The sequence below is a fragment of the Stigmatopora nigra genome, chromosome 15 (assembly GCF_051989575.1).
Source record: "Stigmatopora nigra isolate UIUO_SnigA chromosome 15, RoL_Snig_1.1, whole genome shotgun sequence".
NCBI classification, from domain to species: Eukaryota; Metazoa; Chordata; class Actinopteri; order Syngnathiformes; family Syngnathidae; genus Stigmatopora; species Stigmatopora nigra.
The window spans coordinates 1388202-1532380 of record NC_135522.1 but is presented as its reverse complement, the minus strand read 5'-3'; the positions used below and the strand labels follow the sequence as shown (position 1 = coordinate 1532380).

General features: G+C 36.9%; 2 protein-coding genes across 5 annotated transcripts; both read left to right on the top strand.

Moving 5' to 3' along the window:
* Window positions 1–6131: 6131 nt before the first annotated feature.
* On the top strand, window positions 6132–13165 carry LOC144208555 (uncharacterized). The gene is made up of 5 exons (XM_077734474.1): window positions 6132–6159; window positions 6211–6351; window positions 7403–7578; window positions 8210–8257; window positions 13064–13165. The coding sequence occupies exons 1-5, from the start codon at window positions 6132–6134 to the stop codon at window positions 13163–13165; spliced, it is 495 nt and encodes a 164-aa protein (XP_077590600.1).
* A 25000-nt stretch (window positions 13166–38165) lies between these two features.
* LOC144208342 (adhesion G protein-coupled receptor L1-like) lies at window positions 38166–140487 on the top strand. Of its 4 annotated transcripts, none has more exons than XM_077734128.1 (25): window positions 38166–38891; window positions 82746–82878; window positions 99240–99453; window positions 100517–100626; window positions 113929–114136; window positions 115361–115625; window positions 117735–118062; window positions 121327–121614; window positions 123356–123459; window positions 124302–124487; window positions 124562–124600; window positions 124849–125029; window positions 125106–125228; window positions 125624–125835; window positions 126971–127144; window positions 127802–128011; window positions 128715–128935; window positions 130234–130300; window positions 130472–130563; window positions 131437–131605; window positions 131678–131833; window positions 133319–133415; window positions 136423–136542; window positions 139106–139123; window positions 139298–140487. In XM_077734128.1, the coding sequence occupies exons 2-25, from the start codon at window positions 82809–82811 to the stop codon at window positions 140107–140109; spliced, it is 4464 nt and encodes a 1487-aa protein (XP_077590254.1). In that variant the 5' UTR covers window positions 38166–38891; window positions 82746–82808; the 3' UTR covers window positions 140110–140487. The 4 variants fall into 4 exon arrangements, with proteins under 4 accessions (XP_077590254.1, XP_077590253.1, XP_077590255.1 ...); XM_077734127.1 differs by having other exon boundaries at window positions 136420–136542; XM_077734129.1 differs by lacking the exon at window positions 139106–139123 and having other exon boundaries at window positions 136420–136542.
* Window positions 140488–144179: the final 3692 nt, after the last annotated feature.

Here is a 144179-nt window from a genome sequence, read left to right as displayed (position 1 = left end):
GATCCGACTGGTTCTCCGTTGAAATAAATGACCTTTTGTAATCCTATATTGCACTTTGATCAGATTAGGATGACAAAGCGCGGAATTTGCAGTTGCGCGCTAGATTCAAGTCCAACATATGGATGGTAATAAAAGTAATTAGCATCTGTCTTCCTCTGGTAATTAGTATGACGCAACGCAGGTTCAGACAGTTCATTTGTCCCGCTTACTTATCGCCCATAAAAGTGTAATTAGCCATGTTAAGGGCACAGGTGATGTATTGTACTGGCGCCGGCCAATCATCAATAATGGATGCGTGTCACCTCGACTCAGGCTGCAGAGGGACCAAATCACACGGGGGGGTTTCTAAACTGTGGCCCGCTGCCCAGTTTTGGAGGATGAAACAATCATTGGAGATTTGAGATTTGAGATTGAGGATATAGGAATGAGGATTTGAGGGTTGAGGGTTGATGATTTAGGATTTGAGGGGTTGAAGATTTGAGGGGTTGAGGATTTGAGGGAAAGAGGATTTGAGGGATTGAGGATTTGAGTGATTGAGGATTTGAGTGATTGAGGATTTGAGGATTGAGGATTTGAGTGATTGAGGATTTGAGTGATTGGGGATTTGAGGAATTGATGATTTGAGGCATTGATGATTTGAGGCATTGATGATTTGAGGGATTAAGGATTTGAGAGATTGAGGATTTGAGGGATTAAGGATTTGAGGGATTGATGATTTGAGGGATTGAGGATTTGAGGGATTGAAGATTTGAGGGATTGATGATTTGGGGGATAGAGGATTTGAGGGATTGATGATTTGAGGGATTGAGGATTTGGGGAATGAGGGTTTGAGGATTTGAGGGATTGAGGGTTGAGGATTCGGGTTGTCTATTCAGGATTGAGGTTGAGGAATGAGGATTTGAGGGATTGAGGGTTAAGGATTAAGGAATGAGGATTTGAGGATTTGAGGAATGAAGGTTGGGGTTAGGGTGTGTTTAAATAGAAAATGGTTAGGGTTAGGGTTGATGATTCTCGGCGACCATGCAAATTCAATTTATGTTTATTGGCCTGGATTTGAACCCAGGATCAAGAACCGTATTTTTTATTTTATTTCCTGCTTTAACAAGTCCTTGTATCGTAACGTTTTGGTATTCTTAGCCGTGACGGACAGACGTTGGACTTTGCGAGCCCCCGAACGGCCAGAGTCGGCCGACTCCCCGGCTTTTAATCATGGGCGCTATTGTGAATGTTTGGCCTTGGCTCCTCAGCCACACGGAGGAGACAAGCTCCAACATCCACACAAGCCATTGTGCACATCCACCTCTTTGATTATTTAACAGTCCGTTGGTTGCCACTGGCGAAGAAGCAAGGTGCAAAAAAGAAAAATAGGACAGCTCCCTGTTTTCAATTCCTGCTTCATGTTAGAGAAAAATAAGACACCAAATGAATCCTTTAATATATACTTTATAATCTATAACATAACATCCATCATGTTTGTATTGTAATCTTATTATAGTTCAATTTTAAACCCATTATATTCAATTTTAATCTCATTGTATTCAATTTTAATCTCATTATATTCAATTTTTATCTCATTGTTTTCCATTTTAATCTCATATTCAATTTTAATCTCATTACATTCCATTTTAATCTTATTGTATTCAATTTTAATCTCATATTCAATTTTAATCTCATTATATTCAATTCTAATCTCACAATATTCCATTTTAATCTCATTATTTTACATTTTAATCTTGTAATATTCAATTTTAATCTCATTATAATACATTTTAATCTCATAATATTCAGTTTTAATCTCATTATATTCAATTTTAATCTCATTATATTCAATTTTAATCTCATTCTATTCAATTTTCTCCCCCAAACATTACATTACACGACCCACCTGACCATCGCTCATTATGACATTGAATTTAATGAATACGCTCAACTCAAGCTTATTATGCAAACCCTATTCAATAATATTTTCAGTAAAAAAAACACTTTATGGCTCTCTGAAAAAACAACAAAAGATTTTTATTGAGCCCAATGGAAAAACCTGGTTATTTTAATACCGAATGAAATCAAACGGGGGGATGAATTATTCAATTCACAAAAATAAAAAAGTGTACAACCCACACCTGCAAAAAAGAGCAACCAATTGAATGGTGTATGAGGAGATAAGGTTACTTACGGCTTCCCTGTCAATGTTATTCTCCAGTTAGTCGGCCCCTCGGGGCCACGTTAAGCCAACACTTTTATTATGTGGAGGTGTGTGATGTCCCTTTCTATGAAAAAAAAATAAAAATATATAAAAATGTATAAAAATGAAGCTGGCCTGGCTTCTATAGCAACACGCCTCCCTCGGCGGCTGGGCTGTGATAGGCGCCATCCTCCAGTGCTCCCACACTTCTTCAGCTAAGCAAAATAATAACAGTGCACTCCATTGCACTTGAGCCACAGTTGTCATTTCTTTTATGCGCTGGTATTAACCCGGATTTGAACTTGGGAAAACATTCGCCCCGCCCGCTTCTTGGGTTTAACCCCGTTTTAGGTTACTGTCGGAGTTGATGGGAAAAAAACGGGGTTTTTTTGTTATTTTTGAGGATGGGAGGTATTGGTGGTCATTGATATTCATGGTGTTTTTGGGTGAAATTGGATTATTTGATGCCGATCTTCCTAGTTTTGGTTAAATCGGGTAATCTAGACAAGTTGGATTGGACATTTATTGTAAATGTAGGGAGGTATGGACAAAATAATTTAGTTAGTTTGATCAAAATTGGGGTTTCAGGACATTTTTTAGTGGTTTGGAATCATGTGAAGAAGTTTTTAGCATTTTTTTGTTTTTTTAAGTGATACAAAGTACTGCAATTATATCTTAATAAATAAAATGTATGTATTGTACTACATTGGAAGAGTTTTGTAACATTGATAAACAATAAGTAGCTTTCAATTTTTGGCCATGTTTGGCAGAATTCTGCAATTCTATTAGCATTAGCATTAGCATGTGGAAGGTCATGTTGCGTTTTGACTGATAAACAAAACAAAACAAAAATGTAAATCTCCATTTCAGAATATAATAATGTACCTGGCCACTTTGCGGATGCGCAATAATACCATCAAGAATTGGGGGTAAAAAAAGCAAGTATTTCACTGACCACTGGGGGCAGTGTTTCCCCACGCTAGTCAATCTTCTACAAATGAGAAAGAGGAGGAGCAAATGCATGGAAGTTAAACTTATGCTGCCATTTCTCGCTATTTTTTGGTGAAAACATCTACCATTGTTTATATCAAGAAAGAAGAAGCGACCAATAAGGGGACGTCTTCATTACTTTTATTAAATTATCTTTTATAATAAGACTATTGTCTGAATGGAAGCTGCGTAGAAGAAGAACGCAGCCTTGAATGTGAATATTATGAAAACAAAGTACAGTACAATCTTTATTTTATTGCTATTAACATCTTTTTTCTGAACAATTGTTCTCGGCGAGCAATATTGTAATGGACCAATGAAATGATAATAAAGAAAGGCTCTTAAAAGTCCAAATGTTCTTAAATCGGCGTGCAAGAAGTCAAGTGGATACAATTCGTGTAGAAAAGCTGCGATAAAGCCATTGAAATGCTTCCTAAGCTTTACACTTACTCCCAAAAACATGTCATCGAGGATTAACTTTTAATCCTTAGTTGCCCAAAAACTATTAAAGGCTTTTCTTTTTCTTTTCCCAGCGCCTCCAGCTATTTTGATAAAACGCTTTTATCGAGTTTTTGCCATTGGAAAACAAGTACGACGGCGCTAGCAGTGTAATTTAAGAGCATCATCCCACTTTCTCGTTTTCCTTACCTAAATTGTTACGGAATTTAGCTGGCCGGAACTGAGCGTAATGAAGAGAAATGTGCTAAAAGCTGAAAGAGCACGGCAAGAGTGAACTGTGCATGAAAATTGAGGCTGAAAGCATCTGGCTCACCGTTTTTTGGGGGTGGATGAAGTGTAAAAAGACAGTGGTGGTGTTCCCGATCCTTAAAAAACTTAAAAATAGTAAAGACGAAACTAATCTGTGAGCAACAAGTTTGCATATTCTCAACCGTGGCTATGTGGCTTTTCTCCGGGTACTCTAGTTACCTCCAGCACCCCCAAACATTCTCAATTATGAAGTAATAAGTGTCAAAGTCAATGTTTGTTCCTATCATTGTACTCGGCAGGCAAAAAAATCAAGTTGTGTCTTGTTTATTGCCTCTAGTTGCCCGAGATAGGCTCCAGCACCCCCCTTGCGAGCCTTCTAATGATAAGCTACATGGAAAACTAGCAAATGGGGCCTAGCTTCAACTTTCTATGTTGCACGGTTTGGACAAACATAGCGAGAGAAGCTTAACATACACACACACCCATCCATAAATAACGTTTTTCTAGGATTATAAATGAATTACTTGTCCAATTAAGGGTTAGGAAGCTCAGGTAGATGTAAAATTTTGATAGAAAATGACATTACAGCCTATTGATCATTCATTCATTCATTTTTTTACTCCTCACTAGGCTCGCGGGGGTGCTGGAGCCTATCCCAGCTAACTTCACCCTCTTTTAGATGAACTGAGCGACCTATGCATGTTCCTAACATGTGATTAGATTCTTTCCTCCAGACAAGTAAGAGTTCAATGTATTGTACAATAAAAGCAGACGGCTTAAAAGATGTTCGGGCACTATTATGATTATGATATTCCAAGCTCTGGGGTAGTAATATCTGTGCTGTGTGTTAGCGCTCTGTCAGTGGAAAGCACAACAATGAAGCTAAGCTCACCTCTATTGGCCTTGGACTCATGTGTGTGCGTTTATATGTGTGTATTTTTTTATTTTTTCTACTCTTGAATCAATTCTCAATGGTGGACTTGGGGAAGCTCATTAGGCTCTCGCTAGGCAGCGACTCCATTACGCCCGCATAATTACTACACTTGTGCCTACTCGCTCGCCCTCTTGTTCTGAAAGAAACACCTTCATTCTAAGCCCTGACAGTCATTATTGCTATGATGTCCGTATCGCTCGGGGAAGCTTTGGGGAAAATGTTCTTTACATTGCGGCGTCGTCGTCATGTTACGTTACGTTCGGGGGGGTTGCTGGGAGGCGGAGATTAGCCACTTATGGAAAGTATTATAGCGTTATTAAAACGAAATAGAGGGGAAATAATGGGCTTTTTAAGAAATTAGACTCCTAGCAAAGAGGTTTTTCATTGTATTGTATGTTACTTTTGAGCTCGGTTTTATATACATTATTTATGTATAGTTTAGTTGATTTTATCAATTATGAAGATTTATGAACATTTTGTGAATTTTAGAATTTCAGCTAATGGAGATTTAAATAGCAAGTTAGCAAGCTAGTTTTTTTTAAATATATTTAAAATGACAAAAAATATTGAATCAATTATTTTTTTTCATAATAAAAGGAAAAAAAATGAAATACCAATTATTTATTATTTATTTCTTATGGGAAATTTAATTATTTTTCCAGAAATACACAAAATAAGGAATTTGACCCAACATGGAATGCAAATTTGACATAAATTTATGCACAAAAAGGCTTCTTAAATTGGCTAATCACCTCATTTTTGTTATTTAAAAAAATATTCAGCATGATATCAAAAAAATAACGCTGCAAAATGGCTGGTTTTAAATTCAGTACGCTAAAAAACATGTATATCCAAACCCAAATCAAAATCAGTGGAGGGAACTCATTTTAAAATACACATTCTATACAAAAAGTGTTCAAAAATTGGACTACTTTTAAAAAGAAACATGACAATTATGTTATGCTCCCTTTTAACAATGACTTCATGCAACCAAAAACTTTTAAAGTACTTCAAAAAGTTAGCCTACTATTTCACCCAAATTCTCAGTTTCTTTGTTTTACAGCTTGCATTAAAATGTCACCCCCGTCTAACACATTTACCCGCCACAATTCCTTTTTCGGCGTCTCACTTTCGACTTCTTGGCGCGAATGTGCGTTTTTTTTTTTCGGGGCCGGACTTGGCGCCCCCTCCCCGCCGGCGCGGGAATTGGCCGGGTAAACGTTAGCGCAAAATCGCGCGAAAGGCCCTCACTCGTTCAGAGGTGAATCCATTTCTTGAGGGGGTGATTAAATGAGAACATTGCAGAGGAGGTGCTACATGAAAAGAGAACGAAGGAGCGGTGCGAGTACGAGCGCCAGGGAGGAAAAACGGCTGGTGGAGAAGTGAAAATTAGCAGGTGGGTGGAGGAGAGCGAGGCGGATCCACACCGAGAGAAAAATCCAAAAAGCCGAGGACGAAGAGGAGGAGAGTTTTGGCAAAGCGGGGCGGAGGACTTGCGATAATAATAATAACTCTGTCATGAGTCAGTGCAAAGAAGGTAAAAAGTCACCCAAGACAACCAAAATGTCTCATGATGTCAATGAAAGGTCACCAGAAGACAACCATTTATAGTGTGCAAAGCAAAGAAGATTGCAGTACTGTTAAATAGTGCCTTAAAAGCCCCTCCCAAAAACTTAGCATCCAAATGAAATCTAGTATATTAAAAAGCAATTCATGCTATCAATAAGGGCATCCCCTGACTTAAACCCCTCAACGTGCACATTACTCCACATACTTGTACACACTGAGGCTAATTTTTGTGGTGAATTTGGCAAAAACTCGAATCAACGATCCCCCTTCTTTGTCGATAATAGTCTTTATGTATATATATATATGTATATATATATGTATATATGTGTGTATATATATATATATATATATATATATATATATATATATATATATATATATATATATATATATATATATATATATATATATATATATATATATATATATATATATATATATATATATATATATATGTATATATATATATATATATATGTATATACATGTATATGTATATACATGTGTATACATGTGTATACATTTGTATACATGTGTATACATGTGTATACATGTTTGTACCTGTGTGTACATGTGTGTACATGTGTGTACATGTGTGTACATGTGTGTACATGTGTGTACATGTGTGTACATGTGTGTACATGTGTGTACATGTGTGTACATGTGTGTACATGTGTGTACCTGTGTGTACCTGTGTGTACCTGTGTGTACCTGTGTGTACCTGTGTGTACCTGTGTGTACATGTGTGTACCTGTGTGTACCTGTGTGTACATGGGTGTACATGTGTGTACATGGGTGTACATGGGTGTACATGTGTATACATGGGTGTACATGTGTATACATGGGTGTACATGTGTATACATGGGTGTACATGTGTATACATGGGTGTACATGTGTATACATGGGTGTACATGTGTATACATGTGTGTACATGTGTATACATGTGTGTACATGTGTATACATGTGTTAAAAGTCAGATTTTGAACCATGTGGTCATCTATTTTCACAGTAACTTTGAGAGGACGCCAAGGAAGAAAAGCGGCGCTCCATCCGTCAGCGAAATGGGCGTGTCTGGCCCTCGTCGTCGGCGGCGGCCCATATTAAAGGCATTAAACACCGGGCCCGGCTGGTCATTAATCAGCCCACGGTTCCCGCGTGGCCGCGTGCCCGGCGGGGCCGTCCCGACCGGCACCAGGTAATATTCCTCTTCCGCGGATAACGGCGTGATCGATCGACCTCGGCTTCTCCGATTGGACTTTGAAAGCGTGAGGCTTTATCGGCGGATTCGTGCTCCGCCAGATGTTTCACCTCAAAACTGTCAAAAGGCTCAAAAGGGAATTGTCATGTGACTTGTGCAATGAGGAACGTAAATAAATGACCTCATTACTGTAAGTTTAATTCATTCAAAGGCTGGTTTTTCGACGACAGCTGCGATGATGAAAGTCCGAAAAAGAGGCAAACGGCCATGTTTTTTTTTTTTTTGCATGCTTCCTCCCCCCCAGTTAGTCATCGGGGTCTCCATAAACATTGTTAATGGGGCCGGACAAGATCTCCCATTCCGAGCCAGACCCCCGCAGTGGCTAATTGGGATAAATGCGCACCCACGCTTCATTTAACCTCCATTCCCACCACCCGTATCCCCCCCCCCCCCCCCCCCCCATCCGTCCTTCCCCTCTGCTCAAAAGCCCCCGGCCAGGGCCTCTCCGTCATTGGTTGGCTGGCCGCTTAATGGGCCACCCGGCTCTTTTGATTCCGCGGGTGTTCTTAGAATCAAAAACATGGGCAAACTTGAGCATCCTTATGACATTGGCACTTTTTGTTTCTAGGAATTGGTACACGCTGCCATGACGCTCGTCCCATTACGTCAATCACAGGTCTGTTTTTTTTCAAATACCGACTATAACGCACACTTACAAGTCTTAAATTTTCTCCAAAATAGACAGGGCGCCTTATAATCCACTGTGCTTTATATATGCAAAAAATATTAAAATGTGTCATTCGTTGAGGTTGCGCCTTTAAATGCATTGCGCCATATATTCGGGAAAATATGGTATTTATATACATAATTTACATTTAAAACAGATTGGATTTCTATTATATATATATATATATATATATATATATATATATATATATATATATATATATATATATATATATATATATATATATATATATATATATATATAATAGAAATCCAATCTGTTTTAAATGTAAATTATTTGTGTTTATATACATTTGTTTTATGTACTGCTGATCCTCACGAGGGTCTTGAATAGAGGGGGTGCCGGAGCCTACCTCGGTCAACCGTTAGCAGCAGGTGTGTGACATCCTGAATCGATTGCCAGCCAATCACAAGGCAGAAAGGGAGGGACAACAGTTCATAGGGACAATTTAGCGTATAATTAGCTTAGCATGGATGTTTTGATACCCACAGAAAACCCATGTGAGTCCGAGGAAAACCCTACATCTCAGAACTGCGAGGCGACTATGCTAACCACTAATATATAGTTAAAAATAGCTATTTACATTTTAAAAACTGATATTTTTTTCCCCGATTCTGAGCAAAAAACGGGAAATCTCAAATTTCTGCCATTACCTATTGCTATTCAAGCTAATTAAAAAAATGGAACATATGCAAACTTTCTATCTCTCCAAGAAAAATCAAACAACTATATCATTCATTGTGATGTATTAGCATTCCGCCCGGCGACACGTGACGTCGCCGTAATGCATCGGTGGCTCTGGAGCCGCCATCATTGCTTTATGTGATGTAATCTCTTCTCCCCGGGCTCGGACCCCACCTGCGGGAGACGAGGGGGAGACGAAGGGGAGACGAGGGGGGGAGGTAAGGGAGCTAACTGTGAGTCTGTGATGTAAAATGCCTAATTTGGGGGTGGGGTGATTGATGGTTTAATATTGCAGTCCGCAACCTCAATGCCCCCACCTACCCGGCGAAGCAGCAGGCAGGCACCGGAACTGAGAGTGTGTATCTAAGTGTGTGTGTGTGTGTATTTAAGTGTGTGTATTTAAGTGTGTGTGTGTGTGTAGGATGTCGCTTCCCATTCTCACTTTCAAAGGCAGCAGGTGGAATGAAAGCAATTCCTACTTGCTTTTTTGCGTGTTGTCGCGCCTTTGCGCCTTTGAGCCTTTGAGCCTTTGCACCTTTGCGCCCTTGTAATAAAAGTCCCAGTTTAAATTCTTGTTTGCACGCAAGATCATCTTTCCCAATGTACTTGACTAAAAAAAATGTCCCAGATCAGAAAGAAATAAACAAAAACTAAATCAAGTTATTGACGTTTTCAGGGGAAGTACTGGGTTTATTTACTTTGTTTTAGATGGTTGGATGGACTTCCAATGCAATATCAGTGGGGGCGGGGCCAAAATTGGTCAAAGTGGATTGGTCCTCTAGGTTAGGCTTTAATCGTATTAATGTATAACTCAAACCTACCCAAAAAAACTCAATATTTTTTTACCAAAACAACTTAAATCAAAAATAAAGACAAAAAAAAACAACATTAAGTGCAATGCTAGCACCCCCAAAAGTACCCAAAATGACCCAAAATACCCCAAATTCAACCAGATTTCCTCCCTAAATCCCTTTCTATTCTAATTTTGTAAAGTTCCCATCATTCAATAAAAAATATTCCAATGGGAATGTCCCAAAAATACAAAAAGTGACCCAAAATTCAATTCAAATCACATTTTCTATTCTAATTTTGTAAATTTCCTAATAAACTGCAATTGGACTTCAATTGCTGTCAATACTTACAACACAATATAAATATATATAAATATTCCAATGGGAACACCCCCAAAAATAGAAAAAAGTGACCCAAAACTCAACATAATCAACTCCAATAAACCCCTACCATCCCTTCCCACTCCAAAAACATTGGCCATCCATCATAACATGCTATTTAAATCCCATCCCTTCATCTTAAACTGACTTTTAATCAGTTTACCATCAAACGAGCAAACTTTTCGCCAAAAGATCCTGATTGTCAACACATCCTAAAGTAAACATATCCACACACCCACCCACACAAACCCTTCTAAATGGGCATCTCCATTCCGTTCTATCCCAACCCTAATTAATCTTTGCAAACTTTTATCAAAAAAAAAAAATGAATAACACCCGCAGCAGATAAAAAATTGACATCTGTATTACTTCTAAAACTTTCCACAAAGCGCATTTATCACCACTTTGTCGTTGATTTGTATTCCAGGCGCTAATCTGAAAGGGAATTAATCATTATACGCCTTTGAGTCATCCGGCCTTGCAAAAAAAAAAAAGCATAGTGCCATTATGTTGTTTGTCTATTATGAGCCATAAGGCACGTCTGTCACGGCAAACGCGGCGCGTGGCGGACCAACGCGAACATGGCCATCGCCATTTTCGCCCGCACACATACACGGGGGCGCGGCACGTTTGGAAAAAGGCGGGGCTTGGCGTGCTAGTTGCGCTAATATGTTTTTAATGTCTTTGGGAGGCTTGTGGACGTGTCTTAATTTGTTTTTGTCCATAGCCTTGCTTGCGCTTATGTGCGCGGGGGACCTCAAAGCGGTAAAAATAGCGTTGCTCATTAACCAGTCTTTCCTTCTCATTTATTTTCCTCGCTTGCCTGTTCGGCCACAACAGTTGGGCTTTTTTTGCCTACGCTTTTTTTGAGTTTTACTCCTACAAAGTTGAGATGTTTGGAAGAAATAAGGGTGCTTGTTGCATTTTCCTCCAACGCAGACTTTTAGGCATTTTTGAATTGTTACGAATGAAGTTGAAAAACGTGCAAAAATTGTTTGCGGCAATGTCGAGGGACACGTTTGACATATTTTTCGGTTCGTATCAGTGGATGATTTGGATTTTTCTTCATTTTTTTAGTGCTAGGAATCAAAATGGATGTGAAAGTACATTTCTATCCATTTATTTTTGAAACCGCAAACCGGTGGTTAAGTGGTTCGTATTATGGCCTGACGGTTCTGGGGTTCTGGGCTCAAACCCAGGTTAGTCCTCCTGTGTGGAATTTGCATATATTCTTTGGGGGTTTAGTAATCAAAATGGATGTAAAAGTACATTTATATCCATTTATTTCTGACATAATGGCTCGCTGGTTAAGTGGTTAGTATGTCGGCCTGACGGTTCTGGGGTTCTGGGCTCAAACCCAGGTTAGTCCTCCTGTGTGGAATTTGCATATATTCTTTGGGGGTTTAGTAATCAAAATGGATGTAAAAGTACATTTATATCCATTTATTTCTGACATAATGGCTCGCTGGTTAAGTGGTTAGTATGTCGGCCTGACGGTTCTGGGGTTCTGGGCTCAAACCCAGGTCGGTCCTCCTGTGTGGAATTTGCATGTAATTTTTTGGGGTTTAGTAATCAAAATGGATGTAAAAGTACAATTATGTCCATTTATTTCTTAAATAGTGGCTCGGTGGTTAAGTGGTTAGTATGTTGGCCTGACGGTTCTGGGGTTCTGGGCTCAAACCCAGCTCAATCCCCCTGTGTGTGGAATTTGCATGTTCTCCCTGTGCGTCTGTGGATTTTCTTTGGGTACTACAATTTCCTCCGACAGCACCAAAACATGCATGCTAAGCTAACAGGCTAACAGTCCAAATTGCCCAAAAAAACATTTTTTAATGTTTTTCTTTCAATTCTTTGGCAAGCATTCCAATGTGTACTTTGCTACCCAAAATAGTCCGATGGATATTACGCGGGTGTTGCTGTTTGGCAGTTTTGCAAGTATATTGTACTGCAGATAATACTGTACAATGTCTATATAATATCCGAGAGATGTCAGGTGGGCTTAAATTTTTTAGAATTGCTCTCTGGATTCCGTTTCCATAGTAATAACCGGCGACCAGTCCGGTAAAGTGGCATCAAAAATCCCTTCTGATGATATTTTTTCATGTCGGGGTACTTTCCGCTCCTCTCCGACATCACTCTCTCGAGTAACTCTCTCGTATATCAGAGGAATTTTCTCTCTCTTCCTTTTTCGACGGTCAATTTTCCCCGAGTCAATTCGGACACCCTCAGAAACATCGGATGAGAAGAAAGCCGAAAGCACGTTGATGCAAATCCTCCCTCGCCGTAACAGAATACATTATTGTCGGCGGACACTCCAGGTTGCCGTGGAAACGGTTTAAGAGTCGGCGGGTCTGCCAAGGGTGTGCGGCGAAATGTATGCGAGCGCGTGGGCGCTCTGCCGTTTCCAGGATTTCGTCAATGGATGGCCTGACGTCGTCGCATTGAAAGATCTCATTGGCCCACAAAGGAAACTGACTTTGACCTTTGACCTTTGGTTTAAAGGGACCTCACACACCCTGGTTTTTGATTTGTCTATCAACCTTGGTGTCGGTGGGCGTCTTTTGTGAAGTGCGATTAATTGAGTGTGTTAATGAAAGTGTGAGGCGAGCGAGCTGTGTGGCCAGTGACTGCTGCGACACCCCCGCACGCACCCACGCACACAGTGTATTCACATAGGCGCCCGTGCTCCCTCTGCAGGCTCATATCATTACCCGCCATTACACCCCCCATTTGCCATCCGCCGGCCAGATCGATGGAGGCCGATAACGCTGTCTCACTCTGGGTCGGCCCATCTATCTCTCTCACTCTCTTTCTCTCTCTTTCTCTCTCTTTCTCTCTCTCGCGCTCATATCTTGCCTTTCTTGTGTCTTTTTCACAGCGGTCGCATTCCTCTTTGCTCACCCGATTTGGTTGCCGTGACACACACAGAAAAGAGAAGTGCCTTTTCATCTCCGGGCGACACATTCTGGCCATATCATAGTAAATGTATACATATGTAGCTATGTGTACATATGTGTACATATATATGTATATATATGTACATGTGTTTGTATATGTATATATATATATATATATATATATATATATATATATATATATATATATATATATATATATATATATATATATATATATATATATATATATATATATATATATATATATATATATATATATATATATATATATATATATATATATATATATATATACATATATACATATATATGTACACATATATGTATACATTTACTATGATATGGCCACTTTAAGATGGCCAGAATGGGTCGCCCGGAGATGAAAAGGCACTTCTCTTTTCTGTGTGTGTCACGGCATGTACATGTGTATTTATATGTATATAAATGTACTTGTAGGTATATGCATATAAATGTACTTGTATGTATATGTATATATGTATATGTACATGTGTATTTATATGTATATAAATGTACTTGTAGGTATATGCATATAAATGTACTTGTATGTATATGTACATGTGTATGTATGTATGTATATATATATGTATATGTACACATATATACATACATACATATATACATATGTATATGTATGTAGGTATATGTATGTATATGTATCTATATGTATGTAAATGTATGTATATTTCTGTGTACATGTATATATGTATGTATATGTAGGTATATGTATATTTTTGTATGTATATGTATTTATATATGTGTATATTTATATATATACACTTACATACATATGTATACATATGGTTGGTCTTTACGTATATATATTCATTAATATGTGCTTTCCCTTATTGAATAAGTCAAGCTGAAATCTATCATCCATCGTGTTAGACCAGTAACGAAGCCTGTCGCCATATGCAATAACTGCATTTTAAAACCCGTCCAATTATTCGTCTCGTTGCAACTCTACCGTGGAGCCTTCTAAAATCCTAATTCAATTTGGATGGAGCGCCTCTTTCAGACGTCTCAAGTCCGGCTCCGCGTTCATAGATTTTTTTTTTTCAGTCGCCCATTTAATGGCGGCAGGATAGACCAACTCTCGTATATTTAAAAGTAAATACATTTAAAAAAAACAACACATTTTTTAAAGTCAAAGTCACCCACTTTCACAGGGATGGATTCTTGTCCCATCTGCAGTGTTAAAAACACCAAAAATCACTCCCACTCTTCTCCATTTTTTTGTTGTTGCTAGAAATAAAATAGCGTTAAAGTTTGAAAAGGTCATCCCGCACCATTTCATGTTATTTCATCCCAATTGCACATTTAATTTTATCCGTCATATATATATACAGTAAATGCCGGTACAGTTAGTACTTTTTCTTGGGAAAACAATGGATTGAAGAGTTTACCGAGCGGTACATCGTGATAACATTTGCAACAAAGACACGTTTTGGACGCTCAAACAATCCACGGGGACATTTTGTTCATACTTGAGAACTCCAAGGCTTCCACTATTATCTTTGTGGAATAAAATGGAGATCACGCTGTGCCGAGACAGTTCGAAAAGTCTTTACTTGACGAATCCGAAGGTCTGGCGTATTATTCTTGTTCAGTTGAGAGTGAAACATGATGACTCAATGGCAGCCTTCTCACTTTAAATAGATTGAATTTCTCTCACTGTCAATGGCAGTCAGCAAATGAGCTAAAAGCCAGAAGCAATACAAATAATCCACTAAAGTGCTCCCTCTACTTACCAAATTCCTTCAAACTTTGTGAAGGAGGACAAAAATAACGTTTGGCAGCTCAGTAAACATACACACGTGTAAACAACTCGGAAAAAAATGACTTTTTGGTTGATAAAGTATTGATGCTATATATATGTATATGCATATGCATATGTATATGTATATGTATATGTATATGTATATGTATATGTTTATGTATAAGTATATGTATATGTATATGTATATGTATATGTATATGTATAAGTATATGTATAAGTATATGTATAAGTATATGTATAAGTATATGTATAAGTATATATAGAAGTATATGTATAAGTATATGTATAAGTATATGTATATGTATGTATAAGTATATGTATAAGTATATGTACATGTATATGTACATGTATATGTACATGTATATGTACATGTATAAGTATATGTATAAGTATATGTATATTTATATGTATATTTATATGTATATTTATATGTATAAGTATATGTATAAGTATATGTATAAGTATATGTATAAGTATATGTATATGTATATGTATATGTATATGTATATGTATAAGTATATGTATATGTATATGTATATGTATATGTATATGTATATGTATATGTATATGTATATGTATATGTATATGTATATGTATATGTATATGTATATGTATATGTATATGTATATGTATATGTATAAGTATAAGTATATGTATATCGATATTAGTGACTTTTCTTTATTTTCCTAAAATGTGCAAGGCATTCAAGATTTTGATCAACAAAATTTGAATTAAGTTTAATGTAAGGTTAGATTCAACTTATTTTTGAGTGTCTGCATCAAAATCCAAGTTCATTTAAATGTATTTATGTTATGTTATGAGCACGTTGCCATGCAATAATGTTCTTTTCCAGTCTTTGCTTTTCTTATCTTGAATTTCCTTTTAATCCAGGCACAATGTTATCCTATTGGGCCTTTAGTAACCTGATTTTTTTTTGTATGTAGAGGCATTTTGTAAGTTGAGTTGCAACAGTAAAGAGCTGTTTACACCAACCTAATGAGTAAAACCCTGCGACTGTGATAACCCACTAAATCTGTCAATCTTGGCTGATCCCCAGGGACGCCCCAGACTGGCTCACCGTCACACGATCTGGCAACATCAGTATGTGTGAAGCAAGGCCCTGAAAGATGGATCTTATTTCAGCTGATCCAGCACACTGGAGACGCAAAAGGCAAGAAGACAAAGCCTCAAACTAACTCTGGAAAAGGTGAGGAGAAAAAAAGCACTTTGTGGGAGATGAAGAATAGAATTTATTTGCCCTATTCGCACCGAGATGTTTACGTGGGAGTGCATTAACATTGACGTGGGTGGCCGAATATGCTAAATAGCGCACGAGATAACGGACTTGAGCATTTCCTTGACTTTTGCGGAGGTTTTGGAGTCAATTCTGCCTTCTTGAGGGTTAGCTTGAAATACAAGATGGTGGATTTTCATTCTCAAAGGACACACCAGTCCGTTATCCAGTAAAAAATAAAGCATTCTTCTTCAAAATAGGCAAAGGTCAACAATTGAAGATGCTTTGTTGCCATTTGGAGATAAAGTGAAAAATATTATTGAATATGTCCCGCACAAGGAGTTAGAGTTCAGCCTACATTGGGTAGTACTTATATTAAACACTAGGTGGTGCTAGTGAGTTACACTGCTCTAAACTGTCACAAATGTTGTAGGACTATGTAGAAAATAATCCAGTCAGATTCATTTTGCCATTTTCTATTTGTTTTGCAGGGAAAAGTGGAAATATAAATGTATATATTAAGTAATATCCTCTGAATTATTTTGTAGTTTTTAGTCTTTAACTCATTTATTCCTAGTGACAGTCATAGATGTCAAATCTAATTCAGCTTGGAAGGCTGGCATCGTCATATGCGTCCATCAATTTGAATCAAATTGGATTGGACTATCTGTCTCTGTCCATGGTAGCCAATTAATTAATTTTTCAGATTTTTTTAAATGCATGTACATCTAAAAAAAACTAATAATTCTCATTGAATTAAATTGTAAAAACGTCAAAATAAAAAATAGTAATCCATTTGAAAATAAAATATCAATGAAAAGTACAGTAATCCCTCAAATATCGTAGCTTCAACTTTCGCGGTTTGTTTTTGTTTATATTATTTTTTTCTTGTATGTTCAGAAAAAAACGTTGAAACTATTATTATTATTTTTTAAATAGGGGTTACCTTACTTCACATTTTTTTCATTTATCGCGGCCATGTTTGGTCTACATTAACCACAATAATCAAGGTATTACTGTAATAGCATAGCTATTTAATTAGCATCATTAACCCCTATTACACTATCAAATGTCTCCAATACAAAGCCTCATTCCTGCCATAGTTCACCAAAAAATGGTCATAAAACACCCCCCTAAAGGGCGCTTTTACTTCCACCAACTTGTATACTACAAACTGAACACAATAGCTGCATTTACCACGTGACTTACTGTAGTTGTTAATTTCTCTTCAATTATTCATGGGGGCCAGGCGCACAAATGTCACAAATGCTATTTATGTGGGAGTACGCACTAAAAATTCTCTCGGCTGTCTCGCATTGCGTAAGAGGCGGCTCGCGTTATCTCTTGTAATTCGCTGCGAAATAATGAGGGTGTGCGTGGACGCCGTGCGTGCGTGCGTGTACACTTGGGTGTGCGCTCGTCAAAGTGTGTGCCGGGTGGAGGAGATTTTTTTGAACGTCTTCATGTAACAAGTCAGTTTGATCAATGCCCGCTACACATCTCGCCCGCTTTAGGGCAACGCTAAGCGCTGATAGATGAATTCCTCGGTGTGTGTGTGTCTTTGTGTGTTGACGCGTAGGTGTAGCGTTAGCGTTAGCGCTAAGAAAAAGGAAAAAAAAATAAAGTTGGAAATGTGTGTGTGTGTGTGTATGTTTGCGTTTGATTTCTTCACAATAAGAGCGGCTTTCCGACACGGGGGATGCGTGGGCGTCAGGCCGGCTCGCTTCACCATCTTTAATTGAAGCTCTTCATTAATTTTGTCTTAACAGGCTTGCGTCATCTGGTCATGGGGGTCGAACCCGAGGACCCAACGTTCGGTCCATTTGTGCTACTTTCTTGGAAGTTGGTATTGTGGATTATCGTTGTTTTTTGGTGTATAAGTCGCGCTAGATGAGGAATATTAAATATATTGGGGGGAGTTATACAAGGCGAACTGGAGTATAAGGCGCATTTTTTGGGTGGGTTGTTTTGTATTGGGTCAGAAATTGAGAATAAGCATATGTTATTGTAACAATAATAACATGTATCTGTCAATATAACATTTTTTCTGATGATTATAGCCTAAAAAATAATTAATGTAAGAATCTGACAGTTGTGGTGAAGTACATCTGTGTGAAAACTATGTTTCAATTATGATTGTATGTATAAAAATATTATCATTAACTCATGGGTATCAATGGATGCCGATTTCATGTGAATTGGACCATTTTAGATATAATATTTCAATATTTTTTTATATAAATGGATTAAAAGAACTGGATTAAAAGCCCTGAATAGATTTAAAACAATGTTTATTTTAGCTTTTTTTTAAAAATATTTTTAGATTTTACAAAATGATTTCTGAACTAAAAACTCAGAAAAAATGATTAAAAAATGACAATTATTGATTTAAAAGGGGGAAAATCAGGAAATGTAATATACATCTATACTCTTCATTTTAATTTGATCCTAAAACAGAAAGTCGGCACTCATGATTTAATTTACCGGGCCGCACAAAACGATTCAGCGGACCAGATTTGGCCCACGGGCCGCACATTGACACATATTGTGACTGTGATAGATGTCTAAATTCTCAAGTTGTGTTTTTGTTGCTTATCTAGTGTTTCTTAGAATACGTTTCCATGAAAAATTAATTCTAAAGTTGAATTACATTTTTTAAAAAGTGTTCATATTTAAGTCCTTACCTGCTATTCACAAATCGTCCACTAGTCTCCTCTTCCAAAAAATGCATTGGCGCCATCAATGTCGTTTAAAGTTAAGTTAAGTACCCAAAAAAGGGTTCAAGCGACCAATCATGCCTTTGCGACTCTCAACATAAATAACAAACAAACAAAACAAAAAGCTTTCAAAACTCTCATTTAATTTAAATTTTTTTGGGTTTTTCTCAAGACGCCACGACGACGATGAGATAACGCTCCAAAAACGGACACGCTCGGCTGCCATGGCGATACGAAATAATGACGGCGGATAAAAGACCGCCACGCTGCTTCTGACAGAGTGATTGGTCCTTGATGAATAAGTACGAGAGCTTATTTTTACTCTTTTGATTTGCACAAAGTCTTGTGTTTGTTGACGATGGCGTTTTTTTTTCCTCGTTGAAAAACAGGTAGGACTTGAAAAGCCTGACTATTTATACTTCAAGTACTTTGGCAGAACATCACTGGAATGATGGATGATGTCTTCATCGACGGCCAATGCTCACAAGTCGCACTTTAATGGCTGAATTTGAAAAAAAACAAGGTTAGTCTTAATGGACGTTCCAGAATTAACTGCCGGATAAACACATGCATTTAAAAAACAGGCCACAAACACTTCTCTAGATATAATATCTTCCTAAATAGCCATCTCCAATTGAGATCCAGATCCAATGATTCATGTATTTACATCATATGTGTGAAAGTGGCGGCCCGAGGGCCAAATCTGGTCCGCCGGATCATTTTTTGCGGCCCGATAAAGTAAATTATGAGTGCTGACTTTCTGTTTTAGGTTCAAATCAAAATGAAGAGTATAGACGTATATTACATTTCCTGATTTTGTCGCCCTTTGAAATCAGTAATTGACATTTTTTAATCATTTTCTTCTGTAAAATAAACATTGTTTTCGATCTATGAAAAACGGAATATTCAGGGATTTTTAATCCAGTTTTTTTTAATCTATTTATTAAAAAAAATCTAAATATTTTTAGTTCAAAAATCATTTTGTAAAATCTAAAAATATATTTAAAAAAAAGGTAAAATAAACATTGTTTTAGATCTATAAAAAACTGAATTTTCAGGGCTTTTATTCCAATTATTTTAATCCATTTATTTAAAAAAAATCTACATATTATATCTAAAATGGTCCGGCCCACATAAAATCAAGTTGACCTTAAAGCGGCCCGCAAACCAACCCTTGATTCACATAATTACATAAACTGAAAGTGTTCTGTATTCTGTAAAAAAATGCTAAATGCGGGTCATAGATTAGCTTCCGACCCCTTTAAAAGGATCTTTTTGTCAAAAAGGTACATTTTTAAGCATTACAGCAACCAACGCAATTAACAAAACAAAACAAAACTAGCGCTTGTCATTTTGCTTTTCATTAAACTGCCAACAATTTTGCACCGTATCGATTTCCCCTCCAAAAATTGGCCATTTGTGGACACTCATTTTGAGAAGCACGGCGGGGCGGCGGCGGCAGTTTAGCAAACGTTGAAGAGTTTCCGCCTCGCCCACGCCGAGCAAAAAGAGATCCATCAAAGCGGCGACGTGACGGCGGGAGTCGTACTCATATTGCCAATACAGCTGTGACAATATTGTAAGTTAACCATTTCTTAAAGGCGGAATGAAATCTGGGCATCGGTGTGGGCGGGGCCGTGCTGAGACAGCCCAAAGAGCCCCAAGGCGGGCGGGGCCCATGTATATTTACCAAAACGGCGCTCCATCCATCACCGTCTCCCTCCGCCTGTCTATCGGCGTCCTCTTACATTCCCAGGCCACTTCCCCTCCTCTGGCTACTTCGCAGGCCGTCTTACACTTGATACGTGGGAGATATCACTCCCTCCACACCAACTCCGGCACCCCCCCTCTATTTCTCTCCCCTCGCCGCTGTCTTTTCTGACACGGATTTCTTCGCCGACGCCAGCCTTCCAATTTTTATCGCACATCCCAATAACATGCTATGCTAGGGAATGGCTCAAGCACCCCCACAACCCTAATGAGGATAAAACGGTTCAGAAAATAAAATGAGACGAGATTATTATTAAAAATAAACAGTTTGGCACTTTTCAGGCGCTAATTTCAAATCTGCCACCATCTTTTCCGCTATTTCACCTCCAACCACGCCATGGACATTCAAATCTTCCATGACTCCCATGACTCACATGACTCCCATGACTCATGACTTCATAACTCCATAACTCAACTCCCATGACTCCCAAGACTCCCAAGACTCCCAAGACTCCCAAGACTCCCAAGACTCCCATGACTCACATGACTCACAAGACTCCCATGACTCACATGACTCACAAGACTCCCATGACTCATGACTTCATAACTCCATAACTCAACTCCCATGACTCCCAAGACTCCCAAGACTCCCAAGACTCCCAAGACTTCCATGACTCACATGACTCATGACTCCCATGACTCATGACTTCATAACTCCATAATTCAACTCCCATGACCCCCATGACTCATGACTCCCATGACTCATGACTCCATAACTCAACTCCCATGACTCCCATGACTCACAAGACTCACAAGAATCACAAGACTCACAAGACTCACAAGACTCACAAGACTCCCATGACTCCCACGACTCCCACGACTCCCACGACTCCCATGACTCCCATGACTCCCATAACTCCCATAACTCCCATAACTCCCATAACTCCCATAACCCCCATGACTCCAATGACTCCATTGTTTTGCTTCAAATGGCTTAATACGACAACACTTTGCTCGAAAAAGGCATCTGTATGCTAAAAGTTTCAGGCCTCAATCCTGGAAAAAGCTAAAGCATCCCAGAGTTAAAGCGAAGCAGACAAGCGTCCGCCATAGAAACCCTTTTAATACGTTAGGCCGTCTCTCCGCCGGCCGACCGGCCGGCCCCTCCCCCACTCAGGGACGCCACTAATGCCATTAAGTGTGGGACAGATCCGTTCCATGTCTGCGGGCCGGCCAGTCTCCCTCCCGGTCTGCCCGGAGACCACTCTCCCCATCTCCTGCCCGTCTTCCCTCTCCCACTCTCGTCCGCCACCGAGACAGGAAGAGGCGGGGCCGGGGGAAGAGAACACAAAAAAAATCTAATAAATAAATGAGAGGATGCGAGAGGAAGAAAAAAAATATATAAATGAAGTTCTCCGTTCTCGTAAATCATGTTGCCGACTTCCAGTAGACAGGAGGGCGGAGCTTAAAGGGCGAAGGGAAGAGCTAGCGAAAAGCGCAGAGCGTTTGAAGGGATACGGGAAGCCTTTCCATTCCGGCCGGCCTCGACCGACCTTAAGTCTTCCTCTGGAGACTTGGTGGCGAGGTGTTTTTAATTGATTTTTGATTAGGCGCTAGTGTTTTCCATTAGCCTTGACGTGGCGGAAAGAGATGGGCCAGAGACGCACGCGCCTTCAAAAGGCCAAAAAACAAGCAAATGACAGGAAAGTCAAAGTATTTGATAGGCAACAAAAGGACAAAAAAAGTCTGCTTTTTATGCAAAGTTAAAAAAAATTGAAACTGTGACACACCATATGCCAAAAAGCAGCATACATATTCCAATCTACCAAAGTATTTTTTTATATATTATTTTTTTAGGTGTTTTTTGGTGTTTTAAGAAAGAATAAAAATAAGATTAACATGAATTTTACCTAATTTCATATTAATGTTATTTTTATTATCTCTTAAAACACTCAAATTCATCACGGCCCATTAGAAAATAATATAAAAAAATATATTTTGGCATATTGGAGCCCTATTCATTAATTTTCTGAACCACTTCATCCTCACTAGGGTCATAGGGGGTGCCGGAGCCAATCCCATCTTGCTTCAAACAATCTCAGGCCCTGACAAAACAACAACCAATCACAGCTATGGGCAATTTCGACCAACCAACCAGCTTAGCATGCATATTTTTGGAACGTGGGACTAAACTGGAGTACCCAAAGAAAACCCACTCAACCCACAAACATACAAACCTACCTGGTTTTGAACCCAGAACTATTAAGCCGACACACTAATAACCACTGCGCCCCAAAAATCCACAGTACATACAAAATATAACAATTAACAAAAAGCCGGATGTGGCTCAAGAGCCTCCATGTACTTTAATTACAATCAGGAATACTTTCAATTAGGTTTTTTTGTGTTCCTAGATGCTAACAACAATTAGCTCATGTAAACCAAATCCCCCAACTTTTAATTGAGCGTCTTCTCTCTTTCAACCCAGTTCACACCGAACTCTCCGTCACCCCCAATGACGGAGCCAAAATGGCTCCACGCCAGCCAATCCCGGCTCCCCCGGAATATGTTGTTTTATTTCCCCCCCAAATCCCGTACGCCAGCCTTTCCCCTTCGGCCACACCCGTTCCTGCTTGGGCTCCCACGTGTTATTTTATTTCATCTGTATTATTAATCAGCGGTTACGAGTAAAAGCCAGTCACTTGCACTTAAAGCGCACCCGCACAATGGCTACAAACACCCCCCCAAAAAAAGCCTCTTATGGGAAGCAGATGTTCCGACACCAGACGCGGAGACTCCACTGGATTTCTCCGAGTACGTTTATTTATCAGGATTGGTGAGCATAATGAGCCTCAAGTGGCGTTTTTCCCATTTTTTTCCCGCAGTTTTGCCGCCCACGGTGTCGTGGCGCTCATGAATAACACATCTGATTTTGCTTTCACAATCAACACTACCGTTTCCTTGACGACGGAAGATGCAAAAAACTCCATATGTACAATTTGTTTACCGTTTCAAGGTCAAATGGAGGCGGAGCTTCGATGTGAAAAAAATAGTGAAATTCGGGATTGGTCGCCCTGTTAAGTATGATTGGAAATTGGGACCTATCATTTTCTGTAATTGATAATTGGTGAAGGAAATAAAAGTACTTATTTATATGAAAGTATAAAGTAGGGGTTGCCAAATAACCGTTTAAATATGTACACAATTAATTATTAGGTTAATAAAAGGTCCTGTATTGCCTAAAAATCCTATTTTAGCAGATTTATTAAATTAGATTAGATTAATTTTTATGTATCCCGTACTCTGGAAATTAATAATATTGTATTATTTCCCAAATAATTAAGGTTGACCCAGTGGTTAAGTGGTTAGCGCCTTGGCCTCGCATCTCAAGGGAACTGGGTTTGAATCCATGTCGGTCCTCCTGCTTGGACTTAGCATGTTCTTTCCAGGCCTGTGTGGGTTTTCTCTGGGTACTCTGGTTTCTTCCCACATTTCCAAAACAAGCATGCTAGGCTAGTTAATGTGATCATGTCATTGGCGAATAATTAATGTAGCCCAGTGGATGAGTGGTTAGCGCCTTGGCTTCGCATCTTTTAGGTCTTGGGTTCAAATCCATGTTGGTTCTCCTGGGTGGAGATTGCATGTGTGCCTATGTGGGTTTTCTCTGGGTACTCTAGTTTCCTCCCACATTTCCAAGCCTAGCATGCTAGGCTAATTGGATGCTACATTGCCCCAAGCTACAATTGATCGGTTGTTTGTCTCCTCGGTAGCCCTGAGATTGGCTATCCCCCGATTCGGGTTGTCCCCTGTCTCCAGGCAAGAGTCAGGTGGAATTGGCTCCAGCACCCCCCGCGACCCTTATGAGAATAAGCAATTCAGAAAATAAATCAACTGCTATTATAAGTATCGTATCACCCTGAAATCAGTCTTTAACACCCGACTCAAATTTTTGGGGATTTCAAAAGTCTTAGAACAGCCAAATTTATTTAATTAATTTTTGGGGCAATTTAAGCTCCGCCCTCCCATGATAAATCTTAACTTGCCTGTTTTAATCAGCCAAAGTAAAAGGGCGCAAAGTGAATGGAGTTGGCGGTCTAACTAAAGACTCTGTAATGACTTTGAAGGTGTCATTTGCAAGGAAGGCGGCAAAGGCTCCCCCCCCCCGAACCGCCATTGGTTCGCTCGCTCGCCATTGTGCCAGCGAAGATCACAAGCAGAGTGTTTCTCTTCTATCTGGTAATTAGTTCTCCCTCAGTCCCGCCGCTGCTATTTGATGTTATTTGGAGACGGAGCGCCATCATTCCGCGGCTCCTAAATTAAACCCTAATTGTTCCGCGCTTTCAATGAAGCGCGCCGTGCACGCCGACTGACAACAAACCTTTGAAAGCGGCGCCCCAACTAGTGACTGATCACGCCGTTTCGCACAGGGGGGGCACCCGTTTTTTTTGTGTAATCACGGCGCTTTTTGGAGGGCTCGATGGCAAAACCGGAGGGAATACGGAATCGAACCTGCACCTAAAATCGAGCTAACATGTATATAAAAACAGGATTTTTTTGCTCATCATTTTGTTTGGGGTGACGCATTTTATGTCTCATAATCTTGCTTTTGATCTGATTCCAAATCAGGTGTTGAATCTGTTTTGGAATCAAATCAATGCTAATCATGTCTATTTTTGCTAAGCTAAAACTGGGGATAAAACATCATTTATTGCCTAGTTTTTCTACATTTTTCATACCTGGCAACCTCGGCCAATTGCTGCCCTTTATCAATTATTGAAATTCCCCTTATTAAGCAATTAAAAACCCATACAAATGCAAAACGGCACATTTACTCACATAAGGCGCACGTAAAAGTCTAAAATTTTTCTACAAAATGGACAGAGTACCCAATCAGAATACACTAAATTCGAGACTGTAAATGTCGCTGTATTGACAACTTGACTTTCTGGGTACATTGCTTGCTGACACGCTATATTTAATGAAAAGGCATATTATGCTTAAAGCATGACAATACTATGACATTTTTGTTTGCTAACAGTTACCGAAACTATCCAGATTAGAGCCGAAATGGGCAAAACCAGATTAGTTTTACAAAAAAACTACTTAAAAAATATTTTTCCCCAACATAAGTTGTTATACAGCATACACAACTTAAAATGATAAAAAAACATACATTGACAGGTATGATTTTCTTACCAATTAATTAATTAATTTCCCATATATAAAGCACACTGGATTATAAGGCACCCTGTCTATTTTGGAGGAAAATTAAGACTTTTAAGTGCGCCTTATAGTCATAAAAATACAGTAATCAACATACAACCAAACCTGAATCAACGGACTGTCCAAGGGGGAGGAGCTAAATAATACTTACCCTCTATACTAAAGCTTCATGGTTCATCACACATTTTTAGTACCTTTTTTTAAACCAAAAACCAGGTTTCCTCGGCGCCCCGACCCCTTTACCTCCTTACCACCAGTCCCCCCTTAGTTCCGCCCCTGAACCAAACTCCTAGTAATAATCAATCCCCCTTTTTCACTTTTTTTGAGTAAAATTTAATAATTTCAGTCTCCCAACACGTTTAGTTCAAGAGTAAAAAAAAAAATTGACTCTCCTACTCTGACATGGCGGTCGTGTCGCCGTCCTGACGTGCTAAAACGCCAATTGCTAATAAATGTCATGGTGCTAAAAGGTCAAAATGCTAATACCCGGAATATTGGCCATTGTTCTTGATGACACGCTAAAATACTTGACTTCCCCGTAGATGGCGTCCATCCCCGGGAGAATCCAGAAAAGGGAATTTCTAAGAAATAAGAAGGAATTATAGCCCGGCTTTATTGCGTTGGCCAAAATATAAATGATGCTGGCACCCAAAAAGGCATTGATAAATGACCTCCCACATATTGATCGCTTCACTGGTGGAATAATAACAAGCAGCAGTGGCGGCGAGCTCCGAGCTGTTGATATTTACTGCGTGAAGGCTTTTTTTTCCCTCATTTTATTTCCTATTTGTCCTCAGGTTTAGTTTTAATGGCGGAGCAAATCCAGGCAAGAAACACACAACGCTCTCCACTCAAACCGTAAATTCGATTTGCACCTCCAGATAACGTTCTTTTGCCCGCTTGCTAACTTTATCTTCAGTTTTCATACGTTTTTTTTTCATCTCCGCCATTCCGGCTCAACAGAGCTGGTCTAATATCGTAAGGACAGGTGGGACTTGATCTCCGAACTTTCGAGATGATTACCAGTAGACATGACACGTTTTATTTACTTTTACATTTATCGTAATTTCTCGCGTATAAGCCGTATTTGTCGCTAAAAAAAAAAGATGACTAAATCGAGGGTAAGGCTTATATGCGCATAAATTAGACTTGACATGTACGAAAATATGCCATAACGCAAGACAATGCGGGTGATATGGTCATTTATTTTGAAATAGCGAAAAAATAAAGAGATAAAATGCTAAATACCATGTATTTTGAGGTCTTTGAATGAAATTCAAGTATAAAAATGTTCTATATCTTGCATAAATTGTGAAAAAAACTCACTTGTACCCGCCATTAATCGCTTAGGGTGCCGCCATCTTGCAAACGAGACCCCTACAGAGCCTTTTCCTGGTTGTACTGCTCACATGACTTCCTTTTTTGAATTTGTTTACATGCAGATAACACTATTTCATAATGTACAATCCACCAAAGGATCCATTTGGATCATACAGAAAATCAGAAATACCATATATATAATTAATAATAATAATAATACTATATATATAATTTTTATTAAGATTTTCCTTTAAAAAAATCTTTTCCCTATTAAAACCATGAATACAGAGGTAAAAAAATCAAATTAGGGGGCGTCTTATACACAAGAAATGGTCAAAATTCAACAATTTTAAGACAATTTTAAGGTTGCGGCTTATACACAGACGCGGCTTATATGCAGATGCGACTTATATACGAGAAAAACAGTATTTTTTGTTTTTAAGGTAAAGCTACTCTTATTGGACTGAATTTTTTGGCTATTTTTACTACCTTAGATGATCACCGTAGAAGATTGAATAATCAAGATGGGGGGGTGCTATGGACTTTGAGGTCCTGGTGCTCTAATTGGTAAATTAGTGAGACCTATTTGCGAGAATCAGGCCCGGCTTTGGGGGACACCCACAGCTCATTATAGGCTCATATTCCGAGCAGAGGAGGAGGAAAAATGCGGGAAATGATTCAATTGCTCAGGTGAGAATGGCAATTAAAGGCGCGCTTAAGAAATAATGCCTCATATAGGCCTCATTTACTCTTGTCTCTTGTGTCGGGATTTAAATCACTCTTGCGCTACACTTTTTTCGTTGTTGTTGTTTAGGGAGGCCATCGGGTAATTACTCTTGTTTACTCATTACAGGCGTTTTTATATCAACTTTTAGGTGCTATGTAAAAATGCAATGTGTTATTATGAGGGATGTGTTTTCAAAGATGATTGGCAGTTGTTTAGACTCATAATTTTAGGGTGTAATTTCATTTTTATCAATTTTTTAAGGTGCAGGTGAGAAATGACGGAATTATTGCACTTTGTTTAGCGCAAGTCAATGGAAAAATTGAATTAATTGAATTTTTTTATAAGATTTAATAAATTGATTGAAAATGAAAATCATCTATATGATGAAATTAATTAATTTAAAATAAAATAATTAATAAGATTAAATGAATTATTTAAAAATGAAAAAAATAATATAATGAAATGAATTCATTGAAAAAGAAAATAATAATAATATGATTCTAACTAATTGGAAATTATTCAATCATGGTTATATAATAATTTATTTGAGGTCAAACTGGTAGCTTCCACAGATATGAAAAATTTAACCAAATATGAAAATATAAAATAAAGTAGTAGATCCCAGCCATATCCCAATATTTAATATTTTTAATTAACTCTCATTCAGACTAATTTTACACTCTATTTACACACTATCATATACTGTAGTACATTGAAAAAAATCTATAAATCCATAAATACATTTTAGCAAAGATTATTATTACTAATTTCAAATATAATCCCAATATTCCAATTTAAATTCCCCCAAAAATTAATTTAATTCCTCCATTCTTTCCAATACAGTCAATCCAGACCCAATCCAGTCCAGGTGAGCTTTAAGCGTGGCTCCGCCCCCTCTCCCCAACCAATCAGCCATCCCCACCAACCAACGGAAAATCCCCAAATCAACACCATCACAATCAATAGGACCAAAGGAACGATCTGCGCTCTAATGTACAACGCTAATTACCGTAATGGCTACTAGCGTCACTCTTCACCTTTCCTGGCGTCCGACCACAAGGACGCCGCCACTGATCCTTCAAAACCTCGCAACGTCGACACCTCCTCGCCTCCACTCGCCAATTTGCCGGCGTTGAAACTAATATTGTCTTTAATCAGATGCAATTAGCCCAGCAAGTTAAGATGGCCTTCCAATTACAACTCATTAAGACTCTCCTAATGTCATTAGGGGAGATTCAGGAGTAGCCACGGCTTAGCTAGCCTAGCGCTTGGCTTTGGCTCCGCCCCCTCCCCTGAAGGATAAGATTCTGTTTTGATCAGCATCAGTGGACGGCTACAAAAACGTGAATGTCGCCATCAGATTTTTTTTCCAATGGCGCGGGAACAAAGCGACGTTTATGGTACAGTAATTGCGGTCATTAGCGAACAGAGATGTGACCCCTCCCCCTCAACCCACCTTCCTTTCACTCGATTGGAGAAGAAATACTTGCATTGATCTAATCAGTTGGCTTCAAATGGCGTCTATTGAAGGCGACAAAGTGAGTCTCGATTGGTTGAAAACTGCAATTAGCGTAGCGTGCTAACTGAGAAGAACGAAAACATTTAAATACTTTAACCTCTGACCTTTGACCCAGTCTTGCATCTAACTTGAATACCATCCACATAATCAATAAGCCTTGTAATATGTCAATCATTTTGTAAATATCTGATTGGACTACCTTGGTTGTCTAATATAAATATTCATTAATTTTATGAACTGATTATCCTCACAAGGGTCGCGAAGGGCGCTGGAGGCTACCCATAGCTAATGTGTATCAGGTGGGGGACAGTCACAATTGGTGGTTAGCCAATCGCAGGGCACAAAGAGACCAAGGACAGCCAATTGGAGCTCAGGTTAGGCAATTTAGTGTTTAACCAGCTAGCTTAGCATGGGAATCGAAACGACGACCCCAGAACTGTGATGCTAATTTGCTATTTACTTGAAATCGGCTTGAAATTTTCATTAAAAAAAAAAACTATTGTAGCAAATAGAGCCTTATGTTGCGTTTGTGGGAATTGGAATTTGGACATTTTTTCTACATGCGTACATTTTGTAAATACATATTTTTTTTCTCATGGCTATTTTGGCCAGCCATCTTTGTGCCTCCAACATGTCCGATTCTTCCTCCGACCAGAAACCGTACTCAACGACTTCTTGGCGAAAATCTGCCCTGCTTTTTTATCGATTTGATCTTTGACCTCTGCTACTTTCACACTCACCTCGCATTGAAAATCAATAGAGTTCCCACTTTAAAATGGACTAAAGTACCTGCAAGTTTGCGGCCGACTAGAGTGTTAACAAGCTAGGTCGGAGATCAAAATCTTTTGCGCCAAAGAGAAGAAGAAATAAGCAACCAACGATGTTTTTAACGAGGCTGACTCGGTTTCACGACTCGTTTTTTTTCTCCAAAAAGTGTAGTCAGAGCGCTACCTTGAAGTAAGTGCGCTAACGGCGTCCCGACACGGCGCCCTCGATGGTTTGAAGCGCTCCCTTTGAAAGCTCTCGGCGTTTTCCCCAGGCGGGGAATAAAATCTTAGGAAGACGGTCGTGGGTCTTGCCGTATTGGGTTTTCGCTTCTTCCGCTATGCTAATTAGCAACAAGTGGTTTTGTTTGGGAATTGAACCGAAGCACCAATGGCGGGGGTCATTGAAAATAATTGAAAATAATAGTGCAAATGGAGGTATTTGGGGGAAATTGAGGAATATGTCCGGTCCACTATTAACATTCACAAGATCGGACCCAAGTTTTGGTGCCGAAACCCGGGAATCGAACCCGGGCATCCCGGGTTTCGGCACCAAAATGTCCGGTCCACTATAAACATTAAGCAAAATGCTCTGCTTGCGTTCTACCCATGCAAAAATTCGCCAATTTGAATAATTAGCCGTCGAATCGTTGGGCGTCACGCGAGGCCAGCACGCCGTTTGATCCGGCACCCCTCCCGGCACGACCCGCGTGCCCTCGCGCTCCGGTCGCGGCGTATCATGACTTTGTGGCTTGGGTGCACGTGATGAGAATAAGCAAGTGCGGCGCGCTATTGCTCCAGGGGGGACGTATTATGGAAAATTGTCTTTTTAGTGTCTTGCATACAAATTGTTGGTTAGTTTCATCTTTTCCAGGGTAAGTGACTTTTTGCGTTATTAAATAAAAAATGCTTAATGCCTTAAAGATCGAGCATCCACATTTTGTTGCAAGAATCAAATTTGTTATGCAACCTTATGGCCAGGCTAGGTCGAGATAGGTTAAGCCAGGTTAGGTGATAGATTTTTTTTCTGGGGCCTTATTTTGGACAAAAGGGAATCTATGTTGACTACTTATTCATGTGGCTGACTACCTATTTTTTGGACTACTTTTTTATGTGGTTCACTACTTATGTATATTGTTGACTACTTATGTATATTGTTGACTACTTATTTATGTGGTTGACTAATGTATATTGTTGACTACTTATGTATATTGCTGACTACTTATGTATATTGTTGACTACTTATGTATATTGTTGACTACCTATTTGTGTGGTTGACTACTACTACTACTATTATTTGGACTACTTATTTATTTGGACTACTTATTTATTTGGACTACTTATTTATTTGGACTACTTATTTATGTTGACTTCTTATTTATGTTGACTACTTATGTTGACTACTTATTTATGTTGACTACTTATTTATGTTGACTACCTATTTATGTTGACTACTTATTTATGTTGACTACTTATTTATGTTGACTACTTATGTTGACTACTTATTTATGTTGACTACTTATTTATGTTGACTACTTATGTTGACTACTTATTTATGTTGACTACTTATCTTGACTACTTATGTTGACTACTTATTTATGTTGACTACTTATGTTGACTACTTATTTGTGTTAACTACTTATTTATGTTGACTACTTATTTATGTTGACTACTTATTTATGTTGACTACTTATGTTGACTACTTATTTATGTTGACTACTTATTTATGTTGACTACTTATTTATGTTGACTACTTATGTTGACTACTTATGTTGACTACTTATTTATGTTGACTACTTATCTTGACTACTTATGTTGACTACTTATTTATGTTGACTACTTATGTTGACTACTTATTTATGTTGACTACTTATTTATGTTGACTACTTATTTATGTTGACTACTTATGTTGACTACTTATTTATGTTGACTACTTATTTATGTTGACTACTTATGTTGACTACTTATTTATGTTGACTACTTATCTTGACTACTTATGTTGACTACTTATTTATGTTGACTACTTATGTTGACTACTTATTTGTGTTAACTACTTATTTATGTTGACTACTTATTTATGTTGACTACTTATTTATGTTGACTACTTATGTTGACTACTTATTTATGTTGACTACTTATTTATGTTGACTACTTATTTATGTTGACTACTTATGTTGACTACTTATGTTGACTACTTATTTATGTTGACTACTTATCTTGACTACTTATGTTGACTACTTATTTATGTTGACTACTTATGTTGACTACTTATTTATGTTAACTACTTATTTATGTTGACTACTTATTTATGTTGACTACTTATTTATGTTGACTACTTATTTATGTGGAGTACTTATTTATGTTGATTACTTATTTATGTTGATTACTTATTTATGTGGAGTACTTATTTATGTTGACTACTTATGTTGACTACTCATTTATGTTGACTTTTCATTTATGTTGACTTTTCATTTATGTTGACTACTTATCTATGTTGACTACTTATTTATGTTGACTACTTATTTATGTGGACTACTTATTTATGTTGACTACTTATGTTGACTACTTATTTATGTTGATGACTACTTTTTATGTTGACTTCTTACTTATTGACTTATTTGTGCACTTCATGGTGAAGCTTTCAATACACACATTCATCCCAATTCAATATAACGATAATGTTGCAATAGCTCTATTTAAATTGGGTAGACAAAAGACATTTCATGAAGTACTACTTTTTGAGTACATTTCCTGGGCATGGAATTTGGACTGGGCAGATTCCCAAAATCAGGCCACCCCCTAAAAATAGGAACGAACGACACCTACCTAGAACGGGGCTAGCTAAAAGCACGCGGGCGGCGTGAAAACGTGGCGAGCAAAGATCAGCATGGGAAAAAGTGCTCCGTGGTCACGGGTTGCCCCGCATAAAAGCCGAGGTGTCGCTGAAATCTCTCTGGCTTTGGTGGACTCTTCAACTCTTTTTTTGTACTGGCTTTTTTTTCCCGCTTGGCTCTTGGAAATGCCATACAGGTTGTTCTTTTTTTTCTTCCATTTTTTTTTTATTTGGCGTCCGCTTTTCTTCCTATTTCTTCTCCTATCTCCGCCCACAGGCTTCCTTTCCTCGGCGAATCTAAAGGGCACGCATGAAAGCCCCCCGAAAAGACTCCCCCCCCCCCAAGGGATGCTGAGTACGCAGGAAAATGTTTTCATGTTTCTCCGCCAGCCGACACAAATAGGGTATTGATCCTTTTATTATGAAAATATGTCTTTGCTTATGCTTTTTGAAAACATTGGTATGCAGAACACAATGCGGCCCATTGTGCCGAGGAAACATTCCAATAACTTTATTAGTTCAGCAGGCACCACCTCCACTTGCGAGTGCTTTGAGATACAAGTACCATCATTATTATTAGCATTATTAGCATTATTAGGATTATTATCATTATCATCTATATCATCATTATTATCAATATTATCATTACTATCATTACTATCATTACCATCATTATTATCATTATTATCATTATTATCATTATTATCATTATTATCATTATTATCATTATTATCATTATTATCATTATTATCATTATTATCATTATTATCATTATTATCATTATTATCATTATTATCATTATTATCATTATTATCATTATTATCATTATTATCATTATTATCTTTATTATCCTTATTATCTTTATTAGCATTATTATCATTATTTTCATTATTATCATTAATATCATTAATGTCATTATTATCATTATCATCATTATCATCATTATCATCATTATTATCATTATCAGCATTATTAGCATTATTAGCATTATTAGCATTAGCATTATTAGCATTATCATCATTATTAGCATTATGAGCATTATTAGCATTATGAGCATTATTAGCATTATTAGCATTATTAGCATTATCATCATTATCATCATTATCATCATTATCATCATTATCATTATTATCATTATTATCATTACTATCATTACTATCATTATCGTTATTAGTATTATTATCATTATCATTATTGTCATTATTATTATATTTTTTGTTATTTCATATCATTATAATTTTTATAAGAATTATTATTATCATTTTTAATGCTTTTAATCATATATTCTAGTCTGATCAGGGTCATTTTTTAATAGTTTGGGGCCATTTCCAGGTCATTATTACCTCACAATCTCTGCTAAAGTGGGCTACAGCACCCCTACTCTCCATCATCAATTCCCATCTCCTTAAAAACATCCCATTTCTCATCCAAATATGAAGACACACCGTTCCCAAAAGTAAGCAAAGACGATCCAACATGACAAAAGAGGTGAAGTTCACAAGGGGGGGGGGGGGGGGGGGGGGGAGATATAGACGACCTGGATCGATCACAAAATAAATTGATTGTTGACATTTTCCAAATAGCCCACAAATCTTTTCTTCCCAAGCAAAGGTCAGCAGCGGCTTCAAATATCATCATTTTCCCATCCAGACCTTTATGATTGTCATCTACGCTTTTCCCAAACACAGACAACTATTATTTAGAATTCTCAATATTAATATGCTGGAGGATATTATATTGGGCCACACTTTGAATAAACAGACATTGGCATTGGTTCCTTCCCAATCTCCGCCACGGTGGAAATGGCCTTCAATTGTCACATCATAATAAGTTTTGCCGCTTTTGCGTAGATGCCGCTTGATAAAAAAACAGAAAAAAATACACACTCGGCGGTGCTGGCAAAATGAAAGAAAATCTAAAGATAAGAAAGTCAGCGTTGTTTTTGGTTTTATCTCACGGCACGCTTTTGTTCAAACTAATTGTTCTCATTCGTTTGTCTTTTTTAAGACGTCATCAGCTTTTTTCCGAATGTTTTTTTTTAAGTCAAAATAAGGTTTTTTTTTTCAAAGTACCGTATTTTCTTGTGTATTAGCCGCTTCTGCGTATAAACCGTACCTTTAAAATTGCCCGAAAATTGTTGAATTTTACAATTTCTCTCATATAAGCCTCCCCTAGTTCATAATTTTCATCTCCATATTCATAGTTTAATAGGGATTAATTTAAAAGGGAAAATCATTTAAAAAATCATCGCTATTTCTGACAGTGTAATTAATGCACATATAAGCTGTACCCTTGATTCAGTTGTCATTATTTTGACAAACTTTGACAAAATTTGACAAATTTTGACAAATTTTGACAAATTTTGACAAATTTTGACAAATTTTGACAAATTTTGACCAATTTTGACCAATTTTGACCAATTTTGACCAATTTTGACCAATTTTGACCAATTTTGACCAATTTTGACCAATTTTGACCAATTTTGACCAATTTTGACCAATTTTGACCAATTTTGACCAATTTTGACCAATTTTGACCAATTTTGACCAATTTTGACCAATTTTGACCAATTTGACCAATTTTGACAAATTTTGACAAATTTTGACAAATTTTGACAAATTTCGACAAATTTTGACAAATTTCGACAAATTTTGACAAATTTTGACAAATTTCGACAAATTCCGACAAATTTTGACAAATACGGCTTATATGCGAGTAAATACAAAATGGTAAGGCCAATTTCTCCTGGTCAGTTTACATCCATTGTATTTTTTTGTAGTGTTAATTATTCAAAGCTAATTATCTAAACAAAACAATATTTTTGCACAACTGGAAAAAAATATTTTTTCTATGGCTACAATTTTGGATATCCTAATTCAAATTGAGAACAACACACAAAAAATAATACATTGGAGTATTCTGGATGGAACAGATGTACAGTGTGTATTCCCAGCAGGTTGTACGTCACACCCTCTGGTCTCCTAGCAACAACAATCGTGACGACACCATTTGTACACGACTTTTCTGTCCCGGGGTGGAATCAAACATACATCATTGCATTTTTTTTTTGCCAGATGTCACGCGAGTAGCCTGAAAAAAAGGCCGCCACTGACTGGCAGTAAATCTATAAGGTATCATGTACTACGTGTCGCTGTTGAAGATGTTTGTATCGGGACGTAACGACCGGGAGTGACAGATGTCGGCTTCGGGATGGCGGAGTTTACAAATGTCAAGATTCAGCTTATTTTTTGTCCTCTGTTCAGGCCACAAATGTCATAGAAATCAATTCCCAGGGAAGAAATTCTCCAATTTTTAATCAATAATAGGTGGCTATCTTTTAATCAATATTTTTTTTAGCAATATAGCTCATATATCTAAAATAGAAAGGAAGAAATACTGTATATCACTATTAGTTCTGTCTATTTTAGATTGTTTTTTACTTAAGTGCACTTTACAGTCCAGTGGAGTCAGTGGTTACCGCCCTGGCCTCGCAGTTTTAGGGTCGAGGGTTCGATCTCAGGTGAGTCTTTACTATGTGGAGTTTGTATGTTCTCACTGGGCTTGTGTGTGTTTTTTTTTATTGAGATTTTTTTAACTTAAGTGCACTTTACAGTCCAGTGGAGTCAGTGGTTACCTCCTTGGCCTCGCAGTTCTAGGGTCGAGGGTTCAATCTCAGGTGAGTTTTTACTGTGTAGAGTTTGAATGTTGTCACTGGGCTTGCATGGGTTTTTTCTGGGTACTTGGTTTTCCCACACATCCCCAAAAATATGTATGCTAAGCTAACTATGCTAAATTGCCCCTAGGTATGATTTTGTGCCCTGTGATTGGCTAGCTACGTCCCCAGGACGTCCGCTGAAGTCATCTGGGATCAGCTCCATCACCCTCCACAACCCAGGTGAGGATTATTGGTTCGGAAAATGATGAAATGAATGAAATTGCCCTATTTTTGTGAAAATGTGCGTACATTTTCTATCATCGATCTGGTAAAAATGGCAGGTTGGGTCCAATTTTCGTTGAGATTTTGTTGTTTATGCATGAGCTCTTTTGGCAAGGTTATCGTAGTACGCGGCGGAGGCTGAGGGGGGAAACGCTCTTAATGCCGTCCTTTGCCGCCGTCCTCGCCGCGTTTAAGTGTAGTGGCAGTTGTAATGTATGACCCCGTTGTAAAGTGCTGAGTAAGAGACCGCATGCAGCAGCGTTGCACGCACGTTAACGCGCGCGAGGGGTGCGCGTTGTTACGCGTCACCCGCTGACTCAAACGCACACCCATTCATCTCCCACTGCTGCCGCCCACTTTTTGGCAAGAGTTCCAAAATACTACAGTCTTCAAACTCCACACAGAAGGTCGGAACTCACTTGGGGATTGAACCCGCGATCTTAGAACTGCGAGCCCGGCAGTAACCACTTTGTGGATATGCATACACACACGCATTATTACTATTATTGTTGTTATTGTTATCGCTATCATTATTAATATACAAATAAAAATGTGTGTATGTATATATGTCTTTATATATTATAATAATACATACGCAACTCAATTAATGGACTAATCAAGCCTAATTTCTCGCACCTGCACTAAAACTTGCACTTTACTGTAGTCAATTTGTGTACCTACTACTTATTCATGACTATGTATTTATGTAACTACTTATTAATGTAACTACATATTAATGTAACACCTTATTAATGTAACTACATATTAATGTAACACCTTATTAATGTAACTATTTATTAATGTAACTTCTAATAATGTAACTACTTATTAATATAACTACTTATTATTGTAACTACGTATTAATATAACTACTTATTAATGTAACTACGTATTAATATAACTACTTATTAATGTAACTACGTATTAATATAACTACTTATCCTGTATGCACTTTATAGTTTCATTGTACTTGTATTGTACTTGTATAACATCAACAAAGGCACACAATTCAATTCACTAATTTAGTTATTTATTTTATTTTTATTATTATTTTTATTATTCCTTACATTCTCTTTTGAATATGTGCCATCGCGAAATAGTAAAATCTAGTTAACATAATAAAAATAATAAAATAAAACAAAACAACAACAACAAACAAAGCCCGAGATAGCGGAAGTAAAACGGAAGTAAAGTAAACACCAACCAACGCATATGTCCCTTATTTGGACATTGGGGGGCGTGTTTCATCTGTGAGAGCCACAACGGGGCGGTGCCAGTCATCCAGCCAGCCAGCAGCCTCTCGTGTCATCGTCCAAGCTGCACTCCCAAACGCTAAGTGCGTTTGCCCCCTCCCCAACACGCGCTTGTGGATGTTTTTGGTGCACGCTTGCTTTCTATCGACTGACAAGAAGGGGAAAATAATAATAATAATAATCATCATCATAAAGAGTCCGTAAGTGAGCGAGAAAGCGACGATCGGACGCTGCTGCACACGATCCTTCCCTTCCTCCCCCTGCCTCGCTTCACCTCGCCTTTTGCCTCGCATTGCCTCCCCATCGCGTCTCTTTTTAAGGCTGCAAGTCCATGAGGACGCCGTTTTCTTCCCTTCCTCCGGACCCAAGGACATTTCAAAGCAAAGAAAAACATATTTTTCATCCACCTTGTGCTATTTTTATCGCCTACATCGCGATGGTGGCGTCCTTTTTTTGGGACTCCGTCACCGGCTGTTTTTAATCATTGAGGACCTGCACTCGACTATTACTAAGACTTTTTCCATCTTTTTTTTTGTTTTCTGCAATATTTTCTTCAATTTTTTTGTTGTTACCATGCCTTTCACCTCCAAGCTGATGGGCTGTTATTAATTTTTAATTCTTATGCATCCGCACGAAGGAAGAAGTGTGCAAAAAAGTGACTTGGGACGCCACATTGAATGAATGAATGATTGAATGGACAAATGAATGAAGCACATTGAGCTTCCCCAGCGTCAGAAGATCGCACAACCACAGGTAGGAACCATTAATATTATTATTATCCTAATTTGTGATGATTCTAAATGATTCCCAGAAAGCCCATTGCGAAATAATGCCCATTTTTTACTGTATATACGTATATCCGTCCTGCATCTTATCCATTATTCATATTAATGGCCCCATATACGCATCCCCGCTTTTCACAGGAAGCAAAGGTGAGCATCTTTTTATCGATGCGGCCAAAATAGGACAAGCGTGCGCGGAATATTTCGTACCGTGGGGGTGCTAGAGTGTTTATGAATTTGCACTAGCTCTAGCCACAAAGTCAACCGCTCTCAACATCCTTTTTACAGAGTACACTATTAATCCCCCCACCTTGTCAAATCATGACCCGGAGGCCACTTGCCCTCTGCAAAGAGGAGAGAGGGAAGGGAGGAAAGGGAGGGGAGGGAAGGATGGAGGACCACAAGAGTCCTTGACGGATGTCCGTGCTGGAAATTGAGTCCTACTTTCATTTTCTTTTTTTGTAGAATAACTTTAGACATGCTTTTTTGACTACGGAATCAACATAAACACAAAAATACTCGTACATAAACAACCTTTATACCCGTTATAATTAAAAAAATCATCCCTATGTTGATGTAATTCTCCTACATATTAAAAACCTTATTAAAAAAATGGACCTTTTGTTTGGACCCGATAAAAAAATTGACACGGCGCGAGGTAGGGAAACAAAAGAGCTCGTTTATTTCCTTGCCGGTAAGCCCTTTTTTTTGCTCATTTCTATGTTGTGTATTGTGTTTGTCCTGGCAATTTTTTAGGGGCGGAGTCGATGTAGTGGGGGTAAATGAAATTCAAATTTAAATTCTTCAGGTGTTAAGAAAAAAATAATCATAAATGGGAATATTGGAAGTGTCTGACGGTGTTATCTGTCCGTTCAAGAAGCCAGACTCGGAATTGGTTTTCTGCCAAAACCGCCCACCCCGGCAAGACACAAGGATTTAAAACCAAACCCCCCCCCCCCACCCCTAACCGCCTCCCTCTTGTATCCGCGTCACATCGCCATCAGAAAAATGATTCTCGCCTCTCACTGGTTGAATAATATATGGTGAGTTTTAAAAAGTATGATAAATCGTAGTTCTAGTTTTAGTTTGTAGTGCGCAGGTGTTAAAGTGGCGGCCCGGGGGCCAAATCTGGTCCGCCGCATCATTTTGTGCGGCCCGGGAAAGTAAATTATGAGTGCCGACTTTATGTTTCAGGAGTAAGAGTACATATATGTATATTAAGTTTCCTGATTTTCCCCCTCTTAAATCAATAATTGTCATTTTTTTATCAATTTTCTGTTTTTAGGTAAAAAATCATGTAAAATCTAAAAATATATATAAAAAAGCTAAAATAAACTGAATATTCAAGGATTTTAATCCAGTTCTTTTAATCTATTCATACAAAAAAAATCTAATTATTTTTAGTTCAAAAATCATTTTGTAAAATCTAAAAATATGTAAAAAAAAAAGCTAAAATAAACATTGTTTTAGATCTAAAAACAACTGAATATTCAGGGCTTTTAATCCGTTTATTACAAAAAAAAATCTAAATATTTTTGTTTCAAAAATCATTTTATAAAATCTAAAAATATATTTAAAAAAAGCTACAATATTTTTTTTTTTAAATCTATAAAAAAACTGAATATTCAGGGCTTTTAATCCAGTTCTTTTAATCCATTTGTAAAAAAAAACAAATCTAAATATTATATCTAAAAGTTTTTTTCTCTCTAAGCAAATTACGGACCAATACGCACGTATACATCTTTAATTTTTCTATGTACGCGGGGGAAAATGTCCCAAAAGTGTATACTCTGGCGTGCTACTTTTTCATAATATGCATGCTTTCCCTACAGCTCTTTTAACAAGACTTCCTCTATGAATATGTTAATATGAAATAATCAGGAAGACGCCCGCTAATATGAATTTCAGAAATTGACCCGCTACATAGCATTTTTTTTCCATGTCCTCGAGATACCGTTGTTGTTGTTGTTTTTGTTCGTTTTCTTCCAGGAATGCAAATTCGGTCGCGATTTTCCGAAACGATAGCGTCGCTAATTAGAAAACGGGCTAACGCTAATGTCAGGGTATGGAAAAAAAAACTTTTAGTTGGGTTTATGTTTGAGTCATGATGTAATTTGGTGGGAAATTATGATAATTAGGCAAAAAAGCGCATTAAAATGTCATTTTTTTAATGAATTTTAACTATGGTAGCTAACGTTATAGCAATAGAAAAGGGTTAATAGCAAAAATATGTTTTTTTTTTTTTGGCATATCAGTTGTGAAGTGCAAAATAAAGTTGTAAATATATATATGTTGGAATATTTTGGTTTTGGTGCAGTGGTTTTTCCGCCTGGCTCGGGTTTGGAGTGCTTGGGTTCGATTCCCACTTTGTGGTTTTGAGGATCGTAAGAGTGAGGTTTTTTTTCAAATTTTTTATTGTGCTATGTGTTTGGCTGGTTAAGAGTTTGGGGTGGCCTGGGATGGGCTCCAGCACCCCCATTTTGTGGATAAGTGATGTATTTTGTTTTGTGATTACACATAAGTTTGCACTTTTTTGTGGTTTATTTACTGTTGTGTACCAATTGTGTGTTTTTGTGGAAGTCTGGCATGTTTTTGCTGATTGGCCGACATTTTTAGCCCTGTTGGGGGTGCCGGATCACCAACTTTAAGGTCAAATCCTAACGATTTTGACGTCTATTGCCGTCAATGACAATGAAAAAAGTCCATTACAATCAAGCCGAGTTCTCTTTTAGCCGTTTTTTTATTTATTTTTTTGCTTCCAACAGCGAAATCCGATTAGAGTCCGTCCGTCTCCGTCCGACCTCTCGTCTTCCCGTCCAACTCAGGAAGTTATTTTGTTCATAATCATGTCCTCTTTGCTTTGTATTGATTCTCTGTAATTCTGGAGATGCTTTGCAATTATAATCCATTCAAGACAAACCCTTTGCAATATTAGGACGTCTTTTTTTTTTTTTTGTCCGTCTGCCCTCCAAAATAAGTCATTTTGACAAAGCAATTATCTTGATGAAATGTCTTTCAATATACTTTAAAAAAATAAAAAATAAAGTAAAATTGTTAACCCTACCCAAACTTTTAGAGTACACTGCAAAAAATGATCAAAATAGATGCTATTTTTTAACTGTAAATCACTTTTTTGATGGTCTAGTTTGATCCTTGGGTTCGAGTTCCGAGGGATCCGCTTCCTGGAACCCATTCTTCACGCTAATTCAATTCCGCGGGCGTCCGTTGGCGCCACGCTGGCGAAAGCCAAGGCCGCCAGCGAGTGCGCGAATGGCAAGAAAGGGATCGATGGCGACTGTTTTTCCATAAATTGAGTGGGAGTAAAATTAGACAAACGGATTGACTGACTGACTGACTAACTGCTGGATTTTGGGGGCTGGCTATTGAGTGAAAAGACCCTGATTCTCAATCAATGGCGACAATCAAGCGTCTTTTTGTTTGGACTTCTTTCCAACTGCCATTTTTCACCAATAAGGGTGTCAAACTCGATTTCATGTAAACAGGACCATTTTAGATATAATATTTAGATACTTTTTTAATAAATGGATTAAAAGACTGGATTAATAGCCCTGAATATTCAGTTTTTTTATAGATCTAAAACAATGTTAATTTTAGATTTTTTTAAATATATTTTTAGATTTTACAACATTATTTTTTTACCTAAAAACACAAAAAAATGATTAAAAGATGACAATTATTGATTTGAAACAATGTTTATTTTAGCTTTTTTTAAATGTATTTTTAGATTCTACAAAATTATTTTTGAACTAAAAATATTTAGTTATTTTTTTATCAATAGATAGTTTTTTTCCCTTGAATTTCATTCATAGCCGTCAAAATAAATGTTAGTTTTATCTATTTATCTCTTGTTTACTTTCAAATAAATGACCCTAAAGGCCACATTGTGTTATGTTACGGCGTTTTGTCATTGTCACTTTACAGTTTCGAGCATGTCAAGTCAAATTTATGCGCATATAAGCCTTACCCTCGATTCAGTCATAATTTTTTAAGCAACAAATACAGCATATATGCGAAAAAATATGCTCGTTACGTCGGCCATTCTGAAACAGTGCATGTTGAGTCAATGGTGTGCAGTCAGTGGTAATAAGGTGTCTACTTTCCCACAAATAAAGATGTTCTTTTTTTTTTTTTGGCTTCCCGTGCTGCAATATTCAATATTGTTTGCTATTAGAGCAACAGCATCCGGATCGATCCGGCCGCTTTAAGAGCGCCGCTGCCCTTCCAAAGCTTTGCCGTAGCTTGGCTGAAATGCCAAACAACCAGTAGGGCAAGGTTATATTGATCTTGTCAGAGGGGGTGGGGTTTGGCAGGGGTCTGGGGGGGGGGGGGGTCCCCTTTTATTTACTCAAGTGGCGGCAGAAATACATTTGCACGGCGCCTTGAAAAGCCGTTAAATGCGTGGTAATATGAGCAAACAGAGCCAGTTAAACACCGGCTTTCCGGATGAAGAGTGGAAATCGGCAGTCGACAAAAGGCGCAATCACGAGTGGTCATTACGATATTACCCTAATGTTACTGTAGAATGTGGCAAAGTGGAGGCCCGGGGGCCAAATGTGGCCCGCCGGATCATTTTGTGTGGCCCGAGAAAGTAAATCATGAGTGCTGACTTACTGTTTTAGGATTAAATTAAAGTGAAGAGTATAGATGTATTATAAATTTCCTGATTTTCCCACGTTTAAATCAAGAATTGTCATTTTTAAATCATTTTTTTGAGTTTTTCGTTCAAAAATCGGTTTGTAAAATCTAAAAATAGCTAAAAAAAAAAATAAACATTATTTTAGATCTATAAAAAAACGGAATATTCAGGGCCTTTAATCCAGTTCATTTAATCCATTTATTTAAAAAAAATCTAAATATAGCGATTATTTATCAAGATTTTCCCTTCAAAGTACTCCTATTAAAACCATAAATATGCAAAAAAATGTGAACAGGGGCGGCTTATACGAGAGAAATTGTAAAAAATCAAGGATTTTAAGACTATTTTAAGGGTTCAATTTATACGCATGGGCGGTTTATACGAGAGAAATTGCAAAATTCAACAATTTTAAGTGTACAATTTATACAATACAGTAATACAGTACTTTCAAAACCACAGAATCCCCCGACATCAACCCCATCGAGATTTCTCAGACTATCTAATCCCCCAAATCGAATCTGACCCGCGACCACCTTTTCCGACATCTTCCCGCGTCCCACCCGTCCCTCCAAAAAAAGAAAGGGACACCCGCAAATGAAAGTCAACGGCGATCAATTGAGCTAATAGCTTGTCCGATCAATCCTCATGTTATTCTGACGGCCGGACACGGGGGCGCTGGCGTAATTGGCTGGAACACGGGATGGGCTGGGCGTTAATGGCGGGAGGGGGGCGGGGGAGTGCCTTCCTCGGGGTCCTCGCCGTGGCGTCAATAGCGTCTCACCTCTTTGTCCCCGCCGCCGTCTTCTTAATAGTGTGGACGACCCCTTTTAAAGTCTAACCCTCAACATCGACACGTTCAGTCAGGCCGCAAAATTAGGAGAGACAATGTATTAACAGAGTGTGTGTCACTATGTGTGTGTGTGTTTTTTGTCTTTATCTAGTATGCTCACCCGAGTTTTACCCGGGAACAGGGGCGGGGCTTCTCTTTTATACTTGGTTAGCAAAATAGGGAATGACAGACAATATACTGCTATTGGCTGACTACTAATTTAGGGTGTAATGGGTTGTGATAGGCTCTAGCACCCTCCTGTGATGTTTTTTTAGGATGAGAACTATGGATAGTAAAGGAATGAATGATCAGAGTTATTAGATTAGGTGTGTCAAAGTAAGGCCCGGGGGCCGAATCTGGGCCGATGGGTCATTTTGTGTGGTCCGGGAAAGTCAATTATGAGTTTTTATTTTAGGGTCATATTAAAATATATATAATGGTATAGATCTATATAAAATTTCCTGATAGTTCCACTTTTAAATCAATAATTGTAATTTTTTTGATATTTTTTGGTGTTTTTTGGTCAAAAATATTTTGTAAAATCTAAAAATAGCTAAAAAATGCTAAAATAAACATTGTTTTAGAAATCTATAAAAATATTCAGGGATTTAAATCCAGTTCTTTTATTCCATTTATTTAAAAAAAATATCTAAATATTATATCTAAAATTGTTATTATTACTAATGTAATGTTTTTTTGGATGACTATAGCCTAAAAAAACATAACATAACAAGCTTTTGTTAGTCAAAGTGAACAAAAAAGGATATTCAACTTACATATTTACAATTTTTGTTTTGTATGACTATAGTCTAAAAAAACAACATTTTTGTTAGAGTAAAAACAATAACAAGTCATGTTGCTTTTAAGTATAAGAATATTTTTTCAGGTCAGGGTTGTGTATTTTGTAAGATCTACTTTCCATCTGTAGTCCTTTTTTTTATATCTTTCTATATAAGAGAAAGTTCAAGAACCACTTTATTGTGTACAAGCTTGGACTTTTCCACCGTGTAATGTGTTGCCGGGTAAAAAAGAAAAATGTAAGAGCAGAGGTCACGTGATGGAAAAGTGAGCCCAACTAGCAGGAGAGCACATCCGGGGTGGATTAATTAAGGCTTATAATTACGTTGGGACTTCGCCGGCCTCACCTGAGACCGCCCCTTTGCCACCGCCGGCGCCCTCCGTCACCCCCCCGACCGACCGCCTCGGAAAACATTAAAAAAAAACACGCCACGTAAACTATACGTTAGCTAACCGCTCCTATAGCCTGCGTTCAATTATAATCCTTCTATCATTTGTGATCAGCTAAATTATGTTATTATACTGGTGTTAATTGTTTTAATGTGTATTTTTTTGTGAGGATTGGTCGCCGTGAACAAAGGAAAAGAGATGACTTTGTTTTAGGAATGATGGGAGAGTGGTTTTAGGGGTTATTGTGTTTATGATTGTTAAGGTTGTGATACATAATGCTGGAAACTAACACCGTAGGTAGCCATTTTGGTTCTTGTAGACTAGAAAATGATATTTGGTATACAAGTGTGGTCTTTATGACCTAAAATGTGAGGTAGATCTCTGTTTTAATGAAGCTTTATTGACATTGTATGTATATAAATATATAGATATTGTATATTGCTAGGTTACGTGTGTCAAAGTGGCGGCCCGGGGGCCAAATCTGGCCCGCCGCATCATTTTGTGTGGCCCGGGAAAGTAAATGATGAGTGCTGACTTTTTGTTTTAGGATTATATTAAAGTGAAGAGTATAGATGTATATTACATTTCGTGATTTTCCCTTTTTAAATCAATAATTGTCATTTTTTAATACATTTTTTTCTGTTTTTAGTTCAAAAATCATTTTGTGAAATCAAAAATGTGTAATATGTATAAAAAAGAATAAAAGATTGTTTTAGATATTTAAAAAACTAAATATTCAGGGCTTTTAATCCAGTTTTTTTAATCCATTTATTAAAAAAAAACTCTAAATATTATATCTAAAATGAGTCTGACACACATGGCCGAGACACTAGCCTTTTTACACAAAAACTACTTTTAAAAAACCCTAGAAAAGTTGTTATACGACGTACACACTTTGAAATTACCCAAAAACTTAGAAAATACGGGAAAAACGTATAAATTATGCATTTACAATACAATCAAGACCTTTTCGCCATTTTCAAAGTCAAACAATGATTTGGGAATGGCGACTAAAACATACATATATTTTTCTTTAATCATTTTTTGTATATGAATTCCAACCCCAGTCAAACCTTAATAGGAATTATAATTAACACCCAGCCATCCCATGTTGTAGTTGTTAATAATGTATTTTTAATTAGCGCATTTAATGAGAGCATACGACAAGTTTTTTTTAAGTGTTTTGGACTTGACTGTTATTTTTCCCTATTATTATATTGTCTGTTTATCCACTTTTGCGGCCCTCCGTCCGTCTCTGTTGGATATTGACCCAGCAGATAAGTATAATAATAATAAAAATAACATTCAACCTTTCCCACAGCTGCACTTTAACCCTGAAGTGCACACAAGCTGTGGTAATGAGCTCTGGACAAACAGTATGAAAACAGCACTAAAGGTGCCCTATTGCTTTTGGACCGGTTACAAAAATAGTGATGGCTAAACCTCATTCTACAAAGATCCACACGCCGGACCTTTTAATGTGATCCAGCTATTCCAATTTATGCATTTTTTTTTGCTCAGGGATTTTTTTACGGAAGAGAAAAGATGTCGGCAAAATCTTCACTGATGGGAAAGTCGAAAATGTAATAGAAAAAATATATGTAATGAATAAAATAAGTAAGTAATAGTGGATAAAAAATAAAATATAATGTAATAAATAATGAATAGAGTTAATGTGGAGATATGATTAGTCAAAAATACCAATGTTTCATGAAATCAAGCTTATTTGGCCACACCCCTTGCTCTTGAGGACACGCCCATCCACACCAAAATAGGGCCATAAAGTTGGGGATATATATTATATTTGAAATTTTAATTTTTTTTTTAATCCAGATCATAAGATTTTGGAACTGAAAAAAAAATAAGACCTAAAAGTGAATTTTTTGGTGTAGTTTTTGTTTATAAAAATCATAAATAAACCCTAGACATTTAATTTAAAAAAATATTTTTGTATTCCCATTTAATTTAGAAATGTTTGTATTCCTATTTAATTTCCAAAAATATTTGTGTATTCCAATTTAATTTCCAAAATATTCCTATTTTACTTAAAAAATAGGTTTGTAGTCCTATTTCACTTCACAAAAAAGGTTTGTAGTCTCATTTCATTTCCCAAAATAGGTTTGTAGTCCCATTTCACTTCAAAAAATAGGTTTGTAGTCCTATTTCATTTCACAAAATAGGTTTGTAGTCCTATTTCACTTCACAAAATCGGTTTGTAGTCCTATTTCACTTCACAAAATAGCTTTGTAGTCCTATTTCACTTCAAAAAATCTTTCTTACCACCATTAACGACAATATACCCCCAATCTAATCAGAATACTTCGATAGATGTCTCATTTTATCAATGGCATTCATCAAGCTAATTCCCAAAACAACCTCAAACCCCGCACAACTACGATCAATCAAAAAACACTTCATCGTTCCCGAAATTCCGTAGCTTAGCACGTATCACCCCGTCACACGCCAGCGACTCGGGTTATCGCCAAAGCGGCGTTTTTCTTCAGATCCACGGATCGCCGCTTATTGGCTAATTGATGAATCCTTTTCATTCCAAACGACAAAAAAAACAAGTGTTTAGCTCCTCCGGGAAAACGACGGCGAGAGGAATTCTAATACCTCCCGACTGACCGCTCGGCCGGTCGGGGGTGCCGTGATTTATTCGAAAATCCTATTGATTGGCTGAATTAATGCGGTGCCAGTTTAATCAGTGCGCGATGGGAAGCGCGCCGCACGTCCGTGAACTCGAAATGAATTGAGTGTAGGATATCGATCGGGTTATCCGCAGTATTTATTCAGCTATTTGTTCGCCGCCTCTCCATTCATTGGCCGGGCCGCCAAAAAAAAAAAACATGTCGCCGTCGTTAAGTGGGTTTACGTTTTCATGCCGTATGAAAGACAGTTTATTTATTTTTTAATAAGACGCAATTGGTTAGCATTTAAAGTGATTGTAGCATTGTTAGCGGCAGTCAATTGAGTTTGTAATGGTTTGTTTACGTTTGTTAAAGTTTTCTTATGGTTGAATGTCATGTTTTTTTATTTAAGTTAGCAATTTATGATACAGTAATCTGTCGAATATTAAGGAATTATGGAATATGGACATTAGAAGACTAAATTTGGACTAGATTTGGACTAAAATTATCATTTTGGTTAGATTAGGACTTTATTTAATCCTGAATTTGGGGGATTTTATTGGTTGGAGTAGCAAGACAGACACAGAAGACATTATAGAACTAGTTAAAAGGAAAATATGTATATTTTTTGATTAATATCAAGTGGAGAGGAACTATTTTAACTGTGAGTACAGTTTTTGAAGTAGTTACGATTTAAAATATGTACTTTTTTTGATAGTAATACATTAGTGTTTTGACATGCTGTGATATTTAGTAAATGTGCAGTTTTTGATAATTGTACTTGTGTATAGGCAGGAAATTCATATTGTGGTAGTTATAATGAAGGTTATTCTACTTTGCAGTGTTTCGTTTATGTCTAGACTATATTAACTGCGATATTTGAGGGATTACTGTTATTCACGAGGACTTTGATAATTAGTAGAGGGTTTGATGATGTAATGGATTGAATTATGGTAGAAATGTTGACCCATTTTTCTCAAAAATGGATGTCGTATTGGGACAAAGTCAGTGATTGACGCTGCAAATGTTTTGATTTACGTGGAATTGATTATAATGTTTGTTAACTGGAGAATTATCATTTCGGAAATTGTTCAAATTGTTTATTTGTGGAGCCTCTCGACGATATTTGTATCCCTTCAGGCTGTAAATTGTTAATCGAAGTCGACTGATTGCAATTAGTGGAAAAAATGATATTTGCAAAATGCTTCTGTGTTGGTAAACAATTCATTACAAAGTTGATGAAATATCACGTCAGGTAACAAAAAGTACTTTTGTCTGTTATATACAAATCAGTCAAAACATAGGATATGTTCTTTACGGGTTTTATTTGGTCTAAAAGAGCTTTACTTTTCGATCCCGCCTTCCCACGGGAGATCATTTCCCGGTGACGTCCGTAACAGACGGATGGGCGGATGACGGATCTGACGTGATGGACGGCGGGGTGATAGATGGCTGCTTTGCCTGATGGGAGATTAATGCCGTCCACGCAAGGGCCGCCATAGATAAAAAAATAGAAAAAAACGGACCGGCGGATCAACGAGAAGGCGCTAATCCCAGCCGCCGTTGATGGACAGAAAATCAAAGATGGGCAAAGTAACTACACCGGGAAAATAGCCCACTCGTTTAAGATGGTCCTGATAGGGGTCGAGAGTTCTTATATTATGGCCACTTGTGATATATTGGGTCAGAAAAATCTGTTTTAGGACCATTCATAGGCCGGCATGGGCAAACTATGGCCTGAGGGCCACATATGGCCCGTTAGGATTTTTAATCTGGCCCGCCAACTTTGTCCAAATGTTTGTTTTGTATTTTTTTCCCCAAAATGGCGCCTCACGCGGAAGCCAGTTGCAGTAGCTCTGTCCAATCTTATTAGTTTTTGGTGTTTTAAAGCCCCTCTATCTTTTTTTAAAATGACATTTTAATATTTCTTAATACATTACTTGACTTTGTACTTTATACTTTTTACTTTAATGATGAGTGATGAGTATATTAATACTCCTTTAATCCTTTTTTTTCTGTTTATGTTTCATATGTACTGTTAACGGATGCACTTTTCTATATGTATCCTATCTTGTACTGCCCATCTGTCACATTTTTAAAGTCAATATGGCCCCCGGACCCAAAACTTTGCCCACCACTGGTCTAGAGTTCTTAATTCATGTATACTTATGATATATTGGGCAACAAAACTCTATTTTAGGACCCTTTAAAGCTCACATAGGGTATTTTGAATGGCAAATTACCCATAAATCGAAGATTTGTCGCTACAATTAAAGCCACACCCCCTACGCTCTTTGTGATAAACTCAGTCTCCGTCCACGCTTTGTAGGAGGGACCCCAAGGGGCCCTCTGGCATCGATCCGCCGCCGCCGCCACAGCGCTCGCCATGCACTCCGCTGTCACCTACTTAAACTCGGCTAGCACAGAGGAGCCTTTATTTAACAAGCTCTGATTTTGGCCTGCACGGATGACAACCCGATTATCACTTGAAGGACCTTGGAAATCTTTTATTGGAAGCGCTACGTTGGTAGAGGCAGACGGCGATCTCGGAGGGGAGGCGGGGAGTTCGGGGGTCCGCGAGGCTAAATAAAGGAACGGGACTGGATGAGACGCCCGTGACGGAGAACAAAGGACGGGAATCGGAGTGGAGATTTAGGGGACAACAAACTGGAGGACAAGTGGAATAATGTGTGAGGAGTGAGCGCTCATCTCTTATTATCCACTCTGTCCGCTTTGCTGAACAATTACCGTATTTAAAGGCGTAGACTCGCTTTTTTTTGGAGTTAATACATACACAAGGCGCTCTGTTTTTGTGGGCGCTAGGTTGGTAATGTGCTAGGCTATGTTTTGGAGTATGGTTGTGATGTAGTGAAGGTATTTTTTGATGAGTTGTAGTCATTTTTTGTAGCCAAAATGGACAAGTTTGCTATTTTTCAATGTGTCTTTTTTTAGAGAGATTCAGCCAATCGTAGGGCACCAAAAGACCAACAACCAATCATAAGGTTTAGCAATTTAGAGTGTCCAATCAACCTAGCATACTTGTTTTTGGATTGTGAGAGGAAACTGGAGTACTCCTGGAAAAACATGCAAACCCGGACTTGAACCCTCGACCCCAAAACTGCGAGGCCAACCTGGTAACCACTTTACCCACCGTGATTGACACTATACAAAAAATATGAATATCCAACAAATCCCAACTAAAAATAGCTACAAATCTCACATTATTAGCAGCATAAGTTTATTTAAAACATGCAAACCCGGACTCGAACCCTCGGCCCCAAAACTGCGAGGCCGACCTGCCAACCACTTATCCACCGTGATTGACTCTATACAAAAAAATATTAATATCCAACAAATCCCATCTAAAAATATCTAAATTTCTCACATTATTAGCAGTATAAGTTTATTTACATAAAGTACATAATTTGTTTACAGCCTTATTTTAATAGAAAAAAATGGATTTGTAGTTTTTTTGACCTTTTTTTTGCCTGATTATAATTTTGCAATAGCGTTATTTCAATTGCCTGAACAAAATACATATGTAAATAGTATTTTTTATATATATATATATATAATATTATATAGTAATTTTTTTCCTTACTTAATACATTTTCTGGGTGTCAAATCAGGGCCTCGATAGCTCCAAATCAGGCCACCAACAAAATAATAATGATAATAATAAAATTAAAAAATAAAATACCACCTGCTGCTTCACTTACAAAACACGGAAGTTTCCACGCCAAGCTAGCGAGTAACGGGGGGTGAAAGATGGACATGTTGACAGCACGTGTCAGCTTTAACCACGTTGACCCGCCGATTCGGTCCACGCATGCAAGCAAGCCACCGAAAATGGAGTATCGCGCCCGCCCGCTCGCTACGTGTGGCGACTGCAAAATCGGGCGTGTCTTTCCTCCGCTACCGTGTGAAAGGAATGCAAACGAGGGAAAAAAAAGCGGAGGCGAGGCGAGGAGAAGAGATGCGAGGCGGGTGTTTGCGCATCCATCTCCATGTGTCAGTCCGCTAGCGCTCCGACATGATTTTTTCGGCGAGCCCGGGGGAGCTAGAGAGCGTTTCCACGCGTTCTCGCCGCCACGTAATTGTTGGCCATTTCATCTCTCTATAATTTCAGACAATTTGTTTCATCTGCTTTTTTGTTTTCTTCCTCTTTTACGCTCGTAGAGACAGATAAATGACATCTTGGGTTTTTAAAATGATGTCTGGAAAAAGTTGCTACTATCAAATGTTTGTTTTTGTTGACTTTGTTGGCATACAAAAGTTTATACAGTGATTTTTTATTATTTTTTTTAAACCAATAACATCTGAGTCAGGGATTTTAGTAGTACTTTATTAAAAAAAGAGTACATTTTAGAGTTTTATGTGCGTCCATTGTTTGTGCAAATAGGTGCTTTGTTGTATTTGTAGTTCTTGTGTATTTGTAGTTCTTAATTGCTAAATAAGGGGAATTCAATGTAAAATAATGGGTTGGGAAATGCAGTTACTTTTTGAGGGATTTTGGAATATGGACTTTTTCATATTTTGAGTCAAAAATTTGCATATTAGAAAAATGTGTAACTTGAAACGTTCGCACATAGCGGAATTTGTAAGTAGAGGTATTATGACTGTAGTCATATGTGATTAATTGACTTTTCTTAATTACTTTCTTGACTTTTATGGTCTGTTTTTGGTGTATAGTTCATGTAAATATATAGTAGAAAATGTTTTGTTTATGTACTTTTTTACAATCTAGCTTAGATGATTTTAATTTATATACGAAATAATGCAATGTGACAAATTGAGCTATCAGGAGTTTCATTTTCTTAACTGATATTGTAACTGGACGTTTTCAAGTTTTTTTCACTAGTATAAATATAAATATATCATATAGTACTATATAGGTCTATTTTTTTTTTTTTTTGCACTATACTTCCGACCAGATGTAATTTTTTTTCTAACTGTTGTTTAAAGTTATAGAAAACGAATGTTCCAATTTGTAATAACTTACATTGAGTCCAAATTAGGCGTCCAAACAATTTTTTGAAATTGGAAACTCTTAAAAACAATCAATCTATTTTAAAAATAAACCATATTTCTAATTCCAATTCGATTCCCAATCACACAATCACCACTACAATGAATTCATGTACTACAATATACACTCCCATTTTTTTTGTCGGCCTCTATTTGACTCCACCCGCTTGTCTTTCTCATTCGCCCGGTCGGTCGGTCGGTCTCAAGCACCCCGGGGGGCTTTGGCCTCTGAGTGATCAAACTCAATTTTCCGCGTTTTGCGACATGGTTGGGCGCCACCGAGACAGATTACTCCGTCCGTCCCGATAGAAGCGAGAGACGCCTCTCGTCCGGCTTCGGCACAACGGGATTAGCTTTAAATGGAATTTAATTTCCGCCATTGTTGATGCCCAAGCCCAGACGGGCAGCCACGCCGGTCTGGCGCTGGCTGGCCGTCGCCGTCCTTCGCCGTCCGGGCGCTTTCACTGCTCGCCGCTAGCTAAATCACTATAATTGAATCCAGTTCTAGTTTTTAGCTCTTTTGCTGACAATTTGCTGTCCAAACGGCGTACGTCAATGCCACGAGGCTAACGCGCTCGATGCTAATAGGGTAGCGGCAGATGGCCGGGTTTTTATTCGTCTGACGCCGGAGTAAAAAAAGGTCAAGGTGATGCCAAAAGAAAATGACATTTTGAGGTTTTTGGAGAAAAAAATTAACAATGAGAAATTAGATGCTAAAGGGCGGTTAGCATTTTCTTAAAGGTACAGACTCAATTTAAATGACAACCATTTAAATGGACTTAGTTACCTTACAATGTATTTTTTTAAAGAAACTTATACATTCATCATATTGTAGTTTTGCTAGAAATTTGTACAAATGTTGCGGTTCTTTTGATGTGAAAATAGTAGTTTTCATTTGTTCGTGGCAGAGGATAAAGAATTAATACTTGAAATTTGCTAAGAAACATATCCATTCATCATATTGTGGTTTTATTAGAACATTTTTTACAAACATGTACTTTTTATCTAAGTTGAGAAAGTAATATATATCCGAAATAGTAGTTTTCATTTGTTCCTGGCAGAGGATAAAGAATTCATACTTGAAATTTGCTAGATTTCTGTACATATTGCTCCACTCTTTTTTAAAAATGACCTCAAACTAGACGCATTAACGTAGCACCTCCAAGCTAGCATACATTAAAGTTATCAAAGTAGTACTTGTTTGTTTTTATTCACTTCTAAATGACTTTAAACCATTTTTTTTCGCATGCAATTACTGACCATGTCCATTATTAATATATAACATACCCACCCCTCAAAAAAAGCCTTTCAAAATAAGGCCCCGTCCTTGAGAAAAACAAAAAGTTAGCCCACCCTTGTTTATTTAATGAACACATAATGGAGGTCACTTCATCAATTTAGCTTTCTCGTCGTTTTTTTCTATTAATTATTAGTTAGGAGGTAATTAGATCCCATTGCACGGGTGAATGGATTTTTAGAGACCAATCAGCTCCTCCGATATAGAATCCCACTTCGCGTACTCTTTGAAATATTTTAAAAATGTGTAACGTATTTGTAGCATTTTAGAGCTCTCTCGTTTTTTCTGGCTCCTCCCCCTTTCTCACCTGACCTATCCCATTCTTCCCTCTCATCCTCACCTTGGACAATTCCCTCTCAATCTAGTCTTTCATCCGTCTCTCCCACGTCCTTCTTTCACCCGCTAAGTCCAGCCTGGCCTCTTATCATCCCCTGCCATTGTATCTCCCGATTATTTCTTGAACGGGGGCGTGGACCTCCCCATCTCGTTCGTCGGGGTGAGATGGAAGTGTGGCGGAGGGGGCGGAGTCTGACTTTTTTTGATGGAGGGGGATTTACTATTCACATTTTAGGACTAATGACCAGGGAAACTGTCAGGCTTTTTGTTCGTGGCGAGGAAGGTTTTAGCTAGTTCATGGGTGTCAAAGTGGCGGCCCGGGGGCCAAATTTGGCCCGCCGCATCATTTTGTGCGGTCCGGGAAAGTAAATGATGAGTTCTAACTTTCTGTTTTAGGATGAAATTTAAATAAGAGTATAGAAGAATATTACATTTCCTGATTTTCACCCTTTTAAATCAATAATTGTAATTTTTTAATACATTTTTTCAGTGTTTTTAGTTCAAAAATAATTTTGTAAAATTTAAAAATATATTTAATTTTTTTTTTAATAAACATTCTTTTAGATCTATGAAAAACTGAACATTCAGGGATTTTATTCCAGTTCATTTAATCCATTTATTTAAAAAAATCTAAATATTATATTTAATATCTGACACCCACGATCTAGTCCATGTTATATTTTTCGTTTTTACCCTATTTTATGTTTTTTGATCATTTAAAATTGTGTATGCCGTATAACAACTTTTGTACCAGAAAATATATTTTTTCAAGTAAGTTTTTTTGTAAAACCAATCTCGTTTTTGTCCATTTTGGCTCTAATCTTGGCCTTTTCACTATATAAATGTAGTGTGTCAGCAAGCAATGTATCTTGACTTTGTCTCTGTGGCTCTGAAGTTATCAACAAATCCTACTCATGATATGTCAAAAACATAACTTTAATTTCTGGATGGTGCTGAACCTTAATTAACTGGACATGCTTTTTCTTTAAAAAATCCCTTTGTGTGTTTGCGCCATCTTTTGTAGCGTGCGTCAAAAGCAAGGCTTAATCAGCCAAAGTAAAGAAAAACATGCGAGTTAATTAATGCGTGAGGTGTCATGGCGTTAGCGTTGTGTGAAGTTATTGCACGATCAAAGTAGTGGCGGAGATGAAACAACTTTTCACATGCTTGTAGTTGCCTCCAAATGTCAAATTATGATAACAAATTAAGATTTAGGCTGTAGTCATTAACTTTGCACTCTTTTTACATATGCTCTAGTACTATATACAATATATTTCCTGTAGTCTATCCATATAAAAATGTATGTGTGTGTGTGTATATATTTATAATAATGTATGTTGTATTTTCTGGACTATAAATAGCATCTGAATATAAGTGGTAGTAGCACAAATGAAAGGAAAATGTATATATTTAAGTCACATTAGTATATAAGTTGCATTTTTGGCAGGCAGTTTTTTATTGATCTGAAAAAGACAACAAATATTTTATGTTAATGTGATAGTACAGATAGCCTTTAATATAATGGAATATATACTATAGCTGTATGTGTAGATATATGTATATATATATGTGTGTGTAGATATATGTATATATATATGTATGTGTGTATACATATACATATATGTGTGTATACATATACATATATGTGTGTATACATATATATATATATATATATGTATATATGGGTGTGTGCATATGTATAGAAATGTGTGTACATACGTATATATATATGTGTATATATGTATATATGTGTGTATATATGTATATATATGTATGTATATGTGTATATATATATATATATATATATATATATATATATATATATATATATATACACACATACATATATGTATACACACACATATATACATATTTGTATACACATTTTCCATATCAGTATCAATTATATATTTATAAAAAACTATATACATATACTTACATATATATATACACATACATGTGTATATGTGTATATACGTATCTGTGTATATATATATGTAAGTTCATGTATATCATTTTTTATATACATATATATATACATATAATTGATACTGCTATGGAAAATGACCCAATATAATTGATAGCTACCATTAAAGTATATAGATGAGGACTTATCTTGCCACTTATATTTGAGAAACCCATCAACAACCCCCAACAGCTTCAATGTTATTTTTCTAAAAGAACTCATTGTCTCCCTTTCAACGACGTCGTCCAAGCCATGAAATAATTCAACTCCAGCTTCCTTTCTCCGACATTCTTTCACGTCAGGGGTTATTAAAAGGTGTATCTCCCTTTCCCCGTAAATTGGCATCCATCACGAGCTGGCCTTTTTGTGTTGTCCCTAATGGCGGCGCGTAGCCCACCACTCGTCCCCGCGCCTTTCTTAAATGGCAAAGCTGGTCGTCACGGAGGAGCGGGAGCGTGAAAAGCGCCGAGCCCTTATTAAAGCCGTCCTCCAAAGGCCGCCCTCTGACTGATTCCCCTTGTAAATCTCCCCGTTAATTGGCAGAAGGTGGAATCTCCGTCTTTCCCGGACGGACGGGTCGCCTGGCTAACGCCGACTTTGCGGCTAGGAGAGATGCTAACGCCAGACAAAGGAAAGATAAAGGTGCGAAGAGGCGTTTTTTTTTTTTTCTCACTGGCGGGCGTTGCAGCCCCGAGTGGCTCCCTTAATGGGTTGCCATGACAACAGCGTAGAAGGAGAGTCAGACTCCGCCACGCCGCGGTACGGGAACGCGGCGGCGAGGTGCACGTGCTCTCTCCCGCCCCGGTGATTGATTGTGCGTGAGATAACAAACAGCACAATGCCGCAACGGCGTTGAGAGAGAGCGACGACGGCGACGGCGGCCATATATTTTCAGTCTCTCTTACTCGTCGCTCAAACGAAGCGAGGTGATGTCACGGCGGGCCCAGCTGTCACGCCGAGGCCGTCTCGCCGGAGCGCTAATCTGTCATCATTATCTTAATGACACGCATTGCGCCGCTCGCAATGTCATCGGCGCCGTGCGACGCGGCTAACGAGTGATGGCCTGATTGGAGAGTCGTTGAGAGAAGTGCTTTTTTTTTTGCTTGAACCCGACTTGTCTTTGACCTTTGACCTTTTAGTGCCATGGTGGTGAACCCGACTTGTGCGTTACACTCATTTTTATTTCTTTTGGTAGGCCCTTGTAAATGTATGCTGAACTCTATATTATAACTATTCACGATATAATGATACCTCTACTTACTTAAAAATTGTCAATTTTGTTTGATAAACACACAAAAGAAAAAAATACTTATGGAGCCATTACAATGAATAGTGTTAGGAGGAGAAAATAAACACTTGGCAACTGACAGAACTTAACATCATGAATAAAACAATAAAAAACTTAACTTTCTTGGGGCCAAGAATTTATTTCCTAACATGACTTCTTTCGTTTCCCTGACCAAAATATTCCCATTGAGTGTTTTTGTAACCTGAATCATATTTCGTAAGTAGAGGCCCCACTGTACAATAAATGCTACCCAATTTGTAAGTAGAGGCACTACTGTACAATGAATACTACCCATTTTGTAAGTAGAGGCCCCACTGTATAATTAGTGCTACCCAATTTGTAAGTAGAGGCACCCTTTTACTCTGAATACTACCCACTTTGTAAGTAGAGGCCACATTGTACAAGGAATCTTATCCAATTTGTAAGTAGAGGAACTACTCTATAATTAATGCTACCCACTTTGTAAGTAGAGTCACCAATGAATGTTACGTGTTTCGTAAGTAGAGGCACTACTTTACAATGAATGCTACCCACTTTGTAAGTAGAGGAACGCCTGTATAATTAATGCTACCCACTTTGTAAGTAGAGGAATCACTGTAAAACAAACGATAGCCACCGCCATCTTTTCTTTCCAACCCGAAAATTCTACTGTCGCAAGTCGCTGTTGGTAACAAAAAAAATATAGCAAGGCAAGTGCAAGTTTCCATGACCAATCAAAACATTGCAGCTTGCTCTAATGAGGAAAAGCGTCATAAAAATGGATCAATGGCCGTTTTGTTATGACTTGGAGCTTTCCCAGCACGGCAATTTTCTCCACGTTTCTCCAGCCATTTTCCTCCTCCCCCTTTTTGTCTTTTTTTCCCATCATGCCCCCCTACTGTGATACCGCCTTCTCGCGCCTTCTCATCTTCTCGCCTCACATCTCAATCGACGTCCTCGGTTTGACTTTACGTCGTCATTTTACACACAATCCCGCGGGATTTCGTTATATTTCAAAGCAAGCTCCGCCCACTTTGGAAGAATTAATTGAAAGTGCGATCATAGCTATTAAATATTTATTAAAAGCACAATCGCTGTCAAAGAAAGTGACCCGCCTACCCGTAATAAAGCCACGAAATGCAATTGAACTATTCACCATTCGGGTTTGTTGAAAAGATTATGAATTATTAATAATGTATTTTTTCGCATGGCACTAGAGTAGGGATGTTATACATTCATAGAAATTTGGTTTAATTTCATTTGTTTTTGGCCCAATGGGTTCACTCGCCGGTTGTCATGGACGTCGCTAGGCAGACAATCCATTTTGGAGTGGGCGGGGCTAATGAAAGGACTTGGATTATTAAATTTGGTCATGATTTGACAAACGAGTCCTCCAAATCCCCCAAAATGACACAATAAGAACAGAAAGTAGCCCAAAAATACCACAAAATCAACAAGAATCGACTATTGAACAAAAAAAAACATTGTTGAAATTTATTAAAATTTATTGACGGTCCCTTAGCCCTCATACTATGAAATTATAACCCTAATCTAGGTATAATTTGATTTTATCCAGTTCGCTGAATTTGCTATTTTCTATAACTAAGACATATTTTACTTCAAAACTAATTAAACTTTAATTCAAAACTAAAGATATTTTCAAGGGCTCACATAATTCAAAAACGTCCTTATTTTCCTCCAAAAAACTAAATTTTAATCTTTCCGATGATATATCACACTTGCCCGTTGCACAATTATAAAATCCGACCACATCGGGGGTGTCGGAACAGAACTTCAAAAGCCCCCCTGACTGTTTTCCTCCGTACTCTAAACGTACTTTTATCGACCTTGTGATGAATTGGCATTCAATCCAGGTTATAGACTTCCCCCGTCGGCCTCAATTGCCTGCGGCTCATCCTAATGAGGTCAAGCGCTATAGAAAAGGAATAGAAATGTAATCATATCTATATCTATCATTCCGTCAATGCCCTTTGCACGCCGTATTGGCGAATGATCACGGCCAGCTCAGGGCTCGATATCGCCATTTGTTGCCATGATGAAACGGACGGGGGGGGAGACGTTGATCATCTGTGATCAATAACTGGCACTATTGATCGGGACAGCAGTTTGTAACCATCTAAAATCGTAGATAAGAGTCTGGTGAATCCAAAAATACATTTTTAGCTATTTGTAGTATCGTCGATAGCTAGCAGGCATTCTTTAAATTGGGAAAAAAATCTTTAATAATTTCCGATACATTTGTAGCTATTTATTTAGCCACGATAGCTAGCATATTTTTTTCAAATATGGGAATAAAACATCTTTAATAATTTCCGATAGATTTGTAGCTATTCAGTTAGCCTCGATAGCTAACAGAAATTCTTTAGGTTGGTAAAAAAAAACTTTAATAATTTCCGATATATTTGTAGCTATTTATTTAGCCGCGATAGCTAACAGAAATACTTTAGGTTGGTTAAAAAAAAAAAGTTTAATAATTTCCGATACATTTGCAGGTATTTATTTAGCTAGCATACATTCTTTAAATTGGGGAAAAAAAAAACTTTAATAATGTCCGATACATTGGTAGCTCTTCCGTTAGCCTCGATAGCTAACAGAAATTCTTTACGTTGGTAAAAAAAAACCTTTAATAATTTCCAATACATTTGTAGCTATTTATGTAGCCTCGATAGCTAGCATACATTCTTTAAATTGTTAAAAAAATCTTTGATAATTTCCGATACATTTGTAGCTTTTAAAGTTTATTCACAAGAACGTCATTTTTAGGTATTTTATTCCAACTGGGCGGAGCCACAAATTTAGGGAACTGGCATGCAAAAATATATGTCATCGGGACATCCCTTCTACTGACAGCCCAAAGCTAGCAAGCTAGCAAGTAGCAGTAACGTGAGCTGGTTCTCACTCTCTTGCCTCCGTCACCCCCTCGCCTCCCCTCCCCGGGCCTGTCTCCCTCCCTCCCCCCTTGCCCTTGCTTTCTCATTGGCTTTATGTCTCCCAGGACGGTACTGAGAAATGTTGAAACGGGGCCCGGCCCGTCGAGCAAAGAAGCAAGAGTCGTTTAAGCCAAGTTAAACAAGGGCGCTTTCCTTTTTTAAAGGGCAATAATCTTCGAAAACGAGCGCTTTAGAATCAATCGGAAAGAAATATAAAAGACCGGGAACGCTTCTTTCCGATTAGCCATAGTCATTTTTACGAAGGAGTCATACCAGAAAAGTTAATAAACAACCAAAACGGGAAAAAATATGTCTCACTGGAGTATAAGTCGCATTTTTGACATTTTTCTACTGGATCAGAAGCTAAGCGAAACATATTTTTAAGGTATAATAGTAAAATTTAGTTTAAATTTGTCAACATAACATTTTGATTTTATAACTAAAGCCCAAAAATATTTTTATAGATTGTTGGTGGTCAGAAAGATTAAAAAAACGTATAAATGTTGCACTGGTGTATAAGTTTTAAGACATTTTTTTACTGGATCAGAATGCTTAACATATTTTCAAGGTACATAAATTTAATTTAGTTTAAATTTGTTGACATAACATTTTGATTTTATAACTAGAGCCCAAAAAATATATATTACAGATTTTTGGTGGTTAGAGAGATTGAAAAAAAAAACGTATAAATGTCATACTGGAGTATAAGTCGCATTTTTGGGAAGGCCATGCGAATTCCAAACATATTTTCAAGGTACAATAGTAAAATTGAGTATAAACATATTAATATAACAGTTGATTTAATAATTAAAGCCTAAAATAATAATAACAGATGGTCAGAAAGAGTAAAAAAACATCAGTTGAAATATTATTCAAAGTATTCGTTCCAAACTCATCAAACTATGCAAAAAAGTGCAACTCATACTCCGCCAAATCCGCTAAATGTCAATTACTGTTTTGACTAGCATCGCAAATTTTGTTTACCAATTCCTATCCACACAAGTTCCCCTCAACTTTATGTAAAACTTCTCTTCCTGATGTAGTTTTAAGAAGAAAAAAGTCATCTGGTCTATAAACGATGTTGATTAAAAGCGCTAGTTGCGATGAATGCGCCCCCAAAATGATCACCAAGCTTTGGCGCCGGAAAGAAAGCGTGCAATTTAGCGTAGCAATTTAGCGTAGCCCATCTGTCTACTCCATTCCTCCTCCTTCAAATCAGGCCTCATTTGGGAAAATTCCTTAGTAGGCGTTTGTTTAAGTACAAGCCTCGGAAATGCTCCAAAACGGCACTTTTGAGCCAAAATGGATGCCATCCGACAGACTTTTTGGAGTGGGCGGGGCTAACGAGGGAACTCGGATTATTATTATTATATAATTTGACAAACGAATCCTCTAAATCCCCCCAAAATGACATGATAAGAACAGAAAATAGCCCAAAAAATGCCGCAAAATCAACAGGAATCGACTATTCAACAAAAAAAAACATTGTGGAAATTTATTAAAATTTATTGACGGTCCCTTAGCCCTCATGACTATGAAATTATAATCCTAATCTAGGTTTAATTTGATTTAATCCAGTTCATTTGCGTACATTTTCTATAGTAAAATTTAACTATATTTTTATGAGAATGCATATCCAAAACTAAAGATATTTTCAAAAACGTCCTTATTTACCTCTAAAAACCGACATATTTTACTTGTGCAAATCTTCTATAGCAAAATTGAACTATATTTTTATAGCAGTATTCATATCCAAAACTAAAGATATTTTCCAAACCTCACAGAATTCAAAAACGTCCTTATTTTCCTCCCAAAAACTACATTTTAATCTTTCCGATGATATATCACACTCGCACGTTGCACAATTATGAAATCCGGCCACATCGGGGGTGTCGGAGCAGAACTTCAAAAGCCCCCCTGACTGTTTTCCGCCGTACTCAAAATGTACTTTTATCGACCTTGTGATCAATTGGCATTCAATCCAGGTTATAGACTTGCCCGAAAATAGCGAAACATATTTTTAAGGTATCTTTTGAGCCAAAATGGATGCCATCCGATACTTTTTTGCACACATTGGGGCATATTTCACCAAATATATCGTACGGTTTCATCCCCCCTAAAGCTGTGGATAAAAATATTCCATTTTTTTAATGCTATTGTCATAATGTTAGAGTTATAATGATGTGGGTGTGTGTGTGTGTGTATGTTATAATGAAAACTGCTATAGCTAAAAAACACAATACTTATCGGCGACCAATCTCTGCTGAGTGTGAAGAGTTGTAATTATCTTACAGTTTGGAGGAAACACCTGGTGGGAGGTACACGCCTATTTGCACACAGCCAATCACACGCGAGCTAACACCTCGGAAATCTCCATGCTGGGGTTTTCTCTCTCTGTGGGTGGGTTGTCTTTTCCGTTTTTTTTTTAAATGTAGTTATTTTTTGTAGTGTGAAGAGTGTGTATGTGTGTATATGTGTGTATTTTTGTGTATTTTTGTGTGTATGTGTGTCCCCCTCCTGTTCTATGACGTAGAACGCCGCAGGGTAGCTACTGGATGTCCTTAGCTTTGTATTTTTTTGTCTTTGCGACCTTATTTTTTTTTATTATTAAAAGGGTCAACTTCATTATCAAAAAAGGATGTCCTTTGACTTTCCGTTTTTTTTCGATTTTAGATGGAGAAGGGAAAAGAGGTAGTTTTTTTTTGTGTAGTTTGATCTTGGGTTGTTGGAGGACATTTTTTATGAGAAATGTCATGAGGTAGATGATATAAAAATGGTAAAGTTGGATTATGATGTGTTGAGTTGAGGTATGTTGGTTTTTTTGGCTGTTGATGGACTTTTGGTTTGTCAAGTTTGTTTTTATTGGTGGAAATTGAAATATATTGTTTAAAATGTGTTTTTTTTTGGCAATATCCTTGTACATCTGGCCTGTTTTCTTACTTTGTAGCTCTTTAAAAAACTATAAAACCAGATTACACTCCTGAAAATGTCAAAAAATGTCCAATTATACAAAAAAACTATTTACAGTGTCCAGTCAGAACCCACTGGGAATCGAGCCCTCGATCTCAGAACTGCGAGGCGGACTTGCCAACCACTTAACCACCGTGCTGTGAATGTACAAGTATTTTTTTTAAAGTTCTTAAGTTTAACTCCAGATTTCTTTGTTTGCTGTCCTTTTCTGAACCACTTCATCCTCACTAGGGTCACGGGGGGGTGCTGGAGCCTATCCCAGCTGACTTGGGGGGACACCCTGAATTGGTGGCCAGCCAATCACAGGACACAAAGAGACAAACAACCATTTTTTTATATCTAGGGGTAATTTAGAGTGTCCAATCAGTTTATAATTTTATATATATAGTTTTTTGGAATGTGGGAGGAAACTGGAGTACCCGGAAAAAACCCACACATCCCGGGAGAACATGCAATTTCCCCACAAGTGGATTTTGAACCCAGAACCCCAGAGCTGCGAGGCCGACATGCTAACCACTTACTTATACTTTAAGAAATTTTCAAAAACACCATATTTTTTTACACCACGCTGTAAAAAATATCGCCACCCGACCCCAATTCCCCAACACAATCGAACCTAATAAAAAATGCAATTTTAATCAATTGACAAACAAAAAAAAAAATCATCCCCTGGTCATTGACTGGCGTGCATACAAGAGCCGGGTCGCGTGCCGATGCTAATGTTTGCGCTTCATGCCTATTGAACACGGCTTATGTCCGGGGTTTGATATTAAATCCCGCCGCCGCCGCCGCCGCCGGGGGGGTCGCTGGCTCGCCGTGCTGATCAGATAAGCGCCAGAGGGAAACGGGGGCTGGATTTAAATGCTTTTAGTAATCACAATCCAAACAATCCACATCCTGGTGCAATCCGGACGGAGCCACTCTGCCCCACATCCCAACCACGCCAACCATACCCACCAATAGCGTTTAGGCCCGGGCCAACCCCCTCGCCGCCGCGTCCGATCCGCCGTATCGTACGAATCGCTGAAGGCGTGATGAAATATTCACGAGGAGGAGCGTTACGGCGCTATCTGGCGCGGTGAAGCTTTTTAAGGTCAACCTTCAAGTGAAAAAGTCTCACTTGCCAAGCCTGTCCTCTTTCCCCTCTGCTCATCTCGTAGGGATGGAGGGGGGAGGCGGAGCCAGTGACAGTTGCCGACGCCCCCCTCCGCCACTTCTTTCTCCGTGTCAGCCGGTGTTTTGTCAGCTTTTGCTCCCTTGTCACATTTTGCTTTTCCTGATGGACGACGCGTCCATCAAATGTTTTTCCCTATCTTGTCATATTTTGCTACCACCATGTTTTTTCCGAACGGCACGGTGAGTAGTGGTTTTTATTGTCGGCTCGCATCACTGAGATCTAGGGTTCGAACCCTGGTGGGTTCTGAATACTCAAATTAGGCTAAAGTGTAAGTTGTTGTTTTTGACACATCAAATGTTTTTCCCTATCTTGTCATATTTTGCTACCACCATGTTTTTTCCGAATGGCACGGTGGAGTAGTGGTTTTTATTTTCGACTCGCATCACTGAGATCTAGGGTTCGAACCACAATTCTGGGATAAGCTCCAGCACCCCCGCTGGATTTTTTTCTTCTGTTTTAGCACAGATTTTTTTTATTTTGCGCTAAAACACCATAGCTAGCTCATAATGCTAACTATGTTTTTAACTGTCTTCATTTTTATGACTTCTTATTTGTGTATACACTTTATTGTTTTTTTTAAACGCATTGTACTTGGATGATGACTGTAAAGGCATTCAATTTAATTCAATACTTCCAATTCAGAGCCCATTTTGTGACAAAATCCGTCTTTATGGTGGTTTTTAAACACATAGTACTTGGATGATGACTATAAAGACATTCAATTTAATTCAATACTCCCAATTCAATGTGACAAAATCTTAAGGACAACGATAACAAAATGCTAAACATTCGCACAAACGAACAAGCGCAAAATCGCAATTTCCGATGGCCACCGTTAGCCAAACGCCACGCAAAAGTTGGCAGCGCTCTCCGCCAATAGCTGGTGTGCGTATGTATAGTAGTACACATCCCCGAGCCACTCGGGACTGAAGCGCACCCTCAGAGTGTTTTACATTAGCCAGGCGCACTCCGCAGTCTTGCAATATTCATCACGTCGGAATTAACCGAGCTGTCAGTCACGGCGGTTAGAGCGCGTCGTCCAACCTGGCAACCTGGGCAGCCGCCATCGTTTCCCACTTCAAACCACAAACCAGTTCATTTATTCTTATAGTCTTTGTCAATGAATTGGGATGGCTTGATTATCACCTGTGAGATATAGTACTCAATCTTCTTTTTTACAGCCATTGAAGGGGGGAAATGTCAAAGTATAGTCTTGTTTATTCACTGTTGGATGGCAAAATTGGCCTAGAATAGGGACAGTTTTTACTATGGGCAATGCAGGAGACCAGCCAGGGTGCAATTTATTTGGGGGTGCTCCAGAGCCCTCCATTTATCAAAGAAATATCTTTCAATTCCATGTTAAGTTAGGAGTTTGTGGAGTGGAATACAGTAATTCATTGAATTTCACATTTTTATGAACTAGAAAAATTATAATAATAGATAAAAGCATAATAATAATTATAATAAATAAAAGTAGAATAATAATAATAAATAAAAGCAGAAAAATAATAATAAATAAAAGCAGAAAAATAATAATAATAAATAAAAGCAGAATTAAATAATAATAAATAAAAGCAGAAATAAATAATAATAAATAAAAGCAGAAATAAATAATAATAAATAAAAGCAGAATAATAAATAAAAGCAAAAAATAATAATAATAAAAGAAGAAAAAAATAAAAGCAGGAAAAAAATTCATAAATAAAAGCAGAAAAAAATGACAAATAAAAGCAGAAAAAATGATAAATAAAATCCGAGGAACATTTGGGATAAATGAAGACACAAATAATCGAGGGATTCCAGAAGCCTTCCTCCTATCGTCATTCAAGTTTAATATTGATCCAGTAAAAAAAAAAATCAAATTTCTAATGTTGTAGTTCATAATTTGACATTGTGAAAAGGCTCCAGAATTCCCGTTTTTGGTTCAAACTAATCATCCGTAACACAATTGAACATCCAAGACAAAAAAAAATGTCCAAAGCCCCCCTGGAACATCTGCTCCAACTATAATACCGCGCCAATTGAAACCCGCCGTCATTTCTGCGGAACGCCGCGCCGTGACGGCGTCACGCCACCATAATGAAACTTCATGGCGTTCAATAGAGACGGTCTTGCTTGGGAAGACTCCGCCAAAAATGCCATCTTCCTACTTCTTATCTTTTTTCCACCCTCAGGCTACTTTCCAGGTTAGCCACGTGAGCAAGGCTACGGTTTCTCTCCCATGTAAATCTAATAGAACGCCATGTCGCTAATTGTTAGCGATCAATAGAAAACACCACCAAATCCTCTATTTTTTTCCCCGAATCTACCCATCATGTCATTTTTCCATTTTTTTTACTACTCGACACTTCAATGGCAACCCGAATTAATCCCGCCTAATAGCATCTAATTGCCGTCTTTATCTTTTCATCTTGGATCCACTGGTTCGGATTATTACGCACTTAATATATTATATATATAATAAATCGGCGCCGCGTCAATTAACATATTAATGGTGTCTTTGAATAATAATTCCATTTGCATATTGGGCTAATCAGCTCATTTGCATGTGTTTGCTTGTCTTTTTAAAGGGTGTTTCGCTTCATAAGCGGGTGTCGCCATTCGAAATTTGCATTGGAAATTTGTGACGTCCCACGTTTTTTTTATTTTTTATTTTTTTACGTCGCCCCCGCCGAGGTACGCTCTCTCGTAAGAGGAATTTTGACGGCGAGGACGCACCTGAATTATTCAAGCGTGCTCTTAGGGGGGATTGGCGTACGCCGCGGAACTCATTTGAGGTTTTTGTCGGTTTATCGTTTTCATCAATCTTGCCTGAGGAAGAAAAAAATACTAAAAAAATACACGGATGTCAGAAAAGAAGACGAAAAGATTGAAATTAGGATTCTTGATGATGAGCCGCATTGAATTCTGGGTAATGTAATGAGTTGAATTGATTTGATTGCCTTTATTGTTGATATAATGATATTTAAAGCTTCACTATGAAGTGTATAGACAAATAATCAATAGTTTTTTTGTATGGTAGTAGTAATCAGTTTACTTTTTATATTTTTGTATTACTTATTCATGTTTTTACTGGGAAAACGCACTTTGTTGGGCAAGGGTAGGGAACCTATGGCTCGGAAGCCATATGTGGCTCTTTTGATTGGCTCAAATGGCTCAGGAGCCAAATGTGGCTCTTTTGATGGGCTCATATGGCTCTCACCTAAGCGTCAGTGAGACTTGGGGGATGTGGGGGGTGTTCTACCTGATTTTGTAGCTCATTCATAATGTTATCATTATTTATATTAGCATTTATGATAGCTTAGCTTTTGTGTTGCTGTATAAGAGACTGAGAAGCAGTTTATATACTGTAAATGTGTACTTTATTCTAGATATATGCTTTTGTTGGACTATATTTCGCAATGGAGTACATGTGGCACAGGCCAAAAACATTTTAAAACATTTTTAATTAATCAGATATCAAGATTTAACATTAAACGGTAAAGTAATTATAAAATAAAGAACAACAGTTATAATAGGCTATTAATGCCACATATTCAGTTTTTTTATGAATAACTTTACAGAGAACCCCCTAAAAACACAATATATTGAGCTATTAGCGGTCACAGTTAAAAATAAAATTAGCTATAACAAGCAAACCCACCCAAACCATGAAAAATGTGCGACTTATAGTCCAGATAATGCACAGTAAAAATTCACATGCCAGTACATTTTGGCATATTTCAACTCTCCTAACCTTAGCAGATGTTTAATTAGTTATTCTGCATCCAACCACGAATGCTAGTGGGCTAGTACCTGCTCCAAAAGACCCCCCCCCCCCCCCATACCCCCCACACCCCCCCACACCGCCATAAGTAGGCCACTGTCATGGCACCTTGGCGTCTCTCAGGGCAAAATACACGACGTAGCGACGTTGGCCTGTTGGAAATTAGGACGCGGCAGCCGGTCGGGCATGCTGCGTCAGGACGTGACGGCGACCACTCGCTTCGTCCGTCCGTCCGTCCGTCCCAAGCCGGATAACCTTGGCGGGCAGATTGGGGTCAACAACATCCACTTGGATGCATCACAACGGCGTGTCACTTTAATTTTCGCTTCTTTTGTTTCGCAAGTGCCAAAATGGACTTGGACTTTGTGCTTTGACTCCATCACCCCCAATTTTCACATACCGTATTTTCACGACTATATGGCGCACCGCATTATAAGGCACAGCCTCAATGAATGACATTTTTTCCATATATAAGGCGCACTGGATTATAAGACGCACCGTCTATTTTGGAGGAAATTTAAGACTTTTAAGTGCGCCTTATAGTCGTGAAAATACGGTACTAAAATGGGTTTAATAGTATTAAAATTAGACAGATTTGAGGGGACTTTTTTGCATGGCAACGCGCTTGTAACATAACATAAACAAGTTTAAAGCAATTTAAATGCAGACACATTCAAAAATGAGTTTAATTCTAATTTTGTTTGACATTTTGATACCTTTCTTGGCTCTATTGGCCCCGCCTCCACCCTGACTTTCCAATGCAAATTATCAATGATATTTTGCTCAAAATATTCCCAAAATGAGGCACACAAATGTCCTCAAAATAGTATAACGCACCATCACTTGCCAACAAAAAGTACTATATACTCTTCTCGTATTAGCGAACAAGCTCCGCCCTTCACAGTGAATAACGGAGGTAAAAAAACCACTGAAAAATATGATGGACGCCGGCTTCCATTGTACGCCGTCGATTGAAAGGGATGAAAAGAAAGCCCGAGCCCATTTTTGAAATGTCACCGGCTCTTCTTTAGCGTTCTGGATCCGTGCTCCACATTGTACCACACATCTAAAGTGGGTCAACATCACATGTGGCACCCCCGTGAGCCCCCCCCCCCCCCCCCCCTCCGCGTGCATATACGGTCGCCATCTCGCCAATGTTGGGTTTTACGAGCCCTTCCCAACGGCGACTCCGCAATTAGGGATATGTTTTGTTTAATCACTTTTTTGTCTGAGTTTTAACGTTTTTTAGATGTATTTTAATGTGAGGCTATCAGTTTTTAATAAATAAATATATATATTTATATTTTTTTAAATTAAATTTCAAGAAAAACTGATTTTCAAAATGGCAAAAATGCATTCAATTTATTTTTTATGCTAACAATGCTAACAATGCTATCAATGCTAACAATAATGTATTCTGATAGTAGTAGGATCTTTGATTTTATTGACTTTATTCTGAATTTACGTACAAAAAATGCATTCAATTTAATTTTCATGCTAACCATGCTAACAATGCTAACAATAATGTATTCTGATTGTAGTAGGATCTTTGATTTTATTGACTTTATTCTGAATTTACCTACAAAAAATGCATTTTATGACTAATTCCATACTACAATAAGGCCTTAGTTTATGATTTATTTATTATTTTTAGTATGTTACTTATACAGCTGTGTTAGAAAGCAGGCTAAATGCTAACGTTAGCATTAAGAAATTGTGTGGTATTCCTTTTGGTGTCTTTTTGATAATAGTTTGGGTATTTTTTTCATGCAAAGTTTAGTTTGACTTACTTTATATAGTTTTTTCTATAATTCAATTAGTTTTAGAGTGTATTTGTTTGCATTTATTAGTCGCAAGTTAAACAAAAAAGTATTATCGTCTTCAATACATTTTCATTTGTTAACACAGAATAACGTTCCAGTTAGTTCTTGGTTTTCTTTTTAATTAAAATATGTATTTACTTCAGTAAACGTGCTTTTTTTCTCACTTCAATTCTAGTTGGCGGTATTTTGTTCATTTTCATTAACAATATCAACCCCGCAAGACCGAATACATTACCAGTTCTACGTATGACTACATTTTTGCTTCATGAATAAAATTAGTTGAACAGGATTCTACCATTTGCAAAGAGGCCCAGAGGGGGGGCGGCGGGCTGTAGAAATTATCCATTTAGTCAAAAAAAAGGACCTCAATTTCTATCTTCACTTCTGATGCAGAGCGAATAACAAAGATCAAAAGCGGCCGTTTGATTTTGTGTGTGTCAAAGTGGCGGCCCGGGGGCCAAATCTGGCCCGCTACATCATTTTATGTGGACCGGGAAAGTGCTGACTTTCTGTTTTAGCATCAAATTAAAATGAAGAGTATAGATGTATATTATATTTCCTGATTTTCCCTCTTTTAAATCAAGAATTGTCATTTTTTAATCATTTTTTTCTGTTTTTCTGTTCAAAAATAATTTCAAATAAGAGCATATAAAACAATGTTTTAGATCTATAAAAACTGAATATTCAGGGCTTTTAATCCAGTTCTTTTAATCCATTTATAAAAAAAAAAATCAAAATATTTTTAGTTCAAAAATATTTTTTTTTAAATCTAAAAATCTATCAAAAATGTTTTAGATCTATAAAAAAATATATATTCAGGGCTTTTAATCCAGTTTTTTTATTCCATTTACAAAAAAAATCTAAATATTTTTAGTTCAAAAATAATTTTGTAAAATCTAAAAAATACATTTAAAAAAAAACTAAAATAACTATGTTTTAGAAGTATAAAACCGGAATATTCAGGTCTTTTAATCCAGTTCTTTTAATCCATTTATAAAAATTAAAATCTAAATTTTATATCCAAAATGGTCCAGCCCACATAAAATCAACCCAATTCATCAAAAACAATACCTCTCAGCCTTTTTGCTTTTGCCCTTGGGCGGGGGTTGGGACGTAACATGGCGTTGGATCGCAACAAATTTGTCGCCGGGCGGAGAGGGGGCTTCAATTTCCTCAGATTAGCATAATAGCGCTTTGGCTGCGTTTTGTACCTTATCACTCACTTGGTTGTTTACCCCTCACGGTCGGAGTGAATTATTCATGTTTTCGCCGCTATTGATTCGCCGAGTTGACGACATTGACGGCAAAGTCTGATTTGACCCCGAGTTGGGGTAATGCCGGCTTCCGATTGGCTCTTTTTTGTCAAATAGCATTCAAGTAAATGACCTTAAAACTTGTTTTTTTCCTCATTATTTCAATGTCAACCAGAGCTCTCCATTTCTTTAAAAAAATGTTTAGGAGAAATACTATGTGCGTATAAGATCTTTTTTACAGTAATTTTGTATTATTTTAAAAGTATTATGTATATTTTAACATTATTTTTGAATTTTTTTGGGCATAAATAATAACACTAGTCATACTATAGGGATAAATTGAGAGAAATGTTTTTATAATAATATTTGTATTATCATATACATATAATAATATACGACTAATAATATTTATTGCCTGTTAGCATCCATTTATTAACGTTAGCTTAATGTTATCAATAGTTAAACTAGTTAAGTGCATTTTCTAATGTATATTTAAGGCAATTGTGGACTTTTTTGACTTTTAAACCCACAATTATTGAAATAATCCATTCAAAAATAATGGTTTGCTTCTGCATAGTTGAAACCAATGACATCACGCATAGGACTCATAACTCCATTCAAAACAGCCTCATTTTTATCGGAGTGCGAAATTGAAAGTGGGTCAGTTAAGAAAATAAGTCCCCAAAAAGAGGATTCCCTCTGAACCGTATTTTTTGGGGGGGTTTATTTTTTCATTTTTTTACAGAAAGACGCCAGGTTTTGGCTCAGTGAAGTCCAAACTAATTCCGCAAAGTATCCCCTAAGGTTTTAGCGCCACCGAATCTTCCCTTCATGCATCAGGATAGCTCGTTTGGACCCTTTTCAATTTTTTTTATCATTTTTTTTTTTATTGAAAACATCTCAATTGGCTCAGAATTGGAGCGTGAACCTCAATAAAATTTGCCAACCGTGACATTTATTAGCAACCTTGTCTTTCACCATGTGGACATTTTTCTTAGTGCATTTTGGGGGATTATGTCATCCACTATTGGTTGGCTCTTATGTCAAAGCGACTAATCGGCATATGTGGATATGTTTGTATAAAAGCGCTACTGTCTGTTTTTTGAAGGAAGAAAGGGCTTTTATTTTTTTTGCGTTTACTTCTTTGACAAGCTTACCAGTCGCGTTTGATTTCCCCGCACAGCTAGCCACGCCCCCTCCCCCCAGTCTCATTGACATTCCCTTAAAGCACACGTCCATTAAAGTCTCAGCGTTTTTTTTTTTAGTTTTTTTTTTACCCATTCTCTGTCTTCACACTGCTGCTGAATAGCCGACTCGTCTTCTTCTTATATTCCCTCTTGGCTTGGTAGGATAGAAAAAAAATGAAAGTTGAAATGTTTTGGTACTTGTAGTGCATTTTGAGTAGATGGATTTGCTTAAAAAAATTGAATAAAAGCGATAAAATGAGCTGAAGGTTCGTTTTTTTCAGAAATTTTAATAGAAATCGGTGATATTGTACTTTAGGAGTATGTACAGTAATGAGAAAAATAAGTTACATGCTGAAAAACATGTTTTTTGGTCTATCTAAATGCTACAATTCAATTGGTGTTGTGCTGCTCCTTCCAATGTATACATTTTGGCCACCAGGGGGTCACTTTAACATCTATAGTCGGGTTTTATTACCTATAACCAATAATTGACAGGATTAGTAGTCATTATTTTGGTCTATCTTCACAAATATTGATTTGTTATTGTTTTTAATAGGATGTATTCAAACCAAAAAATGTATAAACTATAATTTAAAGCTTTTTTTTAAATCACGAAGAAAAATAATCAATTTTCAATCATACTTAGTCGACTATTTGCTCATTTAAATGCGCACTGAGCAATAAATTTTGAACAAACTCTTCAAAAAACGACTCAATTTTTGTATTAAACTCAACTATAATGCCAATAACACCAAAACATATTGTCTATCTTAACATAACCTTTTATCCAGGACACAAAATAACTACAATTTTCAGAGAAACATTTTGCTACCAAAAATAACCTTCAATGAATTTGATCACCCAATCAATCGGCCATCCCTAGCGTCTTGAAAAAACGTTCGATTCCCAACAAAAGAGTTACAATACGATGACACAATAGCTATTAGTCAGCATGTCCTCCATCATGTCCCTTCCCTCCCGTTGCCGACTCGGAGGGAGTCTTACGTTACCGTTAACCCGTCCGAACAAAATGGAGACATGTTAAAATGTCCTGACTCCGCCCCCTTTTTCTAACGTGTGTGACGAAACGCGTCAATGCAAAATGTAATCGAATCGACTTGTTTTGAGGGACTGATATCTAATGCTATTATGTTGCTTTTGCTAGCGATAGCGTCACCTAAAAAAAAAAAAAAAAACGGATTAGAGAGATTAGAGATACGGACCCAACTGGAAGATAACAAAAAAAGGGGGAGGGGCAATGCTTTATAAGTGATGCTATCATATTCAATTTTATGCGGTGGTATTGATTTGGGCTTTGTAATGCAGCTGTCCACTGTTCAGATGGGGGAGGGGCTTTGGGGGTTGTTGGGGGGCGGGGCAATTAAAATGTATTTTCCAGGGTATGGCTTATATGCGCATAAATGAAGACAATGTGGTCATTTATTTCAAAATGGAGAAAAATAGAGAAAAAATAACTGTTTTAAATTTATGGCTTATATGTGGAGGCGGCTTATATGCGAGTAAATACAGTATTTGTCCTTGATGTATTTTATTGAGATAGGAAAAATGTTTTATATTACAACTAATGCACTAGAAATAACTTTTTAACAATTATATGATGCCAAAATAATTTTTTTCAAGTATAGAGCCGATTGGAAAAATGATTACTGCCACCTACTGTACTGGAGGGTGTACTACACCCGAAAAACTAGCCGACAACACTCGATCTTCAGTTTTGTTAGCTTAATAATCGACATTTATCGAAAATAAATGTATATATTTATATAAAAAAATAAACAATGGGTTTTTTTGTTTTATTTTAAGAAGCGATAAACAGATTAAATGCTAAATAACATTTATGAAATTTAAGAAAAACATATCTTGCATAAAACGTGATAAAACTTACTTAGTCTTGATACATTTGTAGTCTTTACCGTGTCAGCATTTATTCATTTTTTATTGTTTTATTTGTTGTTATTTGTATACTTTGTGAAGACGTTTTAATCTCATTTAATATACAAATCTTCGTTACCTCGCCATCAGAAACAGAAACCGTTTTTTCTCGGAAAAACCAACAATAGCCGAAGGCCAATGAATTTTGAGTTATAAAACGCCGACACTTGTTGACAAGCGACCTTCGACGGCGCCTCGAGAGGGCTGAAAGCTAATTACAATTTCCCACATCACTCACACTATTATATCTACTTAAGAAAGTGATTAGTTTTATGGGGGTGAAGAAGGTGTATTTAATGATTCCCTCAGCTTTTATGACAACGCCTCCTTCAATTGCTCCCTGTTGTCTAAACACGACTGCAGTGGGAGGAGCTTAAAGTGTGACATCGTTAGAAAGCCGATGAGTCATTAGCACGATTAGAAAAAAAACAGAAAAATCTCCGTTAAAATCACGTTAATTCCAATTTTTAAAAGTGCTGCCCTGTTGATTAAATTGTTATATTATTCTTTAAATAAAAATGTTTCTTTAAATCAATAATGTCTGACTAATAATATTTTTAAAAATGTAAAACTTTTTTACATTGCAACTAAAGCACTATAAACAAGTTTTGTTCAACTATATGATGCCATAATTAAGTTTTTTCAAGTATAGAGCAAATTGGAAAAATGATTACTGCCACCTACTGTACTGGAGTGTGTATTACACCCCCAAACGCTAACCGACAACACTCGATCTTCAATTTCTTTGACTTAATAATCGAAGTTTATCCCAAAAAAATGTATATATCTTTATAAAAAATAATAATATGTGATATATTTCATTAAACAAATATATTTTCACGTTTGATTCCACTTAGCACGTTGCGTCCCAAGCGGTCTTAGCGCCGCCGTCTTAAAATGTGTTGAAATGCCAAGAGGCTTTGCGTGCGCCACCGTGTCTTTGGCGCCCCGTCACTTGGACGCAGAGTTGTGAAATCGAAACGGCAATCAGCAGCTGAGTGCGGCGGCGGTGAGTCATGAGTCACTCTCCGACGCCTGGAGTCTGACACTCTAACGTGGCGCTCCAACGTAGCGGCGGCAGAGGCGCTCCTTCTCCAAAGTGGGGCGCCGCAATCGCCTCCTAAAGGGCAATTCAACTTCGATATTTTCGCTTTTGGAATGCTCCATCTTTTAGTTTTTAAAGCTAAGCGTTATTGTTACGTTTTGCCGCGTTATTTCATCCATGTTATGGCATTGGCTATCATTGACAAACGTCGACGTCCAATACAGAATTATTCGAACCGTCCCGCTACTTCATTGGCTATCGTTGAAATCTTTCATTAAAGTCGTCATCTATTAGTTAGATGTTTAGGTATATGTTATTGCAGTATTATGTTGGCCACTACTTATTTGCTATCTATTAGATAGGTGTATTGTTATTATCTATGGTCATATATGTAGTTGAAGTATTATTTTGGCTACTACTTATTTGTTATGTTGACTACATACGTATTGATTATTAGTTATATATTAGCTAGGTGTGTTGTTATTATCTATGGTTATATATTTAGTTGAAGTACTATTATGTTGGCTACTACTTACTTGTTATGTTGACTACTTATTTATCGATTGTTAGTCATCTATTAGTTAGGTGTATTGTTATTATCTATGCTCGTATACTTAGTTGAAGTATTATTTTGGGTACTACTTATTTGTTGTGTTGACTACTTCTTTATTTATTACTTATTTATGTAATAGTTGCAGTATTATGTTGGATACTACTTATTTGTTATATTGACTACTTATTTATTGACTATTTGTCTTCTATTAGTTAGGTGTTTTGTTATGAAGAGTAGTTATCTATTTTGTAGTTTAGTTGAAGTATTATGGTGACTACTTGTTTATTTAGTACTTAATTATTGATTAGTAATCATCTATTAGTTAGCTGTTTTGTTGTAAAGAATTGTTATTGTCTATCATCGCATATTTAGTTGAAGTATTGTGTTTACTACTATTTACATATTTTGACTATTTTGTCTGTTTGTTGTTGTTATTTGCAGACTTATTATTACTTATTTGTGTGCTTGAGTACTTATTAATTTATTTATATTTTTTTTGGCTGATTTTTGGTGTTATTTTTGCTCTTCATGGCAAAGCTTTAATTGTCATTATACTCATATAATGACAATAAAAACATTCAATTTTGTCGAATTATACTCCACCGATAATTTCACTTCATAATTCATAAGTCATAATTTATAAAATTACATTAATGCACTTTCAACAGTTGCCATTTTATCTCATTTTTTTGTGGACTCTAGTAATATCCACAACCAAAAAAGCTCTTTCCACATTTTTTGAGTTAATAGTGAACAAAACTACCTTCCCCAAAAAAAGTACACATGATATAATATTTCTCCGGCCAATGAATAGACTGCAAAAATGTCGAGAGGCTCTCAAACTCTTATTTTTTGGAGGCCATTCGTCATTCACGCCAACAAAATCAAAGCATTGACGCCCAAGGACAACAATCTCCAAAAAAGTTTAACACTTGAGGCCATTTTTTGGGTGAATTTCAGCGCCGGCGGCCATTGAGACCCCGAGCTGAACTCCACCGGCTTTTCTTCATTGTTCAGCAAAAACCTCTTTGTTCGCTTTCCTTTCTCCATTCCGATTGGGTGTAATGTTCCAAAAAGCTTCTTTTTTATGCGCGTAGTGGGACGAAAAATGGCTTTAAAAGACATCTCGTTCTAAATGGAAAGAAAACTGATCTTAATGATCGTCGTGATTATCAAAATGATCCGGCGGAAGAGGATAATGAGCCTATTTGCTTTTGGATCAAGGCCGCCTGTAAATGAAAACTGGCCGCCATTTTGGCTCCAAAATGTTTCACCGGTGGCGTAAAATTGCAATTCGAGTCTGTCATTTTTTGGGGGAAATGATGGCGCTTGCGTTTGGGTGCAAAAGGTCAGCGCGTGGGATGGATGACGCGTTCAATGTCTTACTGTCTGAGGGGATTGTCGCTATTGTTGTGTTTTTTTTAGCTATCTGGTCTCCCGCGGTGCGTTTATTGTTGTAGGAAAACTCGGCGTTGGTCCATTTGAGGCTTTCTTTTTGGTAGAAGGTAGTAGTGGAAGCTTTTTGTACGGAAGGGTGATTATACTCAAAGGTAGGATCAGTTTTTTGTCTTTATTTGTGGGTTTTTTGGGGGATTTTATTGTTTGGTTTTAGTGGCGGAGATTTGTTTGTAAATATTGGTGGATTTTGTGGTATTTTTTTATGGTTGTTTGGACTGAATAGGAATTTAAGTTGGTTGATTTGAGGACGCTGTTTCTTTAAATTGCTCAAAAAGTGGGTGAAAGATTTAAAGAAATTTGATTTGGTGTTAATTTTTCACATTTTTTTCGTACAAATGAGAATTTTAATGTTTTGTTGGTCTTGTGATGACTTTTGAATTAACTAATATAGAATTGTATTTCTTTAAAATATTGCTAAATTTAGTGAAAGATTTAATTGTATTGAACAATTTTTTTGTTTAGTTATTCCGCATTTTTTCTCTTAGAAAATAAATTTGTATTGTTTTTAGAATACTATGTTTTTTTGTATATCCTACAGAGGAAAGTGTATAAAAAACTGCATTTAAAACGTTTTATTAGATCATTTTAGATATTGTTCTTTAAAAAAATTCAAATTCCTTTAAAAAAATGTGTTGAATTTTTTATAGAAATTTAGTTATTCCACATTTTGTTCTTAAAAATAAATTTGCATTAGTTTTATAATACTATGTCAGTTTGTATATCCTAAGTGTGTAAAAAAAATAACTGTATTCTTTAAAAAAATGTTCATTTGAATTACAATAACATCAACATACAAGCTCAGTACCAGCACAAATTAAGCTCATATCTCAAGTTACCAATGTATATGACAATGATCAATACATAGGTCAGAAAAATGTATTTGAAAATGCGACTAATGAAGAGAAAAACAAGATCTTTACATCCATCCGCTTCTGAATTTCAATGAGTTTAACCGCCTGTTCATTAGCCGCTATCGCTAACCTCCTCGACCCTTCCCTTTAACAAATTCGGGCTGTTTTATTTTGGACAACGATAGCTTTCCAGGGCGGCGTTGGGGGAAGAAAACGCAGGAAACGCTTTCTGTTTTGTGACCCAAAAAGACGGAAAGCGAGAAACTAGGTACGCTTTTAATGTAGTGGGAAAGGAATGATGAATGAAGGGAAACAACGCCATGACAAGACGAGGAAAGGAGGAGGGCGCCTAAACCAGACCCAGTTAATGGCAAACGCGGGAAAGAAGGGAACAAATGAGCTCGGGAGAAATATAGAAACACGCTAACATTTTCCACCAAGTCTTGATTGTCTGCCAACACTGTCGCGCCTCTCAAAAATTGCTTTCGTTTTTTTTTTTGGGAGGAAAGTTTTTGAGATAAAGTGACTTCATCAATGCAACTTCATGACTGAAGAAAATTGGGGGAAAGTATGTTATTTTATAAGAGTACATTGAAATGTACTATGGTTATTTTTAAAGGAATTTGATGTTTTTCTTAGGAAGAAAATGTAAAATGATATAATTTTTTTAAAGAATACAGTTGTTTTTATAGACTTTCCTATGTAGGATATACAAACAAAATAGTATTGTAAAAATGATACTAATGTATTTTTAAGAAAAAATGCGGAATAACTCGATCAAAAAAAATCTTTCAACACAAATTTTTGAAGGAATTTGATGTTTTTCTTAGGAACAAAATATAAAATGATATATTTTTTAAAGACTACAGTTGTTTTTTTATACACTTTCCTCTGTAGGATATACAAACAAAATAGTAATGTAAAAATGATACTAATGTATTTTTAAGACAAAAATGCGGAATAACTCGGTCAAAAAAATACTTTCAACACAAATTTTTAAAGGAATTTGATGTTTTTCTTAGGAACAAAATCTAAAATGATATATTTTTTAAAGACTACAGTTGTTTTTTATACACTTTCCTCTGTAGGATATACAAACAAAATAGTAATGTAAAAATGATACTAATGTATTTTTAAGACAAAAATGCGGAATAACTCGGTCAAAAAAAAACTTTCAACACAAATTTTTAAAGGAATTTGATGTTTTTCTTAGGAACAAAATCTAAAATGATATATTTTTCAAAGAATAGAGTTGTTTTTTATACACTTTCCTCTGTAGGATATACCAACAAAATAGTATTGTAAAAATGATACTAATGTATTTTTAAGAAAAAATGCGGAATAACTCAATCAAAAAAAATCTTTCAACACAAAATTTTAAAGGAATTTGATGTTTTTAAGAACAAAATCTAAAATGATATTTTGGAGAAAATTTAAGACTTTTAAGTGCGCCTTATAGTCGTGAAAATACGGTGTTTTTGTTGAAAATACGGTACCTGATTTAAAGAACAGGTACGGGAAGATGGCACTAGCCTTTTTATTGTTGTTGTTGTTGTTGTCCGGTCTGGTTTTCTGGCAACAACGTTGGTTTCTGGCGCGTTAATCCGTGCGGCGACACCCAGCGGGTCGCAGCTTTGGGCCGGACGGGCAGCGCCACCGGGGAGATGGGTAAATATCAGAGAAGGTCAAAGCCAGGAGAGGAAGCCAAATGGCGACCGATGAAGGGAAAGATGACTCTCGGGTATCTTGTCTTCAAAACAGATCAATCATACCAATTGGTTTGAGTTGTACATTAGATTTTGGGTTGTTTTTGTTCACTTGGGGTGGTTAGCCTGGTCGAGATGATGTATTTTTAGACCGTTTTTTTAGGTTGGAACTTTATTTTATTCTGTTTTGGGGAATTTTTTGGGTTGTAGTGGCAAAAAAGACACAGAAGACATTGTAGAGATAACTAAAAAAACGGGAGCCACACAAGTTTGTATATTAAATTCCATGATTTTCCTCCTTTTAAAGTGAACAAGTGATTGGTTGGTAGTTCTCTAAATGTTTTTATTTAGAATTTCAGTAAGTTTGTTGACTAATTCTGTTGTTTTTTTTTGCTTGAGGAGTTAGCGAGTTAGCTTACCATTTGATTAATTGCTTTCTGTTGTTTATTTCCTTGATTTGTTATTAAGTTTTCTTCCTCGTATAAGATTGGTCGATTGACAAACAGTCTTAATGACTTTCCTTATTCTCATGTAAATGTATAAATCACAACATTTACTTCTTCAGTTCTCCAAATGCTTCTTAAGTATTTTACGAGTGACTTGACTTATGCATGCTTACCATTATAAACCATGCAAAGTATATCCTTCAAACTTGACATTTTAATGCTAATGGGTATAAAATGCATCTTCACATCGTCTTGTTTCTTTCACTTTGCAAATTAATAAGCAGATGCCCGCAAAAATGAAAAAAAAAATACAAAATGAATCCCATAAAATGAGGCATCTCAATCCGTCTAGCGGCTAATCCCCTGATTGATTAATTATCGATCGGAGGGTGATTTTTTCCTCCCCAAAGTCCACTCGTATCTGAAATTTGTCTTGATGCGAGTGGCATCCATCAAATAAAAGGGGATGAAATTTGGCAGGGATAAATGCAATCCTCTCAAAGCTATCGCCCCGCAACTGAAAACATACCCACCCACCCACCCACATCCACATACACACACATTATGCAAACTCGGCAGGAGTCGGCCTGGGCTGTTTACGCTCTTTTTTTAAGCCCCCAAGAGGACGGAAACAGGCTTTGCTGTCAGAAAATCAAGAGCTAAAGTTCCAGATTGCGATTTATTTCATTAGGCAAATGAGTCCTGCAGCATAATGACTATTTTTTTATCTATTTATTTATTTTTTTCTATCCCTGCACACATGTTGACTACCGTATTTTCATGACTATTAGGCACACATAAAAGTCTTAAATTTTCTCCCAAAATAGTCAGTGCGCCTTATAATCCAGCGCGCCTTATAATACAGTGCGCCTTATAATACAGTGCGCCTTATATATGTCCAAAAAACGACATGAAATTGGACTACCGTATTTTCACGACTATAAGGTGCACTTAAAAGTCTTAAATATTGTCCAAAATAGACAGTGCGCCTTATAATACAGTGCGCCTTTTAATACAGTGCGCCTTATAATACAGTGCGCCTTATAATACAGTGCACCTTATAATACAGTGCACCTTATAATACAGTGCGCCTTATAATACAGTGCGCCCTATAATACAGTGCGCCTTATAATACAGTGCACCTTATAATACAGTGCGCCTTATAATACAGTGCACCTTATAATACAGTGCGCCTTATAATACAGTGCGCCTTATAATACAGTGCGCCTTATATATGGAAAAATGTCATTCATTGAGGTTGCGCCTTATAATGCGGTGCGCCTTATAGTCGTGAAAATACGGTACGTCCGTATTAGCCCCCCCCTCGACATATGTCGCCCGTCTGCTTCAATCAAGCGTCCAATGGCGGCCGAGTGACGAGCTGTCCGCCATGACAGCTGTCACCAACGCCGTTTATGTCAATCTTGGATGTAAACCTGCAATTGTGATGGTTTGTTTATGTTTTTTTGTTTGTTTGTGTGTTTGTAGGGTGTCAGCTGATCCCGCCCCACCCCTTGGACCCGCCTTGGCCTCAACCCGCCGCCGTCCGTCATGGCCTTGGCGGTTTGCTTTGTGTTGATGGGCGCTTTGGCTTTTGCTAACGTGGCGCCGTCTTCTCAAGGTAGGTCAGGTTCATTTATTTATAAAGATGTTTAAGAAAATGTATTTTGCGATCTGTGGTGGGAAATATGGTGCTATACCTTTAAGAGGTTTGGTTTTTATATTTACAATACTGCATGTAAGTAGCTATGTAAAAGGGCATATGTTTTGGAACATATACTTGAGTACTGAATTAGGTTATATAAATTATTGGATGTCAATGTACTTGTAGGTCCATTTTGATAAGTTTTTTCTAAGAGATGTTCACAAAAAATACACTTATTGTCTAAAAGCAGGATCAAATTGCCTATTAACTATTGTTTTACGCTAATATTAAAAAGTTGCATCCTAGCAAGTTATAATTATGAATGCAAAGTACAGTTACCCAAATAACTTAAAGTACTCCTTCCATCAAAATAGTTCGATTTACAAACCCAAACTTGCTACCTATAATAATTCCCCTAAACCACAGGTGTCAAAGTGGCGGCCCGGGGGCCAAATCTGGTCCGCCGCATCATTTTTTGCGGCCCGATAAAGTAAATAATGTCTGCCGATTTTCTGTTTTAGGATCAGATTATAGTGAAGAGTATAGATGTATATTAAATTTCCCCTTTTAAATCAATAATTGCCATTTTAATCCATATTTTTTCCGTTTTTAGTTCAAAAATCATTTTGTAAAATCTAAAAAGATATTTTAAAAAAGCTAAAATAAACATTGTTTTAGATCTATAAAAAACTGAATATTCAGGGCTTTTAATCCAGTTCTTTTAATCCATATATAAAAAAAAATCTAAATATTCTATCTAAAATGGTCTAACCCACGTGAAATCAAGTTGACGTTAAACCAACCCGAGTCTGACACCCTTGCCCTAAACCAATATGCTATATGCCCCTCCCCCCTCATTTTAATTCACATCTCAAATCACCACCATCCCACCCTCTTGCAAATCCCTGAAAATTCTCTCTATCCTTCTACTTGATATTCAACCGCAATTGCATTATGCTCCACGCCACGCCACGCCGCGTACCGCGCATATGGCGGCATCACACGCACGGATGCCCCCTTCTCGTACCGTCGCTCGCCGCCGCGTTCTGACTGGTCGGCGAGCGCTATTGACATTCACGCGCTTGGCTCTTAAACTCGCCGAGCATTTCCAGCCCGAACGTCGACGTGTAAATATTACACGCTCGTTTGCAATAACTCGGACGTGGGGTCACGGGAGCGACGTATTCCGCGGCGTAGAGTTTATAAATAAACAAAAAATGCATATGTTATTGAATAAACCTAAGGAAAAAACAAAGGGAATAAAAAAAAATCTGTTTTTTTGCTGTTTTTTGCTGATTAGTGCAACCATTTTTGGCTCAGTTTGTCGCCATGTTGGTTTTAATCAAGATTTGCATTCGTTTTTGACCCGATGTTTGATTGATGTTGGACCGCGCCGGTAAGCATGCTAATGTGGACTGGGAAAAATAAATAGATAAAAAAAAATAGGGCTTTTTCATTCATAACTTGAGTCTGATGAATCTTGGCAATGTCATCTTTGGAATGGGAGCGTTCCATCAAGGATGTAAAAAAAACAACAACAATGACAAAAAGATACATTCGTAAGCAAAATATAAAAAGAAGGGATACACAGTCAGGAGATTTTTCATTTTTTTGATGCCGAGTGTAAACATGGCGGAACTGGAGCCAAATTGGAACTGCTTTGTAACAGTGGAAATCTGGATTTGGGATTTTTTCACTTTTTTACTGTTATTATTATTACTATAGTATTTGAAAGTTTTGCGCAAATTACTGAAGTAATGTGACCAATTGACCTTTAAAAAAATGAACTGTATTTTCTCGCATATATGTCCGCACTTATCTTATTTATACATTCGAATATCTACTTTGGGGAGGTTAATGATGTCTTCTACCTAGATTAAAAACATTATTTTTAATTTTTTACAGGATTTAACTTCAGATTTTAAGGCCTGTCCAGCAAAACAGTTAGAAAACCAAAACCTAAAGTTATCTTTTTTCAACGAATATAAACTACTGCAGACTTTTTAAACAGAATACGATTAAGAATTACCATATTTTCTCTCATATACACGTATTTTTGGTTAAATAAATGATGACTGACTGAAGGGTACTACAACAACAACAACAAAAAACAACTTACAAAGCTAACCCAATCAGAACTAATGAATTAATACCTAAAACTGTAAACTATCGTAATTTCCTTCTTTCACTAAAAAAATGATAACTGAATCAAAGGTAAGGCTTATATGCGCATAAATTCGACTTGACAGGCACAAAACTACAACGTGACAAAGACAAAACACCTTAACGCAACAAAATGCGGTCGATAAGGTCATTTATTTCAAAATAGAGAAAGATAGAGTAAAAATAAATGGAATTTTAAAGTTGTGACTTATATGCAGATGCGGCTTATATGCGAGTAATTACAGTATTTTGTCCTTCATACATTTTATTGTGGCGTTTAGGGTTGTATGTTCGTTTTTTGAGGATATAATTTTTTTGTGTTATTACGCTTGGCAGCAGGTGACCCGGTTAGTGGCCGTGACGCCGGAGGGTATCGAGGGTGGGGGTGACGGAGCACTATTGGGACTGCTGGGTGTCCTGCTAGTGGCTTGACACGCGGACAGCAGTGCACCATCTGCTTCGGCGCTCCCAGCCGGCGCCGTGCCGAGCCGCCTCTGGGTGATGGACGTTTAGCGAGCGTTGGGGGAAGGGGGCGCTTAAGTGCCGCTTGATGAAGCGGTGGCGGCGTTAAAGCTGGCCCGAAGGGGGGGGGGGGACATAAATATTTGTTTTTTTTGTGCATGTGTCACCGCCGCTATTAGCGTGTTTTCGCCGTGTCCGTTGACCAGTGAGTCGGGTGGGCGTGCGGGGGGTGCTGTGTCTTACGTGTGTTTGACCTTTGACATTGTGTTTGTGGAGTGGAACATCTGCGTTTTGGTGGAATTTCGTCATGATTATAGCAATAGAATGTTGATTTTATTCAAAGAAAATGTATTTGTTTATTAAGTTGAGTAAAGTGGTTAGCGTGTTGGGCTCACAGTTTTGGAGTCGTGGGTTTGATACCAGGTTGGTTTTCCCTGTGTGGAGTTTGCATGGTCTTAACAGGGCTTGAGTGGGTTTTCTTTGGGTACTATGGTTTTCTTCTACATCTTAAAAATATGAATGCTAGGCTAATGTATGCTAAATTATATATAGGTATGAGGGATAGTTTATTTTGTTTATTTTTGTTTTTTTTTGTGTGTTTTCTTTGGGTACTATGTTTTTCTGCTAAATCTTAAAAGTATGAATGCTAGGCTAATTATATGCCAAATTATCCATAAGTCTGCGCAATTGTTTATTTTTATTTTGAATGATAAGCTAGCTAACTAGCTAGCTAGCTATTTAGCTACCCGACCACAGCGTAATGTATCGTCCCGCTGCCCCTCTATCGTTTCAAATCCCTCGGAAAGTCCATCAACCCGCCTCTATGATGGAGCTTTTCATTTAGCATGTCGCTAACTTCGCCAAGCGCTATATCTCGGCGCTATGAGGCTATTTGGAAGTCATTTGGCCGCGTAATGCTTGTGACACATTTCAATTTGCAATTGCGATCACGTAGCCTCATGCGTCTTACTCGTGTTCTACAACGAGTACTACTTTAATCTCGTATTATGTAACTGTCCTCCCTGTACACTGTGTTTTTCAATTCTAGGTTCGGCCATTTAAAAGTATTGTGTTTATGATACATATACTAGCGTCGTGCTTTGTTAGCCGAAACTGCGCCAGCCAATAGAATGACGGCATTAAAAAGCATACATTTATAAAGACAGATGTTGTTTTTATCGTGTGGTGAGTCGTAATATGAAGTTAAAAGATGGTCAAATAGAGGAAGAACAATATTATTTTGAGGGGATTTTTACCATGCAAGTTTAAAACAAAGGAATATTAAATTTGTTGTTTAATATCTAATATTGCACTCTTTTAATTAGCAATGTACTTCAATAAAATAGCTGCGTTAGCAATTCTTAGTTAGCATGTATGGATGTTAAACTTGACCTTTTTGAAACAATGATATTTAGTGTTTTTTTTTTAGGCGTGTGAAGTTTCTAAAATAAGTATTAATGTGATAATTATTAAATTAAGATTTTTAGCTTTTCACTCATAGGAATTCATTTTTTTTGTTTTGTTATCACATAAAAACCTGAAATTTCATCACATGTGGCTTCCATAAAATCATACTGTTATAATTTGTCTTCCCCCCACTGAATATGACAAAAATGGATTTTCTGGCACAGTCATTTTTAATCATAATTTTTTCCTCCACGGCGCTCTGCTCTTTCAACATATCTTTATATTAATCGTGGCCTTCCCCTCAATAAAGAAATATGATTGAAAAGGTACCAAACGCTTGCCCTCAAAACAGTATCCATTATTCAGACGCACATTCGCTATAGAAAAAAATTGGATAATATTGAAATAGTCATTTCAGCAGCTTCTTAATTCATAACCCCATTGATTTTCTGGCAGCTGAGCAGTAATAACATTACTTCAGGTGATGACGCTAACATTGCTAGCAATATTTCCCCACCTTTTCTTATATATTTGCAAAATAAAGCCTTATTTTTTTGTTGTTGCGTCGAATCAAGGCGGTGAAGAAAAGTGTTCCGCATAAGTGACAATTCTTTCCTGTCAACTGGCACTAACAAAACAAGGCGTGCGTACCTAATTATTATTTTAATCTACATGCTAATATGTGTAAATGAAAACTTGGTGTTGGAATAATGAGAGGTGGTACACAACTTCATGGCAGAGTACTTTTTAAGCATTGAAAAAGAAAGTAAACATCATATCTGAGATTCTGGAAACCTAAAACTACCTAGTGACACTATTTACTCTCATATAAGCCGCCCCACGTATAAGCCCCAACCTTAAATTTGCCTTAAAACTGTTGAATTTTACAATTTCTCGCATATAAGACGCCCACATATAAGCCATTACCTTAAAATTGTTGAATTTTACAATTTCTCGCGTATAAGCCGCCCCATGTATTAGCTATAACCTTAAAATTGCCTTAAAATTGTTGAATTTTACAATTTCTCGCGTATAAGCTGCTTCCCGATTCACAAAAATGCTAATTGTGTTGAATTTTTGCACAAAAAATGAGCTCAGCTTTATTATAATGTCAGCCAAATAGATTGACGTCCATCCCTGTCAATCACAGTGACCTTGAGGTCAGTACCATAAGATCAAGACAAAAAGACTCTTAAAATGTCCTTGCAAAAGTAGGACACGCCCCAAAATTTGTGCCCAAAAGGGGCATTTCAGAGCATTTTGACAAGCTAAGCTAGGACTTAAAGTATATAGCACTCTCATAATTGAAACCAATGCAACACTTGAACGTTACAATACTCATATTTATCTTCCTTGTATTCTTAAAATATTCAGTATCTGCGGGGGATGTCCCCCTAAACCAATAGCGTGCTACAAAATCAATCCCAACATTTGCAAAACAAACCATTTTCAACATCTACGCACTTGTTTGTTTTGTGTATTAGCCAAAATGCCAATCTATAATTTAACCACACAAATTTATGCTAATACTTTTTAAATTTTTAGCTCACCTCTTAAAATTTAAGCCCATGTTTTTTTATAGAACGTCAGCAACAAGACCAGACGATAACCCCCCCTAAAACCTCCCCCCCAAAACACTTTTCCGTTGCTTTTACCGTCGTCGTATCTTCGTATCATAGCTGCTTTCAGTTTGTTTTTTATTTATTTCTATTTTTTTTTTTTTGTCTTCACCCCTACGCGGGGGCCTTCAAAGGCCCGGGCTGAAAGCGGCGGATCACACGGGGTGCCCGCACCAGTGAAAGGTTAATGGACGGCCTTTCAACGTGGACGGGGGAGTCGGGGAGGGGGGAGGAGGAAGGGCGGCAGCCAACATGGCGGCGCGTTCTTTTCAAGCCGGCCTTTTTGAAGTCGACTCTCGTCACTCCCGCACGTTTTCTTTCCGTGTTTGTGTGTGTTAGCTTTTGCGTGTTGATTTAAAAATGACAAATGGCTTTTACACAATGCTAGCTATTGTATTTTCACACACATAAGGCGCACCACATTATAAGGCGCACTGCATTATAAGGCGCACCCTCAATGAATGACACATTTTCATTTTTTTCCCATATATAAGGCGCACTGGATTATAAGGCGCCCCCTGTCTATTTTGGAGAAAATTTAAGATTTTTAAGTGCGTTTTATAGTCGTGAAAATATGGTACTTATTGTTGACTCTCTTTAGGCTTGGTGTTATAAACTGGACTTTAGTTTTTTTGTTTTGATGGGATACTTTTGGTTGTGGTTTAGTATTTTTTGTATATTTTGGGTTGGGCTAAGTTTAGTGTTAATATAGATATGTATTATTATTGTAGTAGCAATATAATGCTTTGGATTATTTTGTTTTTTGGACTCTTTAACTCATTCTTTGCCAGTTATAGATATCATATCCATCATATCATATTATATTCAAATAGTTTTGCAGTTTAGTTTATAGATCTATACTCCTATGTACTTATTTAAGGGTAATCAGTTAAGTTTTGGCTAATTTGTGATAAAATACTAAATAATGGCGAGGATTTTAACCGTTTGGTTGTTAGACATTGAATAAAAATCCTTATTTTTTAACTAAACTAAAAAAATGACTATCAATGCTTTACATTTTGATGTAGATTGTTTTTTTAATCAAAAAAAAAAGCTTCTTATTGGTAAAAAAATAGTTTTGTTACCATTTCATTGTGGAAAAAAAATGGCCGCCCTAGTTCAAGTTAGCCCAACATTTAATTGGGTTTTAATTTCACATTTTACATTGATTTTAAATAAATTTTCCATCAAATATCCACTTTAACGTTTTACCTACGTTGCTTTTAGCATTATGCTTATGGGAGATTAAAAAATATATATATAAATGTTCCTTTTTACAACAGCAAATGCTTTTTATGTAGCCATCATAGATTTGTTTTTAAATCATCTGCATATAAAAATGAATGTCCAACATAGCCACACCAGGTATTTATCGAGCAAGGCCGTTAAGTGTAAATGAACCAAGGTTTTTTGCGGCAGAATAAAGTTTTATTAGCTGTTAAACTGGCGAAAATGGGGTTAAAAGCAGGCCAAGTCCAACGCCGTCCAAAGACGAGAGCATTCAATGCACGTTATAGTATTGCTTTTATTGGGACCGCCATGAATTCCAGGTCAGGAACGTCGCGTGAAATAAACGAGCCGGCGCTATGCTAACGCTACAGTCCAAAGACCAAATATTAGCATGCGCCGAGTCTTGGAACGCCGTTTTTATGACGGGAGAACTCGCCTCCGCTGTGTGGGAAGGTGGAGATACGTTGACGTAACCGTAGGTGCGATTTTTAGTGTCGTTTTGGGTCATTTTTTTGCGGTAACGAGCTCATTTGGCATTCATCCGCTCGAAATGTGTCATTTATTGCTTTGGGGGGCATCCTTGGAATGGACAGACTTGGAGCATGCCAGTTTGGAAAATGCTAACGCTAATGGCGAGCAGCAAATTAGCCATTTGCGCCTTTGGGTTTTTTTTTTTTTTTTTTAAATTAGATTAGATTAGGTAACTTTATTCATCCTGTGTTTGGGAAATTTCATTGTTACAGGAGCAAGAGGGTGAGAATACAGACACAGAAAACGATATTTTAGACATAAATAGGTAAGAAATAAGTTAATAAATAAATAAGCGTACATATACATAGATATACATACATATATATACATATACATACAGATACTTACATATACTTACATATACTTACATATACTTACATATACTTACATATACGTCCATATACATACAAATACATACATATACATTCATATACATACATATACATACATATACATACATATACATACATATACATACATATACATACATATACATACATATACATACATATACATACATATACATACATATACATACATATACATACATACACACATATACACACTTATACATACATATACATACATATATACATAGATATATATAAATATACTTATACATACATATATAAATATTCATATATATACATATATACATCGATATATATATCCATATGCATACATATATATAAATATGCATATACATACAGATATATACATATACATACATATATATATATAAATATGCATAAACATACAGATATATACATATACATATATACATACATAAATAGAAATATACATATACATACATAAACCTGAGATTTTATTTTTAGAGCTAAATCTTCCAATCTTAAATTTTTGCCGTTTTTGTTCCTAACCTAATTTTTAACTAATTTTGTCCTTATTGTCTTTTTTTAAAACTACAGCTAAAAAAAATAAGAATAAATCATATATCAGTAGTATTTTTGACATATAAATCTAAGAATTAGTTTTTAAGGCTAAATCATCCAATCTTAAATTTGCCATTTTTCTATTTGTTGCCTTTTTTCGCTGTTTTTTGACCCAAAAAAAATCCCAAACCAAGAAATTTCACTTATATGGAATAAAATAAAATTCTAATTTAATCTAATCTAACCCTTTTTTTTTGCATAAAAAGCTCAATTTTTCTGCCACAGTCCTGCTAGATTTTATGTTATGCTAACTCACTCGTTTTTGCTTCCTTTTCGTACAAAACAAGAGTAAAAAAAATCCAGTCTCAAACTTCAGCAGGGTGCTTTGTATTTTATTAGCATGGCGCCCGCTATGCTCCGCCTTGCTTGACGCCGCCGACACATTGCGTCCACCAGACGACACAAGATGTCTGCCAGCTCTTGCGAGAGCGATACGCCACGCAAAGCAAGTCGCTAGCGGCTCGTGGCGCCGCTCCTCTATCCCTTGGGGGAAAAAATATTTTACACCGGTTGCATCTCATACTTCAACGCGCTGATTTTTATTTCGGGGCCATGTCTTTTATAGCCAAGATTTGTTTTTTTGGGGCGTTTTTTTGTCAGTGCATAATTAGGCAACGGAGCTAGCGTTGAAGTACTTTGACAGGGCGAAATTTTGGGTTGTCGTCTCAGTGGTTGTCTTAATATTTGCCTCTCTGATAGGTCGCCCCAAGATTTGTCTGGGGGAATGAGTTTTTGACGGAAAATAGTGTTGTGTTTTGGCGAAGTTGAGTTGGTTTTAGGGAGTGGGGGTGTTTTTTTTTTTTTGCAGGTCTGGAAGGGTTTGTTTTGCTTTGATAGGATTGGATGGCTGTGATGGTGTTGTTAATTTTTTGGCTGCCATTTTGCTAAGGCTTTCCTAGCGGTCGTGCTTCATCATTGTCATGGTTTATTTTTTTTGTTTTGGTTCTGATTCCGGCGAAGAGAAGGCGGATGGTGATTCGTCGCTCGGTCGCCCTTCATCTCGTCTCGATTGGTCACTTGAGAATGTGTTAACAAAAAATATATTGTAATATGTATACGTGTGTGTATAGATATATGTATGTATGTGTATATATAAATGTATGTATCTATATACATACATATATATACTTACATATATATACATATACATACATATATAAACATATACTTACATATATATATATATATATATATATATATATATATATATATATATATATATATATATATATATATATATATATATAAATATATATATATATATATATACTTACATATATATATATATATATATATATATATATATATATATATATATATATACATATACACACACACATATATATATATATATATATATACTTACATATATATACATACACGTATACATACATATATAGTTACATATATACATATACATACATATATACTTACATATATACATATACATACATATATACTTACATATATATACATATACATACATATATACTTACATATATACATATACATACATATATACTTACATATATACATATACATACATATATACTTACATATATACATACACATACATTTACATACATATGTACTTACATATATACATATACATACATATGTACTTACCCATATACATATACATACATATATATATACTTACATATATACATATACATACATACATATATATAATTACATATATATACATATATACATACATACATAAATGTTTTATTTTAATGTTGGCCATAATGCAGGACTTGTTTTTTTGTGTAAGTAAGTAATGGCGGAATTTATCATTTTTAAATAATATATCAGAAAATACAAAATTTGGCATTTTTTGGGAAGATAGTACAATATATATATCCCTAAATAATGGATCTTCCTTTTTTACATTGATGTATATTCATATTTCCAGATACCTTAATTAAATCTCCACACTAATGAAGGTGCTTGATATTTTATTCAAATGTATTTAAATTGCAAATACGTCTCTTTGAAACAACATTTGGCTCTGGGACATCATTTAAATGGACATCTGGGACGAAAATATGCCACATTGACATCTCTACTGTAAAAATGAGAGTCAAACCTGTGCAAAATCTTCATTAAAATAACTAAAAAATAATACATTATTCCCCCCAATGAGCGTTTCTGTTAAAAGTTAAATAACAAATGTTAAGCACAATAAATTTCATCACTGAACTTTATAATCCCGTGCACTTTATACTGAAAATCTGAAGTTTAGGCTCAATATTTGTGTATATTCATTGTTTTGTTATTGACTCCATTGTTGTCATTGCTCAAACATGTCATTGTTTACGCAGCTTTGTAAAACTACGTCGATATTTGTACACAAAATAACGCACGTGCCGTCTTTATGCACCCCCGGTTGGCCCCCCGCGAACGTCCTTTCCGTCATTGAGCGTGAAGCGTCACTAATGGCTAAAAGCGGCGTAATGGCTGAAGAAAACTTAAGCTTTTCTCTCACAAAAACGGGAAAAAAAATCTTGTCAGACGGTCCAAACAGCCATTCACCCTCAGGCTTTAATTACTGCGCAAAGATAATGATTCAAATCCAATCATCTCTCTCTTTTTCTCTTTCTCTCTCTCTCTCTCTCTCTCTCTTACTTGCTCTTAATTTGTAGCTTCCATTATGAAGCCGAGTACTTGAGCCGCTGTGGAGTAAGTCCGTCCCTCCGTCCGTCCGTCCTCGCGCTGCCATGCAGATGGGCGAGCAAAATTATTAGGAAATGAGCTGGTGTCATTACAAAAATGGCCGACAGTCAGCTGTCGCTTCATTTAGCCACTGCTCGCATATTTAACTCCTCCAGATAATTAGTAGCTCATCATGTACATATAAATGTATGTGTTTGTATGTATGTGTATGTATATATATATATATATATATATATATATATATATATATATATATATATATATATATATATATATATATATATATATATATATATATATATATATATATATATATATATATATATATATATATATATATATATATATATATATATATATATATATATATATATATATATATATATATATATATATATATATATATATATATATATATATATATATATATATATATATATATATATATATATATGTATGTATATATATACACACATATATACATACACATACATATACAAATGTACACATATATACACATTTACACACTTATATACACATATATACACATGTATACACAGATATACACAGATATACACATACATACACACATATATACACATGTATACACAGATATACACAGATATACACATACATACACACATATATACACATTTATATACACATTTATATACTCATATATACACAGATATACATAGATATACACACATATACACATGTATACACAAATATACACAAATATACACAGATATACACAGATATACACATATATACACAGATATACACATCTATAGACAGATATACACATATATAGACATATATACACATATACACATATATAGACATATATACACATATACACATATATACACATATACACATATATACACATATATAGACATATATACACATGTACACGCACATATACACATATACATGTACAAATGTACATATACACATATACATGTACATATATATACATATACATTTATATACATATACATGTATATACTTGTACTTACATATACTTGCATATACATTTACATAAACGTATACCTCCGCACGGGGAAAAAGATGCAAAATGTCAATCTGTACTTTGGTCACCGACGCCATGGCTTTGTGCTGTTTGACATGCGTGGCGGGCAACGAACGAAAGAGACGGCGAGGGGCTTCTGCTCGGAGCCCGAGGGGGCCCGGGGGCCGCCGGGTTAATCGGCCAGCCGGGCCGAGAGGCACGGACCCACCACGCTTGCCCAGGGTTACTTGTCGTCTTTTTCCTTTGGGGGGCCGGGGGACTGTTTGCGGGGCGGAACAGACAGAATTGGGACGGATTGAAACCGACTACCCAAACATAAAATACAATAATACAATAAATAGAACTTCACTTTTTTAGAAAAATGGAAGTAAAAAGCTAGTATTTAATGACAGAATTCAAATGAAGCATACTAATTTACCGTGTTTGACTATTTTGAGAAACTAAATGCATAAATCAATAAACTCATTTTAGTTTAACTCACTAAGGACAAGGGTGAAAAAGCATTAGCATCTTTTCTTTGGGCATTGCAAATTCACTAAGCTTGAAAAGGAAAATTAAGTTAGCATTACCATGTGATTATCATTTTGGGAACATTGCAAATTGTTTAGTCAATTCACTAAGCTTGAACATTAAAAAAATAGCATGCGCATTAGCATCTTTTTGCTCTGGAGGCTACCAGCTAGCTGAGGAGCTGTCCGTGGTCCTGAAGTTGAACTCTCAAAAGACACATATATATAGTTATCATTGGAAACAATCTTGTTGTTTTTTTACACACTAATCATGTGATTTAACATATCTGATGATCGAATACCTCAGAAATATATGAAAGAGCGAAAAATATCTTTTTATCAGACATTACACCCATATAAAGCACCCACAACAACAACAAAAACAACATTTTTCCACAACAAATCAGCAGCAAAAAACAAAATCCCCCCCCAAAAATTGATGTAAATATTTTAGTTTTAATCAATAAACCTAAAAAAATATAATTATCGGCTATTTTCTATCTTCTGAAAAGTTTATTTCACTATTCTAAACTATAATATACATGCTTAGTACTGTAAATGTATGAGTACTTTACTTTATCCACCTCTAATTGTGATGGCGCAGTGCCCATTTGGGTCAATGTTGACAACACACCCACACACACACACCCACACACATATACACACCCTCGACACCCCCTTGGGCGGTCCTCTGGGTACGCGTGCTCCATGATTCACCGCCAATTGACTCGCTAGTATTTCTAAATGCCAGCCATTGATGCGACAAAAGGGGAGGGGGCGGAGTTAAGTTGTGTAACTAACTCCATCAAGTCTGAATGACTGCCACACACACACACACACACACACACAAAAACGCTCAGCCCCGCCCCTTCCCCACACACACACATACACTTCATATATTTCTGCCTGGCTAGCACACAGCGCTAAATAACAAAGACCTAGATACAAAAATGCTAGTTAATTACTGTCGTGGAAATGCAAACAGCAGACGAGGCAAAAAAAAAAATGGTAAACATAACCCCCCCCCCCCCCCTAAAAAAACATAACTTGTCAAATGTGCTCAGGTGGCGTTAAAGCTTGTTTTTAGCATTTTAGGGTTAACAAAGCCTGGCGGCGTCAACATGTGGCTTCGTTCTAGTAACTAGCGTGCGGTCAAAGTACATCGCGGTTGGACAACGATTAGAAGTCAACGGAAGGTCGGTAGGGGAGGGGTCAAAGGTCAGGCGTGGGGAGTGGTAGGGAGAGGTAATTGTAGAGTGTGGGGAGTGGACCTGTGGTGGGAAAATGGTGGTCTACTTATGAATGGGCTTGAAACTGGTTTTTAGTTTTTTTAGGCTTATTATTTGAGAGATTTGATTTGTTTTTGGCAAATTGTTTAATAGGCATAATTAAAGTTATTGATCAGTGATGTTTTGGTTAGCTGAGCTGGAAGGATTTTTTTTTAAAAAAAAAGTATAAATAGTATAGTTTAGTATAATATAATAAGTTAAATATATACAAGTATAAATAGAATTTCACTTTTTCAGGGAAAAAAATGGAAATAAAAGCCATTGTTTGCAGGAAATTTGATCAATTTTGATAGCCAATCAAATTAGAGCCCTCATTTTGAATGACAGAATTTAAATGAAGCTCATCAATTTACTATGTTTTGCTATTTTTAGAAGAGAAATGTATCAATCAATACACTTTTTATTAATGAAAATAGTCTTATATTTTTGTTTCACCTATTTAACAATTAGGATTAGGGTGAAATTATTTTAATACATATATTTTTTGAATACATTTATATTTTTCGGACTACTATAGGTTGTACTCGAGTATAAGCCGCAGTAGCTAAAGTATACGCAATTAAGAACGGAAAAAAATTATTTGTTGCACTGGACCAAAATTAACATTTTTAAGTGAGCTTTTTTTTTAATTTGATCAAAAACTAAGAATAATTCATTCATCCATCTTCCATACAAAATGCAGACTACACCCAAGATTGGTCGCCAGTTAGTCATAGGGCAAATAGAGAGACAAACATCCATCCCCACTGCCAATCATTAACTAAGAATACAAATGTTAGAGTAACAATAATAAAATGGACAAAAACTGTCTAAATAGGCATCTGTAAACCAAACAGCGCGGCTTATAGTCCGGAAAATACGGTATACGCATAAGCAAATTGGCTAATTTGGCTACTTTTGGACGAAAAAGGCATGAAATGGGAGGGTTGGCAGCAAATGAAAGTGATTGGTCGTTTTTAAATCACAGCAGAATGATGAAGAGAGTTGTTATTTTTGAAGGGTCGTTTCCCGAACGGCTTAGAAAAAGAAATAAATCAGAAAATAAAAGAAAGAATGGAGAAAAATCCTGCATTGCTTTTGATTGATGGGTCGGCGTTTCATTAGCGCCACATATGCTTATCTTCTTGTGTTTGTGTAATTAATTTCAGCTTAATTTGCGAGGCGCCGTCGATCATGTGCACGCGAAAAACTCTTTGCTTTGTCACGCTGCAATTTTTCACTAAACGCGACCCGATGAAGACAAATCCATTACCCGCCACGGCTAATTTGTCATTAGCGCAGCTGCTAACTGGCCACAACTTTAGGTACACCTGCGACCATCTAATGAGCTCAACCCTTTTGAGCAGCCATTTTAGTTTTAGTCTCCATACCCCTAATATGAACGTTATATATTATTATTGTTATTGTTTTTTAATATTGGGCATAATGTAGGACTTTTTTATTTAAATTAGATAACTTTATTTATCCCGTATTCGAGAAATTTTACTGTCACTGTGAGAATACAGACACAGCAAAAGACATTTTAGAGATAACTAAATAGTTAAATAAATGTGTTGCTGAAATATATATATGTATGTATACATGTATATACGTACATATGTATGTATACATGTATATACATATATATGTATGTGTATATGTGTATATGTGTGTATATATGTGTATATATGTGCATATATATGTATATAAATGTGTGTATATATGTGTATATATGTGTATATATGTGTATATGTGTGTATATGTGTGTATATGTGTGTATATGTGTGTATATATGTGTATATATGTGTATTTATGTGTATATATGTATATATATGTGTGAATGTGTATATATGTGTATATATGTGTGAATGTGTATATATGTGTATATATGTGTATATATATATATATATATATATATATATATATATATATATATATATATATATATATATATATATATATATATATATATATATATATATATATATATATATATATATATATATATATATATATATATATATATATATATATATATATATATATATATATATATATATATATATATATATATATATATATATATATATATATATATATATATATATATATATATATATATATATATATATGTATATATGTATGTGTATATATGTGTATATATGTATATATATATGTGTATATATGTGTATATATGTGTATGTGTGTATATGTGTGTATATGTGTGTATATGTGTGTATATATGTGTATATATGTGTATATATGTGTATATATATGTGTATATATGTGTATATATGTGTTTATATGTGTATATATGTGTGTATATGTGTGTGTGTGTGTGTGTGTGTGTGTGTGTGTGTGTGTGTTTACCCGCGCCCATTTAGCCACGTAGTAGTAAGGCGTCTCATTTCGGGTGACGGGGGGGTCTACGGCCGAATCAATAGTTTTATTTTCAAGTCGCCATCTTTCTTCCTTCGTAGCGCTGAGCCGGTCGATGATGCCCTTTGGCTTGATGCGGCGGGAGCTGGCGTGCGAAGGCTACCCCATCGAACTGCGCTGCCCGGGGAGCGACGTCATCATGATCGAGACGGCCAACTACGGGCGCACCGACGACAAGATCTGCGACGCCGATCCCTTCCAGATGGAGAATGTGCAGTGTTACTTGCCTGACGCCGTCAAAATCATGTCGCAAAGGTCCGTACATCTTTGTTTTTGCCAAAAAAAAAATCAAAACTATTGTAAAGATTTTGATTTTGAGGTCCTTAAAACTTTATTTAAATACACTGAAATCTATTTTTTATTCTTTTTAATTGCATCACTTATGTTTGTATTAACATTTTATTCATATATATACATTATAAAAATCAAAAAATATAAATACTCTAAAATCGTATTTTTATTCATTTTAAATGTATCACTTTCGGTTGCATTAAAATTAGATTAATTTATACAATATTTATAAAAATATAAAGAAATATTTTTTAAAAATACAATACTAATAACAGCTATTAATATTTCAATGTAGTGTTTTTTTAAACTTTAATTTTAATGTTTAAAAAAAAATTAAATTGCAACAGGAACATAAACAGAGGGGAATTGCATTAATTCATTTTTAAAAAGGAAATATATATTCTCATCTTTATTATTTTAGTTTTTTAAATTCCTTTATGTCTTATAAAAACAGATAATTATCTTTACAATGAATCAAAATGAGATATTTGAAAATACTCTACTCGTATTTTGAGAAAACATCCATTTAGAAGCACTGGCATATTATTAACAATCCCACTCATCTCGGCGCTTTGTTTTGAGTAACCATGCGTATTTTTAGCTCATTGATGAGTCGACTCATCCCAAAAATAAGCCGCCATTAGTCACCCACCAAAATAATCCTTAGCGAGAATGCTAACGGCGCGTCGCTACAATTACATACACCAAGCAAGTTGTTATAGATCTAAAACAATGTTTATTTTAGCTTTTTTAAATATTTTTAGATTTTTTCAAAATAATTTTTGAAAAAAAACCTAAAAAAAAATGATTAAAAAATGACAATTATTGATTTAAAAGCGGGAAAATCAGAAAATTTAATATACATCTATACTCTTCATTTTAATTAAACCCTAAAACAGAAAATCGTGATGAATGACTTTGCCGGGCCACACAAAATGATGCGGCGGGCCAGATTTGGCCCCCGGGCCACCACTTTGACACACACAAGTATAATGTACGCCATTTTCATGTCATATTTTCTTTGCAGATGTAACAACCGCACCCAGTGCGTAGTGGTGGCCGGGTCCGACGTCTTCCCGGACCCGTGCCCCGGGACTTACAAATATTTGGAGATCCAGTACGAGTGCGTCCCCTACAGTGAGTACTCTGCCATTTTTTTGCAAGAATTTAATTAATCCGTGTTGCGTTGAAAGTCCTATGGGCCATTTCGTGGATTGTACACATTTGCTAGTCCGTAAGAGCTAACGCGTATGCTAATCGGGTAAAAAAATGTATTTTTCGTCTAAGCTCCCTCTAGTGGTAACACCAAGAATTGCGACAGAATGGTAGCTGAATTTTAGCTTTGTGTATGGACCATATTAGATGGTATTTTTTCAATTTTGTCTTAAAATAAACCCCCACAAAAACCACCCCACCAAATTTAACCAATCTTGACTTAAGGTCGCCACGGCAACGCACACAAACACACAAACGTTGACTTTTTCTTTTTTTTTTCTTCTACTTTCTTCCTCTTTGCCGTTATTACTCTCATCGATCCACACAGCGTCACCCCGCCCACAGGGGGCGGAGCCTGTGGCGCAGATGTGTGTTGTTATTAAAGTGGGTTGGGCTTTCTTCTTCTTCTTTGTCTATTTGTGGTGACTTTGTTGTTGTTTTGTTTTCTTTCCTTAGGTGTCAACCAACCAAGCTAACCGCTAACCGGCTTCCCTCGCCATTTTTTTTCAGGGTTCGCCTCTATTTAATTAGCCCCTCCCCTTTGCAGGTGGCAAACAAAGATGGACGCTCAAAGACACTCAGGGATTTTCAAACACTTCTTATTCTTCATCTTTAATTCCTCTGCTCACTGCTTTCTAGAGCAAAATACGCCATTTTATTTGTTTTTTATACTCAGGAAAGTTGAAATGCTATCACGCTCCTCTCCAGCACCCTCGTAAACCCCTTTGTTGACGTTAAAACTATCCGTTTTAGGGTCAAAAATCGTAGTAGTGCATTTTTTGGTGTGTAAAAGTTTAAAAACAACAACAAAAAGAACTAATTTACAAAGCAAACCCAATTAAAACTAATAATTTAAGACCTAAAAATGTAAATTATGATATTTTCTTGCATATATGCCTTGTTTATCGCAAAAAAAATCAAAGGTAAGGCTTATATATGCATAAATTCAACTTGACAAAATTGACCTAATGCCAGATAATGTGATAATTGATTGGCCCGCTTGTAAGCCCCTCCCCCTCTCCTCTTAGCCCCGCCTTTTTGTGTGTTTGGTTTGCGTGAGTCACGTCGGCGAGGTGGTGTTATTAGTCACCTGAAAGAGGGATTTGACAGCAGGAAATGACACGCACGCTTTACGCAATCACCCTTGACAGGATGCGCTTGTTTGGCGAGGCGGCCACGGCTGTGACAACACCAGCTGTGTCGTATGCCCAATTACTGCAAACGCTGTTTCACTCAAAAGGATTTGGCCTCCAAAAAAATGATTGTCTTGTACACATTTAATATTGTCTTACTACAGTTGGGGTCCATTGTTTTTTATTGATTTTTTTTTTTACTTTGAGAAAGATCATTAAAAGATAGTATCGTATATTCTGGACTATAAGTCGCACTTTTTTTATAGTTTGTCTAGGCTGTGACTTACGTTTTTATTTTTTTTGTTAATTTATTTTTGATATTTTTTTTCATTAAAAGAGAGACATTGTTCTTGTTTTTTAAATTCCAAAAAAGACAAAAAAATTAACATTCTATAATGCATTTTTAGTCGTTTTTTGATTAAAAATAAGCAATATATTTGGAAAAACAAGTCATTTTGACTTAAAAAAATAAATTTAATTTCAATTCAACTCTATTGAAATTAAGCAGTAAACATAAAGTTAATGGACTTTAAATAGTAAACAAACTTAAAACCTGTCAAATTAACTTCATTTTTCATTAACCAATGACTAGTTATTAGCAAAAAAATGACTAAAAAAATTAAAAATTACTTTTCCAGCTTGATTAAAAATACAAAAACAAAAAAACAGCCCTTAAACTAAAAAAAAGTCATTTTCCATAAGACATTTCCATCCATAAAACACTTTTTCTGAAAAACCTGGAGAGGACGCGTGACGGCGACCATTCATTTTCCATTAAATTGGCAGTCGTCGATTGGCTTCTGGAAAGCTTTGAGCAGAGCAACTAAGGCGAAAGGGGCCAAGGGCAACTTTCTCAAAAAAAGCGCCGAGCAATCACGCCGCCGACCCAGCTGGCCTTAAACCGACAAGCCCCTCCCCCTCAAAGACTTGGCGTCACCTCTCGGCGCCGTTTGTCCTCAGGTTCGCCTGCTGATTCGCTTTCTCTCTCTCCCTCTTTTTTTCTGTTTTTCCTTTTCTTTTTCCCCCAGGTTGACCGACACGACGACAAATCAAGTGGACCAAAAAACTTCCATTTTTTCTTCTCTTTTTTGCAGCTCTTTCATTATTTTCTCATTTTTTGGCACGATTTCGTCGTCATGACACGATCCCAAATCATTCCAATGCGAGCCGTCCGTCATCCACAATGATTTTAATCGCAGTTCTCAAATATTTGGACTGAAAATTTTAATCTCCAAAAAAAAAAACAAATTGGACGTCTATTTTGTTCAAAAATTTGAGAAAAATGTGATTTTTTTTAAGTCATAATAATTCATATTGGAACATTTTAATATCATCATACAAGTATAATAACATTTTAAAAACATAAATAAATGCAAAATAATAACAAACAAACAAATTAATAATAAAAAATAACAAAAAAACTGGAAAAAATGCAAAGCTCCGCCCAGTGCTCATAGAAACAAATTAAAATAAAGTTATATAAACTTTGCATTAAATATTTTTAACATAAATCTGTTTTGGTTCCTAATTTCTGTTCATAAAACTTTAATAAGAACGACTTTATAACATTAACATAGTTTTAAATCAGAAGATTTTCACCTAGCGTTTTTTTCAATGCAAATAAAGGGTGCCGGAGCTCCCAAAAAAAGGTTCAAAAAGGTCCAAATCCCGGCTATTCACCCCTGCGGGCGTCGTACGACATCTTCCCGCCGCTTCATTGTCCGGTTTGATCTGGGCGGATCATGAAAAAAAGATCTGATCTGGGAACAGCCTCTATTTTTTTTAGATCCAAGACGGTCCAGATCAAGACATTTTTTTTTGTTTGACTCCCCTGCCGAGTTTCCTCCTCTCATATTTTTTGCTTGACTTTTGTCAAGGTCGACTTTATTCCCGTCAACTGGGGATTAAAGCGTGTCCTCCTTTTTGTTCGACACTTCCTTTTTGAGCACCTCTTGGTAAAATGATGTCTTTGACACACACAAGGCGCCATTTTGGATCTGAGTTGCCGTCAAATGCTTTGAAATTTGCTTTTTAGGAGACTCCGCCTCTTAAATGGTAAAAGTAGAATACTACTTCAAATCTAAGTTAGATTAGAATTTGTATTACTGTTTTTACTCGCATATATAGCCGCATTTGTTAAACAATATGCGCAAAAAAATCAATTTAGACTTGAATTTTTAGTACTGTATTTACTCGCATATAAGCCGCATTTTTGGACCAAAAAAATATGGCTGAATTGAAGGTACTGCTTATATGCGCACAAATTAAATTTAGACTAAAATTTTTAGGACTGTATTTACTCGCATATAAGCCGCATTTGTCAGACAAAAAAAAATATGTAAAAAATTACATTTTAGATTTTTTAAAGATAATACAAGTGATAGACATCCAATCCGTTTGGCCCACAAACCGTTGTTTGGACCACCGCCGTCATCTTTTATTTATTTTATGTTCATACAAAATCAAAATAAGTGTTTAAGTCAATAATAATTTGTTAAAAATAATAACATATGCGGTATTAGTCAAATGACTTTTGATTGATAATAAGACATTTAAAAATTCTTATTTGCATTGATGGGAAATTACTAAATAAAACATGAAATCATTTTGATTTCATGACTGCGTTTAACATAAATTGTTGATTTATTATTTTTGTATTATAATTTTTCTTATTCATTTATTCAATCATTGCGTACAGCAACTTTTTAATTGATTAATTAATTGTGTGCCATCATTTTTTAGTTTGTCTATAAACTTCCTTGCTTTAAAAATATTCAATTTACATATATTGACAAACCCACAAAAAATACATTATAAATCAATATCAAAATTGTAAATTATGCATCATTTGTATTTATTTCATTAAAATATGAAAACATTTCTCATTTTATTGAAAAAACACACTTAACTACCATCTTAAACTACCCATAGTTTCACACTAGGCTCCGGCACCCCCGCCACGATCATCCACCAAACACAAAACAAAACAAACCCATCTTTCCACCATCTTTTCTTAATTTAATAATCCATAATCTTTTATTTAACCCTTTCTCTGCCTACTATGGCATCTCCATCCTTCTCTTCCTTTCCAGCTGAAGAGGAGCCACGCCCACTACCATCTTGTTTCCTCCCTACAGCAGGTCTACCTCAGGAAAGGGGTGTGGCCAAAGCAGAGGGGGCGGAGGTCGGGTCGAGAATGTGGGCGGGGTTTCTACTGATTTTCCATGAAGTGAATTTCCAAGCTAGCTCAATAACATAAATCAGACTAGAGAAAAACCAGCCTTTTATTTAATCTCTCTTTTTTTGTTCCCCCTTTTTTGGTTGTCCTCCCCCCCCTCCCCCCACCAAAATCTTATCTCCCCCCCTTCCCTCCCTCGTCTGTCTTTTTTATCTCTCTACCCGTCTCCCTCTTTTTTCCGACGCTTGAATAGAAGTGGATCAAAAAGGTAACGAACATAAAAACCACAGCTCGCCCCGCCCCCTTCCTCCATAACCCCTCCCCCCAGTCCTCTAACCCGGCACCTTGTGTTGCGTTGCGTGCTCATGATATCCAAGACCCCCCCTCTACCCCCTTTCTTGTCTTTTGTCTCTCGTTTATAACAAAAAAACCTCTTAAAATCCTTCTAGATGTCCATGTGATGACACCAGGCTGAAATACACACACTCAAAGACACACTCTAAGCCCCTCCCCCTTTCTAAAAGCCCTCCAATGAGAGATAAGCCGCTCATTTCTTTCCGTGTCTAAACTGATACAACTTCACCGTATCATCTCATCGGCCAGCTCTCACACACACAAGGATTTTTTTCTATCAAAAAGTCTTTGTCCAGATGACACGTACCGTATTTTCCGGATTATAAGGCGCAAGTAAATCAGACTAGCCCAAAAAAATGCACCATGAAAGATGGGAAAATGTACACTGGAGTAGAATTGGCATTTTTAGGGCAATTTTTTTGGGTAGAATCTAAAATAAAAGACAGTCATGTCATTGAAAGACATTTAAAATAACATTAAATTAAGAATAGAGGCAACAATAGGCTGAATATGTTTTAATATGTCATTGTTAAGCTAATTTTAGGATGTTTTTTATAAGTTGGGGGCGATTCTACAGGTTTGCCTTGAAGAATTGCAACAAAAAACTACAAAAAAGCTTTAAAAAGCTATAAAAAAAAAAACTACACTGACTGCCAACAACCCTAAATAGTGTAAAAATAACTTGGGAAATTATATAATATTCTGTTAAGAATTTCACACATAAGTCGCACCACAAACTACATAAAAAAGAATTTAAAAAATGTGACTTATAGTCCGGAAAATACGGTAATCCATTTCCAGGTTCACAATCATTCTCCATGACACTGGACAACAACCCAAATAAAAAAATCTGTCACACAATAACATTTTGGCTAATAATTTTGGCTTCTGTTCCAAAAATTACACTACATTTTTTACGATTTTACATAGCTAATTTTACAATAGAATTCATTGGAATAAAATGGCCATATTTCCATATTTTACCTGAAAAAAATCAGTGCAGATTTGAAAATGTGTTGTTAACCAGTGTTATGAATCTTTCCACTTTTCCTACATGGGTTTATCTCTCAAAAACTATGTAAATTAGGACCCCCGGTCGCCATCTTTCTTCTTCCTACAGTGTCTCACCGCCATCTTTTTTTGCCTTTTCGAGCCGTCCTCTTTCCCCCCGTGGGCACACCGTTTCGTGAGGGCGAGGGGGGGTGCTTCAGGGTCCTCGTGATGCCGTGCCGGGCTTCCTTGAAGAGCCCCAATCAGCCTCAATCACGAGAGGCGTTCGTTCCACAAAGAAAGAAGGAGCTCGCCGCTCTTCAGGGCTCGCCAAGAGTTCCCATCAGCGGTCGTCCCGTAGGGTCAAAGACGCCGTCTTAAACTTGAACATGATACTGATTAGAAAAGAGGACAGAAATTGGACGAATGAAATTGGCTTTTTATATAGATTTAAAAGAAAAGGACATTTGCAGGAATATGGTATTCCCTCGAATAGTGCAGTTGAGTAAACATGGCGGTAATTATATAGAAATTGCAAAGTAGGGTCATTTTAAAATAACTTGTTTTTTTCCTGTGCTAGTAGCAAGAGTGGCTAACGAGTTTTAGTTCGAATTTTCATATTTTTATGAACTTAAATTTTTTATTTTTGATAAGTAATAGTGGGAGTGAATTTGCATATAAACTTATTTTTTTTATTTATGATAATTAATAGTGGGAAAAAATTGTTAAATAGTGAATTTAAATTTAGAATTTTTTATGTATGATAACAAATAGCAAGAAAATATTGCGAAATAATTAATTCGCATAGAAACTTAAATGTTATCTATGTTAATTAATAGAGGGGAAAAATGCAAAATTGTGAATTTGCATATAAACTTTACATTTTTATTGATGATAAGGAATAGAGGAAAATAATGCAAAATTGTGAATTTGCATATAAACTTAACATTTTTATTTATGATAATTAATAGTGGGTAAAATTGCTAAATAGTGAACTAGCGATAAGTGAAGTCGTGATAATCGAGGGATTACTGTACTTGTCTAACAGAGGGCAATACGTTCCAAGAATAGCCATAACAGTATTTTTTTAAAAATAATAATGATTTTATGGTGTCTACTTAAGATTATTTAACATTTTAAAACCATCTCTGCACTACTATTTAAATCCTAAAGGGGGCCAATCTCCTTGACTACATACTTTCCAAAAATGACGTGTTATTCCGCCCTATGTCATATTTCTATTATTGTACCTCCACTATCCACTTTTGACATATATTTTCTACTTTTCCCTTTCTACTTGGCAAATCGTTTTTTCTACTTTACTTTAACAACTCGCCTATTTTTCCCCTCAACGCCGATGGCCATTTTTATGCACAAAAAACCTTCCTTTCTCCAAAATAACACAAAAAAAGCTATTTTCCGTGCTTTAATTTCACATTCCAGACCCGCCCCCACTCCGACAACCAATCGATAGCGATTATCGGTTAACGTGTCATCAAGCCGCGACGTCGCAAGTCGACGACTTTTTAAGATCCAGTCCCACGTACCCGTATTTTTCCCCCCTCGCCATGTAAACAACAAACTGCGATTTATAAAAAATGAACGACAAGACGCGGCCATTGTGAGATACGTTGCCATAGCGACGCCGGGTTGCCAGACCCATTAGGTGGGACCCTCGGCGCGATCACGTGAGTGTGAAGGAGCGTTTTGACATTTTCCAAAAGGCCATCGTAACCCTCGCGTTCATTTAGCAGCACAAATGCCGCTTTTGTCCCTTAATAAACACCGGGATTGTTCATTTTGGCCATCTTTTTTTTTTAATTAAACACATTAGATGGTCCTCTCTTGCATTTAATTGAAGAAAATGAGGAAATGTGATCATTAAGAATGTAACCAAATGAAAATGGCACCCCTTTCTTATGTTAGTTTACAACCTGAATCAGAAAATAACCTGGAAAAGATGTTGGGTTTATGTGCGCCATCAGGATAGCATCCACCCGCTTTTTTATTTGTCCCATGGCAAAAACCTCTAAGGATTTATTGGGTTAGTTTGTTTGTAACGCGGGTGTTTTATCCCTAAATAGTGCACACCTTTAAATACTATTTTTTTAATCAATTTAGTGTTCATGGGCTCCATAACTGGAGTGTATTTTTATATTATGTATTGGCCGGAGTATAAGACGGTGTTTTTTGCATCGGAATTAGTCTCTAAAAAAGTGTTGGTCGTCTTACACTCGGGGTGTAGATATTATAGACATACAAAACGCTAGATGGCGCCAGATATGGTTCAAGAAAATGCGGATCACTTAGATGGTTAATGCAGTTATTTCAATTTCATTTGCATTTCAAAAAGGGGAAGCCATTTATTTAGAAATATGATTGCACTTTACTTAACATATTTAAATATTCAGATTTTAAGATGTGATAGACTGTTTTTGCATGATTTGAATGAGAAAAAAATAGCTTTGTAATCATTATTTTACGTATATAATTTAATTGGTGTTCAAAAAGTATTGTTTTAAACTTGAAACTTGGGAGGAAAAAAAGTAAGTCGTAATCATTATTTTCTGTATAAAAATAGATTTTTTTTCAAAGTTGAGTCTTAAAAAATAGGGTCGTCTTATATTCGGGGCCAATACAGTCAGTATGTATATATGTATATATAACCATTTAAAATAATTACAAAATTAGACCATATCCATTTAAAAATAGAATTTTATTCAAACTTGTGTCTTGAAAAATAGGGGTCGTCTTATATTCGGGGCTATTACAGTTAGTATGTATATATGTATATATATAGCCATTTAAAATAATGACAACACTTGCCCATATCCATATAAAAATAGAATTTTATTCAAACTTGAGTCTTGAAAAATTGGGGTCGTCTTATATTCGGGCCAATACACTATGCATATATATGTGTGTGTAAATATAGCCATTTAAAATGATACCAAAACTAGACCATATACAGTATGTCCAACCCTATTTTTTCTGCCAAGTGAACGTAGCCATATTTTTCTTTTCAAAAATCGTGTTTAAGCAGCGCTCTCCAGAAAGCATATTCTCCCTGGTGGACATATTTGACTTGATCGTGGCTCCAGTTTGACACTTGCCTTCTCTTTCTGTCTCCAAAGTGTTTGCGTAGCGGCGTACGTGGGTGTCCAAAAAGCTTGTTTGTTTGCGTCCATCCGTCCCTGCGTCCCTCCGTGCGTGCACACTACTACTTTCCTCTTTTCATTCTATTGACTTGACCCTCTTGTAATATGAAAGGGAAGCCAGGAGACTCTTTTCTTCTCACTTTTATTTTCATCTTCAGCAGGTTAACTTAACTCTTAAGTTCTTATTTTACAGGAAATAACCCGCTTATTACTTCTTATTCCACTTTCTCTCTGTCTTTCTTTTTTTCCCATTATGCAGAACACACTCCGGGGCTCCAAGCAGATGTTTTACCCGCGTAAATTTGATAAGCATTATGTGTCAAATATGAGGAAAATTCAACAAAATAGTGTTTTAAAACAGTTTATTGCAGTTATTAGGCTATTTTTGACAGCTGGAATTGCGAGAAGAAAAATGCTAAGTACTTTTAGGAAGTATTATCAGGAAAAATGAGTTTTAGTCACTTTTATTCAATTAAATATGTATGTATAAGTATGATTATTCATTTTTTTAAATGATTATTATTTTCAAGTGATGTTTTTGGTGTGTATTTACCTTTTAGTGGGCTTTATTATGATTTTTTTAGAGAACTTTTTGAACAATAATAGGATAAAAAGTGCACTGTGAGAGTAAAACTAACATTTATTATAATTTTACAATTTTTGGTACAATTTTTTGTGACAATTTGCCATGTTACATAATTTTGTTTGTTTTGTTTTTCCTGATTCCAAACCAAATTCCCCCAAAAAATCTCCTAAAATCTTAAAATTTAGCTTTAGCATAGTTTAGCATCTCCAAAATATGCAATTTTACGTCTTATTTATGCAAAAAATATTTGTCAATTTTTTTTTTTTTTTGTATTTCAAGTCAAACTCCGTCGGATAATTTGCTGCCAACTTTTCCACTAAAAAAATTGGACATCCCCCACCCTCAATGGCCCCTAAAACATAAACTACACAAAATAAAGCACCCTGATTGGACAACGTTTTGCAACCAGCACGCCGTCATACCACCTTTCAGACCCATTAACTTTTCGGCATGCAACTCGATTCTCCCTTCTGCCCCCTGCTGGTTCAAGGCCTTATCTGCCAGTAACAGGTGCAGGATTCAATTAAAGCAACAGGAACTCCGCAGTAGGTCAGATAGCCAACCGCGCTAAAGCAAATACCCACTTAAGGTCTTCCACATTCCAAAAAATACACCCACCTGGGTTCAAATCCAGGTCGGTCCACCTGTGTGGAGTTTCCATGTTTGTGTGGGTTTTCTCTGGGTACTCCAGTTTTCTTCCACATTCCCAAAACATGCATGCTAGGCTAATTGTATGCTAAATTGGGCCGAGCTATGATTGGTTTCTGTCTCCTTATGCCCTGTGATTGATTGTCACCCATCTGGAGTCAGTTGGGATAGGCTCCAGCACCCCCTGCGAACCTTGTAAGGATAAAGTGGTTCAGAAAATGAGAAAATATCAATTTTAATAGTGTTTTGATGTCTGGCAATACTTAAAAAAGGTTCTTGAAGGACAGAAATTTGGATTTAGTTGAACTTTTAATGTTTTAAAAGAAATAAAAATAAAAGTATAAATATACACTGGATTAAAATGTTGTAGTAGGATGTATTAGTAAAACCTTTAATTAAAAATATAGGTTTTTATTCATATATAAATGGATGTAGGTCTTGTAAAAATCAAAATTGATGAACAAAACATGCAAAAAAACGTATTTTAAAGCCGCCATGTTTGTTTACACACCATCAACAACAGGGATGCAATATTAAAAATCCTAAATTTAGCCTTAAGGTAGCTCACCTTTTAATTGTTTTACAATTCATTTAAAAAATGACTCCATTACACTCTGGGGACTTTCAAATCTCTCTTACTAAAACCATATTTCTCATTCGACTATTGACAAGTCGCTATCTGACCAAGCGTCTACCAGAAAGCATTATGGAGATGAATAGTCAATTATTACCGCCGCATTTTCCCTTCTCCGCTAATGACCACGTTCCAAAACGATTGCGAGGGGTGCTATTACACATTTCCTGTCTTTTATAATCCTCGATAAGGTAAGTTTCATTTGCCATCTGGCTAGTTTGCAGGCTAAATAAGTGCTTTCCGTCACAAACAACACGATTTCCACTCCCAAGCCGAATAAATCGATTTAATCTGAGCGCCTGGTGTTAATCCTACCGTCTTTTCCTCTGGCTAACCTGCTCTAATTCAGACCTGCATAATACCTAATCTGAAGATTTATGTTTAATTCCTAATGCCTGTTACTTAATACCCAGCGCCATAATAGCTCCATGTATGATAAGATGACAAATAAGCACATCGTAGAGAATAATTTGGCTTTTTTTGGTGGGAAAGATGGGAAAATGTGACTACGGCACCCCCTTTTTTTTAGGTTACTCATTTTATTGCGGCGTGTAATTTAGGACGAGGGTATTGGACGGGTCAGGTGAAGTAATGGACTGATTTTGGCGGGCGTGGAGCATCGTAAAAGCTCTCTTGGCAAAGTGTAATTCTTCCCCGATCTAATGGAATGCTGTTTTGAGTTCACTTTAAGTCACTTTACACGCTATATTATGTACGGAAGGAGTGTCAGGTTAAAAAAAAAAAAAAAAAAAAACACGGGCTTTAGTATAGTAGGCATGTTCTGATGACAACATTTTTGGGTGAAAATGATTGGTTTTTTTTAAATGTAGGGCTAGAAAGGGAAGGGTTATTGCAAAAGAATGACACATTTGTGTTTTTATGCATACCTGGCAACCATATTTAATAGGTTTTTTTTGAAAATTTTGCAGATTTTTGTACAGGATTTATTTTACAAGTACTTTTTTTTGCAAAACTGATCTGGTTTTACCCATTTTGGCTCTAATCCGGATTGTCTCGTGCTAATTTTGTCATGCTATATACTCACTATATAACTATAGCGCATCAGCAAGCAATGTACCCAAACAGTTAATCTGTCAGCCTCATCTACAGAACATTAAATTTAATATTTGGACCCTCCATCCACAAATTTCTGACTTTTAAGTGCGCCCTATGTAAGTAAATATGTGCAATATTGCATTTTTAAGTTTTATTATTATAATTTTTTGCCATTTTAGGGTTAAATATTTTTTTGTCTTTTTTAAAAAAAATATTCAATGTTTAGGACAAGGAAATAGACTAACCCTAATGGCCCATAATAATCATCAATGAAATAATATGAACCAAAAATGTAATGTTGTGGGAGAAACTAATGGAAAAAAATAGGTTAGGGTGTATAATATGTAGTTATCTGAGTAGTAGCCCCCTTCTGCAGTACTGCTTTTCCTCCCTTGCCACCTGGCTTTTACTACTTGAAAATATATAGCCTTTTGTTCCCGGAAGAAGTACAAACGGCCACCTTCAAGTCCAATAATTCATCACGGGCGCTAGTTCAAACCAGTTTTTTGCCTTCAGGGACGGAGACTGACAGATTTTCCCGCATTTAACCACGATCGAAATTCTGTACAAATGATCCAATGCTACATTTTTAGCAACATTGACATGCTCAAAATAACCTCTGAATAAATAAACCTTGATTTTTTATTTTAGCCCCAATAATACTACTAAAATTTCTGAGGAAAAATTTTGGTGAAAAAAAACATACTTCAACCTAAGCAACCAAATTCAAAGCATTAAACAAAATTCTACTTTATTCTCAATATATCTTGAACACAAAAAGACAATTAACTATCCTTACATTAGTTAACACTGACCTAATAATGTAGCGAGTAAACGGCCCGTTTTTTTCCCCCAAAAAGTCTATTTCGGTCTTTCCTAAATCCGTTTTTCACCCAAAAACTGTCAACTACTAATTCAGGATCCAGGTATTCCCTCAAAGTCTGCCCCCTTTTTTGGAACCCATACAAAACCCCCCCACCCTTCCAAAAACCAAGACGCCATCCAGATCATGTATTTGGGCGACCTTCCCAACTTTTTGGCGGTGTTCAATCTGGGCTCACGGCCAAAACGGCTTTTCATAAAACCAGTTGACTGTTTTTTCTTGACGCCTTTGAGTTAAAATGGCGCAACGTGAAGAAAAAAAACCCCCAAAAAAAACCAAAAGTAGGCCGTGATGAATGCGATAGGAGAGTCAAACTAGGCGGGAAGCTCCCCATTTATCAAATCCGCCGCGAGTACGACGCCCGTGTCCTACAAATGAGCTGATAATGCATCTCATCTCACTCTGCTTCTGCCCATTATCACGTTATCCTTTGTGTCCTTATTTTCAATTCCCGACTCACTTTTATCGACGCCCATGTTTTTTTTTTTACTGGGTTTGACTCCCCCCGGTCCGGCACCCCCCCTCCCCCCACCCAAACCGCCTGTCCGCCGTAACTTTTGAATCCATGACAAAATGCGTCATTGTACGTCCATTTTTTTTGCAGTTTTTGTGTGCCCGGGGACGCTGGTGCGAGTGCTGGCGCCCAGCTCTTTGCAGGAGGCGGAGCATCAGGCGGGGGCCTGGTGTAAAGACCCGCTCCAGTCCGGAGATCGCCTCTACGTCATGCCATGGACGCCGTACCGGACCGACATGCTCTTTGAGTACGCGTCCTGGGAGGATTTCAGACAGAGCCGGGCTACCACCACCTATAAGTGAGTGCCTTTGTTTAGACTGCCACTTTAGATTGGATTGGATAACTTTATTTATTGCGTATTTGGGAAAGTTCATTGTCACAGTAGCAACAGGGTGAGAATACAGACACAGAAATAGATACACATGTACATGTACATGTATATGTATGTATATGTGTATGTATATATATATGTATATATGTATATATATATATGTATATATGTATATATGTATATATGTATATATATATATATATGTATATGTTTATAGGTACATAGGTATATAGGTATATAGGTATATATGTATATATGTATATAGGTATGTAGGTATATAGGTATGTATGTATATATGTGTACATGTAGATATGTAGGTATATAGGTATGTATGTAGGTATGTGTACATGTAAGTACATGTGCGTACATTTGTGTACATGTGTGTACATGTGTGTATATGTGTGTATATATATATATATATATATATATATATATATATATATATATATATATATATATATATATATATATATATATATATATATATATATATATATATATATATATATATATATATATATATATATATATATATATATACATATAGTACATATACATATACACTTGTTTCAATTTGCCGTATACAGTGAACAACTATACAAAAGCTTCATCCTTTATAACTAATAACTAAATTTACAAGGGCTGAAAGCCGTCTACTTTGTAGTACATTTTAGACTTTTACGTGCGCCCTATGTATGTGTGTGTCACATTGCATTTTTAATCGCTTAATAAGGGGAATTCAAAACAAAATAATGGATAAGGAAACAGCATTTACTTTTTTGGGGGATTTTGTAACTTGGATCTTTTTCGTATCTTTAGCCTAGAGGCATTCATGTGTAGAAGTATTCCGGTACTTTAAAAACTCTAACCTGACGCGCAGTTTGAGCATCACACAAGAGGGTAATACTCATCGTTTCAGGGCACTGCAATGATAACGAGATGTAACTCACTCTATTTTTTATCCCCTTGAATGAAAGACTCCCATTTTTTTCCCTCTAAAATCCTCTAATAATCCCATTTTTTTACAATACCCAGTGAAGCAAAGTTCCCCAAACTTGTTCCGCTCAGGAACTTACAGTCTCTGATGTGCTCCTAATTGCTTGACATCCCACCGAGTCTTCTTTATTTCCCCGCCGCGGGTTTCCCGTCGTGTCGCTGATCCGCCCCCGTTGGCTCCGCCTCTCTCCGCAGGTTACCCAACCGAGTGGACGGCACGGGCTTCGTGGTGTACGACGGCGCCGTCTTTTACAACAAGGAACGCACACGGAATATCGTCAAGTACGACTTGCGCACCCGCATTAAAAGCGGCGAGGCTATCATCACCAACGCTAACTACCACGACACATCGCCGTACCGTTGGGGCGGTAAGTCGGACATCGACCTAGCCGTGGACGAAAACGGCCTGTGGGTCATCTACGCCACAGAGTCCAACAATGGCCGCCTGGTGGTCAGCCAGGTAGGATACTACTACTTTTTCTGTATTATTTTGACTACTTATTCATTTTTTAGTGATTATTTAATGATATTATTTACCGATTATAATTTTTTTTGATTGATTTTGTTATTTTTTTGCAATCCCTTACTTATTTAAGTCGTTGACTTCTGTTTTTTTCTCAAAAATATGGCGTATTTGTAGCTAAAAAATGAAGTAAGGGTGCGGCTTATATGCGCATAAATTGGACTTTCCAAAATTCTTAGTTTATTTTGAAAAATCTTATTTTTTTTATCCTAATTTTAATAAAAAGCTTTAAGACAATTTTTTTCCTGAAAATAGACGGTCCCACAACCAAAAAAAAATCGAATAAAAATAATTTTAAAAGCAAAAAACGGCTTTAAAATGCAAAAAAACTTAAATAAACCCTACAAAAACAACAAAAAAGCCAAACTACATCATCAAAAACCCCCAAAAAACGGAATAAATTATAAAAGTTATCATTGGCGAATTGTCCTTCGCTACCAAACGTCCAAACCAACTTCCCAATCAAACAATTACTACCCCCCTCCCCACAGTAAAAATAGATTGGACGTCTATCTCCAACAAATAAGTATAAAAGTTTGTCATTTTTTCTCCAACACGACAACTCAAATGATTATTTTATTCCGCTGTAATTTTTGTGCTCATAAGCGTGTTAACATGAATGAATTCCACATTTTTTTGTTATTTATGAGCTCCTACTTCCGATTTGAATGTGAAAACTAGCACGGCGTTATTCATCAAGGAATTGTTTGCTTTTCTCCGACTTTGATTGTTCGTCACGTTGGTCCCGGCGCTCCTCGACGCCACATTAAACGCCAACAAAAACGCAATGGCGGCCCACGTGAAGTTTTAATACCTTTGAAAATACGCACCGCTTTGATGCCGACATTTACGGGCGGAAATTAATCAGCAAACGTCGATCAATAGACGCCGTCGTCGTGCAGCCGCCGTCGTCGTTCCGCCGAGATATGTTTGAATTTTATTGTGTTTCTTGTAAAATGACAGCAAGTTAGAAATGACAATGTATGGCAGTGTATTTTTAAACTTGATAGACTCTCAGCAATACGTTGCCAGATTGAATTTCCAGTTTTTTTATTGTCATTATACAAGGACAATGAGATTTAAAGCTTTTGCCATAAAGTGCACACATAAATAAGTCATCATAAAAAGATTTAAATGCAATAAAAATGAAGTGAGATTTAAAAAAAAGGATTAAAGTGGTTAGCAGATAGCTACGTTTTTTTAGTGTCAAATTGCAACATAAAAATTAGTCTGAGAATGTTTTTAATTGATATGTACTTGTGTATTTTTATTTTGTGTAGTTATTATGAGAAGCACAAACAATTTAAATTGTAAATATTAATTTATATTGATTAATATTTCGTAAATGGATCAGAAAGAAGCATTTTTCTTTAATAATGTGCAAAAATGATGTTATTTTCCACTATCCTGGCAACCAATAATGTCCAATCAGCTGTCCTTACCTTGATAACTTCTCATTTTCTGAACTGCTTTATCCTCACTAGGATCGCAGGGGGTGCTGGAGCCTAACCCAGCTGATTTCGGGCCTGAAGTGGTGGCCAGCCAATCACAGTGGACTATAAAACAAAAAACAATTCACTCTTACACTCATAGCTAGGCCCAAATTAGCATCCAATTAGCCTAGCATACATGTCTTTGAAATGTTAATCATAAACCAGAATACCCATTGAAAACCCACATGAAAACTCTACACAGAAGGACCAACCTGGATTTGAACCCGGGACCCCAGAGCTGTGAGGCCAACGCGATAACCACTTATCCACCGTACCACCCACCTTGAAAATTAAAGACCATAATTTCAAAATCTTAATAATACCCACTTCAAACTTCAGGGTTCCAATATTTGTCTCAATGTCCTCCGTGATTGGCTGGCATCCCATTCAGGCCCTTGGCTCCGGCACCCCCGCGACCCTTACCAAAATAATCCAGCCATACATATGGTTTAACCTACATTACTCCAACATATACGGATATATACAGAGTTATACCTCAAGAATGCTATGCTAATTTAGCTATTTTTGTCTGTTTTTTTGTATTTTTTTGCAGGTGAACCCTTACACGCTACGTTTCGAGGGTACCTGGGAAACCAGCTTCGACAAGCGCGTGGCATCCAACGCCTTCATGGCGTGCGGCGTCCTCTACGCCGTGCGTTCGGTGTACCAAGACGACGATAGCGAGGCGGGCGGCGACTTGCTAATGTACGCCTACAACACAAACCATGGCCGCGAAGAACCGGTCCACATCGCCTTCCCCAACCCGTACCAGTACATTTCCTCGGTGGATTACAACCCGCGGGATAACCAGCTCTACGTCTGGAACAACTACAACGTTCTACGCTACCCGCTAGAGTTTGGACCGCCAGATCCCACCTCAGGTTAGCGCACAGTGTCTTAATTCCCTATCGTAAAGCACTCTAGAGCTGTTAGCGTCCATCTTACGCGTGGCAAATTAGCCGTAAAATCCATCGGAAAGTGACACGCGGCCGTTAAAAGTTGACATGGCGTATAAAAGTAAACCTTTCCGCTCTTGACGGCGACGGGAAATGTTATAGCGTGTTAGATTTAATGTGGGTAAGGTCGTTATGTTGACGTTAACGGGATATTTAGGTGGTGATGTTGTGAAATGGGAACGTCATTTTGTTTTAGTTTGCTTGGAATTGAGGGTTAATGACGTTTGATTGCCAAATTAAGTTTTTTTTTTTAATATAGTGGATGGAGTTTGATGTAGAAATAGTTGGGGTCAAAATAGGACAGGGGGAATTATTAAATAGATTTTTAGACTGGATAAAATATGGATAATAAGTACTTTATTGGCTGTGAAATTGGGTTGGATTTGGAGAAATTATTATTTTAGAAAGTTAAACACTATTAATACTAATAATCAGATTTGGATTTTGTAGAAATGATTATTTTGGAGGTTTCACACAATACTAATACTAATAATCAGATTTTGATATAGTAAAAAATATTATTTTAGAAGTTTAATACACTAATACTAGAACAAACATACCCAACTACTATTGTTTTTTGCAAAATCTTTTCTTTTTTAATCCATATTTTTTCCCCATCCAATTTAAACTTTAAGACATTTTTTCCTGAAAATAGACAGTCCCACCAATCATAAAAAATCAATTAAAAATTATTCAAAAGCATAAAAACGCCCTTAAAATGCAAAAAAAACTACATAAACTACAAAAACAACTAAAAAATGCCAAACTACTACCCCCAAAAAACGTTTGAAATTTTTAATCCACATATAATTGACATATAGCCCCGCCCACAGCAGTCAAATCCCTCCTGCCGCCCTTTCTTGTCCGCGTAGATTGGCCAAACAGCACAAAAACATAATATCCCATTCAAAAAAACAGTATGACTTTTCCTAGTGGTTGAAAAGAGAATGGCGAATGACACTTGAGAAAGTCAGTGTGCCGATAATTAGGGTTACAAATACTTTTGGGGGCTCCTTCAAAGCGCCTGTTCCCCTGGGGAGCTTGCCGAGAAGAAGCGGCGGCGGCGGCGAATCTGGCGCTGGTAAATAATTGATCAAATATACGGGAGAAGTCACCATCGCTAACAACAAGACTTAGCGCCCAGATAAAAGCCAATAGCGGATTCCTGAGCGATCAAAGCCGACAGCCCGCATCTGCGCCAGACCTTCATTTGGCTCCGGCACCACCAAAAAAACGTCTCTGAGGCCGTGCCAAGGATGGTGGCGGCCCACGGCGAAAAACTTTTGGGGAAAAAAGTGCGACTTATACTCCAGAAAATGCGGTACTTCGAAATGGATATAATATACGCATAAATGTTTAATGTTAATTCATGTTCTCACCGCTTATGATTGGACAGTAAGCACCCAATCATAATTGTATCCTGACTCCTGATAGGATGAAAATATTATGAAAATTGTATGAAAATATTAGGAAAATATAAGGAAAATATTAGGAAAATATTAGGAAAATATTAGGAAAATATTAGGAAAATATGAAGAAAATATTAGAAAAATATTAGGAAAATATTAGGGAAATATTAGGACAATATTATGAAAATATTATGAAAATATTAGAAAAATATTAGGAAAATATTAGGAAAATATTGGGGAAATATTGGGGAAATATTGGGGAAATATTAGGAAAATATTAGAAAAATATTATTAAAATCTTATGAAAATCTTATGAAAATAACAAGTGAAAGATCATTATAGAAATACTGTGGTACCTCGAGATACAAGCTTAATGCGTTCCAAAACTGAGCTCGCATGTCAATTTACTCGTAACTCAAATCAACGTTTCCCATAAAATGAACTAAAAACAAATTAATTCATTCCAACCCTCCAAAAAAAACACCAAAAACAGGATATTGTATTAGAAAAACATTTTTATTTGTTCTAATTTGCCATCTATTAACAAAGTAACAAACAACTACTGTTTTAATTGTACTAAAGTGTGTTTAATAGTATTAAAATTAGACAGATTTGAGTGGCAGGACTTTTTTGCATGGCAACGTGCTCGTAACATAACATAAAATAATTCAAATCAACTTGGATTATGATGCAGACACACTCAAAAATAAGTTTAATCTAACCTTACATTAAACACTGAAAAAAATACACGCTTTTGTAAGCTTAGAAAACATTGTTGTTTTCCATACGCCATATTTAAAATAACGTCTCACGCCATACGGCGACGCCAACAACAGCTGGGGATTTGAAAGCGGCCTGTTAGCGCAGATGTTGACGAGAATGGAGGCGGGGAGTTTATTCTGAGGCCTCGGCCAATCAAAACGGCCCGAGCTAGAGCCGGGCAGAATGCTAATTGGAAGGCGCTTTGAATGCTAATTGAATGAAAAGCTTAATAGAAGAGCTGTCGACATATAATCAAAAGAGATCATTAGTTTAATAGGGACATATTAGAGAACATTGATTGTTAATCAATCATTCGGGAAAATGGGTAGAAAAAAAGGTAAAAGTGTTGCCGGGGAAATATTCATTAAAGTCGTGTTTGCTTGTAAATGTTATAAAAATGTGTCACTATCAAATATAGCCACTAAAATATTCACTTATTGGCTGCCATTGACAGCCATAGAAGTCTAATCTGTTTGAAATGGGAGGAGCCAAAGTTCGTAGGTTAGCACTTGCTCATCTTAGGTCACTTACTGTTTTTTGTTGTCATTTCTTGTTCAATATTTAGATTTTTTTGATTGGATTATAAGAACTGGATTAAAAGACCTGAATATTTAGGTTTTTATAGATCTAAAATAATGTTTATTTTAGCTTTTTTTAATATATTTTTAGATTTGACAAATTTTTTGAATTAAAAACGGAAGAAAATAGATTTAAAAATGACAGTTATTAATTTAAAAGGGTGAAAATCAGTAAATCTATACTCTTCATTTGAATTTGATCCAAAAACAGAAAGTCGGCACTCATGATTGACTTCCCGGGCCACACTAAATGATTCGGCGGACCAGATTTGGCCCCTGGGCCGCCACTTTGACACCAGATGCGAATGGTCCAAATCCAACAAGGACTAACCCACAAAAGCCCCAAAATCAACAAATCTAATCTGATTGGACGATGAAAAGAGCTTGTTTTTTTATATTCTGTTATATCTTTGAATAATTTCCCCTTTTTTTGTCTTCAGGTCCTCTAACCAGCACCCAATCGAGCGCCACCGTCCCACCTCGGCCCCCCGCCACCAGCGCCGGCACCACCACCGCCCGTCCGGCGGCCCCCACCCTACGGCCCGTGGGTTCCATCAACAAGCACCCCGACCTGCGACCCATCACGGCCACCGTGCCCGTCACCCGCTGGACGCCACCGTCCTCGCAGGGTCCCCACGTTTGCGAAAGCAAGCTAGTACGCGGGGTGCAGTGGCCCGCCACTCTGAGGGGGGAGACGGTGGACCGACCCTGTCCCAAAGGATCTCTTGGTTAGTTCCGCCTCTCTCTTGAAAATGCCATAAAAATACTAGTATGACAAAAGGTACTCGGATGTTTGGTCGCCCGGACGTTTGGTCGCCCGGACGTTTGGTCGCCCGGACGTTTGGTCGCCCGGATGTTTGGTCGCCCGGACGTTTGGTTTCCCGGACGTTTGGTCGCCGAACGTTTGGTCAACAGATTTTTTTTAAATATATTTTTAGATTTTACCAAAAAAATATATATAAATTGATTAAAATAACTGGATTAAAATCCCTGAATATTAATGTTTTTATAGATCTAAAACAATGTTTATTTTAGCTTTTTTAAATATATTTTTAGATTGTATACAATGATTTTTGAACCAAAAACACAGAAAAATTGATTAAATAATGACAAATATTGATTTAAAAGGGTTAAAATCAGGACATTTAATATACATTTGTACTCTTTATTTTAATTTGATCCTAAAACAAAGTCATAATTGACTTTCCCGGGCCACACAAAATGATGCGGCGGGCCAGATTTGGCCCTCGGACCGCCACTTTGACACATATGCATTAGTGTTACATTAGCCGCCGTAAATTAGCTCCCGGAGCCAATCTACACGCGGTGGACGAAAGCGGGAAATAGGCCGTTTAAATGCAACGACGCTTTGCCTCTGATCCTCCTGCACGCCGCCGCCACCGCCGCCGCCGTGGTCGTCTTTAATCGCTTCTTCTTTTCTCGGCTCGGGCGTTAGCGTCCCGTCGACGACGGTTGTTTGCGTTCTCGGCGGGCGGACGCTTCTCCGAGCTGTCCTTTCGGTGAACTCGTTTCGCTAAACGCGGCACGCCGGATGAAGATGACAGACAACGGGGGAGGCGGGCTTGGGGGGAGGAGGCTTTTATACCACCATCTTTATACTGATTACATCCTTTTGTGTGGTGCTCACGTTATAAAAGACTCCTTTTTGAAAATTTTAACAGCGTGAAAGCTTGTCTCGGTCCCCCCTCGCCAAGTGATGTACCCCCCAAGAGGGATACATTATTTTATTTGTGGGAAAAAAATAAGATAGGGGTGGCGCGGTGGTAAAGTGGTTAGTGAGTTAGGCTCGCAGTTCTGGGTACTGGGTTCGAATCCAGGTCGGTCTATCTGTGTGGATATTGCATGTTATTCCAGGCCTGTGTGGGATTTATTTTGGTACTTGATGGTTTGAGTCCTACATAACAAAAACATGCGTGGTGGGCTGATTGGACATTCTAAATTGCCCTTAGCTGTGATTGGTTGTTATCTGCTCATGCCCTGTGATTGGCTGGCCATTAATTCTGTGTGTCCGCTCACCAAAAGTCAGCTGGGATCTAAAACAATGTTTATTTGAGATTTTTTTTAATATATTTTTAGATTTTACAAAATGATTTTTAAACAAAAAACTGAAAAAAATGATTAAAAAATGACAATTATTGATTGAATAGGGTCAAAATCAGGAAATTTAATATACACCTATAATCTCCATTTTAATTTGATCCTAAATCAGAAAGTCTGCACTCATGATTTACTTTCCCGGGCCCCACAAAATGATGCGCCGGGCCAGATTTGGCCCCCGGGCCACCACTTTGACACATTCTATTAAAAGTGGCAAATAACACAATTTGTTGGTTAAAATTGGACATCTCTAGCAGTCAAAAGCAGCCAACGAGTATTAAGCCAGTCACTTTGTCTGCCGTAATTTTGCCTAGCTAACGCATCTCATTTGTTCCCTGTGTTGGTCTCCAGGTATCGCTTCGTTCCATTGTTTGGCCGAGCAGGTGACCTGGAACCCTCGCGGTCCTGACCTGAGCAACTGCACCTCCCCGTGGGTCAACCAGGTAGCCCAAAAGGTGAGACCCCAGAGTGGGCGCCTCCTGGCCTCCCCTCCCCATCCCGCCGCGTCTCTCCGTGTATTTACATATCTCCAAGGCTGGCCTTATTAATATACACACTCACTTGAGCTTGGCCCTTCATTAGCACCCATCTGCTCTTGCTACTTAATTAAGTGGCTATACTTTAAGTCAAGTGAGGCTCGAGTACTTTTTTTTTTAGGTGGCAGGTCACATGGTGGCTGTCAATCAAAAAGTCAATACAGCACTACCTGTACTTTTTTTGTAACATTTCGTAAGTGGAGATGTACTTTATATGTAAATTATCTACCTCTACTTACGAATATAATTGGTTCCAAGACTTTTTTGTAACATTTCGTAAGTAGAGGTGTACTTTTATATGTAAATTCTCCACCTCTACTTTCAAAATTATTGGTTCCAAGACTTTTTGTAACATTTTATAGGTGAAGATGTACTTTGTATGTAAATTTTCCACCTCTACTTAAGAACTTAATTGGTTCCAAGAGTTTTTTCGTAACATTTCGTAAGTAGAATTGTACATCATATGTAAAATATTCACCTCCACTTACGAAATTATTGGTCCCAAGACTTTTTTCGTACCATTTCGTAAGTAGAGGTATAATTTATATATAAATTATCCACCTCTACTTACAAAATTAGTTGGTTCCAAGACTTTTTTCCTAACTTGAAAAATGTGTAAGTAGAATTGTACATTATATGTAAATTCTCCACAAGACCACGTAACAAAATGTATTTCCAAGAAGAGCCACCACAAACGCGGATGTATTAATTTGTGTTATAGATTTATAGACCATGTTTTTGTGTTTTTTTTTTTTACCCAGATCAAAAGCGGCGAGAACGCCGCCAACATCGCCGGCGAGCTTGCCAACCACACACGAGGGCGGATCCAGGCGGGGGACATCAGCTCATCTGTACGTCTAATCGAGCAGCTCCTGGACATCCTGGACGCCCAACTGCAGTCCCTCAGGCCCGGAAACAAGGAGTCGGCCGCACGAAACTACAACAAGGTGGCGCCACTCAGACTTCCAAATCCATCCGTCCTCATTTTCCATCTAAAACCCCATTTTCTCTTCCCGTTTAGTTCCAGAAGCGAGAGCGGACGTGTCGGGCCTACATCCAGGTAAGAATGTATTTGTTTCGTCTGCCAGCTGTCCACTTTCGTTAAAGTAAGACCGTCCCTAAGGGGACGCGGCATCTTGTTCGCTAATTAGTCGTTGGGACAGTAAAATTTCATGATCAAAAAATGAAAGCATGATTGGAATATGTTTGTTTTGACAAACGAGATGTGAAACGCAAATTGGGTTTTTAATGTGAACAAAAACTTGAGAATTTTGCCTTTGTATTTCTTTTTTTTTTTTTTTTTTGAAGGCGGTGGTGCAGACAGTGGACAACCTCCTCCGTCAAGAAGCCTTGGACTCCTGGCAAGACATGAACGTCACAGAACAGGCCCACACGGCCACCATGTTGCTGGACATCCTGGAGAAAGGAGCCTTCCTATTGGCTAACAACATGTATGGCAGTCGCTTCTCTGACAGGGCGCCCAACATAGGTAAAAACGGATAAAACACATGACAAAGTTTGGACACCCCCTATTCTAAATGTCTTTTGTCTTTATTTTTTGGCAGATTTGGAAGTCCACGTGTTGAGCACAGAAGGAGACCTTCAGGACTTGTCCTTCCCGACAAATCACGCCAATGACAGCGCCATCCATCTGTCGGCGTCCACTATCAAGCAGTACAGTCGCAACGGTCAGCCATTTTGCCAAAAAACAAACTATTGTTGAAACTAATTCTATTTCATCCATTTAGGTCGACATTTTTTATTATTATCATTCGATTATTGAGCTATTTTCTAGCAGTATTCGCACTAAAACGATTAGTCTCCGCCCAGAAACATATTGGGGAGAGGCGTGGCCTAATTCTAACCGGGCCTCCTTAAAATGATTGAAACAAAACGCGCATGAAATATTCATAAATAATACGAGACGGTCCAACGCTTGAGGGCTGAACATTCCACGTTTAAATCTCTCAACCAATCCAATCCGTAGTTCCAACCTTGGCCAATTCCCCCCTTTTGTATGACCGCTACCGTTAGCATCATTAGCATATCCCGCCCACGTTTTGACGAATTTGATTTGCCGCAGGTCAAGTGAAGGTGGTGTTTATCCTGTACAAGAACCTGGGCTCTTTCCTGTCCACGGAGAACGCCACGGTCAAGACGGATGCGGCGGTGGCGGCGGGTCATGGCCGTCGGCGACTGGCTGTCAACTCCCACGTCATCTCGGCTTCCATCAATAAGGAATCCAGTCGTGTATTTCTTACTGAGCCGGTGGTTTTTACGCTTAAACATCTGCAGGTAGGATATTTAAAAAGCTAATTTTAATTTTTTTCCGTTGAATTCTGGTGCGTTTTTGCCAGTGAAGTCTTATTTGCCGAAATTTAAAAAATCTATTTTTTTTTTGTATAGACCCATTTTTTTTTCTTGAATTGAATTAAATGCTTTTATTATTATATTATATTATTTTATTAACATTATTTAAGTATAATTAATGATTTAATTATATTTATTTCATGTATTTTTTAAGTAAATAAATATACATATTTTTTAATTATTTAATTTAAACTATTTATATTTTAAATAACTATATAATATAAGTATAATGAAATTGCATCCTATATTCATACCCCAATATCTTAAAAAGCTTAAGTTTTTATCTATTTTTATAATTGAATTGAATGTTTTTATTGTGATTATTCGAGTATAATTAATGATAGAATATATTTATTATATTTATTTTTAAGTAAATAAATGTACATATTTTTAAATCATTTAATTTCAACTAATTTGATATAACTATATAATGTAAGTATAATGAGATTGCATTCTATATTCATACCGCAATATCTTAAAAAAGCTAATGAAAGCATAAGACGCCATGTTTTTTTTTATATTTTTTAATTTTTTATTGCAAAGTTCAAATAGCTGATGGCGAAAAAGACCGTTAATTGCGACTTAAGAGTTAATTAACCTTTCCAAATAATGCCCAAGTGCTCGTTTCCTACCACAGAAAATTGATGCTTCCTAACAAACTAATAAAATATGAAATTACTCTTACATGCAACTAGACTTTACCTCCAACAGCTGCTTTTAAAAACAATTCTATGTGCACAAAAGCAAAATTTAATCATACTTTTAATTTTTCTTCCAAAAAAAATCTATATTTTCACATATTTTGGCCACCATTTAAAAACTCATCATACATTTATCAACGTTATTGACAGCCAACATTGGCTTATTAAATCCATTCCAAGCTGTTACAGCTTGTCCATTTTATTGTTTATTCTACAAAAAAACATGCCAAAACATGCCAAAACATGGATTCAGCACTCAAAAAATGAATTTTGGCCAAAAATGACAAACAATTTCCCCCATTTTTTTTAAACTTGGCCCCTATGAGTGAAGTATTTGTGTTTTTTTTGTGTCCTTCTAGTTGGAGAACTATTACAGCCCAAACTGCTCTTTTTGGAACTATTCTGAGCGTTCCATGACTGGTCAGTGGTCCACTCAGGGTTGCCGCCTACTGGACGCCAACGCCACGCACACCACCTGTTCGTGCAGTCACCTGACCAACTTTGCCGTGCTAATGACGCACCACGACACTAACGTGAGTACAGACACAGAAATTGACATTTTTGCTTATCTTTTCTCTTCATACTTTAGAACTTTGCATATATTTCCCCAAAAAATTCAATTTGCCCTCACGTTCCTATTACTGAATGCCTTGAGATATGAGTATCGAGCTTGTATGTCAAGTCACTCGTATCTCAAATCATTTTTTCCCCATTTAAAATAACTAAATACAAATAATCCATTCTTAACCTCTGAAAATTTAAAAAAAATAGGATATTACATTGAAAAAATGTTTTTAATTGCTCTAATTCATGTTCACAAACTAACAAATCGCCCTCTAGTGGTTATGATCTGCAATAAAATGTGACATTATTACATCCACTAGTGTACGAAGTTTGAGATACACGATAGCGGCTAACGGCTAATAACTAACACATGTGTTTCGCTACACTTTTGTGACATTACCTAAAATAACATAAACTTTAAATTTAAGTTAAATAACTTCCTTCCACACACATTTAAAAAAGTTTGCGTTATAACCGTGATCAAGTTTACGAAAATAGTATTTCAGGGTAAAAAATGAGCTCAGAATTTCCCTCATATCTCAAATTTCTCACTCTTATCTCAAGGTATTACTGTAATTTTGTTCTTTCTCCTCCCCAATGACGTTTTTTTTTTTTTTTTTTTTCAGTTTCAGGGCCGAATGCACGAGCTAATCCTGTTCGTCATCACCTGGGTTGGCATTGTGATCTCTCTGGTGTGTTTGGCCATCTGCATTTCCACCTTCTGCTTCTTACGAGGCCTTCAAACGGACCGCAACACCATCCATAAAAACTTGTGCATCAACCTTTTCGTGGCCGAGTTACTCTTCCTCATCGGCGTGGACAAGACTGACTACCAGGTGAGATGCTTTCCCGGGTCCTGGGTTCGATCCCAGGTGGGTCATCCCTGTGTAATGATTGGATGTTCTCCCAGGGCTTGTGTGGGTTTTCCCAGATCCCAAAAACATTCATGCTAAGCTAATTTGATCACTTTAAATAGCCGTTTGTTATGATTGGTCGTTTATCTTGTGCCCTGTGATTGACTGGCCATCGATTGGGATAGGCTTCGGCACCCCCCGCGACCCTTGTGAGGATAATTGGTTTAGAAAATGAATGAATAGAGCTAGTAAATACTTATGCTAGTATTAGAAAACAATATTTTGACACTGAAGACCGTTAAGAGAGTAAATTGTTTTTTTGCTGATTTAAAATGACGTTTTGTTCTCTTTTTGACATTTGAGGCCTTTAAGTGCATATTTTTAGGTGTTTTAAAAACCTAAGAGTAAAAATAGATGTCAGTTTAAGGCAGAATTTTCAAGATAGTGGTAGATCATTCAAAAATATGTATTTGTATCAAAGTATTCCACTGCCATGAACGTTTTTAGACATAAAATTGGTTTAAATCGGATTGCTTAGACTGACTTGGCACTTTCTTTCTCTACTTGAAGCCCATTGGCTGCACAATCTGCTAGTTTAGCTTCTCTTCTGTCTTGGTCCTCCTCTTTTCTCCTCCTGAACTTCCTTCTCTCCATCTTTTCCCTCTCCTCCCCTCCTCGGCTTCAGATCGCCTGTCCCATTTTTGCCGGACTGCTGCATTTCTTCTTCTTGGCCGCCTTCTCTTGGATGTGCCTGGAGGGCGTGCAGCTCTATCTCATGCTGGTGGAGGTGTTTGAGAGTGAATACTCACGCAAAAAGTACTACTACCTGTGTGGCTACTGCTTCCCCGCGCTGGTGGTGGGCATCTCGGCGGCCATCGACTACAGGAGCTACGGCACCAAGAAAGCGTATGTGCTTTTTTTATAATAAGTTAATAAGTAGTCAACATAGATAAGTAGTTAACATAGATAAGTAGTTAACATAGATAAGTAGTTAACATAGATAAGTAGTGAACATAGATAAGTAGTGAACATAGATAAGTAGTCAACATAGATAAGTATTCCACATAGATAAGTATTCCAAATAGATAAGTATTCCACATAGATAAGTATTCCACATAGATAAGTATTCAACACAGATAAGTATTCCACATACATAAGTATTCCAAATAGATAAGTATTCCACATAGATAAGTATTCCACATAGATAAGTATTCCACATAGATAAGTATTCCACATAGATAAGTATTCAACATAGATAAGTATTCAACATAGATAAGTATTCAACATAGATAAGTAGTCAACATTGATCAGTAGTCAACATTGATCAGTAGTCAAAAACTTAAGTAGTCAAGAGGAATAAGTAGTCAATAGGAATAAGTAGTCAAGAGGAATAAGTAGTCAAGAGGAATAAGTAGTCAAGAGGAATAAGTAGTCAAGAGGAATAAGTAGTCAAGAGGAATAAGTAGTCAATAGGAATAAGTAGTCAATAGGAATAAGTAGTCAATAGGAATAAGTAGTCAAGAGGAATAAGTAGTCAAGAGGAATAAGTAGTCAATAGGAATAAGTAGTCAATAGGAATAAGTATTGTCAACATAAGTATTGTCAACATAAGTATTGTCAACATAAGTATTGTCAACATAAGTATTGTCAACATAAGTATTGTCAACATAAGTATTGTCAACATAAGTATTGTCAACATAAGTATTGTCAACATAAGTATTGTCAACATAAGTATTGTCAACATAAGTACTTCCAACATAAGTATTGACAACATAAGTACTTCCAACATAAGTACTGCCAACATAAGTACTGCCAACATAAGTGCTGCCAACATAAGTACTGCCAACATAAGTACTGCCAACATAAGTACTGTCAACATAAGTCAACAACATAAGTATAGTCAACATAGATAGGTATATTCATTAAATATTCATAGTCAATAATATAGGTAGTCCACAACATAAGTAGTCAACATAGATTAGTAGTCATGAATAAGTGCTCACACACATAAGTAGGAAGGAAAAGTAAGTAAAAGGGTTAGCAGCCAATGGAGTCTTAGTCTAAGTACAAAATAAAATGCATTAGTTTTGATTAGATCCTCCTAACTAGTAGTTTATCTTCCACCGAGACGGTGGAATAACGGCGTGAAGCCGACTCGGTGCTCGCTGGGGTCTAATTCTCGTCTCCTGTGTGTGCCACTCCAGATGCTGGCTGCGGGTGGATAACTACTTCATCTGGAGCTTCATTGGACCCGTTTCATTTGTTATTATGGTATTAGCTTTACTGTCTAGCGCTCACTGTGATATTGCACAGTCAAACCTCAAGACTATCTGCGGGCTTTATTTTTCTGAGGTCACGCAGAGTGCACGGGCGTACGTTTGGCTCGGCTGCACTTTTATTTGATTGGTCTTTCTTTTTCTGTCTTTCTTTTTCTCGTCCAAGCTCAACCTGGTTCTGCTGATGATCACTTTACACAAGATGATTCGAAACTCGTCGGCACTCAAGCCTGACTCCAGCCGTCTGGATAGCATCAAGTGAGATGGACTTTTACACTTTGCTAACTGATGCCACCTCGGGGGGGGGGGGGGGCGCGATAAAACCAGATTTTGAGTTCAAAAGTTGGGCGCCGTGTCAAATACGGAAAGTTCAGAGTTTATTTTGCTTCAAAACATGCGTTTGTGTCTTGGATTGAAGTATTTGCATTCATTTCAATTGGTTATTTGAGATGCAGGTTTTAGTTAGGTATTTTTCAGTCCTTAATGGTGAGGGAAAATGTCATTTAAATAAGAATGATAATAGAAAAAGTAAAATAAAAAAATGATTTAAAAAATTAAAATAAAATATAATAAAAAATAGAATATTATTAAAAAAATACTATAAAAATACTATGTAACATATCGATAATAATAATTACATACAAATATAAATAATACAAAAATAAAAATGAAATACATTAAAATAAAATGAAATACATTAAAATAAAAAATAATTAAAAATATAAATAAAACAATAAAAAAATATATATATATTTAAACATACAAGTCACACTGGAGTATAAGTCGCATTTTGGCTTTGCAATTTTTTAATTACTGTCATTTTCTAAGAAATAATTTGCATAAATGAATAGTAAAAATATATCTAAGTCCGATTCTTGGGCGAGACATTTAATTAAAAATAAAGTACAAATATAGTATCAAAGTAACAATATTAAAATGAAGAGTAACAGGCTAAATTGGCACTGCAAATCAGGAAATAAAAACCAACAAAAAATCAAGTTGCACTTAAGTATCAGTCATCAGCCTCGCCCAACTATATAAAAACGTGCGCCTTATAGTCCAGAAACTACAGTAAACAAACTCCTATTAACCACTTGTAAAATAACAACTTACACTTTTTTGTCTTTCCAGATCTTGGGTTTTGGGCGCCATCACCCTGTTATTCCTCTTGGGACTAACTTGGGCTTTCGGCTTGATGTTCATCAACGAGAACTCGCTGATCATGGCCTACCTTTTCACCACATTCAACGCTTTCCAGGGCATGTTCATCTTCATTTTCCATTGCGCTCTTCAGAAAAAGGTATTTTTTTTTCCCCAAGACCACCCAAACAAACAGCCCACGAAAACCGGATGTCCTTTTCCACCAATGCAGGTCCACAAGGAATACAGCAAGTGCCTACGACACTCGTACTGCTGCAGCCGCACTTCCGCCAGCAGCTCTCACGGCGCCATGAAAAACTCGGGTCTTCGTGCCAACAACCGCTACTACAGCGGCAGCCAAGCTCGCCATGCGGCGGCACACCGACAGGTGAGTGCGAAACCCACGTATTTTTGAGGTTTGCTTTTTTGTGGGAAGAAAATGTGAGTCAAAACATTGGAATTCTGGAAAAAAAAACGATATTTGCTAGTAAGATGTTTCCCTTTTCCACCTAAAAACTAGGCCACACTCCTCTTATTTTCCCTTTTCCACCCAAAAACTCGGCAACGCTCCTCCTTATTTTCCCTTTTCCACCCAAAAACTAGGCCACCCTCCTCTTATTTTCCCTTTTCCACCCAAAAACTCGGCAACGCTCCTCCTTATTTTCCCTTTTCCACCCAAAAACTAGGCCACCCTCCTCTTATTTCCCCTTTTCGACCCAAAAATTAAGCAACACTCCTCTTATTTTCCCTTTTCCACCTAAAAACTAGGCCACACCTTTCATTTTCCCTTTTCCACCCAAAAACTAAGCAACGCTCCCCGTATTTTCCCTTTTCCACCCAAAAACTAGGCCACCCTCCTCTTATTTTCCCTTTTCCACCCAAAAACTAGGCCACCCTCCTCTTATTTCCCCTTTTCCACCCAAAAACTAAGCAACACTCCTCTTATTTTCCCTTTTCCACCTAAAAACTAGGCCACACCTTTCATTTTCCCTTTTCCACCCAAAAACTAAGCAACGCTCCCCGTATTTTCCCTTTTCCACCCAAAAACTAGGCCACCCTCCTCTTATTTTCCCTTTTCCACCCAAAAACTCGGCCACACTCCTCCTTATTTTCCCTTTTCCACCCAAAAACTAGGCCACCCGCCTCCTTATTTTCCCTTTTCCACCCAAAAACTAAGCAACACTCCTCTTATTTCCCCTTTTCCACCTAAGAACTCTTTTAAATCTTTATTTATCACCAAAAAGCGCATTTCAAGTTCAAATAAATCTTACCCATAATCCCCCCAAAAATAATCTCCACAATAATCCAACAAAATGACATTCTCCCATCTTCAATTCTCATATTCCTCCATCATTAAGACCCCCATCCTCCCTCATTTCCTTTTTTTTGCTGGATATCCATCCCTTGCCTGATTTTTGACCTCCTCCATCTAACAAGGTCTATTTTTTTTGTTGCAATCATTGATGCAGTGCAGCAGCGACTCACAACATTCAGGCGAGGAAAGACGTACAGCGCAAACACAATTCTCGCAGGCAATAAAGAGCGTTTCTTGTTGTCTTTTTTTTTTGCAGTTTTTTTTCTTCCTGCCATAATGGGACTGTATTCAGTGGTGCAATCATGTCTTGAACATCAAGTCGTTATTTGGCCTCTTCCTTGATGACATGGCATTGCCTGCTAGTCATCTCTTTGTGTGCCTTGTTTTCTTAGTGGCTTATAGTAAACCCCGCAGTTGTGATTACAGCTTCCCCGCAGAGCGGTAAAAATCGAGCTCCCCCCCCTCGCGAACCCCCCACCACCACCACCAACAAACACTTGCGTTTTTTCTTTTTTTTTTCTTTTTTACTCACTATTTTTTCTACTTTTTCCTCCCCAGAGTCGGATCCGCCGCATGTGGAACGACACCGTTAGGAAGCAGACGGAATCGTCCTTCATGGCGGGGGACATCAACAGCACGCCCACCCTCAACAGGGGTGAGTTTTTTTACATTTTCTAATTGCAGTCGTACATAAAAAATTAATAAATTTTTCATTATAAGGTGAACCTTTTTGGTCATCCGTCAATCAACAATTTCTTCTTCCAATATTTATTGATTAGTCGATTAAATTCAAAAATGTATGTAGTTATACATAAAAATTCAAATAAATGACATAAAAATTCAAATAAATTACATAAAAATTCAAATAAATGACATAAAAATTCAAATAAATTACACAAAAATTCAAATAAATGACATAAAAATTCAAATAAATTACACAAAAATTCAAATAAATGACATAAAAATTCAAATAAATTACATAAAAATTCAAATAAATGACATAAAAATTCAAATAAATTACATAAAAATTCAAATAAATGACATAAAAATTCAAATAAATTACATAAAAATTCAAATAAATGACATAAAAATTCAAATAGATTACATAAAAATTCAAATAAATGACATAAAAATTCAAATAAATTACATAAAAATTCTAATAAATTACATAAAAATTCAAATAAACTACATAAAAATTCAAATAAATGACATAAAAATTCAAATAAATTACATAAAAATTCAAATAAATGACATAAAAATTCAAATAAATTACATAAAAATTCAAATAAATGACATAAAAATTCAAATAAATTACATAAAAATTCAAATAAATGACATAAAAATTCAAATAAATTACATAAAAATTCAAATAAATGACATAAAAATTCAAATAGATTACATAAAAATTCAAATAAATGACATAAAAATTCAAATAAATTACATAAAAATTCTAATAAATTACATAAAAATTCAAATAAACTACATAAAAATTCAAATAAATGACATAAAAATTCAAATAAATTACATAAAAATTCAAATAAATGACATAAAAATTCAAATAAATTACACAAAAATTCAAATAAATGACATAAAAATTCAAATAAATTACACAAAAATTCAAATAAATGACATAAAAATTCAAATAAATTACATAAAAATTCAAATAAATGACATAAAAATTCAAATAAATTACAAAAATTCAAATAAATGACATAAAAATTCAAATAAATTACATAAAAATTCAAATAAATGACATAAAAATTCAAATAAATTACATAAAAATTCAAATAAATGACATAAAAATTCAAATAAATTACACAAAAATTCAAATAAATGACATAAAAATTCAAATAAATTACACAAAAATTCAAATAAATGACATAAAAATTCAAATAAATTACATAAAAATTCAAATAAATGACATAAAAATTCAAATAAATTACATAAAAATTCAAATAAATGACATAAAAATTCAAATAAATTACATAAAAATTCAAATAAATGACATAAAAATTCAAATAGATTACATAAAAATTCAAATAAATGACATAAAAATTCAAATAAATTACATAAAAATTCAAATAAACTACATAAAAATTCAAATAAATGACATAAAAATTCAAATAAATTACATAAAAATTCAAATAAATGACATAAAAATTCAAATAAATTACACAAAAATTCAAATAAATGACATAAAAATTCAAATAAATTACACAAAAATTCAAATAAATGACATAAAAATTCAAATAAATTACATAAAAATTCAAATAAATGACATAAAAATTCAAATAAATTACAAAAATTCAAATAAATGACATAAAAATTCAAATAAATTACATAAAAATTCAAATAAATGACATAAAAATTCAAATAAATTACATAAAAATTCAAATAAATGACATAAAAATTCAAATAGATTACATAAAAATTCAAATAAATGACATAAAAATTCAAATAAATTACATAAAAATTCTAATAAATTACATAAAAATTCAAATAAACTACATAAAAATTCAAATAAATGACATAAAAATTCAAATAAATTACATAAAAATTCAAATAAACTACATAAAAATTCAAATAAATGACATACAAATTCAAATAGATTATACATATAAATATTCAAATAAATTACATAAAAATTCAAATTGATTATACATAAATATTTAAATAAATTATATAAAAAAATTCAATAAATTTGCCAATAAGAGGCTTAAAATAAAAGCAGGTAAACCTTTTTGGTCATCCGTCAATCAATAATTTCTCCTTCTTCCAATAGTTATTGATTAGTTGATTAAATCCAAAAATTTTCAAATGTATATACAGTTTTACATAAAAAATTCAAATAAATTACATACAAATTCTAAGAAATTTGCAATTATGGAGCTTAAAAAAAGACAAGATGAACCTTTTTGGTCATCTGTCAATCAACAATTTCTCCCCCTTCTAATAGTTATTAATTAGTTGAATAAATACATTTTAAAATTCAAATTTATGTACATTCATATATAAAAATCCAAATAAATTTTGCCAATAGGAAGCTTAATATAAAGGTGACATCACAGATTCATTTTGTGACCAACTGGATGTCTGGCAGTACCAAAACATAATTGAAGCCACCTGATTGGACGAACCATCTCTTCTTTTTTATCTTCCACCTGACAACAGTGAGGCGAAAGGCGGGGCTTACCTGTCCCCTTCCGTCATGCCGTCCCGTTTTTTAATTTCATGGCATTTCTCTTCTTGTTCGCCTCAGGCTTTTTTTTTCCACTCCGAGTTTTCTATTTGTCTTTTCGCCGCCGTTCGCATTTCCTCACTAAAATTAACTGCGTTTCGATGGCTGCACTCCGAGACGACATAATGGCATACATTAACTCCGCCCCCTCAAAAGGGAACGAAATGGCGACAAACGCTAACTTTGCCGTGGGATTGTGTTTTTTTTTTTGCTGAAAGGTTACGACGGGGACGCCGCCAAATGACTCCATAAAACGGCGCCGTTTCCCAAAAAACGTCCCCGTTCGGAGACACTGTAAACATTGGTGTCATTTCGGGCGTGATTACTCGCCGCCGTCCACGGGAATTCGTGTAAACGCGTTTGCGGCGAGCGTTGCTTTTTATGATTATGGACATTTTTTTTTTATTTTTTTTTTTTATAGCAGCCATGGGTAACCACCTTCTGGCGAACCCGGTGTTACAAACCCGCGGCGGAACGTCTCCGTACAACACGCTATTGGCCGAGAGCTTCACGCCGCCCTCGCCTGGCGTCTTCAACTCCACTGGTGAGTGCCTCCTTGTGTTTGTTATTGGTAACTAACGTGTTTTGCGGACTATAAGTCGCTCCTGAGGGGGAAAAAAATTATAGAAGTTGCATTTTTTTAAAGCCCTGTGATTGGCTGGCCACCAATTCATGGTATCCGCCCACCTAGTGTCTGTAGTCGGCAGGGGTAGGCTCCGGCACCCCATCCACGACCCTTGTGAGGATAAATGGTTCAGAAAATGAATTATTTTTTAAAAGTTTTTATTTGAATTGAGGTGAATGACTTTTTTGTCATATTTGAATTGATTTGAATACTTTTATTGTTATTTTTTAAAAATAATTATTCATTATACAGATTTAAAGCTATCATGAAGTGTATACATAAATAAATAATCCTAAAAATATTTATATACAAAAAAAATGAAGTGAGGCCAAAATGTGGTTAGATATGGTGTTTTAGTGCAAGTATAAAAATGCTAAATAATAATTAGTGCTGGTAAGATGGAAGTAAAAGTCAGAGAATAAAACTTTTTATATATATATATAGTTTATATTTGGCGGTATTATAACATTTTATAGTGCAATGTGACTTCTTAATTTCAGAAACAAAGCACAAATATACGTTAAAAAATCATAATATTTTTTTTAGTAACAAGAATAACATGACAGGCTGAAAAATGCGCCTTATAGTCCAGAAAATACGGTCAATTTTTGTATTTATGTACATACGTATCATTTTTAAAATCATTTTTTTAATTTTCATAATGTTTAGGGTTGGTCTTGGAGTGAATCAGGCCTTTTATATCTAAAATATGATTTACAAATCATGTTACAGAAGAAATTAATTTCATAAAATATGTTAAAATAACATTTTTGGACAATTTACGTAGCCCTAATTGACCTACATTAACACATGCCCATTTTAGCATTGACGTCAAATGAAATACAGTGTCGAATTCCTGTTAGTAATTACAGCACATTTATTTTTTGGACCAATTTTTGCCTTGGCTTTTAATTTCCCAACGGTGAAACGTTTCCGCCATTAGCACGCGGGCAACTTCTCATCGGACAATCCAATTCCGATCGTCGCCAGAATTCCGAGGGGGGAAATCCCCAGTCGCGCATAGACGGTGGAACGGACGCCGGCTTTTTTGTGGCGGCTTCTCGGTGGGCGCCGCGCGTCAAGCGTGGAGAAATTGATTGTGAGCCGGCTGCGCAAAAACAAACAGCCCGAGCCACTTTGCCATCTGCTCGTCGTCCTCGTCTCCAATCGGACCAGTGTGTGAAGTTTGACTGCCAGAAATCACCGGGGGGAAACTGGGCGGGCCCCTTTTCTAAACACCCTTGCAAAACGCTAGCCATTAAATAGCCAAGAAGAATGCCATACAATCCTTTAACATGAACTTCTTTTATTCATTTGACATATTCTTTATCATTACTTTCACATGTTATGCTTGTTTTATGGTCACTATTACTACTACTACTACTACTACTACTACTACTACTACTACTACTACTACTACTACTACTACTACTACTACTACTACTACTACTACTACTGCTGCTACTGCTACTACTACTGCTGCTGCTACTACTACTGCTGCTGTTACTGCTACTACCACTGCTAGTACTACTACTACTACTACTACTACTACTACTACTACTACTACTACTACTACTACTGCTGCTACTGCTACTACTACTGCTGCTGCTACTACTACTGCTGCTGTTACTGCTACTACCACTGCTAGTACTACTAGTACTACTACTGCTACCACTCCTACTACTGCTGCTGTTACTGCTACTACCACTGCTAGTACTACTAGTACTACTACTGCTACCACTCCTACTACTACAACTACTACTAGTACTACTACTACTACTAGTACTACTACTGCTACCACTCCTACTACTACTACTACTACTAGTACTACTACTACTACTACTGCTACTACTAGTACTACTACTACTGCTACTACTACTACTTCTAATACTGCCGCTATTACTACTACATCTACTACTGCTACTACTACTACTTCTAATACTGCCGCTATTACTACTACATCTACTACTACTAATACCACTACTACTGCTACCACTACTACTGCTACCACTACTACTGCTACTACTACTACTACCGCTACTACTACTATCGCTACTACTACTATCGCTACTACTATTACTACTACCACTACTACTCCTGCTACTACTACTGCTGCTGCTGCTACTACTACTACTACTATTATTATTATTATTATTATTATTACTACTACCACTACTCCTGCTACTACTACTACTGCTGCTGCTACTACTACTACTGCTACTACTACTAATACTCCTACTACTACTGCTACTACTACTGCAACTACTACTACTATGCCATACCCAATTATAACTTTTTCCATTAGATGTGTATAGGTTTTGTTGAAGTACTACAAAGCTAATTGGCAATGTTTCATAAGAGAAACTCTGGTGGCAACGATGCGATAGATAGATTCTCCATTCCATTAATGGTGGCCAACTAATGTTGCATTAAATGACACTTTCCGTCTTTCCTTCATTCTGCTTTCCGAATGGACGGACAGGAACCTTCCGAGACCCAAGTAAGTAGTATCTTCTGCCTTAACATTTTTTGCCTTGATTTACACTACACTTGTCTAAAAATTACCCAAATCATCACAAGAGGTGACCCATCTGTACCGAATAGATTGGTCTACAAAATAATAAATAACCATGTCCAAACTTATGACCTATCTATCCCCCTCTTTTATTTCCAGAAATCACATCCAAGGCCCGCGACCCCTGCGGAATGGAGACCTTACCCCTCAACGGCAACTTCAACAACAGCTACTCCCTACGAGGCGGCCCTGGTACAGTCGTCGGCGGCGGTGGCGGCGGCAGCTGTGACTTCCTCAGCGGCGGGGGCGGCGGCGACAGCCCCCCACCCCTTCTCAACCCCCGCACCTCAGAAACGCTCGGCGGCCGTCGAAACCTATCAGACGCGGCGGCCTTCGAGAAGATGATCATCTCCGAGCTGGTCCACAACAACCTCCGAGGCGGGGGCGACTCCGGCGGCGACAGGGTATGCGCCACCCTGGTCGGCGCCCACCCTCGGGGGGGCGTCGTCCCCGAACCGGACGACCGAGACGTCCGACAACGGGCGCCACAAGACGTGGAACTCCTCTACAAAGCCTTGGAGGAGCCCCTCCTCTTACAACGAGCCCAATCCGTCCTCTACCAGAGCGACGCCGACGAATCAGAAAGCTACGCCGCCGACTTAACCGAGAGTCTAAGTCGGGCGCCGGATTCGCCAGCCCGAGACTCCTCCCCGTACACCAGCGTGGGTAACCTACGAGACTCGCCCTACCCGGATAGCAGCCCGGAACCCCTGGAAGTGGCGCCCCGTTCGGCCCAGCCCCCCGAAGAACTGTACTACAGCTCCGGGAGGCCCGCCTTGGGTTCTCGCGGCGCCCCCATGCAGACCTTCTACCAAGCCCCGCCCAGGAGGCCGAGCGGGGGGCCGGCTCAGGCTCAGGAAGCCTCGCACAACGAGGGTGACGGACAAATGCAGCTAGTGACAAGCCTGTGACCGGAATCCGGAGAAGGAAGAGGCGGGACTCGTAGCCTAGCTTAGCCTAGCCTAGCCTGGGCCACCCCCGCTAACAGTCCAATCCGGTCCTAACCGGTCCGCTTCCTCCCTTGGTTGCCTTTCTACAAAAAAGAAGACGCCTTTTGACTCTTTTGGGAGGAGTTTCGATCCAAACCGAGTCCTTCCCCGGTTCCTCCGGTACCTTAAAGGCCAAGTCCAGCACTCTGAATGTACCGCCCACCATCCTACAACCAGGCCACGCCCACTTTTCCCCCCAATTTTTGAATGCCTCCAAACAAAATAACAACAATCTGTCATGTTTCTGGAGACTACGCTATCTTTTTTATATTGACTCCGCCCTTTTCGTATTGAGCGGCATTTGCTTCATCGTTGCCAAAAAAAACAACAAAAAAAACAAAAGAAAAATACATATTATTGAGCCAGAAAAACTGAACATACACACAAAAGTGCTCATTATCGAACTTTAAAACAAAAAAACATTTCTCTTAATCTTGAGTTGAAGACGTTTGCCTTGTTTTCCTGGATCTGGATTGGACGGAGGTGGAGGTACCTCCTCCGTTTCCCCGCCCAGAACCTTTAGCCCCGCCCCTTTTTGACTCTGCCTGTTTGCTTTTTTCGGCATTCCCAAACAACGACCGCTTTGCTAGGGGTTTTTTTTTGAGTTTTGATTTTGTTGACTTTGGATTTGCATCCTGGGAGGTCCTCCCCACACCTCCTCTTCCTCTTCCTCCTCCTCTTCCTCCTCCTTTACTAGCTGTGTTAGCTCCTAGCTAGCCCAAGTGGACTTTTTTTGTCTCTCCCGTGTGTACTTTGTGTGACCGGCGGCGCTATAAACAAAAAACGTGCGTGTACATACGAGAACCGCAGCGTGATTCCGCTTTTATTCCTACTAGCGTGTAAATAAATCGGGACGGGGGGCCGGATGATCAAAAAGCAACAAAAACATAAGACACGCCATGAGAAATGACTTCTTCTTGTACTTGCAACAAAAGAGAAAAATAAAACCTTTCTTTTTTGGGGGACTTTTGCTGGCCCAAATATTGTGATGACCCGGAAAAAAACCCACGGAATCCATCCCCATCATTCATTCATTCATTTTCTGAGCCATTTCACCTCATCAGGTTCGCCGGGGGTGCTGGAGCTTGGCCCAGCTACCATGTGGGACGCACCCTGGCTAGCCAATCACAGCTAAGGGTGATTTAGAATGTTCAACCCAGCTAGTTTTGCATGTTTTTGAAATGCAGGACGAAAATTGGAGTATCCTATGCTAACACCACATGATGAGGATCCATTTGGGAATCGAACCCTCGACCCTAGAACTGCGAGACCGACGAACTAGGCAAGGGGGAACCCTGAATCGACTTTCCAGCCAATCACAGGGCAAATGGAGACAAAGGGCGACCAATCATGGCTAAAGGCAATTTAGCATGTTCAACTAGCTAGTTAGCTTAGCATGTTTTTTTAGGATGTTGGAGGAAACCGGAGTACCTGGAAAAAACCCAGGCAAGCCCCGGAAGAACTTACAAGCTCATCAAAGTCAAGAAAGACCCAGCTGGGAATCGAACCCACGACCAAAAAGCGGTGAGCCACAGACACGAACCACTCCTCCACCTAAAATAATATTTTTTCCCCCTTTTAGGTACTCCGTGTCCCCCCTGCAGTTGAAAACGTGCATTGCTGATGGATTGAATACTCCAAATCGTAATAATAATTAGGTATGTTGTCTTTTTTTATGGATAGGAATGAGAATTTGCCCCGCCCACTTCCACAGAAGACATTTTGGGTACTTGCAGTGTGTTAAGCGGTGATGAAGCGCAAAATTAGGACAAAAATATGTTCTCAGCATACTTGTGTCAGCGATATATTCAGCCAATGAGGAGACAGGAACGAGACCACAAAACTAGTAGTGCAAGTGACTTTTCAGCCATTTTTGTCATGCTTTATTTATTTTTGTATGTTTCTATCTCTGAAATATTTATTCCTATTTGATATATTCATACCGACAGTATTCTTTTTTTAACTCACATCCTTTTTTTCGTTTTTTTAAAGTTTAGACGACACAAGATGCGATAGAATCCGCTACTTTATGACATTTGTTAGAAAAAGACTCCTAAAGTTCGTAAAAATATTCATATTTTCATAAAGGTGATACAAAGGGCAACTCCCACTTTTAGAAAATGCGAAATTTTCCTCATTAATTTGAGTACTGTCTACTAAAATTAATTTTTCTTGTGCAAATTTTACTTTTTTTTTTAAACTCAATTTCCAGTCGTGCATTCTCATCATAGTACTTGTCGGCAATAATGCTAAAATATCATTAATATTAATAACGCCTCCGCTAAAGCTTGTAAATAATTGAAGAATGAATTTCTTGGGAAAATACACCCTTGCATCATTTGCGTCGGATTTTTATTGTAGAGTTGCTACATTCACACACAGGAGGGAGAAAATATATATAAATTATTCACATTGTGAAAGGGAATACAGTAATCAAAAAATATAAATACAAATTTGAGATGCAGGGATTTTTTTCCCGAAGATACGAGAAAAAAATGTATATGCTAGCATACGATGTAGCCACTAGGTGGTCTTATTCAAGGCGGAATAATTAATACTTTTGACTTGGTTATAGCACAACAAAGTTATGCCTATTTTTAAGTGTGTGTATAGTAACAAAGTTAAATTTAAAGTTTTTTATGTTACATAGTGTCACTAAAGTGTAGTGAACTGAATGTGTTGCCTCTGTTAGCCGTTAGCCGCTAACGTCTGTCTCAACGATAAGTACTCCATACAGTACTGTATGTAATGTCCTATTTTTTTAAAGATTATAACCACTAAATGTGTATTTCGGTATTTTGTGAGTGTAGGTAGTGAATTAGAGTAATTTAAAACATCTTTTTCAAATATTATATCCTATTTTAGGTGTCTTTTGCAGAGAGTGGGAACATATTAGTTTGTATTTAGTGATTTTTATATGGGAAAAATTGATTTGAGATACAAGTGAATTGACATACAAGCTCGGGTTCTGGAACACATTAAACTTTTTTAGTAAACAGAGTTTAATTCAAAGTTTTTTTATGTTACAGTGTCACAAAAGTGTAGCAAACCGCCCACGTTGCCTCCTCCGTTAGCCGTTAGCTGCTAACATCCGTCTCAAAAGGTAAGAATTCCATACAATACTGTACATAATGTCACATTTTATAGAAAATAAGAACCTCTAAATATGTATTAGTCATTTTATGAGCGTATCAAGTGAATTTGAGTATTTCAAAACAACTTTTTCCAATATAATATCCTATTTTGGGTGCTTTTTTCAGACGATGGGAACAAATTAAGTGCTTTTATATGGAAAAAAATATTTGAAATACGAGCAAATTGACACACGAGTGAATTGACGTACGAGCATGGGTCCCAGAACACATTAAGCTCATATCTCAAGATATTTCTATCCAAAAATGTCTCACGACCCTCTCAGTTGACACCGAATGTTATCAAGCAGTCCCCGAAAACCAAAGCAAAAAAAAAAAAAACCTCTCCTGATCCGCAGTCTAATTACAAGCATAATCACCACAATTAGTTGGCGCGTTATATGATGTGCTGATGCTAATCTCCGGAGCTCGGGGTGAAACACCGTTTAGGCACCTTGGGCCCCATTTCCTCTTTCCCGTCAACCTTTTTTCCCCCTTAGCTCCTTCGCCTCATCCGCTTTTTTAGTTTTTTTTTAATATCAGTCTCGGTAGACTCCATTAGCGATGCGCTTTCTATTGAGGGATGCTAATTTGTTTTGTCAAAAGCTTTGTTTATCCCGGATTAATATCTCAATAAACAGACGCTGCGCATACTGTGTTAAATGATGATGATTATACAGGAAGAAGGTTACAGCCCACGCTGGTGGACCACCATGTTTTACCCTTTTTTTTCCCACTCGCTCGGGGACTCGACTCATTTGTGCAAGTACACATCATCATTTTTTGCTTTTTTTGGGGGGTACTGTGGAGATGATTTGACTTTCTTCAAGGCTTTGGCTAATTGCTGGAAAGGACCTGAGT

What these genes read in the sequence shown, in the direction of transcription:
- LOC144208555 (XM_077734474.1), top strand. Translation starts at nt 6,132, where the DNA reads ATGAAAAGAGAACGAAGGAGCGGTGCGA. An exon ending in AGAACGAAGGAGCGGTGCGA is followed by an intron (nt 6,160 to 6,210) that starts GTACGAGCGCCA and finishes GAAAATTAGCAG; the next exon opens with GTGGGTGGAGGAGAGCGAGG. An exon ending in GCCGTCCCGACCGGCACCAG is followed by an intron (nt 7,579 to 8,209) that starts GTAATATTCCTC and finishes TTTTGTTTCTAG; the next exon opens with GAATTGGTACACGCTGCCAT.
- LOC144208342 (XM_077734127.1), top strand. Translation starts at nt 82,809, where the DNA reads ATGGCCTTGGCGGTTTGCTTTGTGTTGATGGGCGCTTTGGCTTTTGCT. An exon ending in GTCAAAATCATGTCGCAAAG is followed by an intron (nt 99,454 to 100,516) that starts GTCCGTACATCT and finishes TTTTCTTTGCAG; the next exon opens with ATGTAACAACCGCACCCAGT. An exon ending in TGGACAAGACTGACTACCAG is followed by an intron (nt 128,012 to 128,714) that starts GTGAGATGCTTT and finishes CCTCGGCTTCAG; the next exon opens with ATCGCCTGTCCCATTTTTGC.